This window comes from Mobula hypostoma, chromosome 22 (assembly GCF_963921235.1).
Source record: "Mobula hypostoma chromosome 22, sMobHyp1.1, whole genome shotgun sequence".
NCBI lineage: Eukaryota > Metazoa > Chordata > Chondrichthyes > Myliobatiformes > Myliobatidae > Mobula > Mobula hypostoma.
In genome coordinates, this window is record NC_086118.1 from 44,118,474 (window position 1) to 44,262,652 (window position 144,179).

Here is a 144,179-nt window from a genome sequence, read left to right on the forward strand (position 1 = left end):
CTGATGGCAACAGAGAGGAGAGAGCATGAGCTGTGTGGTGGGAGGTTCCTGATGATGGATGATGTTTTCCTGTGACAATTCTGTGTGTATAAGTCCGCTCAGTGGTGGGGAGGACTTTACACTGTGGTGGACTAGGCCATAACCACTACTTTTTGAAGGATTTTTCAGTCCAAGGGCATTAGTCAATCAATATACTCTCCACCACACATCTGCAGATGTTTGTCAAAGTTTCAGATGTCATGCTAAATCTTCAGAAATTCCTAAGGAAGTAAAGGTACTGCTGTGCTTTCTTCATAATTGCACTTAAATGCTGGGCCCAGGACAGGTCCTCTGAAATAACAACATTAAGGAATTTAAAGTTGCTGACCCTCTCCACCTCTGATCCTCTGATTCTCTGAAGAGGACTGGCTCATGGACCACCGGTTTCCTCCCCCTAAACTCAATTATCAGTTCCTTGATCGTACTGACATTGAGAAAGAAGCTGTTGTTGTGGCACAACGACACCTAGATCTCTGACAGAGTGTTCACAGGTATACCTATTAGCAAGCAAAACTTCCGGACGTAGATTGGCAGACCGCTTCGCCGAGCATCTATGCTTCATCTGCCAGAACAAGCGGGATCTCCCAATGGCCACCCATTTTAATTCCACTTCCTATTCCCATTCCGACATGTCCATCTATGGCCTCCTCCACTGTTGGGATAAGATCACACTTAGGTTGGAGGAACAATACCTTATATTCTGTTTGGGTAGACTCCAACCTGATGACCTGAAAATCGATTTCTCAAACTTCAAGTAATGCCTCCACCCCCTCCCACCACTTCTCCATTTCCCATCCCCTTTCCCTCTCTCATGTTATCTCCTTGCCTGCTCATCGCCTCCGTCTTCTTCTTTCTTCTTTCTTTCATGGCCTTCTGTCTGTTTCACCAATCAGCTTCCTAGTTCTTTGCTTCATCCCTCCCCCTCCAAGTTTCACCCATCGCCTGGAGTTTCTTGCTCCCCTCCCCCCCCCACCTTTCAAATCTATTCCTCAGGTTTTTATCTCCAGTCCTGCCAAAGGATTTTCAGCTCGAAATGTCGACTGTACTTTTTTTCCATAGATGCTGTCTGGCCTGCTGAGTTCCAGTATTTTGTGTGTTTTGATCCTTCTACTCTGTTGACTTAGCCCTATTTCTGCAGAGTAGATGAGGAAATGAATCAGTGTCTGAGGACACACTCACTGTAACAGCAGCCTATGGATTGACTGGGATTCAGTGCTAGTCAGCACTGAGCACTGGAGTTTATAGGAACCAACTTTTATTTCTTGTGACAATTCCACCTCCCAGAAGAATATCCACCCCTGTGGTTTCAGTGGAACATTTAGACCCACATGCATGATGAAATCATTGAGTCTATCATAGTAAGATTGTTTTTGTGGCACCACTCAGCTAGATTTTCAGTCTTCCTCCTATATGCTGATTCACTTTCACCTTAGATTTGGCTTATGACAGTGGTGTCGTCAACAACCTTGAATATGGCATTGGAACTGTGCTTAGACACACAGTCCTAAGTGTAAAGTGAGGACAGAAAGGGGATAAGCACCCTGACTTCTGGTGCAACACGTATAAAATGCTGAAGGAACTCAGCAGGCCAGGCAGCACCAATGGACCTTTAAGGGTCTCAGCCTGAAACACCGACTGTTTAGATGCGCGCTGAGTTCCTCCAGCATTTTTGTGTGGGTTGCTTGGATTTCCAGCATCTGCAGATTTTCCCATTTTAGCTTTATGGTCCACCTATGCTGATGGAGATTGTGGAGGAGATGTTGTTGCCAATCCAAACTGACTGGCATCTGCAAGGAAGGAAATTGAATATCCAATTGCACGACGGGGCATTGAGGCCAAGGTCTTGAAGCTTATTGATTAGTTTTGAAGGGATGATAGTATTGAATGCTAAGCTGTAGTTGATAAAGTGCATCTTTACCGTGTTGATGTTCCAGGGTTAAGTGAAGTGCCAATGGCATGGCATCCGCTGTGAACTCGTTGCACCAGTAGGCAAATTGAAGTACATCCAAGTCACTTCTCAGGCAGAAGTTGATATGTTTCATCATCAACCTCTCAAAACACTTCATCACTGTGTATGTAAGTGCTACTGGTTGATAGTCATTGAGGCACATTGCCCAAGTTCTTCACAGGCATTGGTATAAATGAGGCCTGTGGGTACCTCAGACTGCTGGAGCAAGAGGTTGAAGATCTCAACGAACACAGTCAGTTGATTAACACAGGTATTTGGTGCTTGACCAGGTACCTTGTCTGGGTAAATGTTTTTCATAGGCTCAGCCTCATGAAGAACATACACACGCGGCCTCAAAGACTGAAATCACGGGATTATTAAGATCATTGGGGCTGTGGCAGTTCATGAAAGGCACAGGGATCAATAGCTCCCTGTTCGCTTTCAAGGGGCAATGAAGAGTTAATCAAATTGTTCTGAGTCACAAGTATGACATAAAAATATGTAACCTGAGCATCTTGCACAAAGTGAAGGAACTCAGCAGGCAAAGCAGGACACGATGAAGGATCTCAGCCTGAAATGTCGACTGTTTATTCCTCTCCATAGATGCTGCCCGACTTTCTACATTCTTCCAGCATTTTGTGTGTGTTACTTTAGAATTTCAGCATCTGCAGAATCTCTTGTGTTTACGGTGTGTGTATAATTTTTTTTAAATTTCAGATTTCCAACATCTGCGTTTTTTTGATTTCCAAGTATGTATGACTGTTTCACCTCCTGGAAGGATTAGTGAATACTTGGATTTTTATCGCAATCTGGTATTTTTGCAGGCACAGTATACTGCTTTTTTATTTTAATTCCAGGCTATTTAATTAAAAGAATTTGAAATCCATCACCACTGGGATGTGATATAAACTCCCATTTCTAGATAGTTAAATAATGGCTTCTAGGAAAGACAAGAGATTGCAGATGAAAGAATGTCATCAGGCTCTTGAACAGAAGGGAATAAATACACTCAACTTCACTTGCCCCATCATTGAAATGTTCCCACAACCAATAAACTTACTTTCAAGGACACTCTATCTCATATTCTCGATATTTGTTGCTATTTATTTATATTCACACTTGCACGATTTGTTGTCTTCTGTACTCTAGTTGATCTTTCATTGATCCTGTTACAGTTACTATTCTATAGATCTATTGACTATGTCCACAAGAAGATGTATCTTAGGGTTCTCTTTGGTGACATATATGTACTTTGATAGTAAAATTCTCTTTGTACATTGAACTTTGAATCTGGAGCAATGCATGAGATGTAGGAGGAATTCGAAGGGTGTTGGGGCATCTATGGAGGTGCAGGGATGAAGAGTCAACTGTTCATATTAGTCCACCGATGGTGCCTGACATGTTGAATTCTTCCAGTATGTCATGTGCTCATTGAGTCATACCATTGTACAGCGTGGAAACAGCTCTTTGGCTCAATTGTCCATGGTGACTATGTTGTCCATCACACTGGTCTCATTTGCTTCTGTTCGGCTCATAGCCTCGACATCTCTCATCTCCGTCTACTTAAATATGGAAGGATTTTTGAATGTTGCTAATGTGCTGCTGTTTCTGGCAGCTCGTTCCAAATACACACTACCCTTTCTCTGAAGAAGCTGCCCCAGATATCTATTTTAAACCTCTCATCTCTTATCTTAAATCTTTGTCCTCTTCTTTTTTGTACTCCCTCACTGGGAGAAACTCCATGATCTTTCAGCCTGTCTGTGCCCCTCATTACCTGATATACCTCAATCTTCTACGTACCTAAAGAATGGGTTTGTCTGAGTTCAAGTTCAATTGCCATTCAACCATACACAAATATGTGTGGCACATGACCAAGTGGTTAGGGCATCGGATTAGTGATCTGAAGGTCGTGAGTTCGAGCCTCAGCCGAGGCAGCGTGTTGTGTCCTTGAGCAAGGCACTTAACCACACAATGCTCCAGTCCACCCAGCTGAAAATGGGTACCAGCAAAATGCTGGGGGTTAACCTCGCGATAGACTGGCATCCTATCCGGGGGGGGGGGAGTCTCATACTCTCAGCCGCTTCATGCCATCCGACAACTTCCCCTGGGTGCATGCAAATAGGCGACACCCGTGGTTTGAGACCTAGTCTGCACCAAGACCAAGGGCACACAGCTCCCCTGCCATCTGCCCCCACTGTTCACCAATAAGTCAATGAATTGGACTTGGAGCATTATACACCTCCAATGTCCCAAAGGATCTTGTGATCACAAGAAAAGCATCACTTGCTGTTTGACTGCAAACTCCTTCGCTCACCAACGCCTCTCTGTTTGTTGCAGGCAGCATTACGGTCCACACCAAGTCCAGCTCCTTCAGTTTCTCCACCAATGAGCAACTCACTGATAGTGTGCTTTAAGTTTGTAATATCCAGCAGGGTCTTGCGATTGTAATAAATTTGTTTTAAAAAGACAATCGCACCTTTGACCCAATAGGAACTGCTGTGTCGAAGCACACCACCATCTTACTGGAAAATAAATTCCTAGTCTACGCCACCACTCCTCGTAATTAAGGTCCCCAGGTATAGGCATCATCTTGTTAAATCTTTTCTGCATTCCTTCCAGTTTAATAAATTTATTCTACAACAGTGTGACCAAAACTGCACACACTGCTTCGTGTGGTATCACCAATGTCTTATATAACTGCAACACAACTTCACAACTTCTATATCCAATATCCTAACTGATGAAGGCCAGCATGCTAAATGCCTTTTTCATCTCCTTATCTCCCTATGACACTACTATTAGCGAACTATGTTCTTACACTAAATGCAGTTGTTCGAGATTATTAGTTCAATATTCTAACCACTGACTCAATAGTTTATCCCTAGTATGGATGGGCTGCTGGAGATGCTGCTTATCATCTCAAAAATTTGACTGAGGCCCCAACAGTTCTTTTGAGTGTACATAAAATCACAAGACTCCAGAATATGTAAATAACAGTTTACTGAATTAATATTTATCCTTCAGTAAGCAGCACTAAAATAGTCTGACAATTAATATATTATTGCCATTAGTGTCAGTTCACTGTGCAGAAATTGATTGCACGTTTACTACAGTGCAGCTACTTCATGAGCTGTGGAGGACATCTAGACCACCCAAGGGCAGTAAAGGTGCTATATAAATGCAAACTTTGCTTTAAAAATCCGGTTCTGAGTTTAGCAGGAGACAAATGCCTGTCTTGTGGATGCTTCTGAAGTGGGATCCTGGTTTTCAGCGGGCCTTTTGGAAAAGGGACACTGACCCTTGGACGGGGATAAAACAAAATTGTTTCAGGGTAGAGAGAGCACCATCTGGTGGCCGAATGCATCGTAAACAGACGTCCTCATCTCACCTCTTGACTGGAAAATCTTACGTGAGATTAGGCAATGATGTTGGCACGTTAATAAAGAGATAACAATGCATGAAAAAAAATTATTCTCAGGCATCCAGTCTTTCCTTTCTAGCTCCATAATCCCTCTTTGAAGGAGGCCTCACAGCTTAAATATTCCTTATATTCGCTAGGTATTTCCTTTTTCACAAACATGTCACAGCATCTTGTGGATATGCCATTCCTGTAGGCAAACTTCCTCGACGCCGTATTTATCCATGTGCAATATATAGTTCAATCAATGACAAAGAAGCCTTGGTTGAAATCAATGGAGAAACTTTTTCTGTGAAAGCATTTTCAAATAGATGATTAAACATGGGTGTTTCAGAGGGACATTCAGAGATGTATGCAATAGTTGCAAATACACACACACACACACACACATTATTTAATCCAGCACCTGTCCCATGCCTTGTAGTATTTCCCGCACTGTACTTCTTCTGTAGTTATAGCATTATATTCTGCATCTGTTTTTCATTTTATAACCTTGATGTACTTATGTATGGGACAATCTGACAGGATGGCATGCAAACAAGATATTTTCACTATGACTCGGTACATGTGACAATAATAACCACTTCATTAAATTCAGATTGTGACGAGAGGATGTACGGGAGTGAGACATATCAGCTGTTGAGTGGTGTCACAGCAACAAACTTACACTCAGTATCCGTGAGACGAAAGAACTCTATTGTGGACTTCAGAAAGGGAAAGGCAAGGGAAAACACATCAGTCCTCATAGCGAGATCAGAAGTGGGGAGAGTGAGCAATTTCGAGTTCCTGAACGGCCTTCCCTGCGGATTTATCCTGGATGCAACACATTGATACAGCAACAAAGAAAGCATGATTGCAGCTATATCTTATTAGGAGTTTGAAGAGATTTGGTATGTCACAACAACAATTGCAAATTTCTACAGATGTACCATGGAAAGCATTCTAATTGGCTGCATCAACATCTGATATGGGGAGGGTGGGGCACTACTGCACAGGATCGAAATAAGCTGCAGAGAGCTGTAAACTTGGTCAGCTCCATCTTGAGCACTAGCCTCCATAACATCCAGGACAACTTCAAGGAGTGATGCCTCAGAAAGGTGGCATCCATCATTAAGTCCCCCGTCACCTAGGTCATACCTTGTCTCATTGCGACCACCAGGAAGAAGGTGCAGAATCCTAAAGGCACACACTCAATGATTCAGGGACAGCTTCTTTCCCTCTGCCATTTGTGTGTGTGTATGTGTGTGTCTGTGTGTGTGTGAGAGAGAGAGAGAGAGAGAGGGGACAAAGAGAATGTGAAAAGATATATGTGATACTGTATGAGAGAGAGAGATTTCGTGTGTATGTGCATTTGCATACAGGCACTCAGACATATAGAACAACAGAGCACGATACAGGCCCTTTGGTCCAATCAGTCCACACCAAATGCTATGGCTCTAGAGCACCCAGTCCTAAGGAGATGTTACTCATTAGAGAGGCAAAGGAGACAGGAGAAAGGTGCTTTTACTGGTGGACCTTGTCGTGCCTCCTTGATCCTTTACCCTCCTGGATCTTCCAGCAAAGCCTGTCTTGAACTCAAATGTCCATTTTAATCTCAAAAGTAAAGTAAGAGTACAATATCATGTGTTCCTGCTTCTCCTGAAGTGTATCATGATGATTGTTGTGTGGCAATTTGAACTCCAATTTACTGTACTGCACTAAAACTAGTGAATCTGACACTGTAAAAATAGCAAATGCATAAATTCTCATTGCAACCAAAAGCACCTGTCCAACTATGCACTTTCTAGATCTTTTCACACAAATGATCACTGCAGTGACTTACCTCTGGATAAATCAATGTTAGATCTTTAAGCACTAAATAACTCGGTGCAATATGACTCATTTGCTGGAGCAGGGTGGTCCCTGCTTTGGATAGGTCTTATGCTGATAGGTTTCCATGTTAGCTGATCCCATTGTCTCTCTATTAGCTGGTCTCCATATCAGTCATCCACTGTATTGGGTGGTCTCCATTTTGGATGCTCCCTAGATTGGCTGATCGCTATAGCAGCCTGTTCCTTAACAGGGTGATCTCCACATCAGGTGATTTCCTTCATTAGTCATTCTCTACATTATAGATCTCTGTCACAATACTCGCATTTAACCAGCTCGAAATATAGATGGAAAGTGGAAAATCCTTCCAATCTCTAACCAGAAGAACAGTGATTCCCTCCTGCTTCCTTTCTTCAATCAGTATTACAGAATATTATCTGAATAATGTAAATCAAACATAGTGGATTTTTTTTTTCTGAAAGAGCTGCTGAAGTTAGTATACTTTTGAGCTTTTTTTTATGGCAAGTGAGCATTTGCAGTTCATATCTCTTGTCCAACAAGGTTACTGTTAACAGAAACATCCCACTTCTCCTAAAGCCTTTACTTTCAACAAGCTTCTTTCTCATTGTAGCGGCTATTGTATTTCACTGGAAGTTCATGGGATTGGGACAAAGACCCAAAGATTCCTCAACTGGTGCTCAGACTTCCAACACAGCAATTCTGCTTCTTACAGCTGCTCAGCTAGGCAACCATAATATCTTACTTTTCCCTTGTACTTTTGCAGTAGATTAGTATTCCCACCACTACACCATCTTGCTCACTGAGAAAACTGCATCCTTGACTCTCTGCCAACGAGCAACATGCCTGCTGCTTTGCTGACCTCATATCTGTGGGGTCAGACTTGAAAATCCCTTGGGTCACCCTGTGTAATCCTGCTGTCTCTCTGGATCCATAGGAGCGGGATAGTTTGATGGATTGTCTGTACGTGATGATATCACAGCAGAGGCAACAGATGAAATATATATAACATCCAGAATCAAAACCAAGAAAGAGTGAGGGTTACTTAAAGGTAACATTTTGAAGTTAGACAAAGGAGAAGGTTGATTGCCATACCAGCGCCCACTTCCCAGGCCATGAAGCAGGAGTTCCCAACCTTATTTATGCCATGGACCAATACTATTAAGCAAAAGGTCCATGGACCCCAGGTTGTGAACTCTTGCCATAGGTTTTGTTAAAATGGGGCAAGGTGACCAGTACATGGTTAACCTTCAGGCAGGAATTGGAACAGTACCAAGACACAGTGAAAGGCTTTTGTTTGCATGCAACCCAGACAGACCATTCCACCACCAAAGACTCTTTCAAATTCTACAGATGTACGGTGAAGAGCATTCTGACTGGGTTGCATCACCACCTGGCATGGAAGTTCCAAAGTGCAGGATTGAAAGAGGCCGCAAAGGGTAGTAGATTCAGCCAACTACAAACCTCCCCACCATCAGGGACATCTTTAAGAGGTGCTGCCTCAAGAAGGTAGCATCCATCATTATGGACTCTCCTTCTCCATGATGTACACTCCTTGAGGTCCTTGAGGTAGAATCATTTGCACCTATCTAGAAATGCAGACATGGCAATGGTAATGTTTTATCAAAGAAACAGTGCAACACTGCTTCAGTACTGCTCTGGAAAGTGAGTGTAGGTTTATGCTTAAGTCATTGGACTAAAACTTCAAGATACAATTTTTTGAGCTTGGACTGACACTGTATTTGAGCTTTTGAATGAAAAATCATTAGTCTATGTTTTACACCTAGATAGAATTATTAAAATGTTTATGCTAATATATTACTTTAATGGTATAATTAATTTTACATATCATTCAATTGCTTCTAGGAGCATGGACATGATCAGGTGGGCAAAAATACACGGTTGAATCTGCAAAGGAGGACATTTCGGTATCTTATGCCCCGGTCAACAAGTGAAAGTCACAGAGTTGAAGGGGAGGAGGTGACATTCAGTTCACCTTCCCTCAGCAGGAATTGTCGACCTCTTACACTAATTAAAAAGTTTACAAGGATGAAAGAAAGACTTTGTCAAAGATCTGCTGGATTCCAATGTCTACCTAAATAGGCACTGCAAAAAGACCTTCCTTAATGTAAATGTGAAAATGTAGTTAATGAGCAGCAGGCAATCTTGTCCCTGTCTGGGTATCTGGAGCTGTCTCTGGCCCATACTGTTTTATCAGTATGTGCTAATAGGCCTGACCTAAGGACCCTGAGGAGGGGTTCCTGGATATTTTTCCCCAATATCAGTGTGTACTACGACTGAGAGATTGGTGTGACAGCCTATGCCTAATCAATTTCACAGAGTAAATGGAAGATCGGCTTCTTCACAGTTATTTGACACTGGACCTGCTCTGACTACTCTCTCAGGTCCAGAGTTGTCTCTTTGATGTAGCTTTACCAATGAAAAGAGCTACAAGGGAATCCAACTGGGATGCCTTTGAGGGCCTATTGCAAGGGAAGCAGGGTTTAATATTGATCACTTGATAAAACAGTCACCCATTATTGCTATTAATCAACCAATTAGAAGCTAATTATTAGTGTGGAGTGTCAGGGCAATTTGCTGCCTGAAGCTGACATGCTTGGCTGTACTGATGCAAGGGTTTCCTTACAAAACAATGGTTGCCGACTTTTTTTCTAAATCAGGTTGAAGTGAGCTTCCTAAAGACAGTCAGTTCCCATTCAGCGAGCTTATTATCCAGATCAAAGCTAGGAAGGCTGGATTGCAGACTGACTGGACCCAGTCCCCGACAATCACTGTTTTTGTGAAGCTACAGTAGGCTGACTGAACGGTTTTGATAATCAGCCTTTTGAGCAGTGGCACTTTTTCCCCCAGTGTTTGCATTCCTCTCTCCTTCATACAGCACCATCCACTGGAGTATTTCAAATTAATGGTCATTTTACGTCTTTCATTCTCTTTGAATATATATATATATATATACTTATAGAAGCCCAAGTTCTGTCAGCAGATTGACACAATTGTACAACACTAGGCCATTCAGCCCAACAAATCTCAGCCCATTCACCTATATTTGGCCCATATCTTTCTAAATCTTCTGAAGCAGGTACCTGTCCAACTACCTCACTAAACCATTGGCAATTACCTGTGTGTGTACGTGCTGGGATGTTTAGGTGCGGAAGCCCCGAGCTGCGGTGGAATTTTCCTGACTGGAAGCTAAAGGGAGACCAGCAATGGTGCAGAAGCTAAAGATAAAGAGAGATTAGCTTTGTCACATGCACATTGAAACGTCAAACATCGTGAATGCAGCATTTTGCGTCGGCCAGCGCCATTCAAAGATGTGCTGGGGGCAGCCTGCAAGTGTTGCCATGCTTCTGGTGCCAATGCAACATGCCCACAGCTGACTAAACGTAACCCCTATGTCAGTGAAATGTAGGAGGAACTCGCAGCACCCGGGGGAAACCCATGTTGTCACGGGGAGAACAAACTCCTTACAAGCTCGAGCAGGAACTGAACTCCGATCTTACAGCTGGTGCTGTAATGCTAGATTCTGTGCTGCCATGCTGCTCTTAGGTTCTCTGTGGCTTGGGGAACACAGACTCATTCAGCTGAATGGTTACTTTGCAGGTGTCAGGATGCAGGGTAAAAACATAAAAGGCACTTTAAATTAATTGTGCTTGCTCTGTTAATTATTTTAAAGTGTTTTAACTCTTTGAGCTTTTTGAAACATTAGAAATGTCCATTTCATTGTTAACGATTTTTAAGAATTTCTGAACATCAGCGTAGCGTTGACAAATCCTGACTGCTTTGATAGAGGGTAAAGCTAGGAGAGTCTCCTTGCTGTCACTTCCAGTGCTCTCCTTCTGCTCTGGCCTCTCCCGTTGATGAGAGACCATGGTACCACATGGCTTTTGCTCCTTGGCTTCAGGGCAACTTTGGCCATTTAGGATTGCTTTTGCTGCTACAGGCAATGAAGTGTGCAATACTTTAATGCACAGTCAACCCACTCTTCAAAACGCTGCTCATAATGTTTGTGAACTTTATTTTCTATAACCCCTGTCTTTGTGTAGTGGACATCTTAACTAAAACGGTGGGAACACTCAAGGATGAAGGTCATGGATCAAAGACCAGGGATCAACTTTACCTTCAGCAGGTCAAGAAGTGTCTGTGTAAAGAGAAACAGAGTCAGAAATAACAAAGGGTTCTCAACCATAAATATTAACTCTTTCTCTGTACAAGTGCTGCCTGACCTGATTCACTAATTTCTTTATTTGTCCTTGATCTATATCTCACTAAGCTTTTCAAACTCCTCTTCTCTCTGTTCTCCATGTATGGCTCTTACCAATGAGTCAGCAGGTTGTGGGTTGAAATCCCGCATCAAGAGACTGGAGCATAATGCCCCTGGGGTGATGGTCTGATGCGACAGGGTGGAACAGGCACCATGGTAGCGCAGTAGTTAGCATGAAATTTTACAGCTACTGCAGCTCGGCGAGTCAGAGTTTGGAGCTGAATCCCGACGTTCTCTGTGAGGAGTCTGTATATCCTCCTGTGGAATGTGTGGGCTTTCTCTGGGTGCGACGGTTTGCTCCCACAGTCCAAAGACTTACTGGGTACATTAATTGGTCATTGTAAATTGTCTTGTGATTAGGTTAGCGTTAATCGGGCTTGTCGCGGGCCTCTGGACAGCATAGCTCAAAGGGCCAGAAAGGCCTATTCCACGCTGTATCTCCAAGTAAATAAATAGAATTTTAAACAATTAATAAACAAGTTAAGCTGGGGCCCTACCTTCTCTGACAGCAGGATACATGCCCACAGCATTGTGCGACTTCTGATAAAAACAGGGGTATTACATCGGAGTCTTGGCCAATATTTACCCCTCACTCAGCACTGTATTTGATTGCTGCTTGTTGGACTTGCCTTGTAAAGGTTGGTTGATCTGTTTTTGACAGTAACAGTGATGTAAAGTCTCTTGGGTCTTCCTGAAAGAGCTGTCAATAATCACATATCAATCCCAGCATTTTATCTTGTTTTTATTGTCCCTCTCCAATAGTAGTCAACATGACTTTTTAAGATAAAAAAAAATTTTGCCTCACTCTTAGATCAGAGGGTATAACACTTCCTCGAATGAATAAGTTGAATTTCAGAAAGATGCACGCAAAAAGAGCTTATTTCTAAATAAGGTGCTGATGAAACATCAACTCTTTATTCCTTTTCCTGGATGCTGTGCTGACCTGCTAAGTTCCTCCGGCATTTTTTGTGTGTTACTCTAATTAGTGACCATACTGCTTTATATATTCAACTCATCAGTATGTCTATAGACCTAGACCTTGTCATCTACAGAAAACCCATCATTAATATTGGCGCTGAGTGTAACTCACATGGAATATGTAATATTTGCTGCTACTTTTCAGAACTAGCACATGTGGCTAGCCGTTCACGGCATAAAATTTGCAACAATTTACAGTGGAATATTTCTGCAGGTTTTTACCTAGGGTAGAAGCTACAATACTGGGCAAATAGCAAGGAAATGGCGTATGCCTTTCTGAAGATTCTTTTATTTAATAAAACACTTCGATAACATATATAGTGAACTAGCCTGCGGCATCTTACTGCAGGATTGATAGATAAAGACACCAAAACATTATGCATCATTGCTCTTTTCCTTCCAGCAAAAAAGGTTGTGCATCTCTCACTCACACCCCACTCAGGGGCAGTGATTTATTTGCGTGTCTCACGGCATCAGTTTCCCACGTTGTGAATAGTGGTCTGACTAGATGTGTGAATTTTTGGCATCAGCAGAAAATATTTCAGAATATTATATTCTAAATAATAGAGGGAGACAGCATGGGGGCAGGCCCTTTTGTCACGAGTTCATACTGACACTGTTCCTACATGAAGTGTATTATTTTCTCTACTCACACACTGTGGGCAATCTTCCTGCAGGTCTTTGGAAAGTGAGAAGAAGCTAAAGCGTCTGATGGAAACATATATGGTCAGTCCTTAAGACTTCCTTGGCAATGTACATAGAGACACTAATTCACAAACAGTAACTATCTCCAAATGACTGCACATTCTGCGGAAATTAACATACACAAACTGCTGAAGGAATTCAGCAGGTCAGGCAACATCTATGGAAAAGAGTAAGCAGTCAATGTTTTGGGCAGAGACCCTTCAAGAGTCCTGATGAAGGGTCTCGGGCCAAAACGTTGACTGTGCACTCTTTTCCATAGATGCTGCTTGGCCTGCTGGGATCTTCCAGCATTTTGTGTGTGTGTTGCTTTGGATTTCCAGCATCTGCAGATTTTCTTGTGTCTAAAGGAAATAACCTGCTTTTACCAGGAGAAGTTGCTGTGGTTTCTTTTTACTCCATTCTTTAGATAGATTTTATTTTATGAATAAATACAGTACTGTGTAAAATCATGAGGTTTTATAAGAAAATCAGCTGAAAGGTTGTTCCAAACATATCAGAGAACTTTCCACAGTTCTTCCACAGACTTTTTCTTGCTTATTTCTGTCTCTCCAGGTAATTCCAGACAGCCTCGATGATGTTGAGATCAAGGCTCAGTGGAGGCCATACAATCTGAAACTATATAAAATAACTCTAGACTTTTGCACAGTACTGTAGTTTGCTATGTGCCATATGCCCAGCTGTGACTCCTTAACAATATTCAAGAGTATGAGGTGGGCTTATGACTCATTTCCCAAAATCCAATCCTTAATCTCTGCTCCAACTCCATCTCCAAGTTTGCAGATGATAACTCCATAGTAAGTCGCATCTCAAATAACAATGAGTTGAAGTGCAGGAAGAAGATAGAGAGCTGTTAGAAAGCTTTGTGATATGGATGCATAACAACATACTTTCCCTCCATGTCAACAAAAAATTGAGCTGTCATTGATGACAAAAACAGTGGAAGTGTAAATGTTCCCGTCTGCATCAACCATGTTGAGATTAAGAGGGTTAAGAACTTCAAGTACCTAGGTGTAAACAACACCAATAGACTGTCCAGACTGTCCTAGTCCAACCGTGTTGATGTTATGGCCAAGAAAGCTCAACAATGCCTCTATTTCCTCAGGAGGCTAAAGAAATGCAGCATGTCACCATTGACTCTTACCAATTTTTATAAATGCACCGGAGGAAGTATACTTAAACACAAGAGGTTCTGCAGATGCTGGAAATCCAGAACAACACACACGAAATGCTGGAGGAATGCAGCAGGTCAGGCATCATCAATGGAAATGAATAAGCAGTCGACATTTCATTAGGACTGGCAGTGGTTAGAAAGCATTCTGTTGGGAAGCATCTGTTGGTTTGGTATGACAACTGTTCTGCACATGACCATAAGAAACTTCAGGGGCTTAAACACAGCTCAGCATATCACAGGAACCATTCTCCCCTTTGTGGACTCTGTCTATATTTCTCACTGCTTCAGTAAAGCGTTCAGCATAAACAAAAACCACACCAACCCCTCCCCCTTCTCCCCTTTCCCTTCGAGCAGAAAATACAAAAGCCTGAAAGCATGTACGACTAGCTTCAAGAACAGCTTCTGTCCCACCCTTACAAGATGCTTGATTGGATCTCTTGTATGATAAAATGGACTCCTGGCCTCACAATCAACCTCGTTATGATCTTGCATTTCATCCTTTACCTGCTCTGCACTGTTTTGGTAGCTGTTACACTTTATTCTGCATTTGGTTTTCCTTATTCTGGTGCGATACACAGTATAATAATTTGATCTGTATAAGCAGTATGCAAGATACAGTAAGCTTTCCACTATATTTGTGCATGTGACAATAATAAACCAATATCAACACCAGTGTTGTCAATAATTACTCCGGTACAAAACTCAACCCTTGATACTGACTGACTCCGAAATCAGCTGGAGCCTACAGTTAATGTGGAGGGAGAGCGTGACAAACCTGACACCTGGGCAACTAGCTGGAGAGGCGTTGCATACAGTAACTGAGTTTCCTTATCCAGGGTCAAGACTTACCCTGGAGCAAACTGGCAATCAGCAAGGAGGCTAAAAATACTAGTGAAAGTGCAGACTGCCTCACACATGCCCTCACGCACCCCCCCCCCGCATCCACTTGCCGACGTCAAGGAATAGCTGCCGTCTGTCCTCCGTCCTGCTGTGAACTTGAAATGGTTATTGTAGCATGGAGGTGGCTAATAATCCGGGCTCTCATTCCACCCGAATGGGGTTACTTGGAGAGCCTATTCTACTCTGGGCTTTGTATGTGACAGCCAGTTTAAAAATGGAAGCTAAAACCTTCCTGGTCAGAGTGAAGAATTATTCCCTGGTTTTAAAAGCCATTATTGCTAATGGAGCAGCATTCACGGGTGTATTATGAAAGGCAGACAGTATCCAAGGAAACCTGGGCTGGATACACTCCAGTATGTAATACAGTGAACTATGTTAAATTAATAGTTAGCAAAATGAATATTGAAAGATTGGAGCAAATTACTGCCTACAAATTATTCACGCAGGAACAACACTTCACTTTAAGGTTTTTAGCATGAATGCGAAACTCTGTTGGGAAGTTTTAGTACCTGCTGGTTAATTGCATTGGTGACCTTCTGGCCGCTTCTGCATGCATGATTCGAGTTGCGCTGTGACAGTGAGAGAAATGCCTGGCTCCCAGACTTGGTTTGTTCCACCCCAGGTACGCACAGCTGTGTGTGGTGGAATCCAGGGGAAAGGTACCTGAACATTACACTGCCCTTCTTAGTTCTGAAACCCTCCTGAAGCTGGCTGGGTTCACTCAAACCCACAATGTGCTTCATAACCTACAAGCACCTTGGTGTCATTCTCTAAAAAGTTCCGAGCTTATGGCTCAAATGCCTGTCAGTTCATCAACAAACAATCATAGTTCTTATGGAGATGAATTCTACAACATCTAGGCTACTTATAACATATCATATGACTCCAGTTGGATGATCCACTTAAACTTTGAGTTTTTCCTCCAGCAACTAGGACTTTGCTATTGTGAAACAATCCTACAATGCCGACTGGCTGCCGATGACTAGTAGTGTTCCACAGGGGTCCGTGTTGGGACCGATGCTTTTTGCGCTTTATGCCAATGATTTGAATGATGGAATTGATGGCTTTGTTAGTGTGTTTGCAGACTATATGAGATGGGTGGAGGGGCAGGTAGTTTTGGGGAACTAGAGAGGCTACAGAAGGAGTTAGACACAGTAGGAGAACGAGCAAAGAAATGACAGATGGAATACAGTGTGGGAAGTGTATGGTCATGGACTTTGATGGAAGAAATGAAAAGATTGACTATTTTCTAAAAGGAGAGAAAATATAAAAATCTGAGGCACAATGGGACTTGGGAGTCCTTGAGTAGAATTCCCTAAAGGTTAATTTGCAGGCTGAGTCTGTGGTAAGGAAGGCAAATGAGATGTTAACATTCATTTCAAGAAGACTAGCACATAAAAGGAAAGGTGTAATATTGAGATTTTATAAAGCACTGGTGAGGCCTCAGTTGGAGTATTGTGAGCAGTTTTGGGTCCCTTATTTTAGAAAGGATGTGCTGAAACTGGAGAAGATTCAAAGGAGGTTTACAAAAATGATTCCAGGATTGAACGGTTTGTCATATGAAGAGCGTTTGATTGCTGTGGGCCTGTATTCACAAGAATTCAGAAGAATGAGGGGTGACTTCATTGAAACTTATTGAATGATGAAAGGCCATGATAGAGTGGATATGGAGAAGAAGTTTACTATGGAGAGAGAGTCCAAGACCAGAGGACACAGCCTCAGAAAAGAGGGGCATATATTTAGAATGGAGATGAGGAGGAATTTCTTTATCCAGAGAGTGGAAAATCTGTGGAATTCTTTGCTACAGGAATCTGTGGAGAACAAGTCTTTATGTATATTTACAGCAAAGTTTGATAGGTCAGGGCATAGGGGGATACAAGGAGAAGACAGGAGCTAGGGGCTGAGAGGAAAATTGGATTAGCCGTGATGAAATGGCGGAGCAGACTTATTGAGCTGAATGGCCAAATTCTGTTCTGATATTTTATGGTCTTATGGTCTAATGGTTTTCATTGCTGTAGCCTTCCTCCACCACTATGATGAGTCATCATCTTTCACCAGCTCCACTGTTGGGGTACTTTTTTTTAAGCATGTCGTAACGTGCTCAGGGGTGGCCTGACCTGGATTCGAACTCGGGAAACTTCACTCCAGAGTCCGACGCTGATCTCACTGCACCACCAGCCAGCCATTGTGGTACTAACAAGAAGGTAAACATGGATAATATACCTTCACTGTCACTGTCATCCATAACTGAAATCCACCAGTTTAAACTCCTGCTTAATTTTTATTTACTTATTGCGATACAGTGTAGAATGGGCCCTTCCAGACCTTTGAGCCACACCCTGATCTAACCCTAGTCTAATCACAGAACAATTTATAATGACCAGTTAATCTACCAACTGGCAGGAATTTGGACTGTGGGAGGAAACTGGGGCACTCGGAAGAAACTGCAATCATGGGGAGTACGTACAAACTACCTACAGGCAGTGGTGGGAATTGAACCTGGGTCGTTGGTATTGTAAAGTGCTGTGGTAACCACTATGTAACTGTGTTACCCTGGTGTTGTATTTTCTGATTTGCTAATATTTGTGCTTTAATTTATCCCTTCAATTGAGGTGGATGTTCTGGAGTTCACCATCCATTCTTAATTGTTCCTGAACTGAAGAAACAGTTCAGAATAATCCACTCTGATAGATCTAAAGTCACATTTAGGGCAGACCACATAAGAAAGTTTTCCTTCCCCTCCCCCACCTTTTTTTTATTCTTGCATCTTCCCCTTTCCTCTCCAGTCCTGAAGAAGGCTCTCAGCCCAAAACGTTGACTGCTTATTCATTTCCAAAGATGCTGCCTGACCTGCAGAATTCCTTCAGCATTTTGTGTATGTTGTTTTGGAATTACTGCATCTGCAGGACTTCTCACGTTTGAAATGTGTTTCAAAATTGTATCTGCACCTTGTCTGGAGTGAGGAGAGTAAAGGGTGGTTCTAGCAATGTCTTTTGCCTTGTTATGACACAAAGGTTGGAGGTGTTGTGGTGTTGTGGATAGTGTGGAGGGCTGTCAGAGGTTACAGCGGGACATTGATAGGATACAAAACTGGGCTGAGAAGTGGCAGATGGAGTTCAACCCAGATAAGTGTGAGGTGATTCATTTGGTAGGTATTAATGGTAAGACTCTTGGCAGTGGGATCTTGGGGTCCGAGTCCATAGGACACTCAAAGCTGCTACGCAGGTTGATTCTGTAGTTAAAAAGGCTTACAAAGCATTGTCCTTCATCAACTGTGGGATTGAGTTTAAGAGCTGAGAGGTAATGTCACAGCCATATAGGACCCTGGTCAGGCCCCATTTGGAGTACTGTGCTCAGTTCTGGTCACCTCACTACAGGAAGAATGTGGAGACTATAGAAAGGGTGCAGAGGAGATTTACAAGGATGTTGCCTGGTTTGGGGAGCATACCTTATGAGAATAGGTTGAGTGAAATCGGCCTTTTCTCCTTGGAATGACGGAGGATGAGAGGTGACCTGATAGAGGTGTATAAGGTAATGAGAGGCGTTGATCATGTGGATAGTCGGAGGCTTTTTCCTTGGGCTGAAATGGCTAACACGAGCGGGCACAGTTTTAAGGTGCTTGGAAGTAGGTACAGAGATGTCAGGGGTGAGTTTTTTATGCAAAGAGTGGTGAGTGTGTGGAATGGGCTGCCCGTGACGGTGGTGGAGGCAGATACGATAGGGTCTTTTAAGAAACTCCTGGATAGGTACATGGAGCTTAGAAAAATAGACGGCTATTGATAACCTTGGGTAATTTCTAAGTAAGTACATGTTTGGCACAGCATTGTGGGCCAAAGGGCCTGTACTATGCTGTAGGTTTCCTATGTTTCTATGTTTTTTTGTTCCTATATTATCCTCTGGTTGCTCAAGCAGATCACAGAACCTGGTGAGATGACCTCAGTATAACAGACAGCAAGGCAACAGATGCATTAGAAGAATTAATGGCTCCTCGAACTCAGTGACAGCAAGCCATTTATAACATGTTGACATCATGGTGCCATAGTAGTTAGTGTTACGTTATTATAGCTCGGAGTGTCGGAGTTTAGAGTTCAGTTCCAGCATCCCCTGTAAGAAAGTTCATATGTTCTTTTTGTGTATGTCTGTGTTTCCTCCAGGTGCTCTGTTTTCCTCCCACAGTTCAAAGATGTACTGGTTAGTAGGTTAATTGGTCATTGTAAATAGTCCTGTGATTACGCTAAGGTTAAATCAATAGGCTATTGGGTGGCATGACTCGGAAGGTCTGAAGGCCCTGCTCCATGCTGTGCCTCTAAATAAAAAAAATATACAAAACATCTCTACCTCTGTTCCAACACACAATACATGGGGTTGCTAGTCTGGTGGAGCTGGCAATGTTAGGCAAGATTATGCAGGACCAGGTCAGGTGGAAGAGTTTCTAAGAACCAACAAGTGAAGACAGTGGTAAAAAAAAAAATCATTTGAAAATTACACAGAAAGAAAGCAAAGTGGTGGATGCTGCAGAATCAACTTCCCACGACCTGTGAAGCCTTATCACAGTGGCCGAGGTTGTTTCAGCTGAGTTTACAGCAGTGATAGTGATTCTTGCTGCAAATCAACTTGAGAGCTACAATTATTTATCAGTTGTTTGGATATTCTTCAGGATTTTACATCTTCTTCAGGTCATTTTGCATCATACATCATAGAGTCATGGAGAAGTACAGCAGAGAAACAGGCCCTTTGGCCCATCTAGTCCATGCCAAAACCATTTAAACTGCCTACTCCCATCAACGCACACCGGGACCAAAGCCCTCCATTCCCCTACTATCCATGTACTGTATCTACCAAAACTTCTCTTGAACGTTGAAATCGAGCTCACATTAGACTGACTTGAAGATGCATTCAGTAAATTTAGTCAGTTAGTACAATGACTATGGCCGGGTCGTTCAAAATTAATGGGCAGTATTGAGCTGCAAATCTCTGCAAGTCAGCTGTGGAGGTTGAAGCCCAATGTCTGCTTGCCCAAGTCTGCTAAGGCTGAAGAAAATGGTCTGTCTTGGGGTTAGAGGACTGTGTATGTTAATGGATGAGAGAGAGTAATGGTGCATGTCCAATCGGAAGACTGGAAGTCGTAGCCAAATGGCTGAAGCCTGACGGCCTGGAAGCCTGTCCTGGAGTTGGAAGACTATCCATGTGTGTGGTGGGAGAGAGTGAGAGTGAATGGTGTGAAGCAAATCAGCTGCTGCATTTTCTACATTTCAAACTGACCACATTTCAGAATTAGTCAGATAGAGGTACTAAAGAATGCATCTGCTGGAATCTCTCAACAAAAATCAAATCTTGCAATTAATGTCAATAAGACCAAAGAACTGATCATGGACTTCACACAGGGTAAGCTGAGGGGATACATGCCAGTCCTCGTAGAGGGATCAGAAGTGGAAAGAATGAGCAGTTTCAAGGTCCTGGGTCAATTCTGTAAGAGTCTATCCTAGACCCAATATATCAATGTAGCTACAAAGAAGGTACAGATGTACTATGGAGGGCATGCTAACTGACTGCATCACCATCTGGGATGGGAGGGAGGCTACTGCACAGGATCGAAATAAGCTGCAGAGAGTTGTAAACTTAGTCAGTCCATCATGGGCACTGGCCTCCATAGAATCCAGGATATCTTCAAGGAGCATGCCTCAAAAAGGAAGCATCTATCATTAAGGACACCCATCACACAGGTCGTGCCTTGTTCACATTGCTACCATCAAAAAGGAGGTACAGAAACCTGAAGGTAGACAGTCAACAATTCAGGAACACCTTCTTCCCCTCTGCCACCCAATTTCTGAATTGACAGTTCCGAGTTGGAGGTTCAGAAGATGCACGCGGAGGGAAGTAATTTATTGATTGCCAAGGTCCTTAGGGCATCCTGGAGTTATGAGACTTAAAAGTCCTGACAATTTACCATAATGCTGCGCCAGTGTTTACATCATCCTGATTTGAAATATGAACCAATTAGTTGACAAGAGTTTTTTTTTAATGTTGGGTTTGAGTTTCAAGGATAGTGGCCTCTTTATAAACCAACTTACTAAGTTAGAATTTTTCCTTGTTTTTAGAGGCTTCAGTAATTTATTTATTTCATTTATTTAACGATATCGCATGGAGTAGGCCCTTCTGGCCCTTTGAACTTTGCAGCCCCAGCGACCCCACAACCCTGATTCAGCCTAACCTAATCGTGGGACGGTTTACAATGACCACTTAACTTACCTGGTATGTCTTTGTACTTTGAGAGGAAACAGGAGCACCACAGGGAAATCCACACATTCCACATGGAGAATGTAGAGAGACTCCTTACACCACGGGAATTGAACACCAAACTCTGGAGCACCCCGAGCTAATCGCTACGATACCAGGGCAGCCATGAATAAAATTAAAAGAAAAGGACCAGCCAACTCAACCTAGCAATTTCATCCCAATCTGGGTTAAAGTTATTCTGTGAATTTTGCCATTACTGTAGCTGGCAAGATTAATTCTGATTTGGGTTTCAGGAAATACAAGAATTCAAGCATTTATGAGACCAGTTTTGAAGGTCCAATAAAAATATGCTACAACTTGGTAGCCAGTACAAGCAACACAAATATTAAGTAAAATCATTTTTCTTGTGTTTCTTTGGCCCAAAATTGACCTTCAATTTATGAAACCCATAATTATTTCATAGCCGTCTACCAGTTACAAAAATCATGGTTCATTTATTGTGTGGAAGCATAGACTTCTCCCCCTGTCTACAGATGCAACTCAAAACTAAATTATTACAAGCAAGGGTACAGGGGTCGTAACAGGATGTCAAGATGAAGAGTATTAGAATTTTCGTAGCAACTGTATTAGTCTCCACTTTAAACCTTTTAATGCACATGATTAATAATGGAATGATGGTGCGTCCTGCACACGTGGCTTTAAGTCCAGGTGTGTTCTGCATTAATGTATAGATAAAACATAAAACATAGAACAGAGACCAACAGCGAAGCATTGGACAGGGCATTCAGCCCATGACATTTTGTCAATCATGATGCCAATTTATACTAAATTGGGACAACATGGTAGTGTGGTGCATAATGCTAACACAGTGCCAACGACCCAGGTTCAACTCTACTGGGGTCTGGAAGGAGCGTTTATGTTCTCTCTGTGACCATATGAAACATAGAAACATAGAAAACCTACAGCACAATACAGGCCCTTCGGCCCACAACACTGTACTGAACATGTCCTTATCTTAGAAATTACCTAGGGTTTACTCCAGGTGCTCCTGTTTCCTCCCATCTTTCAAAGACATGGGTTAATGGGTTAATTGGTCATATGGTATAATTGGGAGCCACGGGCTTGTTCAGCTGGAAGGGTTGTTGCTGTGCATTAGACCCAGAGGCCTTTATTACTTTTTGCCAATCTGACCTTTCTAACATAGAAGCTGAAACATCTAGACATCAAAGGCATGTTTGAGTAAGATAATCTTCCGACCAATATTCTTTATTTAGCTTCTTGTTATAAATGGGAGCCAGTCTTCAGTTTTTAATGTAAATGAAAAGCAATAATCAGTTTTAAGTTAAAACGGGAGCTTTGCAAATAGACGCATTGCTTATAGATCACAGGATGCTGCTGCACAGCTCCTGGACTGACTTCTCAAGAGCTGCAGTGTAAGACAACGGGGTTATTTAATTAGACTTGTTTCAAACCAGACATGCTAGCTAAGTCACTTAGTTCAATAAAGCATGCAGACCAGATTGATAATATCACTTAGCATATCAAATAGCTGATCTGTTAATAGTTGAAAGGTTTGTATGCTCAGTCAGCTTCGGAGCATTGATTGTGGATACCTAGGAGCTCTTTCGTCAGAAGCTGGTAGGCCACTTGTGTGAAAAAGTATCTGAAAAAATGTCATATACATGCAAAATATATGGCAGAAAAACTGTATATATGTGGAGATCAGTTCAGGCTTTTGAGGAATCGTTAAAAACATCAAGAAGTAAAGATCTTCTGTGAGTTTTAAATGTATTTTAAAACTTGTCAAGATTTAAGAATGTATCACTAAAAAAATGAACTGTGTTTAACTTACTTGGTTAGCTGGAAGCTTCTGCTTAGGAGGGGAAGGACCCACAGCTCAAATTTATTTATGTATTTATTTATTGAGATACAGTGCAGAATAGGCCTTTCTAGCCCTTTGAGCCATGCTGCCCAGCAACACCCCGATTTATGTCTAACCCTAACCTAATCACAGGACAATTTACAATCACCAATTAACCTACCAATCAGTATGTCTTTGAACTGTTGGAGGAAACTGGAGCATCTGGAAGAAACCCACACAGTTACGGGGAGGCAGTGGTGAGAAGTGACACTGGGCCATTTGTACTGTAAAGTACTGTGCTAGTCACTGCATTATCATACCACAGTGGGTATTGCAAACTGATCTCACTGTGGAGGATAAAAGGGAAGTGAATTAGCTTTTGAAGAGTAGGTATAACCGCCCCTTACTGAGGGTACCTATCTATTTATATGAAATAGGGCTAAAGATTTGAGTTTAGAGCAAGAATATCATCACAGTCTAAATAAAAAAATAAATAAATGTCTATTTCCTGTGTATCATCTATATCCCTCCATTACTTTTGTATTCCTGTGTCTCACTAAAAGCCTTTTAAATTCTACCAAACTGCCTGCATTGACTACTACTGCTAGTAACCCATTCCAAAAACCTACCACTCTACATAAAAATACTTGCACTCATGTTGTCTTTAAACTTCCTCACTTGCCTTAAAAGTGCATTCTCTGGTAGTTGACATTTCTTCCATGGGGAAAAGGTTCTGAATGTCAACCTTTTTTTAAAGTTCATGCCACTGCATTGAAAATAAAATAGTTGGCTTATCTAAAATGGCTCTTAGTATTGATGAATAGTATATTTGTATAGTCAGTACACTTGTCATACTGTGATCCAGCATAGTAACAGGGCCTTCAGCTCACTAAGCATGCCAACTATCAAGTGCCCATTTTTAGTAATTCTCCACTTATCACGTTTTATTCTGCTATTGTGATGGGAACTTGCTGTGTATAGGTTAGCCACTGCTTCTCCTACCTTACAATGGTGACTATACCAATCTGCAAGTGTCATCTGCCTTGAGTAAAGTGGGTTGTCCTGGAGCAATTGAAGATCACAGGGATAGCTTCACTTTCAAACTTCAAAGTACATTTACTATCAAGGTATGTATAATTTACACAACCTTGAGATTCGTCTGCTTCCAAGCGGCCACAAAACAAGAAACCCTGTACCTAATAAAGTGGCCACTGGAGGGTATGTTTGTCGTTTTTCTGCTGTATTAGTCCATCTACTTCAAGGGTCAATGTATTGTGCATTCAGAGATGCACACCACCATTATAGTGTGTGGTTGTTTGAGTTACCATCACCTTCGTATCAGCTTGAATCATTCCGGTCATTCTCCTCTGGCTTCTCTCATTAATGAGGCACTTTCAACCACAGAATTGCCTCTTACTGGATGTTTTTTTTTGACACTCACACAATTCTCTGTAAACTCTAGAAACTGTTGTGCATGAAAATCTTGGGAGATCAGCTGTTTTTGAGATACTCAACGATTCCGTCTGGCACCAACGTTCAATCCACAGTGAAAGTCACTTAGACCACATTCCTTTCTCATTCTAATGTTTGTTCTGAACAATTGAACCTCCTGACCATGTCTGCATGCTTTTCCTGCTTTGAGTTGCTGCCACATGATTGGCTGATTAGTTATTTGCGGTAAGGAGCAGGTATACAGGTTAACCTAATAATGTGGCCACTGAGTGTATATTACGGTCTCTTATCCTCATGAGGTCTAAGTCCTTAAACCTTACAGCACATTGGGAGAACTTTCATTAGGACTGCAGTGAATCAAAATGTTACTTCAATACCACCTTCCCATTGGGCTGTGCAATTCATGCAAATAGCAGTAAATAGAAAAGTGATAGATATGTATCACTGTAGATATTCAACAAATCCAGTGGGTGCTGGGGAGAATATCCACTATAAACTTGTGGGACCTCTGAATTTTAATTTGGAATCTAGCTGCTTTAGTTACATCGATAAAAGATTATTTTTGGATTTATGATTGGAATTGCTAAATACACAGTATACAATGTAAACCGGAAAGTTATTTTACAATTGGACAAATTGCAATGTGGAGTTTTAAGGGAAGTCAGCCCTGAGCCCCCAAGTCATTATTTAACAGACAGTTATCTGAATCAACACCAGTGTGAAATATTATTAAGCAAGTGGTAAAATGCGAGTGAGAACACGTATACGTGTGCATGTGTGATATTGAGTTGTGTGTGGAAGAGACAGAGTGAGAGGGAGAAAGAGACAGAGTACATATTAATTTGAGGCTGAGTCAGACGATTAAATTGGGGAGAGGAAATTGCATTTCAGGAAGAATGGAAACTTGGCTTTTCTGTATAATAAAGTATCATGTGTGCGAGATTTTAATTTAGATCAGCATTAGAGATGGGCAGTGAATGTTAGCCGTGCCAGTGTTGCTTGAGTTCAGTGAAGGAATGAAATGAGTCTGATTTGATATCAGTGACAGCATGATTCATGCCATGAGGCATAATCCAATCAGCAATCAAACTAATGGGTGTTCTATTAACAGGATCCTCTCTTTAATGACCTATATCAGGAAATGCTCAGCCATGATAATGACCCTGAAGCAAGTTACTGAAGGGAGGGGGAAATGCGACAAGAAGATTGTCAAATTTCTTTTTGTCTGTCTGGATTAAGGTATTTGATGTTGATGAGCACTGCCTTCGTTTTTCCACAGGAACACTTCCGAAGCATATTTTCCAATTGCGTTTCAGAGGTAACACTATCTCATCCTGAATTTTTGTCACCACCCACTTCCCGAGCTAGTTATTAATAAAGATTTTTTTTCAACAAAGAAGCAGTGGAAAAATACAGTAAGCACTTTGAATTTCAAATATTGTCCATCTGTTCGCACAGTTCCTTCGGGTTCTCTTGCTACACCAACACGGTCTCAAGGGCCGAAAGAATAGAAAATAGGAGGGAAATTAACCCTTTGGTTCAAAAAGTTGTCATTCCATGATTGGTCAACTCAAGAAAAAAAACAACAAACTGATTCTCTAAGGAACAGAAGGGGTTTATTTCATAAGAAGAATAATGGATTCAGACATCTCCAAAAACACATTAATCCTAACTCTGTCATCATTTGGTATTCAAAGGCCGTTTCAAACTAAATTGGCCTTTGTTGACCTCCCTACAGATTTCTGTTACACTTCAATTTAAGTAATGACACAATTCTCTTTCCCAAAGGAAACTCATTTTAAGTTGTTCAATCTTGCAAATAAAAAGAAGGATAGTTCATTATAATCAGTTCTGACTGGGAGCCCTGAACAAAATGGAATTTGCAAAGGTAATCTGCTGCAGAGCAATAGTACAAATTTTGTATGACCTTCATATGGTTTTGGAGCATTTTTGGGCCTCGTATCTAAGAAAGGATGTGCTGGCAATGCAGAGGATCTAGATGTGGTTCACAAAAATGATCCTGGGAATGAAAGGATTAACATATGAAGATCATTTGATCACTCTGGACCTTTACTCACTGGAGTTGAGAAGAATATTGAAAGGCCGAGATAGAGTGGACTTGGAGAGGATGTTTCCTGTCGTGGGGGAGTCTAGGAACAGAGGGCACAGCCTCAGAATAGAAAGACGCTCCTTTAGAACAGAGATGAGTAGGAATTTCTTCAGCCAGAAGGTGGTGAATCTGTGGAATTCACTACCACAAATGGCTGAGGAGGCCGTTATTGGACATATTTAAAGCAGAGGTTCTTGATTAGTCAGGATGTCAAAGGTTATGGGGAGGAGGCAGGAGATTGGGGTCGGGAGGGATAAAAAATCGGTCATGAAGGAATGGTGGAGCAAACTCAGTGGGTTGAATGACTTAATTCTGCTCCTATGTCTTGTAGACTTCATTGATAATGGAAGGATCTTTTCACCTGCAATGTCAAAAGCACACCAAGAGCAAAAACAAAGTTGAACTGAATTTACATTATTACTTACATTCTTCATATACTTGAGGAGTAAAAATCTTTATGTTATATCTCTGTCTAAATATGCAAAGTGCAATCCTTTCTTAGATAAGGGGCCCAAACAATTAGCAATTAGCTAACTGACAATTAGCACATACAGCAGAGACGTTGCAGGATGAGTAATAGATCTTACAAATTGTTTTGAAATTTAATCATGTGTTTTGCACGTCCATGTTTTCCTAGATGATGAATTTCATTTGCAATATAAAAATGATAAAGATTAGCTTTATTTGACACATACACATTGAAACATACTGTTAGCTGTGTCATTTGCATCAGGAGTCTGAGGATGCGTAATAGGCAGCCCGTGAGTGCTAACATGCTTCTTGCACCAACATAGCACACCCACAACTTACTAAACAAATTTGTATGTCTTTGGAAGGCGAGAGGAATTTGGAGCACCCGGAGGAAACCTATGTGGTCCTGGCTACAACGTATTAGCTCCTTTCAGACAGCGACAGAAATTAACCCGGTTATCGGCACTATAACAGCATTACGCTACATTCTTTTATAACATTTGTTTCAATATTTTCAATATTTCGTTCTTTTCATGTCAATGCTTCAACTTTTTTAACATTTATTACCGGCAAATAATAAAATATTTAAAATAATGCTCCTTATCCACCTGGACCTAGGGTTTTGCTAAGTTTGAGAAGCACTTGCCTTGATGCACACATTGCAGGTTTCAAGGTTTCTAACCAACAATGCATACTGTACAATTATGCAGTGTTTTGCAGTGCATGTGGGGGTAGAAGGGTGGATTGGCAAGTTTGCAGATGACACAAAGGTTGGTGGTGTTGTAGATACTGTAGAGGATGTCGAAGATTGCAGAGAGACATTGATAGGATGCAGAAGTGGGCTGAGAAGTGGCAGATGGAGTTCAACCCGGAGAAGTATGAGGTGGTACACTTTGGAAGGACAAACTCCAAGGCAGAGTACAAAGTAAATGGCAGGATACTTGGTAGTGTGAAGGAGCAGAGGGATCTGGGGGTACATGTCCGCAGATCCCTGAAAGTTGCCTCACAGGTGGATAGGGTAGTTAAGAAAGCTTATGGGGTGTTAGTTTTCATAAGTCGAGGGATAGAGTTTAAGAGTCGTGATGTAATGATGCAGCTCTATAAAACCCTGGTTAGGGCACACTTGGAGTACCGTGTCCAGTTCTGGTCGCCTCACTATAGGAAGGATGTGGAAGCATTGGAAAGGGTACAGAGGAGATTTACCAGGATGCTGCCTGGTTTAGAGAGTATGCATTATGACCAGAGATTAAGGGAGCTAGGGCTTTACTCTTTGGATAAAAGGAGGATGAGAGAAGACATGATAGAGGTGTACAAGATAATAAGAGGAATAGATAGAGTGGATAGGCAGTGCCTCTTCCCCGGGGCACCACTGCTAAATACAAGAGGACATGGCTTTAAGGTAAGGGGTGGGAAGTTCAAGAGGGATATTAGAGGAAGGTTTTTTACTCAGAGAGTGGTTGGTGCGTGGAATGTACTGCCTGAGTCAGTGGTGGAGGCAGATACACTAGTGAAGTTTAAGAGACTACTAGACAGGTATAAGGAGGAATTTAAAGTGGGGGGTTATATGGGAGGCAGGGGTTGCATGTTGGCACAACATTGTGGACCGAAGGGCCTGTAATGTGCTGTACTATTCTATGTTCTATGTTCTATGTTTTCAAAGTGTGATGGATATTCACTTTCCAGAGCCCAAGAGGCTTATTGCTAGCCTCAGCTTTCTATTGCAGCAACATAATCTTTCCAAAGGGCTAGAGTTGCTTTTGACAAAGTTAACCTTCTAACCAATATTCCATGCTTACCTTCTTGTCGTAAACAGTAAACAGTGAGGTCTTGTGTGCCCATGTCCAATCAACATAAAACAATCGTCTTGCATGAAAGCAGACAACTCTGGTAAGCACCATTCACCACCACTCAAATAGTGGATATTGACAGCCAACCCGCACTGTAGAGACTAAACAGGGAAGTAATCTAGTCTTTGAAAAGTATGTGGATACAGTATAAAGACGCTATAGTGAAGGCACCTGTAATACCCTTATCGGATAAGGCTTAAATTCTCCCTTTGAGTTCAGGGCTTTGTGGATAGTGAACTCAATACCATCACCAAAGATGGCTGTACACTGAAGATATTCTGAGTTCCAATTTTCTCAGTAAGTACCTCTAAAGATTTTGCCCCCTTGGTTCTTGGAGTAGCTGAGATGAAAGATGCAAGCACAGGGAGGATGTACGGTAAATTGGCCAAAGTGGAGAGCCAAGAGTGCAGAAAATATCTGTCAGAATGGTATAAAAACAGAAAAGAAAATATGGAGACCCAAGACATTGTAGGGATGTGGAGTATAAAAACAAGCTGCTGGAAGAACTTCCGTGTTTCGAGACTCCAATGCAAACTCTCAACCTAAAACAATGTTTGTCCATTTCCCTTCACAGAGGATGCCTGACACACTGATTTCCTTCAGAAGCTTGCATTTTTTTCTTTAAGAATAAAGAATGCTGAAAAAACACTATATTATAGTGTAAAACTGTATTATACTATATTAAACAATATTATGCCTTCCCACCCATCCACCTTCTTATTCTGGCTTCTTCCCCTTTCCTTTCCAGTCCCGATGAAGGGTCTTAGCATGAAATGTTGACTGGTTATTCATTTTCATCAATGCCACCTGACCTGTTCACCTCCTCCAGAATTTTGTATGGACTTTCAGCATCTTCAGAATCTTTTGTGCGTATTATTCTGTACAATCTTGTGGTTCTTATGAAGGGCACCACATGCATAATGTTAATTTTCACAAATATTGTCTGATTTGCTGAGATGCTTTTCCAGCATTTTTGGTTTTTATTTTGGATGTCCAGCATCTGCACTTAAACGTTTCTTTTTGCACTACTTCAGATGGAATGTCTATCTTCTCACAATCCTGTTGTCCTTCACACCATTTTGTTGTTTTGCACCCTATCTGTGTTTTCACTGAGGATGTTACAGTAGTGTAGCACTTAACATATTGCTTCACAATGCCAGTAATCACTGTTTGGGGTTTAATTCCCATCTCTGCCTGTAAGGAGTTTGTCCATTCGTCCCATGTGGGCTTCCTCTGGTTTCTTCAATTTTCTCCTACATTCCAAAAGTTTATGGTAAGGTTTAGTGAGGTGTGGCTATTCTATGTTGGTGATGGAAGAATGGTGACGCTAAGGAGTTCTCCAATACAATCATTGGTGATTTGATTTGGTGCAAATTATGCATTTCACTGTATATTTTGAAGTTTTGATGTAAATAAAGCTAATCTTTAGCTTTTACTGTTGTACTCAGTATTATCATGTTCACGGTTTACCCTGTGAGTTTCATTCAAGAAAGGAATTTCATTGCACTCTGGTGTATATGACAATGAGGTCCTCCGTTGGTCAGTGTCAGCCATGGATATTGCATCCTTGCATATGTGATATGCAAGCCAGGGCAGTACAATATGGAGAGCAAGCTGTTGCCCATATAGCAGCTCTCCCCCTCTCCACATAGCTGATGAATCCAAAGGAACGGCAGAGTCTAATACAATTTAGCCCCGGCAACATCGCAGGAGTTGCCAATCAGTGTTGAATGCAACATAGGCCTGGCCTGGGGACTCCAGCTCCAGATTTTTCCCTGGTGTTTAGTACCGAGGCCTTCCCCACGAGTGGGTCAAGATGTAAGGCAGTAGAGGTTTGTGATCAGAGTTTTCCTTCTCCTGGGTGAGCTGCCAACCATGCCAGATGAGCCCTATCTGCCTGAAGTGATTGGATTTAAGGCATCATTAAGCTGCCTTTGTCCCTTCTCCCGTCAGCAGAAACTATTCTGCCACACGTGAACACCAGGAGCAGGGCTGGGTTACCAGAGGCTATTTGAGACTTATGGCATTGGGAGCATTTAATTGGTAGTGAGAGCTTATCCCCACTACCACACCCCTGGCTACGACAACCATAAGGAACCATACTTATGATAATAAACTGATCTGAATTATATAAGAATCGACAAATAATTTCAAGTGTGACTCCTATGTTCAAGTAAAACTCTATGTAGATCAATGAACCATAAATGAAATTCCCCCGAATTATAAGAAAAGCTTTTCTCTCTTAGGGATCTCAAAAAATAATACAAGCAGGACTGACTTACTTTCTATTGAGTAAGCAGCAGGGAAAAGCACGATTGTATGATTAAAGAGGTGAGGATAAATTAAGGAACTGTGTGGGCAACTTCACACTGTTCACGAAGAGTTAATGCTATGTGATAAAGAATGAACTAAAATTATTTCCATTGGATTAACTTTTGGTCCAAAGTCTTTACCATTATGACCTTTGGTCACAAGAACTCAAAAAAGTTAAAGGAAAGAAATTCAAAAGAAAACAGTGCCAAATTTGATGGGCATTCATAAATATTAGTGAAAAAAATTACATTAATCCAAATTTCATTTAAATTTCCTCGGATAAAATATAGAGATCCTGTATCATAGGATATCAAATTAGTTCCTTTTTATTCTCTTTGCAGTAACCCGCAGGGAAATCTCAGTGTAGAATAAATCACCATGGAAAAAAAAATAAAAAGGACGGCTTTGTTCTGTACCTTGTTTTTTAATTTGATGTGGCTCTCATTTTGCAACGTAACCTTCTAGGAGAAATGCATCCCGGATCGGTAGGAAACAAACGTTGAAAAGGAGTCAAAAGACTGTTGTCCAAGAATGCTTCGTGATCTTGAGGTGTTGATTGACTGGTCCATTTCTTACCAACATTTTGCCATGTGAAAGGAGCTCATGTTAAAATCTGTGTTGTGAGTGCATTTCAGTGTGTTTTGATTACAGTGGAAGGATTGATAAAATACAGTTGACTCCTGATAAATGCGTAACCAATTTAGTATGAAATGTTCTCCTTGGATCAGGTATGTGTTTATCCAGACTCAACAGTATAAACTATTTAGCGCTACCTCTTAATTCACAGTGATATATTTTTGAGAGAAATTGCCGCTACATTGAACATAACATTAAGCAGGGGTAGGTAAAACTTGGTCTGCGACCAGGACAAAACAGAGTTGCATTAAGAAAAGAATGTGCAAAGTAAGAGTTTTAGATAATGAACGTGAATCCAAAAAGAATGGGCAGGATTTCCACTCAGTGGCCACTTTATTAGATATAAGAGTGTATCTACATTGTGATCTTCTGCTGCTATGACCCATTCACTTCAAGGTTCAATGTGTTGTGCATTCAGAGATGCTCTTCTGCACACCACTGTTATAATGCGTGGTTTTTTTGAGCTACTGTTGTCTTCTTGGCAGCTTGAACCAATCTGGCCATTCTCGTCTGACCTCTCTCATTTTTGCCCATAGAACTGCCGCTCACCGGATGTTCTTTGTTATTTGCACAACTCTCTGTAAACTCTAGTGTGTGAAAATTCCAGGGGACCTGCAGTTTTTGAGATACTCAAGCCACCTCAAGTGTCACTGTTGTGTTTTGGAGCTCCAGAAATTAATCAAAACTTAGTTTTCTTTCCTTTTTTAGTGAGGTGCTCACATATGACGTGGTGGCATAATGACATATACCATTCAGGCACTTTTTACATATAACCCATAGTGAATGATGTAAACAAAAAAAGAGTCAACAATCAAACTATATATTTACAATATTACTCAAATATTACTGAAATATTAAATACACTACAGGCACCAGCAGTCAATCCACAGTCAAGTTATTAGCAAGCAGGTGTATAGGTGTACCTAATAAAGCAGGCATTGAGCATATGTCTCCATTTATTCTAATCTATTCATGGGAATGAAAGTTTGTAACTCCTGCTAATCTGTCACATCATTCAGTTCAGTATTTCTGGGCACTAGGGAAAGAGCAGTGACCTGGGAGTGACAGGATTAGTCTACCAGGAGCCTACTTAAACTGAATAGGCCGAATGTTCTTTCCCTGTGCTGAGAATTACAGAGCGCTACACACCATCCTCCAAGTGTATTATTAATCCCTGTATAATATAGTCTGCAGGGCTTTGAGCAGGTGAAAAAAAAGCAATAGTTATATAAATCACACCTCAAAATGCTGGAGGAACAGCAGGTCTGGCAGCATCAATGGAAAGGAATAAACAGTCAACTGAGCTGAGACGCTTTATCGGGACTGAAAGAAAGGGGGTTATCCAATTCCTTTCTATAGATGCTGGTTTACCTGTTGCCTTCCTCCAGCATTTTGTGTGTGCTACTCTGGATTTTCCACATCTGCAGGATCACTTGGTTTGTAATATAAGTAGTAAGATACCAGCTCATTGATGCACTTGAATAATTCCATATGCATCAAGTTATCAGTGTAGTTTTCCCTATCTACAAATATTCCATGTTACACTATCCACCAGTCTACTCCCAATAAATGGAAAAATAAGCCATGTCAAGAAGAGAAATGTATTCATCTATAACGTGCTCTCTGATGCATATTTTGTTTTCTGCCAGAACGACTTAGGTCCAAACATGGACCAAAGTCTGAATTCTACAGGTGAGGTGAGAGTAACTGCTAATATCAAGGCACACTTGACAAAGTACGGCGTCAAGTGATCTGACAAAACGGAAGTCAATCATTATCAAAGGAAAAGATTCCAACAGCTAGAATCACAACTTGTATGGAGAAAACCTGATGAAATTTGGAGGTCAACTCCACAACATTACAGCACAACTTTCTCAGAGCAGTTTCCTTGACTCAGTTATGATCTTCTATCATAAGCTCAGAAGTGGAGATGTTTGTGATTGTGTCCATAATGTTTAACTCTATTTGCACAACTTCAACAAATGAAAAATTCCACAGATGCAGGAAATCTGCAGAACCTGATGAAGGGTCTGGTCTCGAACTGTCAACTGATTATTCCTCTCCATAGATGCTGCCTGACCTGCTCTGTTCTTTTAACATTTTGTGTGAATGTTGTTCATCAAATGAAGCAATCCATGTCTGCATACAAAAAAGACAACATTCAAACATGGATGATGAGAGAGACAAAACATGCACACCACAAAAGTGCCAGTCAATGACCACCTTGCATCTATAGAAGTTTGTCAAAGTTTTAGATGACATCATGCCAACTCCGTACAAACTTCCAAGAAAACAGAGGAGACAGCGTGTATGGAAAAGAATAAACAGCCGGTGTTTTGGGCTGAGACCTTCCATCAGGACTGAAAAAAAAAATGGGAAGTCAGAGCAAGAAGGGGAGGAAGAAATACAAGGTAGTAGGTGATAAGTGAAACCAGGAGAGCTGGGAAGTTAATTGGTGAAAGGGATAAAGGGCTGGAGAAGGGGGAATCTGATAGGAGAGGGTAGAAGACTATGGAAAAAAGGAAAGGAGGAGGAGGAGCAACAGAGGGAGATGATGGAAAGGTAAGGAGATAAGGTGAAAGGCGAAAACAGGAATGGGGGAATGCTGAAGTGGGGGGGGGCAATTACTGGAAATTTGAGAAATCAATATTTCTGCCATCATATTGGATTTCCAGCATCTGGCCGTCATCTCCCTCTGGTGCTCCTCCTCCTTCTCTTTCTTCCACAACAGCGGTGTCGTCAGCAAACTTATATTTTATTTTGGAGCTGAACTTCAGCTCACAGTCATCAGTGTATAGTGAATAGAGCAGGGCGCTAAGCTCACAGCCCTGTGGTGAATCTGTGCTGGTGGTGATTGTGGAGGAGATGTTGTTGCCGATCCAAGCTAACTGGGGTCAGCAAGTGAGGAAATCGACAAGTTTTACTGCATGCCTCATTCCTAACTTCCGAATAGCCTTTGGATCGAAAAAGCAGCTGGATCCAGCAAGGGTGGTATGACCACAGTACAAAATGAACATTGAGTAGAGTGAAAGGACGCTGAGGGATTGGGACCATATTGAGTTTGGTTGTGCTGCAGGATGGCTGCATGGAATTTGAGTGCTCATGGGAATAGTGCAGTCAAGGGGTGGAATAATCCAAAGATTTAGGTATTTTATTTAAGTGAAAGTCTTCCACTTCGGCCAAGGGAGAGTGAAACCATATTGATATGAAAGATGAATAAGGTAGGATAGGCCAGTACAGTGAGGTCCAACAATGTCCAAAGCACAGTGCATAACATCTTCACAACCGGGCAAACATAGAAATGCGATCACAGGGGTTACTGAAAGCAGGAAGACTGTCTCAACATGGCCCATAAATCATCGCAAACATGCCTTACTCCAAGTTAAACCAATTCTTAACAATGTATAACTGAAACATAAAGCAGTATACAAACCATTATTAAGCCAATTCTGATTTCAACTGCTTGCTGCAAAAGTCAAAGAGCTGAACTTTCTTCACATAGCCTTTCTGAATTCGTAACTTTTCAGACTGTTTGAATCGGTGATAAGTTGGCAGAGGATCATTTCCAAACCACATGAAGGCAATGAGTGGTAGTAATAAACACTGGACTAAATATATAAGTAACCTACACGACAGCCAATATTTTATAACCAGGGTAGACCTTGTTTTCCAGCCTTTGGTTGTTTTCTCTGATTAGGGGAAACCTATCAGAAGGAATATTTATAAATGCTTTCAGAATATTGCTTGGCTTTTGTTTTACAGGCTGGGAATTACAGGAGAGGTCTGCTCAATATGTGTCTATCCAATTTCACCCACCGCCACTCCAACAGAACATCTTGTTTTATTTTTCAGATTTGGCATGTAGACACAGCCAAGCAGCAAGGACATCAAACTCACTAATTTCAGGTAACCCACTCCCCCTCTGAACCCTTTCTCTCTTCTTTTCATCTGCCTAATTCCTCTTACACACACCAAAAGCCAAACCCAGCCCCTGTTTCATTTTCTTCTTCCACCTATTCCATGTGTCCAATGCCCAGGTATTCCTCTCAGTGGATCCTCTCTCTCCACCCCATAGATCCCAAGTTTTCACCCCATTTTTATTTCTTGGTTCTGTGCACCACCTTCTTTCCTTATCAGATTATATCATCTACAACCTCTCAGTGTCTCTGTTTCTGCTCTCCCCTCCTCCATCTGCCCATTAGCTTCCCTCATCTCTATCCATCTATCACTTTCCAGCTCTTGTTCCACCCCTTCCCTTCACCTCTATGTATTGGTATGTCCCCTCTTTTCTTCCAGTAAAGGTGAAAGGTCTTGGCCTGAAACGTTGTCCTTGCCTCTGATTCAGAGCGTTCAAACTTCATTGCTAATGCTGGACTAAACCACTTGTACTGACCTTTCAGAGTAGTACTGGGGAAATGCTTCACTACAGGACTGGAGTCTTTCAGATGAAATGTGGAGCTGAGATCCTTCACTTTCTTCAACTTAGAAAACCTTTGTGAAGGTAACGTTCATTCCAGCTGCCCCAACGATAGCCTCAAAATAGTCAGCATCAAGTAGCTGATAGTGGGAGTTAACTGTGCACAAATAGGCCCCCATATCCTTTACGTTGCCTCAAAGTGCTTCTCTGTAAATAACTTCAGGCTCTCTGCAGTCAAGAAAGGTGAATTGAATTGACTTTATTTCCTAAATCCTTCAAATACATGAGGAGTAAATATCTTTGTTACGTCTCCGTCTAAATGTGCAATTGTGCAATCATAGTAATTTATAATAAATAGAACAGTCAATGTAACATAGAAATACATTCAAATCAGCTTGAGTTAATCAGTCTGATGGCCTGGTGGAAGAAGCTGTCCCGGAGCCTGTTGGTCCTGGATTTTATGCTGTGGTACCGTTTCCTAGATGGCAGCAGCTGTAATAGATTGTAGTTGGGATGACTTGGGTCCCCAATGATCCTTCAGGTCCTTTTTTCATACCTGTCTTTGTAAATGCCCTGAATCATGTGAAGTTCACATCGACAGATACACTGGGCTGTCCGCACCACTCCCTGCAGAATCCTGTGATTAAGGGAGGTTCAGTTCCCATACCAGGCAGTGATGCGGTCAGTCAGGATGCTCTCATTTGTGCCCTTGTAGAAAGTTCTTACGATTTTGGGGCCCTTGCCAAACTTCCCCAACTGTCTGAGGTGAAAGAGGTGCTATTGTGCCTTTTTCACCACACAGCTGCTGTGTACAGATCATGTGAGGTCCTCAGAGATGCGGCTGCCAAGGAACTTAAAGCTGTGTACCCTCTCAACCCCAGATCCATTGATGTCAATAGGGGTTAGTCCATCTTCATTCCTCCTGCAAACCACAACCAGCGCCTTTGTTTTTGAGACATTGAGGAGGAGGTTGTTTTCTTGACACCACTGTGTCAGAGAGATGACTTCTTCCCTGTATGTCATCTCGTTATTGTTTGAGATTAGGCCAATCAATGTAGTGTCATTGGCAAATTTAATCAGCAGATTAGAGCTGTGGGTGGTGACACAGTCGTGGGTATACAGGGAGTAAAGGAGGGGACTTAGTACACAGGCCCGAGGGGCTCCTGTGTTGAGAGTCAGAGGGGTAAAGGTGAGGGAGCCCACTCTTACCACCAGGTGATATATAAATTAAAGTCCTTTTTATATATTGTAATAAATTTTAAGTAATATAACGCAGCATTTGAATATAAATTATTGTACCAACACAAAATAAAGGAAGGAATAAAGGGGGTCTTTTTCTGTTTGGCTGCCAGTAACCAGTGGTTTTCTTAAGAGTTCAGAGTTGGGATCTCTTCTTTTCATGTTATATGTCAATGGTTTGGCTGATGGAATTGATGGCTTTGTGGCCAAGTTTAAGGATGAATCGAAGGTAGGTGTGTTATGTTTTGTAATTCCAAAACATAAAACGAATCAAAAGAAAAACCCACGGATTCCGAGACAAATGTGTATTCTTCGGTTTTACTTTTTGCGAGGTGCCCACACATGACGTGATGGCGTAATGATATATGCCATTCATGTACTTCTATATATAACCCATAATGAATTATATAAACAACAAAGAATGCTTGATCAAACAATATATTTACAATATTGCTCAAATACTAAATACACAACAAAGTGGACGGTCATGTAGCGTTGAGAAAGTAGGGTGTCAGCAGAAGGACTCAAGCGGATTACAGGAATAGGCAAAGAAAGGGTAGATTTAATATAGTGCAGGGAAGTGTGTGATCATGAACTTTGATAGAATGAATAAAGGCACGGATTATTTCCTAAACTGGGAAAACATTCAGAAATCAGAGGTGCAAAGAAATTTGGGAGTTCTTGTGCAGGATTCCCTTAATGTTAACATGCAGGTTGAATTTGTGGTAAGGAAGGCAAATACGCATTCATATCAATAGGATTAGAATATAAAAGCAATGACGTAATGCTGAGGCTTTATGAAGCATTGTTCGGGCCACTCAGAGTATTGTGAGCAGCTTTGGTCTCCTTATCTGAGAAAGGGTATGCTGGTATTGGAGATAACCCAGAGGAGGTTCACGAGAATTATCTCGGAAATGAAAGGGTTAAGATATGAGGAATGTTATTGGCTCTGATACTGCTGGAGTTTTGAAGATTGATCGAGGATCTTATTGGAAACTATCAAATATTGAAAGACTTTGATAGAGTGGATTTGGAGAGGACGCTTCCTATAGTGAGGGAGTCTAGGATCAGAGGACAGCCTCAGAATGAGGATAACCCTTTAGAACAGAGATGTAGAGGAATTTCTTTAGCTGGATGGTGGTGAATCTGTGTAATCCATTGTCACAGACAGCTGTGTGGGCCAAGTTGTTGGGTATATTTAAAGCAGTGGTTGATAGGTTCTTGATTAATAAGAGTGTTGAAAGTTACAGGGATAAGGCAAGAGAGTGGGTTTGACAGGGATAGTAAATCAGCGAGGTGACATCATATGTACAGTGGCAAGAATCTCACGGTCACTGTACAAGTTAGTGAGCAGAACAGAAGTTGGACAGACTTTGGTTATTTCCTCTGGATCATCAGAGGCTGAGGGGAGACTTGGATAGAAATTTATAAGATTATCATAAGCATAGATAGGGTAGACGGTCAGTAATTTTCTCCCAGGGTAGAAATGTGAAATACATGGGAGCATGCATGTACAGTACATGACAATAAACTTGATTTAACCCGACTAGATTTGAATTAAAAGATAATAATTAGCTTACCAACATCCAAGTCTCTGAGACTTTGGAGGAAATTGGAGTGCCTAAAGGAAATCCACACAGTGAAAACATGCAAACTCCACACCAACTGAACTTGAGATCAGGATGGAACCAAGTTCGCTGGAGTTCTGAAGCATTGACTCTATTAGATGAGCCAGGGACTATTTCACTTTTAGGTTATATTACCATTACATTATCCTTCAAAAAATACATCACTTTTACGCAAGAAGTGTTACCTGCAATGCATGAGTTCAGTTTAGCAGTCTGTGTCCTCCTGATATTTGCCATAATCTTTCTCGAACAGCCAGAGAGATACCACCAATACTATTTTGACAGACCAAGGTCAATGTTCTCCTCCAGGACATCTTTCTGAGAATCTAGGCCATAATTTCAACTGACGTTAGATTACTTACACAGCGTAAGAGAGGAAGTACAGGAGCCTGAAGACATATATTCAATATTTTAGAACAGCTTCTCACCGCCCCCCCGCCGCCCCCGCAACCATCAGATTTCTGAATGGACAATGAACCAACCCATGAACATTATTTCACTATTTTCGTTCTTTTTTTGCATTACTTATTTACTTTATACCACATTTTTGTGTTTTTTGTAGGTTATATGGTACTACTGCTGCAAAACGACAAATTTCACATCATAAGCCAGTGATATTAAACATGATTTTAGTTGTGATTCACCCAATCTGAGACACTCCAACAACAATTCCTACTCTAAGCCTTTCTCACGGAGAAAGAGGACTCAGGAAAATTATTTTAAAACCTTTTTGAAAAAAGAAAGTAGCATCCTCACTGACTTTTTGGGCCCATAACCAGTTAAATAGGGGGGAAAAAAGTACCAGAAAGTAATCAGTGTTGGGAACAATAAGAAGTCCACAGAAAACATGAAAGCAGTACATCTGAAGAATCAGGTGAATAGATTAAGGACGGAGATGAGGAGGAACTGTTTTTCCCAGAGGGTGATGATTCTGTGGAACTCTCTGACTGGGGAAGCAGTGGAGGCTACCTCATTAAATATACTTAAGACAGAGTTCAACAGATTTTGCATAGCAGGGGAATTAAGGGTTGTGGAGAAAAGGCAGGTGGATTGAGCTGAGACCACAGCCAGATCAGCCATAACCTTATTGAATGGTGGAATATGCTCGACGGGCTGGATGGCCTAATCCTGTGCCTATTTCTTACGTTCTTATGGTGCTCCCATGCTACCCTCTCACCAGACATATACCAAAGGCATGGAACTAAAATATAAGCAACTCATCCTTTAAGATTCCTGAAGAAAGTTCCCTTTAGCGTGGCTTACAGGTTTATCAGATTTTAAAACATTTCCCTTTATGCCTTCCCAATACTCCAAATACTGCTTTCTAGGGGACATCTCTACATACTTCTCTCCACCTCCAGCCTATTTGAGTTCACCATTACTCTCTACTTTTAGCTCGTTAGACAATTTGACCCTAAATTACAATTTTGACTACGTGCATTCTTCAAATGATCGAAAATTACAGCTTTGAAGTAAATGAGCTATTATAAACAAGAGCTAATCGTACCATTTCATATACATGATTCTAACTGCAGATAATTATACCATTTGCCAATATGTCATTATTGTAAAACTTATATCACTGAACTGCATTTATGGCTCAAACTGTTAATAATTGCATAATTTCTTAATAAAAATACTGTAAAATGGATTAAAAAGTATTCAGCTTTAAATAGTAGGTGATTATATTATCTAACTATATACGTGTTTCAAACTAGGAGAAATTATGTCATTAAAGTATATTTCTTCCTCAACCTTGTGCTTGATTATATGATTTAATTATATCCATGTGTCAAGTATGGGTAATTTACTCTGTACATGCTACTAACTATGACTAATTATGGCAATGAACTATACATACACACCAACCTAATGGTAATTGCACCACTCAGTCTCTATATATATTTATACTTGAAATTATGCATCTTCGTGATGCCTAAAAGTCTACATAAAATTTGCATATCGACCAAATAGTGTTCTTTTAACAGACATAAACTACAGAAAAAAAAGAATTACAAAGTCTAGATTTTTTTTGGCTGCCCCTTCCTCTGCTAACTATTGTTCTCCGTATCACCTAAGATTTTGCATCCCCTCTCCCTGACCTTGCTGAAGTGCCTGTTGAATAACGAAAATTATTTAATAAAGTACATTTACATTAATCTTCACTTGTCGGCATGTGCTTTTGACACTCCAGTTGATACTGTGAACCACTTTTATCTGAATACATATTTTACTGAATTCAAGTGTGAAGTGAAAGTTTGAACAAATGTGTAAGTTAATTTGTCAGCTCTTTTTCAGGAATTTGGATTATTTGAATGTCAATAATGACCTGAAGGGACACATTTCAAGATGCACTCCGACTCATTCCTTTTTACAATGTCAAGAAGTAACCTTTCTTCTTGCATTATGTTGCACTCTATAGCTGTTCGTAATCACAGAGTCATTGAGCTTTCCAGCATAGAATTAGGTGCTTCTGTGTCAATGGTCCATGCCAGCCCAGATGCTTCAGTCAGACTAGTCCTATTTGCCAGTGTTTGGCTCATAAACATCTGAACCTTTCCAAACTATACACCTGTCCAGCTGTCTTTTAAAAGCTGTTGTTGTACAGCTGATCCCACATAGATACCACCCTTTATGTAAAAAGAGAATGTCCCTCAAATTCCTATTAAGCTTTCCATATTCACTTTAATCCAACCTTCTAGCTCTTGGTTTCCCAGATCTGGGAAAAGAGACCAAGTGATGTTTTACACCTCTTAAGATTACCTCTCAGTGTCATACATACTAACGAATAAAGTTCTTGTATGTTCAGCAGAGAGGATAAATGAAGGAAACATAGTTGATGTAGTATATGCACTCAGTGTCTACTTTAGTAGCTATACCTGTGCCCCTGCTTGTTCATGCAAATATCTAATCATCCAATCATGTGGCAGCAACTCAATGCATAAAAGTATGCAGGCATGGTCAAGAGTTTCCATTGTTGTTCGAACTAAATATGAGAGTGGGGAGGAAATGTTATTTCAGTGACTTTGACTGTAGAATGATTGTTGGTGAAAAACAAACGGTTTGAATATCTCAGAAACAGCTAATCTCCTGGGATTTTCATGTACAGCATTTTCTCGAGTTTACTGAGAATTGTGAGCAAAACCAAAAAAAAAATCCAGTGAATGGTAGTTCAGTTGGTGAAAAAACCTTGTTAATAAGCGGTCAGAGGAGAATGGACAGTAAGTTGACATTATCTCCAATACACATACATTATAACAGTAGTGCAAAAGAGCATCTCTGAATGTACAACATGTTGAATCCTGAAGTGAATAGGCTACAGCAGCAGAAGACCATGAACAAACACTATATATATATATATATATATATATATACTTCTGAAAAATATTTGAGAAGCTGTTAGATATTAGGCACATCATCATGGAATAAAGCATGCAGGAATCACTTTGATAGAAAATTTGTCAAATAATGGGAAACAAAGAATAATTTAAAAAGAATGTGCTTTTGGACTGCAAGGAAATGTATCGTAGAGTTCCCTGGAACTGGTTTGAGGATTATTGTTTCTCGTAATACCTATTAATGACTTATATTGAGGGGTATGGGTCTCAAGTTTAAATTTTTAGTTGACCCAAGAACCATGAGGTGTGGAGAACTCTGTGAAGAACTGTAAGAAACTTTGAAAACATATGGATTGGCAAGTGGAATGAACAGATAAGTGGCAAATGAATTGGAATTGGAGTTGATTTATTATTATCATGTATACCAAGATTTAGTGAAAAGCTTGTCTTGCATACTATTCAAGCAGACCAAATCATGACACAGTGCATTAAGGAAGAGCAAGATAAAACAATAACAATGCAGAATAAAGTGTAACAGCTTCAGAGAAAATGTAGTACAGGTAAACATTAAGGTGAAAAATCATAACAAGCTAGATTGTGAGGTCAAGGGTCCACCTTATCGTACTAGGGAATTATAGTCTTCTAACAGTTGAAATTTAATTTGAAGTGTTGAACTTTGGTAGGAAAAATATAAAGAGCCAATATAAAGAACAGAAAAAACTTGGAGTACCTGTTGGAAGACTGTTGAAACTGAATGGATGAATTGATGAAGTGATTAAAAAGCCATATGGAATCCTCGGCACATTCACTTGTGGTATTCAAAAAGGAACTGGATAAGAATCGAAAACGTAATCTTCACATCAACCTTCTGTTACTCATTTTTATTTATTTATTTATTTACTTATTTACTTAGTGGTACAACACTGAGTCGGACCTTCTGGCATTTTGAGCCAAGCCGCCCCAGCAACTCCACTACCTCGATGAACCCTAACCTAATCAGGGGACAATTTTACGACAACCAATTAACCTACCTAGTATGTATTGCTGAAGGAAATGCTGAAGCTTTATAAGACACTAGTCAGGCTGCACTAGAAGTATTGTCAGTAGTTTTGGGCCCCTTATCTCAGAAAGGATGTATTGTCATTGGAGAGAGTACACAGGAGCTTCAGAAGATGATTCCAGGAATGAAGAGGTTCATACGAGGAGGATCGGGCAGCTTTGGCCCTGTACTCACCGGAATTTAGAAGAATGCATGGGGATCTCATTGAAACCTACTAAATGTTGAAAAGACTAGATAAAGTGGATGTGGAGAGGATGTTTCCTATGATGGGGGTATCCAAACCCCTACAGGGCACAGCCTCAAAATTGAGGGGTGACATTTTAAAACAGAATTAAGGAGGAATTTTTTTTCGCCAAAGAGTGGTGAATCTGTGGAATGCTTTGCTACAGTCTGTTTGTGGATATACTTAAAGCAGAAGTTGATAGATTCCTGATTGGTCAGGGCAACAAGGGATATGGTGAGAGAGCAGGTGTACATGATGAAATGGTGGAGCAGACTCGATGGGCTGAATGGACTAATTCTGCTCCTATGTCTTATGGCCTTATGGTACTGTATTTGGACTGTAGAAGTAAACTGGAGCACCTATCTAACTCCAAAATCCCTTGTGCTGTAATAGCATCGTGTTAACTACTATGCTGCCGTGGCAAGGATGACCTGCTCTCACTGAATTTCAGCAGGCTCCTCTGTCTCAAGATCTGGGGGACTGAACTATGCAATGGACCTCTTCCTGACAGCTGAACTGACTGAGGGCAGTGAGATGTCAACTGCTGCAGAACTCCATCCAAGTAGATACATTTTGCATTGGGATTTTGTTAAGCTTCATGCCATAGTCTCATGTTCCTGCACATTGGAGAAATCCCATCCAGCAATATTTCATTTTCTGCATCTTCTCCTAAAGTCCAAATTAATTCCTAACGATCAGAGACAATTAGAAACAGTTGTAATAGAGTTAAATTTTGTTAAAAGATTAAAAGATATTAAAATTTGGAAAATGCAGAACTGTTCTTTGACTTCATTTTATCCAATTAAAACAGCATTATTAATTAAATAATAAAAAAAGGTTAGCTTCACTTCCCTTATTGACGGATATTGATGACCACATTTGAACAATTTGGGTTATGCCAAAACTGATGAGTAAATGTGAAGTATATCCATATCCATACAGTAACCATAGTACACTGTGGCAAGTCTAGAGATAGAATAGGTTGAAAGAGTACAGAGGAAATTTACAAAGATGTTACTGGGTCTGGAGGACCCGAGTTACTATATCAGGAATGATTGAATAAGTTAGGACTTTATTCCTTGGAACATAGAAACATTGAAAACCTACAGCACAATACAGGCCCTTTGCCCACAAAGCTGTGCCAAACATGTACTTACGTTAGAAATTACCTAGGGTTACCCATAGACCTCTATTTTTCTAAGCTCCATGTACCTATCCAGGAGTCTCTTAAAAGACCCTATCGTATCAGCCTCCACCACTGCCGCTGGCAGCCCATTCCACGCACTCACCACTCCCTGCGTAAAAAACTTACCCCTGACATCTCCTCTGCACCTACTTCCAGTACCTCAAAACTGTGCCCTCTCGTGCTCGCCATTTCAGCCCTGGGAAGAAGCCTCTGACTATCCACATGAACAATGCCCCTCACCATCTTGTACACCTCTATCAGGTCACTTCTCATCCATGAAAAGGCCAAGTTCACTCAACCTATTCTCAGAAGACATGCTCCCCAACCCAAGCAACATCCTTGTAAATCTCCTCTGCACTCTTTCTATGGTTTCCACATCCTTTCTGTCGTGAGGCGATCAGAACTGAGCACAGTACTCCAAGTACTTTATACTTTATACTTTATTGTCGCCAAACAATTGGTACTAGAACGTACAAACATCACAGCGATATTTGATTCTGCGCTTCCCACTCCCTGGATTACAAATATTAAATATTAAAAACATTAAAAATTGTAAAAATTAGTAGATATTAAAAATTTAAATTATAAATTTAAGTAGTGGGGTCAGACCAGGGTCCTATATAGCTGCAACATTAACTCCCAGCTCTTAAACTCAATCCCACAATTGATGAAGGCCAATGCACCGTGTGCCCTTCTTGACCACAGAGTCAACCTGTACAGCAGCTTTGAGTGTCCTATGGACTCAGACCCCAAGATCCTTCACACTGCCAATAGACTTACCATTAATGCTATATTCCAGTGGTCCCCAACCACCGGGCCGTGAGGAAACGATATGATTTGGCGGTATGATACGATATGAGTCAGCTGCACTTTTCCTCATTCCCTGTCATGCCCACTGTTGAACTTGAACACATGCGAGGTCATTACCCATGTGAGGTCATCAGTGACCCAAGACATGCAAAGGAATAGGTCCATGACCCATTTGTGAATGTCCCCGGTGAATCATCCATGTCAGCACGGGAAAAAGATCAACTCCTTGAGCTTGAAAATGATGGTGGGCTGAAAAGTATGTTTGACATAACATCTCTGCCGGCATTCTGGATCAAGTCAAGGCTGAATATCCTGAGATAGCTACGAAAGCACTGAAAACGTTGCTTCCATTTCCAACATCATATCACTGCGAAGCGGAGTTTTCTGCAATGAATGCAACGAAAACCAAATTGCAGAATAGACTGGACATAAGGAACCCCTTCGAGTATCGCTGTCTCCCATCACCCCTCGATGGGACTGTCTTGTTGCAAGAAAACAAGCCCAGGTCTCCCACTGATTCAGCGATATTAGTGTGTTGCAATGATTTTATATATTCATATGAGGAAGATATGCACTGTGTGTTTAATATCCAAACATTACTTAAAATGTTATGATGCTATTGACTTATGTGACTTATAATTGATTATCACTATATTCATGCGAGGAAAATATGTGCTGTGTGTTTAATATTAAATTCGTTAGATAAACCCTTTTAGAAACGAAATTGTGTGTATTAGCCACTCATAAGTTACTCATAGTTGACTTATCACCTATATTCCGGTTGTGATTAACTCCCCCCCCCACTGCCCCCGGTCAGCCGGTCCGCAAGAATATTGTCAATATTAAACCGGTCCATGGTGCAAAGAAGGTTGGGGACCCCTGCTATATTCTGCCATCATATTTGACCTACCAAAATGAACCACCTCACACTTATCTGCGTTAAACTCCGTCTGCCGCTTCTCAGCCCAGTTTGCATCCTATCAACGTCCCGCTGGCAGGCCTCTGGCAGGCCTCTACCCTATCCACAACACACCCAACCTTTGTGTCATCAGCAAATTTACTAACCCATCCCTCCACTTCCTCATCCAGATCATTTATAAAAAAACAGGAAGAGTAGGAGTCCCAGAACAGATCCCTGAGGCATATCAGATTGAGAGAAGATTCGACAGAGGCATACAAGGTTATGAGAGGTATAGTCAGGATAAATGCAAGCAGGCTTTTTCCACTGAGGTTAGGTAGGACTACAACCAGAAGTCATGAGTTAAGCGTGAAAGGTGAAAAGTTTAAGCAGAACATGAGGGGAAACTTCTTCATTCAGGGGGTCATGAGAGTATGGAATGAGCTGCCAGCACAAGTGGTGCAGGCATTCTCAATTTTAGCGTTTAAGATAAGTTTGGATAGTCACATGGATGGTAAGGGTTTGGAGGGCTATGGTCCTGGTGCAGGTCAATGGGAGTAAGTGGTTTAAATTGTTCAGCACGGACTAGATGGGCCCAAGGGCCTGTTTCTGTGCTGAATTTTCTATTACTGTATGACTCTACTGAATGGGGAGTCAGATGTAACACACTCGATCTTCTGCACCTTCTAACTAGTGACCAGATATGAAAATAAGCTACCACAAGCTGGAACAGAGTACTAATAAGAAAGTAACTGACTCAATCAGTACTTATGGATTAAATTGACATTGTTGGTGATATGACTGTCACAGTAACTTTCAAACCTTGCATTGAAATAGAACTCTTGGAGGCATTGATATACACAATTTATCTAAAAATCAATGTGGTCTGTCTCATTACTTGCCATTTTAAATTGGTTTGACTACCTGTTCAGCTGTGGTGTCTAATAGTTAAAATCTTAAGAAACATGAGACTGAAATCTCCATCCAACCTCCAAAGCAAAAAATGTAATAGTCTACACTATAATGAGCAATGTAACATTATACAATATAAGATACAGATTTGGAATAACCTTACTATTTATTTGTTTGTCTGTTTATTTCTATCTACCTAGATTCATATTTTGAGATACAGAACAGTAACGAGCCTTTATGGTCCAATGAGCCAGTGCTGCCCAATTATAGCTATGTGAACAATTAACCTCCTACCTTTGGAATGTGGGAGGAAACAAGAGCACCCAGAGATAACCCATGTGGTCATGGGGAGAACAAACAACCTCCTTACAGACAGTGAAGGAATAAACCTGCTTTATTGTGCTGCAATAATGTTACACTAACCCCAGGTTACAGTGACTTTTTTATTATTTTATTCAGAATCAGAATCAGATTCGGAATCAGGATTAATATCACTGACCTATGTCATAAAATGTTTTGTAGTACATTGCAATGCATAATAATAAAAAAACTATAAAATACAGTATATTATGTCTGAAAGAAGATTATAACTGGGAGTTTAATGTCCAAGGATACACATTGTATCCAAAAGGACAGGCAAGATGGCAGAGGGGTTGGTGTTGCTTTGTTGAATAAAAATGAAATCAAATCATTAGAAAGAGGTGACATAGGGTCTGAAGGTGTTGAATCATTGTGGATAGAGCTAAGGAACTGCAAGGGTAAAAAGACCTTGATGGGAGTATGGGAGTTGTATACAGACCACACAATCAGCAGTAAGGATGTGGTCTACGCATTACAATGGGGGGAGGTGTGTAGAAAACGCATGCCAAAAGGGCAATGTTACAATAGTTATGGGGGATTTCAATATGCAGGCAGATTGGGAAAATCAGGTTGGTGCTGGATTCCAGGAAGGGGAATTTCTATCGTGCCTATGAGATAACTTTTTAGAGCAACTCACTAGATCATCTATTCTGGATTGGGTGTTGTGCAATGAACCAGAATTGATTAGAGAGCTTAGGGTAAAAGAACCCTTTGGGGCAAGTGATCATAATATGATTGAATTCATCCTGAAATTTGAGAAGGGGAAGCTAAATACAGATGTATCAGTATTTCAGTGGAGTAAAGGGAATTACAGAGGCATGAGAGAGGAGATGGCCAGAATTGATTGGAAAAGACACTGGCAGGAATGACAGCAGAGCAGCAATGGCTGGAGTTTCTCCTTGATGGTAGCAATGAGAAGAGAGAATGTGCTGGGTGACAGAGGTACTTAGTGATGCATGCCTCCTTTCTGAAGCATCAATTTTGAAGATGTCCTGGATGCTAATCACTATGATCGATCTGGTAGAGTTTACAACTTCCTGCAGCTTTTTCTGATCCTGTGCAGTGGCCTTTCTATACCAGATAGTGACACAACCAGTTAGAATGCTCTCCACAGTATATCTGTAGAAAGTTATGAGTATCTTTGATGACGTACCAATTCTCCTCGAACTCCTATGAAATTTAGCCACTGTCGTATTATTTTATAATTTAAATACTGTATATCAAGAAAAGTTGAAGGGGGGAAATAGAAATGGAGACAGAAAACAAATGTGGTCAAGCATGGGAATGGACCTCTTGTGATATTAGCTTCTGGAAGTCAATATCTCATTTGTGGAACACCACTTTAAAAATGCCTATAATTTAAACTAATAAGGTATTTTAATGATAAAAGAAGTGAAAGACAGTCAGGGCTGCATTTTTCCTGTGTGCTTTTTCCACAGAGGCAGAGGCAGACAGACCTTCTGACAAGTTCTGCTCTAAAGATTAGTCCAGTAGCAGGGTGGTAGGTCAAATGTCCCTTTCGTCTATATCAAGCCAAGTCAAGTGTTGTGTGCAAAAGTAAAGGGAGTACTTGTACAATGAAAACCTTGCTTGCACCATCATCATAGGCACCTAGGTGCTGACAGTACATAGAATATAAATTATGTATAATATTATACCAGAGAGAGAATAAGAAGCTGTGCAAATGCAAGATTGTGGTGCAAAAAAGAACAAGTCTATGATAGTGCAAGAGGTGGTCTATAGTGTTCCATTGTAGAGACAGGGATAGGATTGTTCAGTTCAGTTCAGGAGCCTGATGGTTGTAGGATAGCAGCTGTTACTGAACCTGGAAGTGTGGCACTTCAAGCTTCTGTACGTCCTACCTGATTTTAGCAGCGAGAAGACGAGATTAACTGAATGGAGGGGATCCTTGATGATAGAAGTAGCATGCATGAGGCAGTGCTCCAGATGTTTCAATGCTGGGGATGGCTGTACTTGCGATGAATCGTGCTGCAGTGTCTCTCAGCCCGAAAGGTTGACTATCTATTCCTCTCCATAGATGCTGCCTGACCTGCTGATTTCCTCCAGGATTTGGAGTGCGCTACTGCCCACTGTCACAGATTAGTTAAAATGGATAACTCGTGTCAGTCTCTGTAGTGCATATACTGTACTGTACATGAAATCTCTATCTAAACTCCAGTAGCAATCATTTTAGAAGTAGAACAAGAGACATTAAAGAACTCTGTTGTGGTAAAATATACAACTTTTAACATGGTACAGCCAGAAAACAGAAATGATTGTTGACATATGACACAAATCAGTTGTGAAACCATTGCTCATTGCTTAATCCCTGAACAATGACAAAACTGGTATTTGTGCAGTACCTATAATGTAGAGAAAATGAGCTTTACATAAATTTGATAAAATAATAATTGAGACCATGCCAGATAAGTAGATATCAAGGCAGATACATTGGAAGTTAGTTGAGAAGGAAGTTTTAAAAAGAGAATTTTAAAGTTATAATAAAAGTTATAATAGTCTGTAAAATTTCTTCTGAGAATAGTTATCTGCACTACCAACAAAATGTACTATAGGGACTCCTTATCTTCGTTAGTCAGAATTCAATTAAGTTCGCCATGTATGTTACATGTTACGTTGTACGCTATTTTGTTTTGGGGGCGGGTTTTTTTCTTTTATATATGTACTACATCACCATTTGCTTTGTGAGGCGAATAAAGTGTACATTAGAAGTAATTACACTATTGCTGATTTTTGTCAACATTCTTACAGTACAGTATTTAAACAGTACCTGTACCTATATTATACCTCACAATTATAATCAGTAGTTTAGATAAAGGTAAAAGTTTTCAAGGCTTCCAGTGGGTGGGGATTGGTAAATAGAGTTTAGATAATATAAGGAGAGTGTTCTGAACTTAATATTTCAGTGATACTTGAGTAATATTGCAAATGTATTGCTGATTAAACATTCTTTGTTGTTTACATAATTCATTACAAGGTATATTTAAAAGCATGGGAATGGTATATGTCATGATGCCACCAGGTCATAAGAGTATGCCTCTCTAAAAGTAAAAACGAAGTTTACAGTGATTTGTCAAGCTCCCTTCTTTTTCTTGCAATTAGTTTGATGTTTTAAAGTTACAAAATATAGCAGAAAGAATTGTAAAATTTATCGTGATGATGCTGCCTCCGGAGGGAATGTCTGTTTAGGAGAATTGGAGGGCAGATATTCTGGAGAATTTGATGTGGAGGAATTTAAAGAGGTAGTGGGGCACAGGAGTGAGATGGGATGAGAAAATTAAAGCAATTTAGGCTTAATTTCAAGGCAGAGAAAGGCATGCAAAAGAGGAGTGAGGGTGAAAAGGACTAGATGCAAATTGATTCATGACAGAAAAGCTTCAGGTCAACAAAGGGGAAAAGAAGCAGGTTTGCCTGTAATGCATTAGGTACATCCAATGAATACGTGGATAATGTTCTATCTTTCTCAATATACCCCACGCCTCAGTGCATCATTTTCATGCTTAGAACAATAAATAATCAATCTCAAGGGCTTTGAGTTAAACAGGACAGAATAAAATGGATCACACACTAATTATGTCTATACAATAATAGAATTTCTCCTATTATAATGTAATATCATTAGTAATTATTACAACAACATAGATAAAGCTCTAAATAAAAAATAAAACTTCTAATAGAATGGGTAGAAGAATGTGAAAGGCAGATCAATTCATTGAACAACTATTTTCTCTGATTAATTGTCATGAGTGCCTTTAAGTAGTTTCCAAGGAAGTGAATTTGCAGCTGGTGGTCTTGCCTGCTAAGTAAAAAACAGGCATGTTATACAACCAAATAAATTTGACTCGTTTGCAAATTAACTTTTATTTTTCACTGCTGGCTGTCTGCTTCAATCTGGATTAATGTTTGATTGAAGTGCGAAATTTTCAATCCCTAACATGTCCTTGACAGCCCCAAGTGAGAGTTTTATTTCTTCATTTAATTTAAACATTACAAGCTAACAGGCTGCTGCAATTAAGTCACATGCGAGGAAAAAAAATCAACCCTGCATGGTTGACTGTGGAGGTGGAATAATGCAAAGTAGTTTGTGGGACAATTGTCACAGGGTGAAACAGCACAGAAACAGGCCTTGTGATTTGAACATTCCTGCTGCAGTCCTCTGCACTGGGGCTGCAACCTCTCTCCAGGATTTGAGCCAGGCAGGACGAGCAATGGAGCCAGTGTTGGCATTTGGGTAATGCAGCAGTGTCTCAGTTGAACAGAAGAGAAATGGACCAAATGGAAGGGCTTAATCCATCCCTGTACCTGAGATCCCAAGAAGTGAGAAGGTGAAATGGGGTTGCACTACAATACCTGGGACCTGCAGTAAGAGGCAGACCATGCAGACACCTTCTGGTTTCCCACTACCCTAGAATGATGTCAGAATCAGATTTAATATCGCTAGCATATGTCGTGAAATTTGTTGACTTTGCTGCAGCAGTACAATGCAGCACATAATAATAGAGAAAAAACTGTGTATATATGTATACATATATACAAGGCATAACCTGGGTGAGGGGGTCCTTAATGATGGACGCAACCTTTTTGAGGCATCACTCCTTTAAGATGCCCTTGGGTACAATGGAGGCTAGTGCTCTGTGTGTGATCTTGCCAGGGTCAAGCAGCATGTTGTGCATTATTCTCATTAACAGAGTAATCTATGATAAATGGACAGTCATGAAACTTCTTTAGCTTTACTCCTCCTGGCAATGAAAGGGTTCCTGGCTCTGGGCCTATGGTCACTGGAGTTTAGAAGAAAGAGGGGAAGCTCAGTGAAACCTATTGAATATTGAAAGGCATAGATAGAGTGGATTTAGAGAGGATGTTTCCTATGGTGGGAGAGTCAAGGACCAATGGGCCTAGACTTAGAATGGAAAGACATCTCTTTAGAATAGAAATGAGGAGGGACTTCTGAAGCCAAAGGGTGGTGATTCTGTGGATTTCATTGCCATGGATGGCAGTGTAGGCAAAATCATTGGATATGTTTGAAACAGAGTTTGCTAGGTTCTTGATTAGTAAGGATGTCAACCGTTATGGGAAGAAGGCAAGAGAATGAGGTTGAGAGAGATAATAAATCAGCCATGTAGTGACGGCGGAGCAGACTCGATAAAACCAAACGGCTTAATACTGCTGTTATGACTTAAGGTCTAATGGGTTAATTCAGCCTCTACAATTGGCTCATCCTCTTCTCCGTCCTCTTTACCCTGGGCAGGGCCAGTTTAATGTCGGGCAGGCCTGGAGTCAACTCTGTTTGCCTAGGTGGTAGAGGTTGGAGTCCAGACCGGTACAGACAGGGTGAAGTGCACCACCGTGGGAATGTGTTACCCTGTCCTGTTCCTGGCTGCCATTAGTGGCTCTGCCGACAGACGGGATCTGAAGCCACTCCTGATCTTTATCCACGCCGGAGCCAAACCAAACTAGAATTCGCAGACTGGCAACATGGCTCTCTGGGCTGGTCTGGCTCCAGCCTGGACACTCTTGTTATGTTGACAGGGCACTTCAGTCAGGAGTGTGTCAACACCAGATCTGTAAAGCGTGTGGCATGAGCAGAAGTCACATGGAAGAACCTCCTAATGAGGTGAAAAGGCACGTAATTCACTCCAATTAAACAAATTACTTGCTGCTTCTGGGTAATAGCATTCATTACTATTCACTCTCCTCCTTCTGTTGATTACAGCCAATCTTTAGTGTCAACATGAAACTTTCCATGTGCATGGACTGTGGCCCTGCAGAGTTTTGCATTTAGTGTCTGTTCCTCTTAAAATCCCTCATTGGCTGGGCAGCCGGCGTCGCCATGGTGAAGACATTTTGCAGCGTATCATTCCCAGAATGTAAATAAATCAGCCAATGGCACGTAAAGGCTCCAGTTAGCATTACTTGTGGTGTTATCTATAGTTTTATAGGTAACTGCTTTCTTGTTACTGATCATTTCGTAAATGAGTTCCAGGTTGGCTTTTCTTGGCAGCTGTGCCTCATGTCAGGTTTTTATTAGGTTGTGGTTGGGAGCAGCCTGCTTTCATTTTCAGAGGTGGGATAACTTACTCTTTGTATAAACACAGGGAGGTGAAAGGGAGCCTGTCTGTCCGAGCCTAATGAACAAGCGTGTAAGGCTCCACGCGTCTAGTTAGGGCCTAGTAGGCTGCTGCATGTGTGTCCTTTCCAGCTTCCGCCAGTAACCACAGCTTCACAAGGAATATCTGTGCTGGTGTGTGCAGCTTGGGAATAAGGTAAATATTTCTAAATCTCAGTGTTTCAGGCTGCTATTCAATCCAGTGGAAGGAGCACTGACTATGGCCAGACATTGCTGCTTCCGCTGAGATTTAGGATGTAGTGTTCTACACTTCATTTGCTAGGGATGGGATCCCTGCCACACTTTCAACCCTTTGCATTGCTCGAGAAAACTCCCTCTTTGAACATTGTTCCTGCAGGCCTGAACTGTATATCTCCTCCTGTTCCAAATTAACCTTTAAATAATGTTTTTTCTGAGTGGCAATCCTGACATTTATTTTTCTGTGGAATTTAGAATCAAATTTTCCACGTTGTTGAAGAATGCAGCACTCTAAAAGAGCACATAATTTTAAGGTGACTGGAGGAAATTATTGGAGGGATGTCAGAGGTAAGTTCTTTACACAGAGAGTTGTGGGTGCGTGGAATTTCCTGCTGGGGTGGTAGTTGAGGTAGATACATTAGGGGCATTTAAGAGACTTTTAGATAAGAACATAAATGATAGAAGCAAGGAGGACTACATAGGAGGGAAGGGTTAGATTGATCTTAGAGCAGGTTCAAAGGTTGGCACAACATCATGGGCTGAAGTGCCTATACTGTGCTGTAATGTTCTATGTACCATGTTCTATGTTTACAAATTTCCCTATTAGGAATGTATTGATTTGAAGGTGCCAGCATAATGAAGACGTAAGACAAGTCCAAGCAGCAAAGGAAGAGTTGCAATAGAAAGATCTAAGTGATCTCACCATGAAGGATTAGTTCAAAGCTCTGCAGGCCTAAATCATCCATGACAGACAATTAAACAAATAATAGAAAGAGGAAGCTACGACACTTCTACCATCCTCAACTAGTGAGTCAAATGTAGGATTAGACACCCCTATCCAAATAGAAGTGATGGAGGGTTGTAGAAGAAAAGCTGCTCCCTAACCCTAAGTGCAAGTTGCTTTATCAGAGCAACTGCTTCAATCCATAGATCTTGATTATGCAATTCCAGAAGATGATCAGAGTAGTCAAGGCATAATTTAAAATTCTGGTGCTTAAAGTACCCCCCCCCACCACCACCATTTTATCTGAATTTCAGAGCAGCACCATTGAGAAAGTCAAATCAAGTTTATTGTAATTTAACTACGTACATGTGTATAACACATATTAATATATAATGTGACAATGTTTCTCCGAACCAGGGTGTAAAGCACAGTAGTACACATAGCACGCAATAAATTATGAAGGTAGGGATAAAACATGCAGATAAATTATGCATAAATAACAAACTAAATTGCATAAACAGATTAACTGGTGACACCGAATACGATGTGGCAGGGAGTTCAGACCCCTAATGATCTGAGGGAAGAAATTGTTTCCCATCCTGACTGTTCTTATTTTTATGCATCAGAGTTTTCTGCCTGATGGTAGTAAGTTCTAGAGGATGCTGGATGGATGGGTGGGATCCTCAGTAATACTAAGGGCCCTGTATACGCAGCACACCATGATAAAAGTTCCCAATGGATGGTAGAGAGGCCCCTGTGATCCTCTTGGCTGTTCTCACAGTCGTTTGTAGGGTCTTTAATTCCAGTGCCCTACTGCTCCAATACCAGATGGAGATACAGCTTGTCAGGACGCTGACACATGACTGTGTCACAGGATTCAGCTCAATCTGTGTCATCAAGTTTGCGGTACTTAACAGTCATTGGCTCGTCAACAATAATGATGAGACAGAGTACAGAGCGAAAGTGGAGTGGCTGGTGGATTGTGTTTGGGTGAGAAGAACAGCCTAAGTCTGAACATGGCGAAGACAAAAGAAATCATAGTGGATTTCAGGAAGGTCCAGATGTAGCATCCCCCTCTGAAAATTCACAGCTCTTCCTCTCTTTATCTATACGTAATTCATTTGTAGATTTAATTCTTATTTTCTAAGTTATGGTGTGTTAGGTATACTACTGTGCTTTACTTGCTGGTCTGGAGAAACATTGTCTGGTTTGGTGGTGTACATGTATATAGCTAAATGACAATAAACTTGACTTGACTTTAAGTCTGTTGCAGATCTCTAAATGAGGTATATCTCACTGTAAACCAAACTCTCAAAACAGTTTCACCCTGTTCTGCTCTAGTGATGTAAAAGAGATTACATTTTTGTTTAAGGGGTGACTTATCTGAGACTTGGCATGAGTTGAGAGGGCTAATAATTCGACCATGAAGAAATGGCAGACTCAATCGGTGGAATGGTCTAATTCTTCTCCTATGTCTTATGGTCTTATGGTGAGGCCGAGAACAATGGCAATAGACAGGACTGACACATTTGCAACTGCATTCACTACTGAACAGATAGTCCATTTTGGCATCCTCCTTTGATTGTCCTGCACAAAGAAGCCAGATGTTAGTCAACTCAGTTCACTCCAAATGATATCAAGAAATGGCTGAAAACACTGAATCCATTTTGTTCAAATTGGATTATTTGCCAAGTGATCTGAGCTGCTGATGGGGAGAATTCAGAGAAAATAAATAAAGAGGGCAGTATTTTCAATTACAGCACATCTCCGTCATCACTTAACTTCTTACCACAAGAGGCCTTCTGTCCTTCGTCAGCCTTTGATGGTGCAATCCCAGATATCCCATCCACCTTCTCCTTATTTTCTTTGTCGCACATTAACTTATCCATTTTCATATGTCGAGGACCAGCCAACATCTCAGTTGTAGCACTGAATGTCTGCACTCCAGGACTAGCTGCACGTCCAGCCAAACTCTTCCAATATCATTACAACACTGACAATGTGGAAGATTACCAAGGTACGCACTGCTTAGAAAATAAAACCAGGGCAAATCTAATTCACCCTACCAACAAACTTGGTCCAAAGGGTTGAATTCAAGAATTTCGGACTGATGCCAGAGTGGCATTAGACAGTCAAAGTACTTTTTCCAGTGTAGAAATATCAAGTACTAGAGGAGAGAGGAAAAGTTTAAAGGAGATGTGTACAGCATGTTTGCGTTTTGGCCCAGAGAGCGGTAGGTGCCTGGATCTTACTGTTCGTGGAGTGATGGAAGCTAGTAAGATAGTGTGTTTTGAGATGCTGCTAAACATATCATTCTGCAGGGAAGAGAGGGAGACGGATCAAGTGTAGGCAGAAGAAATTTAGTTCAGCGTAGACACAGTTCTGTTTTGTTTTCTATGATATCTTGTGATTTAGGCAGCGTTGGACCAAATGAAACATCAATGCACACTGGTAAATCTGAAGTCAATTGGCATCAAGGGGAAGACACACCAGTGGTTAGAGTTAGCATTCTCAACCCAAGGAATCACTACAGTACCAGACATAGCCATCTTGTGCTCTTTCATCAATGACAACCCTTCCATTAAAAGGTCAAAACACTTGGGTTCATTAATGATTGCATAATGTTCTACCTATTTGTAACTCTCAATTAGCCAGTCCGTACAGCAAAATCATGGGGCAAGTTATATTAGGGCAACAAAATATGACTTATTATGACAACAGCAGATGCAAGATATTGCACATACTGGAATCCAGAGCTAAATCCATCCTGCTGCAGGAACTCAATGGGTTTAGCAGCATTTGTTGGGGCAGGGGGAAGAAATTCTTAATGTTTCAGGCTTCCTCATGCAAGGTTTTGACCCGAAATGTCAACAATTCCATCCTCTCCTCTCCTCCCATTGATGTTGCTTGACCAGCTGAGTTCCTCCAGCTGTTTGCTTTTTTATTATTACTATTATTATTACTAAGCAATAGCCATCCCCAACAAAGGGAGATTATAGAAACATAGAAACATAGAAAATAGGTGCAGGAGTAGGCCATTTGGCCCTTCGAGCCTGCACCGCCATTTATTATGATCATGGCTGATCATCCAACTCAGAACCCCGCCCCAGCCTTCCCTCCATACCCCCTGACCCCTGTAGCCACAAGGGCCATATCTAACTCCCTCTTAAACATAGCCAATGAACTGGCCTCAACAGTTTGCTGTGGCAGAGAATTCCACAGATTCACCACTCTCTGTGTGAAGAAGTTTTTCCTAATCTCGGTCCTAAAAGGCTTCCCCTCTATCCTCAAACTGTGACCCCTCGTTCTGGACTTCCCCAACATCGGGAACAATCTTCCTGCATCTAGCCTGTCCAATCCCTCTAGGATCTTATACGTTTCAATCAGATCCCCCCTCAATCTTCTAAATTCCAACGAGTACAAGCCCAGTTCATCCAGTCTTTCTTCATATGAAAGTCCTGCCATCCCAGGAATCAATCTGGTGAACCTTCTTTGTACTCCCTCTATGGCAAAGATGTCTTTCCTCAGATTAGGGGACCAAAACTGCACACAATACTCCAGGTGTGGTCTCACCAAGGCCTTGTACAACTGCAGTAGTACCTCCCTGCTCCTGTACTCGAATCCTCTCGCTATAAATGCCAGCATACCATTCGCCTTTTTCACCGCCTGCTGTACCTGCATGCCCACTTTCCATGACTGGTGTATAATGACACCCAGGTCTCATTGCACCTCCCCTTTTCCTAATCGGCCACCATTCAGATAATAATCTGTTTTCCTATTTTTGCCACCAAAGTGGATAACTTCACATTTATCCACATTAAATTGCATCTGCCATGAGTTTGCCCACTCACCCAACCTATCCAATTCACCCTGCATCCTCTTAGCATCCTCCTCACTGCTAACACTGCCACCCAGCTTCGTGTCATCCGCAAACTTGGAGATGCTGCATTTAATTCCCTCATCCAAGTCATTAATATATATTGTAAACAACTGGGGTCCCAGCACTGAGCCTTGCGGTACCCCACTAGTCACCGCCTGCCATTCTGAAAAGGTCTGAAAATATTCTGAAAATATCTTCTTATGCCTGAGTTTTAGTGAGATTACCCTGACTATCAATATCTTAGGAGTTACCATAATGCGAAAATCAGCTGCTCTAGCCAGATAAAAACTATGACTACCAGAGAAGGACAGAAAATAAGAAAACATTTGGAAAGGATTCCTGCTTGTAAGCACCACCTGGTATGGCCTACTGGGAATTGCATATGCATAGATTTTGTCCCCATGTTCGAACACGCTACTCATACTATACAAGTTCTCACAGGTCCTTCAGGATAAGACACAAAGGGCGGGCATGCATCCACACCCAGACATGGGTAAGTATGATTCTTTTCCACCTTTCTCTTTGCAAGGGTAAAATAAACACCAGCAATCTCAACCCCAGCTGCGTGCGACTCCCACAAACCAAGGAAAGTCCCACTAAAATGTAGTCAAAGCCACAGAGTGTGAGGGACAAAATTGTTGAATTTCCTTCTTAAGTGTGAAGATTACACTTAAAATGGGGAAATGAACATTTACTGTGCCTCGGTGTGATTCATGTAACAATTTAATTGGACGACACAGTGGTGCAGCTGGTAGAGCTGATTGATGTCTCATGGCTCTAGCAATCCAGGTTCAGACCTGACCTCTGCTGCTGCCTTTGTGGCATGTTTTCCCTGAGACCACATGGGTGGCCTAGTTTCTTCCCACAAGCTAACAGACAGGGGAGTTAGTCAGTTAATTGGACACTATAAACTGCTTATGGAGAGTAGGTGAGTAGTGGAATATGGGGGGGGGGGGAGTGTTGATCAAAGTGTGAGGAGAATGAAATGGGTTAGGGTTGAATTATTACAAAAATGTGTGGTTGATGGTCACCAATCACTCAGAAGGCAAAAGAGCTTGTTTGGTGCTAAATTCTGCAATTCGACTGTAATTGGAATGTTGTTTAGTTGTGACATTCTTGCCTCTGACTGTTGCGGGCTCAAGACTGACTACAAGGTTTGAGGACAAAGATTAGATTGATATGCCAATAAGAGGATACTGTGTTGCTGTACAAGTGGTTGAAATGGGGACCTACAAAGTGCTGTGAGACTTTAAAGAAGAGTTGGGTAAATTAATCTCTGCCCAGGATTTATCACCAAATTACAGACAGAAAAATATTTGGTCGTTATCAAGGTGGGAAGTTGCTTGGCACAGATTGGATGTTCTTACGACCATACCTCATTTGCACAGGGTATCTTGGTTCTTCTGAAAGAAGCTTTACCAAGGAAAACCTTTTTTAATATTCTTAAACTTAATGTTTGCAATTAAAAGGGTCAAGGAAATTTAGGTTTGAATAACATTCAGTAGAGTTCGAGATTTTGCAACATTCTGCACTATGCTGCAAAAGATGACCACAAAGCTAGTTCTCCCAACATGAATATTATCACACCTTTCATCAGACATTTACTAGGGATTAGGGGTTCCCAACCTTTTTTATGCTATGGACCAATACCATTGGCAAGAGGTCAGTGGACCCCAGGTTGGGAACTCCTACTGTTGGTGGATGTTCTTTGAATCACACAACACGAGGAATTCTGCAGATGCTGGAAATTCAAACAACACACATCAAAGTTGCTGGTGAACTCAGCAGGCCAGGCAGCATCTCTAGGAAGAGGTACGGTCGATGTTTCGGGCCTCCGTCAGGACTAACTGAAGGAAGAGCTAGTAAGAGATTTGAAAGTGGGAGGGGGACGGCGAGGGGGAGATTCAAAATGATAGGAGAAGACAGGAGGGGGAGGGATGGAGCCAAGAGCTGGACAGGTGATTGGCAAAAGGGATATGAGAGGATCATGGGACAGGAGGCCCTCTCATATCCCTTTTGCCAATCACCTGTCCAGCTCTTGGCTACATCCCTCCCCCTCCTGTCTTCTCCTATCATTTTGGATCTCCCCCTCCCCCTCCCACTTTCAAATTTCTTACTAGCTCTTCTTTCAGTTAGTCCTGACGAAGGGTCTCAGCCCAAAACATCGACTGTACCTCTTCCTAGAGATGCTGCCTGGCCTGCTGCTTTCACCAGCAACTTTGATGTGTGTTCTTTGAATCATGCTGTTTTAATTTTTTGAATAGGCATTATCACACAACTTTATTATTCTTCTGGTTTCAATAGTGCTTAGAAATTAAATCTTCCATCCTTGTTATTAAATCCCTTTGAAGGCTTCACACCTCCTTGCTACTGCAGTCCCCTCAGCCTTGTAATACTGTGAAATATCCATTTATGATCACTTACACATCCCTGATGTTAACTGCCTAGCACAGGGTGCTACAACTTCTGTTGCCTGGGCTTTAAATTCTTAAATTCCCTTCTCAAACCTCCCTGCCTATTTAGCCTATCCATCTTTCTGCATTACCTTTTGGTCATCTGCCCAAATAGTTCTTACTCCTGTGTGATATGGTGCCAATTAATTTGGTTTGGTGCACCACTGAAGTGTTTTTGGAGTGGTTTTGTCATGCTAAGGAAGGTCCATCAATCCAATTAAATGTAAATATTAAAACAACTGGTTTAATCATTTTAATCGAGTGGATATTAATGAAATGAGCAAAATGGTGCCCCATAACATCAGTTTTTGAAAACAAGCTCATTCATGGTTAATGGATTAGTTGTTTATTAAAGAATATTTATTTTACATGAAAAATCCCATTTCCAGTTTTCCACTGCTAAATAAATCAAGGGATATCACTTAATGCAAGTGATTTCTCTGAAACGCTGCCTGATGGCAGCAATTTATGCGAGATTAAACAAATGAGTTTGTGGAGAAATTTGAAGCCTTACTTTAACTCAGAGAACAAGCAATATTTCATCCATAATATTTAGCCAAGGCTGCCAATTCCAACCAAATAGTCCTGTATGGGTAACAAATATAAGGAAATGGCTATAATGACAGTCAATGATAAATCCTGCTCAGAAGAGATAGAGCATAAATTCATCATTTGGTGTGGCATTAAATAAATAGAATTGCATTTGCTACTAGTAATATTCTCCACTTTAATGTACAGTTCACCTTAAAGCATTGGAGCTGAATATTAGGAACAGACTTCAACAATCTCAAATCTATTTCACTTGTATGAGCCTTTAACTTAAAAGACAGTGCACGATACAGAAATATTATCTAACTTTTCTAAGGCACATTTACCTCGCTGAAGAATGTAATAAAATAAATCCTGTGATAATAAATTTGTATTGTACTGTGCCATAGCACCTCATGAGCTGCTTGAATGATTATCTTCCAGTTGCACTCACATTTACAGTGATGAAATGCTTTGAGTGTCATACAGGGACACTGAAGGCAAACCCAAATGCAAGACACAGACACTGAAGTACTGGGAACTGGTCTAGTCTAGGTGAGCCTTGGCTATAGGATTCCTTGAGGCTTGGCTATGGACTCGGAGCCAGAGACTGGGCAAGGACCCAGAACCTGGGTTTTGACTCAGGCTCGGACACTGGAATTAGGTGAAGACATGACGTGGCTACAGGACTGGATGAGGTTTGGATTCTTCAAGGCTTTCCTGGGCAGGACAAGATATTCCTTCTTGGAACGCAGGGCCAGAACCCTTTCTAGGATGCAGGGCTGGGCCCTTTCCTTGGACGCCAGGCCAGGATGCTTACTAGAATGCGGGACTAGGATGACTGCCGAGGTAAACTGCCGAGGAAACTGTCAGGAATTCAGATGGAGAGGGGAAGGGAACAGTCCAGTCTCAGGGTAATGGCAAATACAGCCTGACTTACCCAACGGAGCTGAGGATGGGAAGGGACAGATCAACCACAGGGTAATGGCAAGGACGGCCTGACTTACCCAACAGAGGCAAGGACAGGAAGGGAGCTCAATCCAGGGGACTCCAAGTCTCAGGGTGGCCAGCAACCTTGGCTGGCTACAGAAACAGCCAAATCCATATCTAGCTTGGAGTGGCAGACAGCCACTCAGCTGGCCCTGGAAGTGGCCGAATCCATACCCCGATGACTGCTCCGACTAGAGACAACAAGGCTCCATGAAGCAGTGGTCCTCCAACCAGGCCTAGAGATCACAAATGGCTGCTCTAGCCTTCCACCAGCAGATTGCTCCAAGGGGGTACTGAGAAGACAAACTAGCCCCCACAGTCGCTCCCAGGGCCAGTTATATTCCCAGCCCCAAGACGAGCATCAGGTGCCTATGATTAAGCCCAAATGAAACAAGGGACAGCCGGAAGACCCGGAGTCCGGAGTCCACGGACCAGACTGTGAACCAGAATGCGGATTTCACGGACCGGACCATGACATTGACAGGTTGGTGATGGCTAGAATTAACTCCTGCCTCAGCAAGGACATAGACCCACTGCAATTTGCCCAACACCACAACAGGTCTATGGCAGGCACCACCTCAATGGCTCTTCACATGGCCTTAGATCACCTGGATAATATATATACCTATTGTATGTCAGGATGCTGTTCATTGACTATGCTCGGTGTACAACATCATCAGCCCTACAGTCCTGATCGATAGCTGCAGAACCTGAGCCTTTGTACCTCCCTCTGCAATTGGATCCTCAACTTCCTAATAAAAGACTACAATCTGTGTGGATTGGTAATAATATCTCCTCCTCTCTGACAATCAACATTGGTGCACCTCAGAGATGTGGGCTTAGCCCCACTGCTCTGCTCTCTCTATACCTATGACTGTGCGGCTAAGCATAGCTCAAATGCCATACATAAATTTGCTGATGATACAACCATTGTAGGCAGAATCTCAGATGGAGGTGAGAGGGAATAGAGGAGCAAGATATACCAGCAAATGGAGTGGTGTCACAGCAACAAACTCACACTCAACGTCAAGAAGACTGACGAGCTGACTGTGGAATTCAGAAAGGCAACACGAGGGAACATAAATCAATCCTCATAGAGGGATCAGAAGTGGAGTGAGTGAGCAATTTCAAGTTCCTGGATGAAAATATCTCTGAGGATCTAATCTGGTCTCAACATACTGGTGCAGCAATAAAGAAGGCAAGACAGCGGCTATATTTCATTAGGATTTTGAGGAGATTTGGTTTGTCATTTAAAATACTCAAACACTTCTGCAGTTGTACCATGGAGAGCATTCTGACAGGCTGCACGGTAAGGTATGGGGTAGGGGTTGGGGGAGAACTACTGCACAAGATTATGAGAAGCTACTAAAAGTTGTAAAATTAGTCTGTTCCATCATGGATACTAGCGTCTGTAGTATCCAAGACAGTTTCAAGGACCCGTGCCTCAGAAAGGCAGCGTCCATTATTAAGGGCCCTCATCACCCAGGCCATGTCCCCTTCTCATTGTTACCTGAAGGCACATGTTCAGCATCTCAGGTTCGGCTTCTGCCTCTCTGCCATCCAATTTCTAAATGGATATTGAACCCATGAACACTATCTCACTTTTTTATTATTGCAGTTTTTGCACTATTTTTAATTTAACTATTTAATATACATATCTATATAAACCTATTGTAATGGCTTTACTTCCACTATTTTTTCTATATTATCATGTATTGCATTGTATCTCTGCCGCTAAGTTAACAAATATCACAACATATGGCGGTGATTACAAACCTGATTCTGTTTCTGATTCTGATTCACAAGAGGGATATTAAACATTGAGAATCTGTCAATCATCATCTTGAGAACTGACTAACCCACACTCCTCCTCCCCTTTCTCCCATGGGTCCGCTCTCCTCTCCTATCAGATTCCATCTTCTTCAGCCCTTTAACTTTTCCATCTATCACCTCCCAACTTCTCACTTCATCCCCTCTCCCCAACCTACCTATCTTTCCCCTCACTTGGTTTCACGCCCTCCCCTCCCTCCCATCTTCTTGTTCTGGCTTTATCCTCCCTTCTTCCAGCCCTAGTGAAGGGTCTCAGCCTGAAATTTTGACACTTTATTCCTCCCCATTGATGCTGCCTGACCTGCTGAGTTCCTCCAGCACTTTGTATGTCTCTTATGTTTACAATCCTGTGAACCTCAGCTGCAAACATAGCTTATTTGTGAGCCTAAAATGGTGAAAACCAATTGTAGACATGGAATACTGTAAATAATGGCACTGTTTCTTCACTGATATTACAGTACCTGGAAATCAATTTAATTCCTCCTTTCTTACCAGTGAAGTGTTTCAGAATGGCATTAGATTAGATTAGATTATGAGGACATGCAGTCCTCTTTTATTGTCATTTAGTAATGCATGCATTAAGAAATGATACAATGTTCCTCCAGAATGATATCACAAAAGCACAAGACAAACAGACCGAAAAACTGACAAAAACCAGATAATTATAACATATAGTTACAACAGTGCAAAGAACTGACCATGGGCACGGTAAAAAAAAGTCTCACAGTCTCTCAAAAGTCCCATCATCTCATGCAGACGGTAGAAGGAAGAAAAAAAACCTCTCCCTGCCATGAACTTCGAGTGCCGCAAACTTGCCGATGCAGCACCCTGGAAGACCCGACCGCAGCAGACTCTTGAGTCCGTCGGAAAACTTCGAGCCTCCGACCAGCCCTCCGACACCGAGCACTGAGCACCATCTCTGCCGAATGCTTCTACCCTGGCCCCGGCAACAGGCAATAGGCAAAGCTGAGGACTTGGGGCCTTCTCCTCCGGAGATTCTCAATCGCACAGTAGCAGCGACAACGAAACAGGCATTTCGGAAGTTTCTCCAGATGTTCCTCTGTGCTTCTCACATCTACCTCCATCAAATCAGGATTGTCATTAAGCAAGGGAAATAAAACTAAGAAGAAATGCAAGCTCTTTGGCCAATTATCTAGTGACCAGATTACACCATAACAAAAGGTTAAAGTCCAACAAAGATCGTCATTGCTGAAATCCTGGGTGTCAACATGTCTGAAAGTCAACCCTGTACTCAACATATTGATGCAATTCCAGAGAAGGCAGAGCAGTGGGTATATTTCATTTGGAGTTTGAGAAGATTTGGTATGTCACCGAAGACTCTGGAAAATTTCTACAGACGCACCGTGGAGAGCATTCTAACTGGTTGCATCACCATCAGGTGTGGAAGTGCCACTGCACCGTTTTGGAAAAATCCACAAGGAATTGCATACTCAGCCAGTTCTATCACCGGCACTAGACTCCCCAGCATTCAGGACATCTTCCAGAAATGATGCTTCAAAAAGGTGGCACCCATCATTAAGAACCCCCATCACATTGGTCAGGCTATCTTCTTATTTCTGCCAACAGGGAATTGGTACAAGAGTCCAAAGACACACGCTCAATATTTTAGGAAAAGCTCCTTCTTATCCGCCATCAGATTTCTGAACAGACGATGAATCCATGAATGCTACCTCGTTATTTTTGCTGTCATTTTGCATTATTTATTTATTTTTTAATATGTATTTCTCATTGTAATTTATATTATTTATGTATTGCACTGTGCAGCTGCCACAAAGCAACTAGTATCAATGATATGAAACCTGATTCTGATTTGAATCCTGATTTTATGGGTGTATTGCCTAGTCCTCTGGGGCCATGCAATTGTTGACCAATATTGTTGAATTGCTGATGTCTGTTGTGATTTAATGGCATGGACAATATGGACGATGCTGTATTTAATGTCCAATGCATTAAACTGTGGTCATTAGGACAGAAGACAGAACGTATAATAACTTATTGCCCAATCCACAACTATGAATAAGGGATCATAATGATACATTGACGAAGCCCCAAATGCAAGTAGTTGCCTTAAACCATTACTGTTGCTCTACATTTTCCTTCTAGGGCTTGGATGAATCCACTTTAAACAAAATCCAATCTACAAAGAATTAATGGGAAATAAAATTCTTCATCAGTGATGAAATTCAAAACAGGCAGTATATTTTTATCATGTAGGTATTGCATTTTCATTTATTTTTGCTTTAAAAATGATGCACTTAACTTTCAAAATGTTTGCATACGGTCTCCTGACAAGCCTATCTGTCGGTTGTGCTGATAGTTGGCAATAGGGTTGGTATAAAATGTCCAGAAGGGTAAAATCAAAGGTGAGAGACAAGAAAAGATGGCCATCATAATTCCATGAAAGAATTTTGCTGAAGAAGCAATTCTGTTAAAGTCTGATCCAGTCTATAAATAATTATTACTAAATTTGATCTAATTCCATCTTCCAGAGTTTGACAGTTAACATGTTTTCTTAATACCCTAAGGTACTCGGTTTTGTTGAACACTAATAAAAATCAGGAAAAAAACCCAATCTGAATCAAAATATAGTCAAGCCCTATAATTATATCAAGCAAAATTGTTTAACTAAGGTATCCAAAGCCTCTTTATGACATTGATTACATATTTTTGCCACACTTTATATTATAAACGACTTAATCTTGACCAACAAGAAATGTATTAATAGAATTGAAGGTGCATAGAAGGGTAAGGAATTGGGACAGATAATCACTGTTTTTCACTTTCTAGAAACTAAACCTTATCCTCTGGGAGGAAGGTAAACCAGACCCTTAGCACCAGAAAATTTCACAGCAGCCCCAGCTGTAAGGAGTAGACAGGAAAGGGTGATCTGCAGCTATTAAGTCAATCACATCAGATCAGTGTGTGTATTTGTGGAGAACTAGCTTAAATGTCCTGGGAAGAAATTTGTCAGTAATTATATTTAAAAAAGGAACAATAAACAAAATTATTCTGAAATTAAGTTGTAGATGATTGAGGCAGTTGGAGGCATGTACATGTCTCAATAAATCCTGCATTAACAGGAACGGATAGAGTCAAGTATATGTAAAATACATGCTCGATTCCACAGGAATTCTGAAGGAACAACATTCTCAATGAAAACTGTCTAGTCTTAAGGTATCTGAGATTACTGACAAATTATCGCTTGGACTGCATTAACACAATAATTTAAATGATGATTTTCTACCGCTTTGCGTGGGCGGGTGTTTGCTATGCTAATGTAAAGAGAAAACATGAAGTGAGGAAAATATTTCTACTGGCAAAGGAGAGTCAAGCACATTTTTATGAGGGCTGAAGTTCTTCTTTAGAAAGCAAATGTAAGCAATAGCAAAAAGCTGCCCCTATGTCCAAGAGGGTAATTAGTTCATCCACTTATATGCTCTTGTAATGTCCTTGCATTAACTGTCTTTTATTATCAGGCAGAAGAACAGACCTGAGAAAGAATACATCTTTAATTATTAACCTATAATTGTATTTGGAAAAAGAAGAAATCATGTATCAAAATGATTCTGCAAATCAATTCTAGACACAAGCTCATGTCTCAATAATCCTTTTAGATCTTAAATTCAAGTAAAAAAACGGATCTAATTTTAATCATCTGCAAATGAAAATGATGTTTATTTTCTTTATCAGCTAAAAGCCACATACCACGTTTCTGGCATTTAAAATAAAAACAAAATACCAAAATAAAAACAGAAAATGTTTGATCTCCTCACCAGGCAGTCAACAGTATTTAGAAATAGAAAAACAGCATGTAATTAATGACACTTTCCTGTTCTGATGAGAAGTCACCAACCAAAAAATGTAATTCTGTTTCTTTCCACCTATTCTGCTTTACCTGCTGGATATTCCCTTTATCTGCTGTTATTGAATGGAGAAGTATAATGTACAGTAGATAAGGGTGGATAAGGCTCAGGACAGGTGAAATCTGGCTTCAGCTATCACCTTCTAGCTTGTATTCCTTCCCCTCTCCCACCTTCTGATTCTGGCTTCTGCCCCCTTATTTCCCAGTTCTGATAAAGGGTCTCAGACTGAAATGTTTGCTTCCATAGATGCTGTCTGACCTGCTGAGCTCCTCTAGCATTTACTGTGTTTAACTGTGAATAGGTTTGGTTCCTATCCTTATCTCATTGATACGGATTAAAAATAAGAACTTTTCAGTCCTACGCACTCTTTCAGTCTTGTGGTCTTTATTTTTTTACAGAACAAACTTCACTGTTACAGAAAATCTACTTTCACAAATGTGAAGTTTTATTTTTCTTTCAGATTTTCTTTCAGCTTTGGAGCTGAAACAAAAAGGAACAATAAACATTTATGTTTTTCTTCTCTTTCTTTTCATTTTCCCACTCTCTGCATTTGATTTTCAGTAACTTGATGATTAAATAATGATTGCAACGGATACTTCTCACTTCAGACATGCCATTACTAATTAATAAGACCATAAGACCATAAGTCATAGGAACAGAATTAGGCCCATCGAGTCTGCTCTACCATTCCAACATGGATAATTTATTATTCCTCTTTACCACATTCTCCTGCCTTCTCCCTGTAACCTTTGATGCCCTGACTAATCGAGAGCCTATTATCTTCCTTTAAATATACCCAATGACTTGGCCTCCACAGCCATCAGTGGCAACAAATTCTACGGTTTCACCACCATCTGGCTGAAGAACTTCTGCTTCATTTCCATGGATGTCCCTCTATTCTGAGGTTGTGTCATCTGGTCCTTGACTCCTCCACTATAAGAAACATCTTCCCTACATTCACTCTATTTAGGCCTTCTAATATTTGATAGGTTTCAATGGGATCCGCCCACATTATTCTAAACTTCAGCGAGTACAGGGCTAGAGCCATCAGACCCTTCTCATATGATAATCCTTTCATTCCTGGTATCATTTTTGTGATCTCCTCTGGACTCTCTCCAATACCAGCACATCTTTTCCCAGATAAGAGGCTCAAAACTGCTCACAGTACTCCAAGTGCAGTCTGACATACTCCTTATAAAGCCTCAGCATTGCATCCTCACTTTTATATTCTAGTCAACTTGAAATGAATGCTAATATTTCATTTGCCTTCCTCACCACCAATTCAGTCTGCAAGCTAACCTTTAGCAAATCCAACACAAGGGATTGAAAATCCTTTTGCACCTTTGATTTGTGAATTTTCTCTTCATTTAGAAAATATTCTATGCCTTTATTCCTTCTACCAAAGTTCATGACCGTACACTTCCATACTATGTTTTGTTTGCCACTTCTTTGCCCATTCTCCTAACTTGTCAAAGTCTTGCGGACTCACTGCTTCCCCTACATATCCTGGCCCTCCATTTATCTTTGTATCACCCACAAACTTGGCTACGAAGCCACCAATTCTATCATCCAAGTCATTGACATATAACACGTAAAGAAGCCGTCCCAACATTGACTGCTGCAGCACACCAGCAGCCAACCTGAAACGGAGCTCTTTATTCCCACTCTTTACCTCCTGCCTGTCAGCCAATCTTCTATCCATGGTCATTCCTCACTCTGATTGACTGAAGAACCAATAATTACTATTGGAATATCTGAAGCAGGAGGTTGTCTGACTTGATCACGAAGGTGTCAGTTACTCCATAAGGGATCCACTATCAGGAACTTCAGCTGCAAGAGACCAAGGAAGGCCAGACCAATAATTCAGCCGCCTGCAACATCTACTTATTTATTTATCTTTATTTTTATTTACTGTGGTTCACTGCAGAATAGGCATTTCTGCACTGCTGAGCACCTCCCAATTTAATCCTAGCTTACTCATGGGACAATTTACCATAACCAGTTAACCTACTAACTGGTATCTCCTTGGAATGTGGGACAAAGATGGAGCACTCGAAGAAAGCCCACACATTCCATGGAGAGGACATACAGACTCCTTACAGATGACACTGGAATGGAACTCCAAAGTCCAATGCCCCAAGCTGTAATAGCATCATGCTAACTGCTACACTACCATGGGGCCTGCATTAACACAGTTCTGTTTTCCACCTTCCAATTAATTCAGTCATAACTCTCCACAGCTGATGGCTTTTTCCTTTTGATGGCTTTTCACTTGGATTCAGAAGCAATAGTGTTATAATTTATACTGAAGGAAACTAAATACCAAATCTCATTTTTGGAACTCAAAAATCTCAGGTAGAGAATCGGTTATGTTCTAAACAAACTTTGAACTGCCCTCACAGTTAATAAAAAACTAAGAAAGAAAACATTTATAAGAAGAGACGTAGTATGTCTGGTAATTGTTATTGATCTGCAATGTTGCAGTCGTGTAAGTAACATCTTATGTAAGAGACACAGAGCACTGGTAGGGAAAGTGTCTCTAAGTATTCTTTAGCTATCTTCTGGTGCCTCTTTCAGATCAAGTTTTTGCATCAACCACCATTGATTTCAGGAATATGGACCTTTACATTCCTCTTGAAAATTTGTTCCTCAGCATTTCGATGGTAGAACAGCCTTGGTTGTGTGATCACAGGGGCCACTTGGAACAACTGGCAGTTTTTTCTCAAGGTAATACAAGCACGCCAGTCAAGAGAAAAGACAGAAAGAAAAATGGAAGCAGAAGTATATAGGTACAGTAGACAGATAAATGGATAGATAATAGAAAGATAACTAACTAGCTATCTATCTATCTATCTAGCTAGATAGATAAATAAACAAACAGACAGACCGATTAAGGTAGATAAATAGATATGCAGACAGATAGATATGCAGATAGACAGACAGATAGATAGAAAGAAAGATAGACAGATAGATAGAAAAAAGACGGACATGTAGATAGATAGATAATATTGGCTAAATGGTTTATAATGTTTCAATTTTTTTCCAAAAACCTTTGAGGATAGACAAATAATAATTTAATATCTCATCTAAGATTGGAGACTTCTGATTATAGATAATGCCTCATAAAAATTAACATTACAAAGGCATCGACAAGGGGAACTACAAGCCCTGATCAAGACCTGATGTTTTCAGGCCTTGGTATTGTTGATAAATAACCAAAGTAGTGCCTGCAAAACATAGAAATGTCTATTGTTCACAAAGTATTAGCTGTGAATGATTTCTGTAATTGTTGCTTCTTAGTTGCCTTTTCATTTTCTTCCTTCAGATAAGTGGAGTCGAGGGAGGCACCTGGAGTTTGGAAGTTTTCTGTGAACCTCCACAAACGGACCAGCACTTCAGTATCACCAGAATGCACAAGGGGAATGAGAAACAGAGCCTGTGAAAAGCCATAAGTAATTGAAACCTTTTTTTCATATTTACAGAGCATCAGAGGGCTTGGTCTCTTGAGCTTGTAACAATTATACTCTGAATTAAGGATGAAACAGCAGAAGTGTTAATCAGCAAGAAATTGAAGTGGTAAACTGAGAGGATAATCTTTTCATCCAGCTCTCTTTAATCAGATCTCCTCTTACGCTAAACACACATGATGCAGATATGTTTCTACACGGAGTTTGCCACATCATCTTAATTTCTTGGGTTTTTAATTAGTTCTGATGCAAAAGTAATACATGGAGTTTAAGTCTGTACATCTGTTCCATGTATATCAGCTAATTATTGTGATTGTCACTTTGTTTGATAATGTAAATACAATTTCTTTGCTAAAATGGGGCCTTTTCAATGTCATTATGACCTAAAATAATAAATGATACTTTTATTTATATACAAAGTTAACCGGGTTTGCAGTAAGATTACTAGAAATCAGATATGATGCTGAGTTCATTTTCAATTTTTGAAAAGAGCACATTGGGCCTCCTCTACTGCCATGATGAGGCCACACTCCGGTTGGAGGAACTACACCTTATATTCTGTCTGGGGAGCCTCCAACCCGATGGCATGAACATCCATTTCTCAAACTCTCCCTCCTCCTTCACCAATCCCCAGTCCTGTTTCCCTCTCTCACTTTATCTCTTTAACTGCTCATTACACCCCCCACCCCAGTGCTCTGGCCCTTCCCTTTGTTCCATGGTCTTCTATCCCCTCCTCTCCTCTCCTATCAGAATCCCCCTTCTCCAGCCCATAATCTCTTTCACCAATCAGCTTCCCAGCTCCTTCCTTCACCCTGTCCCCCTCTCCTGGTTTCACCTATCACCTGCTTCCTCCCCTCCCGCCTTCTTCACAGTCTGACTCCTACCTCCTTCTTTTCCAGTCCTGATGAAGGGTCTCGACCTGAAACGTTGACTGGTTACTCTTTTCCACAGATGTTGCCTGGCCTGCTGAGCTCCTCCAGAATTTTATGCCAAGTACTGCACATTAGACATTTTCCCTTTCAGTAAAACCAATGCTTTGGTAAAATACAAATAAAATGAGGCCATCCTTGTTTTAGTATCAATTCTTGAAACAGCATGTGTAGTTTAATGAAGTCATATTAAATGTAAACCAATTATGCCATGAGGGATTAAAACGTTAGTCATTGGTTGTGTCACTATTGATTAGCTGTCTCTGCTTGCAATGCCAGATGTTAATTCAAATGCAAGGGCAGCACTGTGGCACTATGTGAAGTGCTCCTGCCTAGCAGTCTCAGGTTCGATTCTGGTGCTGTCCATGTGAAGCTTACATGTTCTCCCTGTGACGAGGGCTCTGGTTTTCTCCTCCATTTCAAAGATGTGCTGGTTAGTCAATTAATGGACCAACACTCACAGTATGCAAGAGGAACTCAGTCGATCAGGCACCATCTAGGCAGGGGAATAATCAGTTGAAGTTTAGGGGATTGTCCATTCATTTGGACTGGAAAGGAAGGGGGCAGAAGCCAGAATAAGAAGTAAGAAGCTTGGAAGTGATAGATGGAAGAGATGAATGACTGAAGAATAAGGATTTTAATGTGAGAGCAAAGTGGACCATGGAAGAAAGGGAAGGGGAAAGGATCAGAGAGAGAGAGGAGATAGGAACACGTGAGAGAGTACGCAACTTCTTACTTCATACCCCCACCCCCACCCACTCGCCCGTATTCACCTATCACCTGTCAGCTAGTATTTCTTCCCCACTCCACAATTTCTTATTCTGGCTTCTGCCCCTTTCCTTTCCAGTCCTTATGAAGGGTTTCGACCCAAATTATTCCCCTGCGTAGATGCTACCTGACTTGCTGAATTCCTCCCAACATTTTGTGTGTGTTGCTGGTGATTTCCTGCATTTGCAGAACCTGTTGTGTTTAGATAGTAGATTACTATATTACTGACGTCGTAGGGAAATAAATGGGATTGATGTGAATTCTCTGATCGCCAGCTAAGGCTTGATGGGCTGAATGGCCTCCTATGTTATTATCAAATAGTACATTTAGGACTATAGATAATAGAATATATACGCCCAGTGACCACTTTATTAGGTACATTTGTACACCTACTCGTTAATGCAAATATCTAATCAGCCAATAATGTGCAGCAACTCAATGCGTAAAAGCACGCAGACATGGTCGAAAGGTTCAGTTGTTGTTCAGACCAAACCTCAGAATGGGGAATAAGTGTGATCTAAGTGACTTTGACTGTCGAATGATTGTTGGTGACTGACAGAGTGGTTTGTGTATCAGAAGTTACTGATCTCCTGGCATTTTCACGCACAGAATCTCTCAAGTTTACAGCGAATGGTGAGAAAAACAAAAAACATCTTGTGAGTGTTTTGTTAATGAGAGAGGTCAGGGGACAATGGCCAGACTGTCTCGAGAAGGTAACAGTAACTCTAATAATCACATGTTTTACAATGATGTGCAGAAGAGCATCTCTGAACATACGCCACATCGAACCTTGAAGTGGATGGGCTGCAGCAACAGACGACCACAAAGTGGCCACTGAATGAATAGTTATTTACCAACAAACATATTATTAGCACAACTTTGTCAATTTTAATGATGGAAAACATCTTTCTTTCACTTAGGAGTTTAATGTTATCATTCTTTTCTATCTGCTCACAGGTAGTAAGTGACATTTTTGATCCATCCCTAAATGTAATAACTTTCTTCAGGGGATCGATAAGAAACAAAAATATTACTCAAGATTTGTAATCACAGATAGCTAGACTGGATCAGGAAGAAAATTTACCTTTCGTTTGGTATTTAAGTTGAAGGAATTAAATAAATTTTGACAGGATTTATTTGGAGGTGATAAATATTGTGCCTCCAGATCAATAGCCCAATCATTAACAAAATCCCAAAAGTACCATCACTCATACTTGGTAAGACCATAAGAGTTAGCAGCAGAATTCGGCCGTTTGGCCCAGCAAGTCTGCTCCACCATTCTGTCATGGTTTATTGAGTATCTCTGTCAACCTCAGCACTAACAATGAGACATCATTTATGTTATAGCAGTACATGATGAGAGATGTCCAACATATTATTCATCTTGACCCTACTTTGAGTCGAGTAGCATTTGAACAGTTGACTTCTGATCTGCCAATACTGAATCAACCATTGTATGACACCTTGTGGTAATTTATGTGCAATATTTCAATCGCAGAAATTTAATCACAGCACGTTGTTGCATTCAGAAAATATATTTCGTTGCAAATAACAAACTCATTCTTTTCAGGGTCTAGATTTATGTCTTGAGAATGTGCATATCTCAATGCACTCATTTCCAATTTGACCCCTTTAAAGGGCAGTGAACCCCAGTAAACATGCTCTTCATGTCTGTATTAGGCATCCATGATAGATGTCTGAAAATGGATCTGATTTCTATCCCACCATGTCGACTTTTAAGAATAAGCAGGGTAGGATGAAGAAATGCAGAGACATAATGCCTGTATTGTGCTGTAGGTTTTCTATGTTTCTATAACAATTTTTTAGAATATAGACAGAGGTTATTTTCATCTTTGAAGTCTACGCTAGCTCACAGAACAGTCACATTTCCCCTGTTAACTATTCTTCCCATACTCAAATTGACTCCACAGAATCCACCACTCACCTACTCACTCAGACAATGTACAGTGGCAAAGTAACTTGATAATGTCAGGTACATGGGAAGAACGCAGAGGTACCTGGGGGCTGCAGCAGTTAGTGGAGCTGGCTGGACACATGAGGTTCTGTTTACAGTTCATGAGCAGCAAGAACGCTCGCATGGTTTAGACGGGCTGAAGGGCACAGATCAATGCTGCAATAGAAACAGAAGAAATTATTATACCCACGGGAGCTGGATGGCCATAGGTTTCAGGGATTGAATGTTGTACACCTTTAACAACTTACTTATGTAAATTTTCCTCTCCCAAAAATAGCACCTTTGCATGTAGATCAGGTGCTCCCAACCTGATGTCCATGGACTCCTTGCTTAATGGCATTGGTCCATGTTATAAAAAAGATTAGGAACCCTTGATATAGATGTTTGATAGAGATGAACAAGATAATAAAAGGCATAGATTGAGTGGACAGCCAAAGGCTTCTTTGCAGGGCAAAATTGAATTGAATTGAATTGACTTTATTACTTACAATCTTCATAAGAGGAGTAAAAATCTTTACATTAGGTCTCTGTCTAAATGTGGAATGTGCAGTTTATAGTAATTTATAATAAATATTATGTACAACAGGATAGTCAATATAACAAGTTGTGTGAGCACAAATTAAGTAGTCTGAGGGCCTGGTGGAAGAAGCTGTCCTGGAGCCTGTTGGTCCTGGCTTTTATGCTGCGGTACCATTTCCCAGTAGCAGCTGGAATAGTTAGTGGTTGGGGTGACTCAGGTCCCCAATAGTTTTCATCAGAAGGCATATGTTTAATGTGATTGGAGGAAAATATAGGGGGGAAACGTTAGGGGCATTTTTATTTACATAAAGAGTGCTGGGTGCATGGAACACACTGCAGGGTAATGGTAGAGGCTGATACATCAGGGACACATAGATAGGCACATGGATGATAGAAAAATGGAGGGTTATGATGGAGGAAAGAGTTAGATTGATTTTAGATTAGGTTAAAAAGTCAACACAGCACTGTGGACCGAAAGCTGCAATGTTCTATATTCTATGTTGATATAATCAATTTCCTTTTTTAAAAAAGGCCACCTGGAATTTCTTGGATTTGTCTGTCTACCAGTGTGGAACAACCTGAGACCAGGGGAAACCCTTCCAAGTCAAGGCAAACAACTCTAAACGGCCCTTTGTGCTTGCTGCATGGGATTTTGTATCAATTTATATGAGTAAAGACCTGCAGAAGTTCAGGGCTCATATTGTTGTCTATAGTTTCACTTGTTAGATTGTCTTTCACATTTAGCATTTAAATTTATGCTGGAACCACAAAATTTAAAGTCAATTAAAGTTTGAGTTGTCTACAATATTACTTGCCAAACTTCTTATTTAAATCTTGAGCATTTCAACCTCACCAAAGAGACTCCAGGATTACACTGCTGTGTAGATTTGACTTTGTGGGTTTCTCCTGCATTAAATTTAAATGAAACAGAAGATTTAATAAAGTATTTTCTAAGAAAGTAAAAATAAATCTCTTGGATGAAAATACAAAATTCAAATCTGTCTAATATACGCAGCAATACTAGAAAAAATAAATCATTGAGTGACATCAGACCACATAACCACAGGATCAGTGATGAACTCTCTTTTGCTAAAATAATCAAGTCAAGTTTGGCCATAGCTGGTTGAAAAAGACAGTGATATAACAAGATCTGTTTCTGCAAACTTTCTGAAACTGTTATTAACTGTATGAAATGGGAAGCAGTAAAATGAATAAATCAACTTTTGGGATGAATTTTGTAATGTTATGAATTTGGTCTGTTGATTATAAGGGATCAATGGACTTCATGGGCTATTTAATACTCGTACTGCAGCCTGAAAAATTCTAGAGCATTACAATTATCGATTAGTTTCTGTTACTCCACCAGAGGAATAGTGGTGGGAGGAGATGGTGGAGGTGGGGAGTAGGTGGTCAAGGGTGGTTGATTAGAAAGGTTGTCAAAGTCAAAGTAAATTTATTATTGAAGAAACTGTATATTATTGCATACTACCTCAAAATTCATTTTGGAGGCATTTACAGGAAAATTAAGAAGTACAATAGAAAGTATGAAAAACTATACATAAAGATTAACAAACAACCAATGTGTGAAGAAAAATTGTGCAAAAAAATAATAAATAATATTGAGAAGATGAGTTGTAGCATCCTTGAAAGTAAGTCATTAGGTTACAGAATAAGTTCAAGAGATGTGGTGAACACCAGTTCAGAAACCTGATGGTTCCAGGGTATTAACTGTTCCTGAACCTGGTGATTGGGACCCAAGGCTCCAACACCTTCTGCCTGATGGTAGTAGCTGGAAAACAGCATGGCCTGAATAGTGGGGGCCCTTGATGATAGCTGCAGCTTACTTATGGCTTCTGTGGAGACAGATAAAGTGCTAAGAATAGGCCGGTGATTGTTTCTTGAGGAGGGGACTGAAAGGGTTATCAGAGAAGAAGTGAGTTCTTACTAGAAGCAAGAAGGGCTTTTATGTTTCACACTGGCCCCACTAAAATCCATAATAATGTTTTGAAATGAGATTGGGTAGAAATTTGTTCTAGGTCATCAACATCATTAAACACAGGAAAATAGGAGCTGGATTCAGCTCCTGAAACTTGCTCTGCCATTCAATATAATCATGTCCGATCAACCCCAGGCACCAACTCCTTCTCTATGTTATATCCTCACAGTCTTCAAGCCTTGGAATATGAAAGAAAGATTGTGGCCGCCCATTGCACCCTGCCTCCAGAGTTTCATTCCATCAAAGTCAATTCACTGATCAGGAATAAGGACTGGTGAACAAGCAGGAAACTGAGAGCAAGAATAAATGGGTTAAGGTTGGGTTGGACAGCTCTGTCCAGTGGGCGCTACAGGGATCTGTTCACTAACTATATATCAGTGATTTGGCTGAGGGACCAATTGTGCGACTTAATAAGTCCCTACTTAGTGATAAAGCTTTGTTCCTAGACACTGTAACATTAAGCTTACATCTTACTGTTCAGATGCACTGCATTTTCTCTGTGGCTGTTGCTTTTTATTCTGCACTGTTCTTGCTTCACCTTGTACTACTTCAACATGCACTGTGTAATGATCTCATCTATTTGAACAGTTTGCAAAAAAAACGTTTCACTGTATCTCAGTACTTGTGACAATAATAAACCAATTTCAATTCCAAGCAAAATTATGTTGAATGGATTCTTTTCCAGGCTAAGGATAGAGTCAGAGGACAGGTGAGTGCCTGGGTAGTACTGCTGGGTGCTGAGATCTGAGAGCCAAAAAGCTGTAGGTGGGTGAAAGATGGTAAATATGGGACTTAACTTTGTGAAGTTTCTGTCTTATGGTGCTCTTCATAACTGAGCCAATGTAAACTTGTTACCCAAAGACACCACAGCAGATAAGCAATGACAGTATAATAAATTTAGACAATGTAGAATAAATCTTTAGTCAGTACATTCTTTGCTGTTTTCTAACGCTGAGTGAGATGTTACGTGGTACTGTTCAACTCGGTTTTCAATCTCCTTCCTTTATGTCTAAGTATTAGCTTCTTGCCAATCTTTTTATTTCCCTTTTATTCCCCCCTTAATATTTTGAAAACTACCCCTTAATATTTTAGGGAAAACAACTTTGGTTTGTGTGGCTTCTTGGTGTTATTTGATTCATGAAATCTGGGTAGTAATCTAATAAATCTATAATAGAAACATAGAAAACCTACAGCACAATACAGGCCCTTCGGCTCACAAAATTGTGCCGAACATGTCCCTACCTTAGAAATTACTAGGCTTACCCATAGCCCTCTATTTTTCTAAGCTCCATGTACCTATCCAAAAGTCTCTTAAAAGACCCTATCGTATCCGCCTCCACCACCGTTGTCGGCAGCCAATTCCACGCACTCACCACTCTGCATAAAAAACTTACCCCTGACATCTCCTCTGTACCTGCTCCCCAGAACTTTAAACCCGTGTCCTCTTGTGGCAACCATTTCAGCCCTGGGAAAAAACTTTTGACTATCCACACGATCAATGCCTCTCATCATCTTATACACCTCTGTCAGGTAACCTCTCATCCTCCGTCGCTCCAAGGAGAAAAGGCCAAGTTCACTCAACCAGTTTTCATAAGGCATGCTCCCCAATCCAGGCAACATCCTTGTAAATCTTCTCTGCACCCTTTCTATGGCTTCCACATCCTTCTTGTAGTGAGGTGACCAGAACTGAGTACAGTACTCCAAATGGGGTCTGACCAGGGTCCTATATAGCTGCAACATTACCTCTCGGCTCCTAAATTCAATTCCACAATTAATGAAGGCCAATACACCGTATGCCTTCTTAACTACAGAGTCAACCTGTGCAGCTGCTTTGAGCATCCTATGGACTCGGACCCCAAGATCCCTCTGATCCTCCACACAGCCAAGAGCCTTACCATTAATACTATATTCTGCCAACATATTTGACCTACCAAAATGACCCACTTCACACTAATCTGGGTTGATCTCTATCTGCCACTTCTCAGCCCAGTTTTGCATCCTATCAATGTCCCGCTGTAACCTCTGACAGCCCTCCACACTGTCCACAACACCTTCAACCTTTGTGTCATCAACAAACTTACTAATCCATCCCTCCACTTCCTCATCCAGGTCATTTATAAAAATCACGAAGAGTAAGGGTAACAGAACAGATCCCTGAGGCACTCCACTGGTCACCGACCTCCATGCAGAATATGACCCGTCTACAGCCACTCTTTCCCTTCTGTGGCAAGCCCGTTCTGAATCCACAAAGCCATGTCCCCTTGGATCCCATGCCTTCTTGCTTTCTCAATTAGCCTTGCATGGGGTACCTTATCAAATGCCTTGCTGAAATCCATATACATTACGTCTATATCTATAATGCGGTCTCTGTAAGCACAATAAATCCTCTCTGCTGTGTGATGTCTAGAACTGCTCACACAATACCAACTACAGTCTAAACAAAACCTCCCTTGGGCCAGCATAATAGTATTCCCCTAAATAGGGTTCATGGTTCCCGGCCCTTAAATTTTCCTCCAGTAACATAGAATATACAACTAAGGACAGTAGAGCACAGGAACAGTTCCTTCAGTCTCAGTGTCTGTGCCAAACGTGATGCTGAATTAAAATAAATCTCTTCTGCCTGCACAGGATTTACATCTCTCATTCCTCTGCAATACTCAAGTGTCTACAATCCTCTTAAATGTCACTATTCTGTCTGCCGTCACCATTACCCATGACAGCCATTTTCAGGCACCTGTTCTCTATATAAAGAGCTTTCCACCAATATCTCTTTTAAACTTTCCCTTTCTCAAGTTAAATGGAGGCCCTCCAGTATTTGACATTTCTACTCTAGAGCTGTCTATAGTGTTTAATTTTATAAACTTCTCTCAGGAATAACCATTGTTTCCTCTAAGCTGTGTGGGTGCGTAACAATGCAGTATTTGAAATACTCCCCTGCACATAGCCTTTGTTGCCTCACAGCTGGAATTCTCTTTTATATAATGTTAATGTAATTGTGAAATTATGCCAATAAAATATTGAAATCTATATTAATATATTTGTGAAATATCCTGCAATTAATTATGCCTTAATAAATACATATAATACATAATTTTTCTAAATAATAAATGTACCACAATCTTTAGTCTGAAACATTTTGGAGCGTCAATGTATTTACATTGTCAGAGGGTCAAGTTGCAACTCTGTTACAAATTGTAGTAATAAACACAGAATGGAAATCAGAAGTTCATTGTTAATAACCCACCTGCCTGCTGAACGCCAACACCGTCTAGTCAAAACATTTTATTTTTGCCATTGTGTCTACCAGTTGTTTTGACTACCTGATGTTATTTACTTGTGTTGTGTCTGTGGTTTGTGTTTCTTTGATGTGCATACTACAGAGAGAAAGAAAAAACATTTAAAGAGCTGTGCAGATTTCAGGCTCTGTAAACATTTCCTGCTCAGAACAATGGTTGGACCGAGAATTGTAAAGATAAAAAATAGAGGTAACATTGGGAATAACTGTACACTTCTTAATGGGAAAACTGATAAAACTATTTCTGGAGTTACGCTCCTGTGGAATTAGCATCTACAAGTGTCAGTACTTGGTGATCATCTCAGATTTGATAGGCTGATGGGCTTGTGTCCATGTGGTGTAGTTTCATAACTGCATGGCTTATAATTGAATTGAACAGAATGATGAAGGGAAGATAAGTGAAGGGATATTGGAGCAGGATGGAGAAATTTAGAAGGTAAAGTCAGTGAGAACAGGTTAGGCTAAATGGTCTTCATATCGTTCTGCTTCTTTGTAATTCTACTCCTTTAGCAGATCTCAGAACATTTCTCCTTTGCGTCTTCGCCTACTTTTCTGCACTCAGCAATCTTTGAAACTTATTTTCTTCTGTGTGCTAAAATTAGCACAGTAACTTGGTACCTGTACTATTTCAACACAGTCATTAAGCAATTACTTTAAACAGCTTTATGAGTGCATTAATGAAAAGAAATTTAATACAATTGCATTGATCTTTGTACTAAAAATATTTCACTTCAGAAATAAACCCTGCTATGGGTATCTGTACAGGAGAAGCAACTTATTGTTGTTTTAACTTGCAGAATGTCAATGTTGCTGTCAAGGTCAGATTATGTGTCCCAACTCAGACAACCATAGTAGCACAGCTAAGTTCAGAGTCCAATTCTGATGCTGTTCTGTAAGGAGTCTTTGTCCATCCTCCCTGTGGAATGTGTGGGTTTTCCCTGAGTCTTCTGGTTTCCTCCCACAGTCCAAGGATGTACTGGGTAAGTTAATTGGTTATTGCAAATTGTCCTGAGATTAGGTTAGGTTTGAGCAGGGTTGTGGGGTAGCTGGGGGTGGCATGGCTCAAAGGGACCTAAAGGTCTACTCTGCACTGTATCGCTAAATAAAACAAAAAAACTAAAATGCCCTTGAAAAGACAGTAGTGTACAGAAGTACAAGTGCTGGTAGAAAGTTTCAGGATTTTACTAGAAGAGCAGGCAAATATCCTCTTGATCTTTGGTGCTGAATTGTGAACTGCTGAATGATTTAATAGTGTTTTTAGTAGCCATCTTTTATACATATAGAGTACCCATTACTACTTTGGTAGATCTGAAAATATTTCACAGAATGAATACCTAAGATGTGGTGTCTGTGGAGAACAAAATGTCCAATCTACACATGCAAAATCGTACTAACATCAGTGATATTATGACCAAGCCAGTTATCACCATTAATTTTGGAAAATTAACATTGATCAGAACATCAAAACAACTGCCTTACTCAACCTTAAATAATTGAGTCTGATTGGAAGGAACTCTGCACACAGACAGCATGGTGACAGAGCTGGTAGAGCCACAGCCACATATCTCTGGATACCAGGGTTCAATACTGACTTCAGGTGCTGTCTGCGTGGAGTTTGCACGTTTCCCTGTGTTCTCCGTTTCCCTCTCACATCCCATCAAATGTTAATTGGCCACCAGTGTATAGAAAGGTTATGTAATCTTGGGGAGAGCTGATGAAAGTGTGGATATAATTAAAGAAATGGGATGAATGAAGGATTCGCGTAACTACATGATTGGTAGTTGGTGGAGGCTCAATATGCCAAATGATCCTTTACTGTACTGAATTTCTTCATGACTCAAATACTTCTTGCAAAACTTATTTTCTGGAATATTGCACCATTTCAATGGGTGAATTATTGAAGGATTGGACAAAATTATGTATTTCAGTTCCTGAAATGGCATGTGAGCTCCCAACGTTCAATGGAGAAGATAAAGTTCCCCCTCCAAGATTGTGTGACCTCAGAATTCATCCTTAGTAGTGCCTTACCCTCTCTGGAGAGAATTCTTCCTCTAAAATTCTTCAGTAGACTAAAATCAAATGACCTTCTGAGACAACTGGTTACCATACATGTTTAGCCCAATGATCAGGGATTAAAGTGCATACAAGTACTGTGAATCCATTGAAAAATAACATGTTCATCTTTCAACATATCTTAACAATATAAAATTCATTATAGTAAGACTTCATATGTCTTTTTTGTTTTGTTGTTAAGGGCAATATCTATATTTTCACAAAGACAGCTCTCAGCACATTGAATGGAGTATCCAAATATCTCACCATTTGTTATGATCCATTAATCATCCATTGATTAAGGTCCAGATTTAGTGTGTGAACTTCTCAGATGTGTTGCCTTTGTCCTTTCATCTCCTCAAATAAGCACCTCACTTGATAATTTTGGTTCAGGTCACAACAGTCAGTGGGGACATTAAAGAAATTACCAACAAGCTCCTGTCTAGATTAAATGAGTCACTGACATCAGCAAGGGGTGAAGTAGGTCACATAGAAACACCCAAATATCTTAAATACAGTTTAGTGTTTCGACTTTCCAAAAACACTAAGTATGTGGGACTTCTTGTGGCTGCACACAGTGCTATATTAATGCAATTGTTAAAATATATATACTTGATAACATTAGTGGTTTAGATGTTCTTCTTTGAGGATTGTCACCTCTTCGTCGTGGAGAGGCATGGAGTTCCTGAGATCCCACAAGAGATGTCATTTGGAGTTTAGCTCCTGTTATGGTCACCCATAGTGGTAAGGTCAAGACAGAGGTTCCAGACAAAGAATGATCCAACCAACACCTCAGTGGTGGAACTGGCGGAAGATGATGACACATCACGGCAGCAGTGAAGGCAGAGGAAGGCTGCAGCAGTGAAGGACCCACAGTCATCTTGCGCTCCATGCTGCTGGATCAAGATCCCACTTTGTCAAGGACCATATGGCAGCTGCCAATGCAACAGCCTCCCCATGTTAAACAAAGTCACCCACAGGCATTCTTCATTAAGGAATAATCCCTTACGAGAGCACCATACTCGACTCAAATGATCGCACTACTGGTTTAGGTGTCCCAGAATGTGAGACTACCAGAGAACCATGCCAGTATTTTTTTTCACAGTTTTTCATTCTTAATGGCAACTAAGAAATGAAATTACAATCAGATGTCTTTGTTAAATGTGCAGAAATTGGCAGAGAATGATCTTTTTTTTATCTGAAGTTCCATCTTATGGAGATTGGTGCTCATTTAATGGCACTTCCATTGGGAGCAATGAACATTTTAATAATGAATGGTTTGTTTGAAGGCAGTTGGTAATAATGATGTTTCACCACAGACAGCTTTAGAAAGATGCAGAGGATGTAAAACCCACCGAAGAAAGCAACAAAAATACAGACAAAATTGTTAACTAAAGCATATTTATTGTCTGAAGGTGTAAATATCTTTGAATGTATTGGTATAATATTAATCTGTGGTAATCTAAATTAATATACTGTGGGCAAATTGCCAAGGCTTGAAAAGAAAACTTGGGTTGACTCCCCTGTCATGATAGTGGTTTGGATCAATTCCACAGTACATAACTGGAAAAGAATCAGCTGATTCATACAGGATTTGACCACAAGAGGCCCCACCGACCACCTCATCCCTTTCCTGTCATTCCTATACTATTTGGCATTCATTGCAGCTTAATTATAACATATTGAAACTGCAGGACGCTATTAACCCTTTGCAGCTACTGCAGTTTGGCTCTTCAAAGCAAAGTATGACTGTAATATATTTGTCTTGTTATAAGCATATATACTTTGTTATAATCTGTGATGGCACACATCACTGCATTCTAGTTTTCCTCTTTCTTATTCTGAGCAGAGAAGACAAAATTCTTGCCAGCACAATTCGACTGAAAAAGCAAAATCAGTCTTTGATTCCAAAGCTAAAACTGACTTCTAAACATGAACAATTAATAGCAGCATGATGCAAAGTCTTTGCCAATTGGATTACTTTTGTATCATTCTTATTTTAGCATGCAGTCATAAGACCATAAGATATAATTTAGATGGAGCAGAATTAGGCCATTCAGCCCATCAAGTCTGCTCTGCCATTCAATCATGACTAATTTTGCTTTCTCAAGGCTATACTCCCCATAGCCATTAACACCATTACCAATCAAGAACCTATTAATCTCTGCCTTAAGTACACCAAATGACTTGGCCTGCACAGGCTTCAGAAGATAACTGTGATAAGGAGGAATTTCTTCAACCTGAGGGTAGTGAATCTGTGTCCTTTACTTCTGAAGCCATGCCAATGGATTCTTGGTCTCGTACAATCCTCTCGATATCCAGTCTATCCAGGCTTTTCAGTGCTCAGTTGGTTTGAATGAGATCCTGCCTCATACTTCTGCATTCCATTGAATCCAGGCCCAAATGCACCCTATACATTAAGCCTTTCATTCCTGAGATCATTCTTGTGAACATCCTCTACACCCTTTCTGGGAACAGCAATACCAGATTTCAAAATGATATTTTGGAAAAGTAACCTAAAGTTTGAACACAAGCTAAAGTTGAACTGAAGAAAGGATCAATTAACTGATTGCACTTTCACTAAATAATGCTTGCAGCCCACGTTTGATCTTCATATATAATATTTTCAGATTTTTGTATAAACCATTAGACATAGAAGCAAAATTAGGGCATTTGGTCCATTGAGTTTTCTCCACCATTCCATCATGACTGATTTATTATCCCCCTCAAACACATCCTCCTGCCTTCTCCCTGTAATCTTTGGCATCGTTTACTAATCAAGAACATCTCAATCTCTGCTTTAAATATGTCCAATAAATATACTCAATATTGCCTTTCCTTAGAGTACCAGTTGCTAAGGACTAATGGGTTGCTGGTGATCACTCATCACCAACTGCCCATGGGCTATTAAAGGTTGGAAATGAATGTGATCTGCACTCTCATCTCAAGAGCATTAAAGAAAAATCTTATCTGTGCACAATTTCTAAGAGAGTGGTTCAATTAACTGCCAGTATTCCAAGTAATTCAGGAACAGCTGCACAGTTCTTAACATGAAAACTCTTTAGTGGGTTATATTTAAATTGTTCCTTTATCCCACAGGTAATTACACAAATTATAAACTCCCTGTTCACAGCAGACTTGTGCAATATCTTTGTCAGCTGTCTTGTGCACAAAGACGTCATGTAAGAAATTGTAATTGTACACAATGAGCAGCAAGTTTTCTTCTGTTAGTTCCCTTTGCATGGCTTACCACATGCCAAATTATTACGGACTATATCTCCACTGCTCAGGCTGGTGTCACCGGCTCTTCTGTCTCCAAAACCATCAGTAAAATTACAACACATGAGATCATGGGCCCCATGAAGAAGACCTGATTGAGTGTACAAAGGAAATAATGTAAATATTTTTAGGCAACACACACAAAATGCTGGAGGGTAGGCAACATCCATGGAAAAGAGTAAACAGTTGACGCTTCGGGCTGAGGCTCTTCATCAGGCCTAGAAAAATGATGAGGAGTCAGTGTAAGAAGGGGGGAGGGGAGAAGGAAGTACAAGGAGGCTGGTGATGATAGGTGAAAGCGGGAGAGGGGGAGGCGTGAAGAAAAGGACTGGGAAACTGAGTTCCTCCAGCATTTTGTGTGTGTTGCGTGGATTTCCAACACCTGCAGTTTTTCTTGTAAATATTTTTAGATTGGATTACTTCTCAAAAACACTGCATTGGTGACAAAACATTTTGGGGCATCCTGAAAAATCTTGGAAAACACAGATATTTTTCTTTTTTTTATGCTGTGTAACTGATGGAGTGGTGAATTTGTTTGTCAGAAGAATTACTCACTATTTTTAATGTTTAAAGGAATATTAATATTCCTTCATTTAATCTTCATTAAATGATTCCACCCAATATTACACCAAAAGCTTAGAAAAGGTATGAAGATCAGATTGTAACTCCTCAAATCATTCTCCTTTATGTCAGCACCTCTGGAACTGGTACTTGACTTAAATTCTATATGATATTCTATAGAAGTTGCAGATGGAATATAGTGTAGGAGTGTAGGGAAGTGCATAGTCATGCATTTTGATAGCAGAAATAAAGGCGCAGACTATTTTCTAAACAGGGAGAAAATTTTTAAAAATTGGAGGTACAAAATTACTTGGGAGTTCTCGTGCAGGATTCCCTAAAGGTTAACTTTCAGGTTGAGACTGTGGTAAGTTAGCATTCATTTCGAGAGGACAAGAATATAGGAGGAAGGATATAATGCTGCGGTTTTATAAGACATGGTTCAGACTGCACAGAGTATTGTGTGCAGTTCTGAGCCTCTTACCTAAGAAAATATGTGCTGGCATTGGAGAGGACCCAGACGAGGTTTACAAGAATGATTCTGGGAATGAAAGGGTTAATATATGAGGAGCCTTTAATGGCTCTTGGCCTGTGCTCACTGGAGTTTAGAAGAATGAAGAGTGATCTCACTAAATCCTATTGAATATTGAACAGACAAGATAATGTGGACGTGGGGAGGATGTTTCCTATAGTGAATGAATCTAGGACCAAAGGGCACATCCCCAGAATAGAGGGATTTCCATTAGAACAGAGATGAGGAGGTATTTCACTAGCCAGAGGGCACTGAATTCCTGTAATTCATTGCCACCGACAGCTGTGGAGGCCACGTCATAGGGTATATTTAAAGCGGAGGTTGATAGATTCTTGATTAGTCAGGGTGTCAAAGGTTAGAGAGAGAAGGCAGTAGAATGGAATCGAGAGGGATTATAATTCAACCATGATGGAATGACAGAGCAGGCTGAATGGGCTGAATGACCTAATTCAGTTTCTATGAGTTATGGTCTTCTGAAATTAGTTTTCAAACATCTATTTTGAGACAGCTACTTTGGGATGATAGACCAGAACTTCCAGACAATAGAAGTGTTTTATTCTACACTTCTAGTTAAGGGAAATGACCTTTTTAAAAGGTAAACACTATCACCATGGGTTAGCATTCTTTCCACTTGTTAAGCCTGTGTATTCTAACCCTTGGTTTTGTGATTTTGAGACATTTTTTTAGTGAACAAACTTTATGGCAGTTTCAATGTACAATCACATTTGTTGCACAGACTGCATGTTGTTCTTTTCACAAAAAAAGACCCAAAGAGCACACATTTCTTTTCTGCTTTTAGGTACTTTGTAAAATGGGGTAGATTTCTTGTGTTAATAAAGTGCCTTATTGGGATAATATTCATGGGACATAATCATCACTTACAAGTCAAGTGTTTAATCTCCTACTTGTTTGCATCTTCCACTGAGAAGACAGTAAAGGACCAAGCATGCTTGTGGGTCTGCAGTCAGAGTAGGTCAGACTTGATTCAGAAGCAGATTCCTTTTCTTGAAAGACTTTAGTCAACCAGACACGTTTTAGCATCAATTCGCTATTATTTTGTTAGTAGTTGTAACAGTCATGATAACAGATTTGTTTAACATTAGAAATTAACCTCGGCGCTGCAGAAGTATGAATAATCCTTTGGATACTGCTTTATTAGCTTAACATCTATGTTCAAAGTTCAAAACTTGATGTAAATTTATTATTACATATGCATATGTCACCATGTATTACCTTGAGATCCATCTTCTTGCAGGCACTTACAGTAGCGTTCAAAGATCCAAAGTACATTTATTATCAAAGGGTGTACACAGAATACAGCTCTGAGATAAACTACACTCAAAGATTGACAAGAAAACCAATGTGCAAAAGAAGATCAACTGTGCAAATAAATGAATAGAGAGATAAAGAAATAATACTGAGAACATGAGTTGCACAGTCCTTGAAGGTGAGCCCATAGGTTGTGGAATTAGTTCAGTGTTGAGATATCCATGCTAGTTCAGGAGCCTGATAGTTAAGAGGTAATAATTGTTCCTGAACCTGGTGGATCCTGTACCTCTTTCCTGATGACGTTCATGAGAAGAGATCATGGTCTGGATGGTGGAGGTCCTTGTTGATGGAAACTATTTTCTTACAGCTGAGCTCCTTGTAGATGTTCGCAGTAGAGTCCCCATAAAGCAGGGGTTCCCAACCTGAGGTCCACAGGTCCCTCAGTTAATGGTAGGGGTCCATGGCATAAAAAAGGTTGGGGAACCCTGCCCTATAGTGTGTTTGATGCCGAAAAGTAACCCTAAGTGCCTCGATGGAGTAAGATCAAGAAAAATGCCTGGGGTATTATGGACGGGTGGACTGACAGTGTTTGCTGTCTCTCTAAATGGAAACTGCCACAGGGAACCAATAATCTTTGTGTGGAGAACTTCATTTTCACAACTCCTGCTGTTGTCAATGCTTCTAAAGAATCACTGTGACATCTTCCCTCAGCCCAAGCAACCAATCTGAGTGGAGAACTTCCATCTCCCCAACTGGGTCATAAAAGCACAACACTTACATGATATTGGTTTATTATTGTCACGTGTACCAGTGTACAGTAAAAGGTTTGTTGTGTTTGCTGTTAATTTAGATAAAAATCATTACACGGTGTATTGAGCTAGAATAAGATAAGACAAATACAATGCAAAATAAAGTGCAGAGCAGGTAAACAATAAAGTGCAAGATCACAACGATTGTGAGGGCAAGAGTTCATTTTATCTTACACAGAGCCTATTCAAGAATCTGAATAACAGTTTGATAAAACCTGTCCATAAACTTTAAAAAGTTTTTGAATACACTGCGTTCAAAATGTGCAAACAATATTGGCTAAAATACCCGCTTTAACAAAATTTAAAGAAAATTATTAAAATTATCCGGGACATAATTTTATGCAACACAGAATTTTCAGATATTTACCCAGAAGAATATCAGTTCAAGCATATGTTCAAGGAGGACATGAATAATCTTCCAGAAATAGTAGGGGACAGAGGGTCCAGTGAGATGGAGGAACTGAGCGAAATACATGTTAGTAGGGACGTGGTGTTAGGTAAATTGAAGGGATTAAAGGCAGATAAATCCCCAGGGCCAGATGGTCTGCATCCCAGAGTGCTTAAGGAAGTAGCCCAAGAAATAGTGGATGCATTAGTGATAATTTTTCAAAACTCGTTAGATTCTGGACTAGTTCCTGAGGATTGGAGGGTGGCTAATTTAACCCCATTTTTTAAAAAAGGAGGGAGAGAGAAACTGGGGAATTATAGACCGGTTAGCCTAACTTCGGTGGTGGGGAAACTGCTGGAGTCAGTTATCAAAGATGTGATAACAGCACATTTGGAAAGCAGTGAAATGATCGGACAAAGTCAGCATGGATTTGTGAAAGGAAAATCATGTCTGACGAATCTCATAGAATTTTTTGAGGATGTAACTAGTAGAGTGGATAGGGGAGAACCAGTGGATGTGGTATATTTGGATTTTCAAAAGGCTTTTGACAAGGTCCCACACAGGAGATTAGTGTGCAAACTTAAAGCACACAGTATTGGGGGTAAGGTATTGATGTGGATAGAGAATTGGTTGGCAGACAGGAAGCAAAGAGTGGGAATAAACGGGACCTTTCAGAATGGCAGGCAGTGACTAGTGGGGTACCGCAAGGCTCAGTGCTGGGACCCCAGTTGTTTACAATATATATTAATGACTTGGATGAGGGAATTAAATGCAGCATCTCCAAGTTTGCGGATGACACGAAGCTGGGTGGCAGTGTTAGCTGTGAGGAGGATGCTAAGAGGATGCAGGGTGACTTGGATAGGTTGGGTGAGTGGGCAAATTCATGGCAGGTGCAATTTAATGTGGATAAATGTGAAGTTATCCACTTTGGTGGCAAAAATAGGAAAACAGATTATTATCTGAATGGTGGCCGATTAGGAAAAGGGGAGGTGCAACGAGACCTGGGTGTCATTATACACCAGTCATTGAAAGTGGGCATGCAGGTACAGCAGGCAGTGAAAAAGGCGAATGGTATGCTGGCATTTATAGCAAGAGGATTCGAGTACAGGAGCAAGGAGGTACTACTGTAGTTGTACAAGGCCTTGGTGAGACCACACCTGGGGTATTGTGTGCAGTTTTGGTCCCCTAATCTGAGGAAAGACATCCTTGCCATAGAGGGAGTACAAAGAAGGTTCACCAGATTGATTCCTGGGATGGCAGGACTTTCATATGAAGAAAGACTGGATGAACTAGGCTTGTACTCGTTGGAATTTAGAAGATTGAGGGGGGATCTGATTGAAACGTATAAAATCCTAAAGGGATTGGACAGGCTAGATGCAGGAAGATTGTTCCCGATGTTGGGGAAGTCCAGAACGAGGGGTCACGGTTTGAGGATAAAGGCGAAGCCTTTTAGGACTGAGATGAGGAAAAACTTCTTCACACAGAGAGTGGTGAATCTGTGGAATTCTCTGCCACAGGAAACAGTTGAGGCCAGTTCACTGGCTATATTTAAGAGGGAGTTAGTTATGGTCCTTGTGGCTAAAGGGATCAGAGGATATGGAGGGAAGGCTGGTGCAGGGTTCTGAGTTGGATGATCAACCATGGTCATAATAAATGGCGGTGCAGGCGCGAGGGGCCGAATGGCCTACTCCTGCACCTATTTTCTATGTTTCTATGTTTCTATATAAAACGCAAGGACCAGAAACATTGTTGAAAATTACTATTGAGGCACTCTGGTTCCCATCCCCCTGCAACTCTAGTTTAAACCCCACTGTGCCGTATTAACAATCCTTCCCGCTAGGATATTAGACCCCTCCATTTCAGGTGCAAACCATACCTTCTATACGGTTCCCACCTTTCCTGGAAGAGAGCCCAATGGTGCAAAAATCTTATTTCCTCCCTCCTATACCATCTCCTTAGCCACATATTAAACTGTATAATCTTCCTAGTTCTGGCCTCACTAGCATGTGGTACGGGCAGCAATCCTGAGATCACAAACCTGAAGGTCATTTCCTTTAACTTAGCGCCTAATTCCCTGCACTCATTTTGTAAAACCTCGTCACTCGTCCTACCGATGCCACTGGTACCTACCTGGACCACAACATTTGCCTGTTCATATTCCAATTAAGAAACGCTAAGGACTCTATCTGAGATATCCCGGATCTTGGCACCCAGGAGGCAACATATTATCTGGGAATCTCGTTCTCACCCACAGAATCTCCTGTTCATTCCCCTAACTAATGAAACCCCTATCACCACAGCATGCCTCTTTTCCCGCTTCCTCTCTAAGTCATGGAGACAAGCTCAGTGCCAGGGACCTGACTACTATGACTTTCCTCAGTGAGGTCATCCTTCCGACAGTATCCAAAGTGATATACCTGTTGTTGAGTGGGATGGCCTCAGGGGTACACTGCACTGACTCCTTAACCTCTTTCCCCTTCATGACTGTCACCCAGTATCCCAGGGTGTAACTACCTCTCTATATGTCCTCGTTATCACACCCTCAGAATCCCAAATGATCCGGAGTTCATCCATTTCCAGCTTCAACTCCTTAATGCAGTTTGTTAGATGCTGCAGCTGGATGCACTTCTCACAGTTGTAGTTGTCAGGGACACAGAAGGTCTTCCTGCCTTCCCACATCCCGCATGAGGAGAATTCAAATATCCTGCCTGGCATTCCCCTGTCCTAGTTGAGCAGATATGAAGAAGGGAAGGAAAAAGAAAAGAGCTTTTTCACTGTAGTGATCCGCTGCTGCCTTTTGTACTCAGGCAGCGGACCTGATTGAAGTCGTCTTCTGTCGAAACATCCAATGTCCGGATTGGCTGCTTGTCAAAGCTCTTTTTTTTAAACCACAAAGCAATAATACCTACTAAGTAATGTTTATTTCTGAATGATAACATGATAGGTACCAAGGAGGATAAGTGTGTAAACCAGAAGATGAAAGTGGATTATTCTCTGTGGTATTCCACATGTGTTAATTTTCTCTTTGTAAATGTGGGCTTTAAGTATCTATGCTGAAAAAAAAGGGTGATATAGAAGATGGCAGCAACACACATCTAACAACTCCACATGGTTTCAACCACGTGCTTTTGAGGAAAACTAAGGAGACTGTTGCCTTAATTTTTACCTCATGGATTGATACAATACCAAGTATTTCAGAAGACGTCTCCGAGGATCGTCTCCCTGTTATGGTGGACAGGCTTGTGATTTCCTGAAGTTCCAAGACTGATGCTGTCTGGAGTTTAGCCATCTGGTGCTTAGCTCTTGGTAGGATCATCCATGGTGGTAAGATCAAGAGGGAGGTTCCAGACAAACAGCGATCCAAACAAGACCTCAGTGGTGGAGCTGGCAGAAGTTGATACTGCATTACAATGGCCGTCAAGGTAGAGGGAGGCTGCAGCAGTGAATGGTCTCCAATTGTCTTGCGTTCCAAGCCACTGGATTCTGACCCTGATCTGTCAAGGACTCTGTGGTGACTGCCCATTTCTCAGCCTCCCCACGTTAACCAAAATCACAAAGGGGTGTTATCTATTAAGAGAATTCATTCTAAAGTCCCGGAATATGTAGATTCTTAATCAGTTTCTACAGCCATCTGACAGTAGACAGCCCCTTTGGAGAACATCATACTTGACCCAAGTGATCGCAATATTACTTCTACTACTCTTTCCTAACAATTGGAAAATGCCTCAAACAAGAATCACATTAAACCTGATCTCAGAACGTACAATCAGTAAAGGTCATTTTTCAGCAAAAGTGGCCACCTTGCTCATTTGGAATTTATAAACCAATGATTATTGTTGACAATTAATTATGTTTCGTTGGTGTTCAAATATAAATGAAGAAAAGCCAAAATGACCACTTCAGAAAGGAAGATACACAATTACTTTCACATCATAAGATTACCGTATCCATCAACTGAGTATTTTATTATGAAGATCAATAAAGAAACCGCTCCATGCACCAACTTTGTACAATGCTTTTGACTGCCATTTTATAAAGGTTTTTAGAGTGTGTCACACTTCAGGTAGCATGCACTGGTTCAATAATAATATTATGTTTATTAAATGTAGATAATTGTCCATTGTTTCACAGAGTTGTAACGGAATGTGCAACAAAACTGAGAAGGTTGTTTCTGAAGGAATGTTTGGAGAGGTGGTTGTAAGGCCCAAAACAACAAGGAGTAGGAGAGGTTTAAAAAGGAACTTTAGAAGAAGAGGCTTTAGCAGTTGAAGACATGTCTCTGTAAATTGATCCTTGGTTGCTTGCATTAAACATGCCCTCTAAATCGCGTGGTAGGCTAGTATGCACTGACACAACCATACACTATAAACTGGCAAAGAAAAATGGCTGGCAGTGATGGAACAAAGGAGGATGAAAATGTCAAAATCAGTGACGTGGAGTTTATTTCAAGTGAAGAACATGGGTTTAGGGAAAGCTATATTAAGAGATAGGCAATTAAGAGGAGCCCATCCACCTAAACTGGGAGTGAGGCTCGATCGATCTTTAAGAGCTGGGCCGATTTGGAAAGGTCAGGTGTGGGCCAGAATGTAGTGGGAGGCTCCAGGTCTAGAACGTATTGATGCGACAGGGCCTGGGTCCTCGTGCAGGAAAAGACCCAGTGTTTGGACGATTTAAACGCTGGACCAGATGGATTGAAATGGCAAGATGTCGGGATAGGAAGTGATGTTTGGGCCAGTTCTGCTCGCTTCTCTGTGATGTTTACTTTGCTCTCCGCGGTTCTGAGGCTGCAGCCATGAGCCTGGTCCAGCTGCTCCGGGTTCGTGTCTATGGACTTACTTTCATTCTGAATGCTGTTGCTTGCTTCTATTGCTAACATGATTTGTTTTTTTTTTCTTGTCTCTCTATGAATTGGGAGTGTGTCAGTCTTATTTTTAAAGGGCTCTTTCAAGTTTCTTGTTTTGTGACTGCCTGTAAGGAAACGAATCTCAAGGTTGTTTAATTTATACATACTTTGATAATAAGTGAACTTTGAACAATGAAGAGAAGCACGAACAAAGGTACCAGGTCAAAGGATGGCATATGACAGAATACAGCGAATAGACTTTTGCCTTCGGTAAGGTTTATAGTTGATTGAGAGTGAGAGTTACCTAACAGAAAATTCACTGAAAAGTTAAACCACATAAAAGCAAAGGCAGAGAGATAAGAGGCAGCACAGTAGTGCAGCAATTGGCGTAACGTTATTACAGTGCCAACAAACCGGGCTCATTTCCCTTGCTGTCCGTAAGGAATTTCTACATTCTCTCTATGACAGCATAGATTTCCTCCAGGTGTTCCAGTTGCCTCCCACATTCCATAGATGTACAGATTTGTGGGTGAATTGGTCACATGGGTGTAATTTGGGCCCATTGGGCCAGAAGGACCTGTTGTCGCGCTTTATCTGTAAATAAATAGAAATAACAGGAGTGTGAGTGTGAGGGAGAGAAATTGTTAGTAAAAGGGAAATCAGCTCTGTGAAAGTGTGATCATGTGATAATATAACAATCTTAGAAATGGTGATTTCCTGTTTGCTTAGTCTGATTTCATGGATAACCCAATGATTTAGAAGCATTTGTCAAATCACAAAAAAAAAATGCCTTCTTAATTGATCTCCAGTGATGCCTGAGAAATGACACTCTAAATGCTCCACTTACATCAGTTCAAGCTGTGTCTTTGATGTGAATTAGCTCGTCATCAGCAGCCACTTAAGATAAGGGCTCGGGGAGAAATTTCTCTGAATATTGCGGATCTTTGGGATTCTCCAGAGGCCCTATTGATGCTCAGACTCGGAGCATATCCAAGTTTGAGACAGATTGCTGCTTGCAGTTTGAGGCCCATGGGTTGGGGCTTCCTGGTGATGGAGGGAGAGGGTAATTGTGAACTTGCTGAATGGTAGAGTTGGCTCGAGAGGTTGAAAAGCCGACTGTTTCTCTTATTCCACATGCCCCTTTAATTGTAGATAGTGCATTATATGGAAATTCATGTTATCTTTGCGGTAACAAAATAGGAAAGATCTACTCAGTAATCTCATGTCAGTCTTGAATGAATCAATTTTACTTAGAAATTGAATCATACAGTTGTACCACATAGAAATAAAACCATCTGCCTACTAAGTCCACAACAATCATCAGGCAGCAAATTACGACCCAACCAAGAGTAATCCCACTTTCCTAATTCTTCCAAACACTTACATATTATATTGAGCTATTGGGTTGGATTTTGAAAAATTGATAGGAATTCACCAAATCAATTCAAGAACTCAATGTTCTGTTCTGATTGAAATTCTGGTTGAGTGCTATCACAACAAAAACCTCTCACTGAAAGTCAGCAAGACCAAGGAGTTGACTATTGACTTCAGGAAGCGGAAACTGGAGGTTTACACAATAGTTGTCCACCTGCTGGTGCGCTATTTCACTGGTTCAATTATGGTTATTGGAGTTATTGAGTATGCCTGCAAGAAAATGAATCTCAGGGTTGTTCATGACGACATATATGTACTTCGATAATAAACTTACTTCAAAGTTTTCTGTTATTTTATTGAACTGAATGTCATTGAACCAATTTTATTGAACTAATACATCAATCTTTCCAACAAGTTGCTGGCCATTGTGGTCTGCTCAGCAACCAGGCATATTAGCTAGATGAAGGTAAATGATCATTTCAGATTTGGGGGATAAACAAGCAATCAAATTTTCACCCAAATATTAATTAAATATTCTCTTGCCTCCACGCTCTTGGTCACTGAAAAAAAATAAAAGAATTCCTTAAATATGAAGATTCTGGTCTCTTAAAGTTAAGATACTTCGGGCTCAAACTTTATCACTTGCGACAAGCACAAAACGTAATCCCGAGACTGTATTACAGAAGCAAAGCACAAGATATGGTTATCATGATGCCTGGTGTTTCACGCTAAGTGTCCAAACTTGCCTTATCCCTTCAGGATCATGTAGCTTTTGCTAAATGTGTCACTGGGTCCAGTTCAGAATCAGATTATTATCACTGGCATGGTGACATGAAATTTGTTAACTTAGTAGCAGCAGTTTAATGCAATATTAATAATATAGAAGAAAAAAACAAAATAATATAATAATAATATAAATAAATAAATTACAGTATACATATATTGAATAGATTAAAAATGGTGCAAAAAGCAGAAATACTACATATTAAGGAAGTAAGACAGGGTCCAAGGGTTCAATGTCCATTCTGGAATCGGATGGCAGAGGGTAAGAAGCTGTTCCTGAATCGCTGAGTGTGTGTCTTCAGGCTTCTGTATCTCCTACCCGATGGAAACAATGAGAAAAGGGCATGCCCTAGGTGCTGAAGGTCACTAATAATGGACGCTGCCTTTCAGAGACACCGCTCTTTGAAGATGTCCTGGGTACTTTGTAGGCTAGTACCCAAGATGGAGCCAACTAAATTTATGATCCTTTGCAGCTTCTTTCGGTCCTGTGCAGTAGCTCCCCCCACCCCCCCATACCAGACAGTGATGCAGCCTGTCAGAATGCTCTCCACGGTACATCTATAGAAGTTTTTGAGTGTACTTGTTGACATACCAAATCTCTTCAAACTCCTAATGAAGTATAGCCGCTGTCTTGCCTTCTTTATAACTGCATCGATATGTTGGGACTAGGTTAGATCCTCAGAGATCTTGACACCCAGGAACTTGAAACTGCTCGCTCTCTCCACTTCTGATCCCTCTATGAGGATTGGTATGTGTTCCTTCATCTTACTCTTCCTGAAGTCCACAATCAGCTCTTTCATCTTACTGAAGTTGAGTGCCAGGTTGTTGCTGCGACACCACTCCACTAGTTGGCATATCTTACTCCTGTACACCCTCTCATTACAACCTGAGATTCTACCAACAATGATTGTATCATCAGCAAATTTATAGATGGTATTTGAGCTATGCCTAGCCACACAGTCATGTGTATATAGAGAGTAGAACAGTGGGTGAAGCACACCCCCCGAAATGCACCAGTGTTGATCGTCAGCGAGGAGAAGATGTTATCACCAATCTGCACAGCTCGTCATCTTCCAGTTAGGAAGTCGAGGATCCAATTGCAGAGGGAGGTACAGAGGGCCAGGATCTGCATTTTTTCAATCAGGATTGTGGGAATGATGGTATTAAATGCTGAGCTATAGTCAATGAACAGCATCCTGACGTAGGTGTTTGTGTTGTCCAGGTGATCTAAAGCCGTGTGAAGAGCCATTGAGATTGCATCTGCCGTTGACTTATTATGGCGATAGGCAAATTGCAATGGGCAAATTACAAATTGTAATGGCAAACTGCAAATTACAGTTCTTCCGCTCCATTCAAATTCATCCATGCAGTAACAAAATGGCTTTGTTGGAATTAATGGAAACAGGAAAATGGTGCAACTTTGTTCCTCTACAGGGGATGATCTAACCATTGATCGGAAAGTTCAATGTGATAACTGCTGTAAAAACAACTTTAAAAGAATCTTAGTTACTTGAATGGGTATTCAGCCAGTCTGCTCTACTTGTGGTCTGGGTGTCCGCAAGTGTATTTGGAACGCAGGCTGGCTCAGAATGGCCAGAGCATTGTGTCTCTTTCGCTTGTGGGTTTGTGTCTCCACCCTGTGGTCCTGGGCCAAGGAACGGTCTGTAGCTCAGCTGGCACGAGGCACGTGTGCTCTCTGGTCACCTGAAACAGTAGCATGGCAGCCACGGCATACACCCTGCTAGTGGCTGACCCGCCATAGGGTGCAGATGTGTTTTTGCTGGAAGCTGATATTTTCTATAAATCATACCAAACTGGGCCTGACAGCTTGCGCCTGTGTTTAAAGGAAAAAAAAAATGTTACTGGACCAATTCCTGATGGCTGAATGCCCAGAATCTGTAAGGTACGTTTGAAACTGTGGCAACGTTTCCCGACACAGCTGTGTACATAGCTACTTTTACTTGCCTTCCCATTTGGACTGAAGTCTTAATGTCTTGCTGCTTCTTGTACAACTCAGAGGATGTCACATCAGAATGATACATAGCTGTCAAGACGAATGGAAATATCCTGTCTTCAGCTGGCCATATTGATCCCAAAATTTATCAAGAGATATGAAGTCCACTTGAATATATTCTAGGAGTTTTTAAGGTGAGGTTGTTCGGGAACTCTTACAGTAGTCGTCGTGAGTCCTATGGAAGATCATAGAGGACTGTAGCGTAGTGCAGATTCTTTGCTCCATCTAGTCCATGCCAACCTGTTTTCCACCTAGTCCCATCTCCCTGCACCTGGACCATCACCCTCTATACCCCACTCATCCATGTTCCTATCGAAACCTCATGAATGTCACAACTGAAACTACATCCTCCACTTCCACCAGCACCTCGTTTCACCTTGCACTGAACGCCATGTGAAAAAATTCTCTCTCAGAATCATTTTAATATTTCACCTTTCACCCCAATCCTATGATCTCTGGTTCTAGTCTCAACCAAACTGAGAGAAGAAAAGACCATTGCAAGAAGATTTGTTTTTTTTTCCCTTTCTCAGTATCCTTCATAGGACCCATAACATAGCTGAAATCACAGTGTTATTGAGTCATGAATTCACACAGCTTAGAACAGTGGTCCCCAACCACCGGGCTGCAAAGCATGTGCTACCGGGCCGCGAGGAAACGATATGGTCTGGTGATATGAAATGACATGAGTCAGCTGCACCTTTCCTCATTCCCTGTCACGCACTGTTGAACTTGAAATAACCTACCAAATCATACCAAATAACACATAAAACCTAAAATAACACTAACATATAGTAAAAGCAGGAACGATATGATAAATACACAGCCTATATAAAGTAGGTATAATGTCTGTACAATGTAGTTTCACTTAACAGAATTGGGAAGATTAAGCCAAAACCAATTTATAGAAAAGAATCGAGATGTACACGCATGCGCATGTCACGCATGTGCACATGGGTGCCCGCGCAAGGCTTCATGGTCATGGTAGTCTTTCTCGGGGTAAACACAAGTGTCCCGTATTTGACTGCTACTTTTGTCCCTTATTTGGGAGTGAGAAAGTTGGCAACCCTACTTGAACACCACCCCCCCCACCGCCCTGTCGGCCAGTCCGCAATATTAAACCGGTCTGCGGTGCAAAGAAGGTTGGGGACCCCTGGTTTAGAAACAGGACCTTCAGCCCATTGTCTATGCCTACCATTGCACTTACCAACACTAATTCCATTCACCCGAATTTGCTCTAACCTTTCAAACCTGGGTGATTCAAGTACTTGTCTAGATGATTCTTAACTGTTGTAAGTCTGCCTCCATCACCTTCTCAGCCAGTGCAAATATACTTACTAGCTAGTGGTTCAAACCATCATGAGTAACAACAACTTCCATTGTACACACCCAGTGGACATTTTATTAGGTACCTTGTGGTATTTTGCTCCTGCATCAAGGTTCAACATATTGTGTCTTCAGAGATGCTCAAAGTTCAAAGTACATTTATTATCCAAGAATATATATGTGTCCAAATACAACCCTGAGATTTATTTTCATATGGGCAATCTCAGCAAATCTATAGAATGGTATCTATAACAGGATCAATGAAAGATCAACCAGAGTGCAGAAGACAACAAACTCTGCAAATGCAAATATAAATAAATAGCAATGAATAATGAGAACATGAGATAACAAGATACAGAGTCCTTAAAGAGAGATAATTGTCTGTGAGAACATCTCCATGGATGGGCAAGGGGTCTGTAGTTATCCCCTTTTGTTCAAGAGCCTGATAGTTGAGGGGAAGTCACTGTTCTTGAACCTGGTGGTGCGAATCCTGAGGCTCTTGTATCTTCTAGCTGATGGCAGTAGTGAGAAAAGAACATGGTCTGGTTGCCGGGGATCTGTGATGACGGATGCTGCTCTTCTATGACAGCGTTCCATGCAGATGTGCTCAATGCTCTCGAGGGCTTTACCCATGATGTACTGGTCTGAATCCACTATATTTGGTAGGATTTTCTGTTCAGTGACATTGGTGATTCCATACCAGGCCATGATGCAGCCAATCAATACACTCTTCACTACACATTAAAAGAAGTTTGTCAAAGTTCTAGATGTCACACCAATTCTTCACAGACTCCTATGGAAGTAGAGGCACTGCCTTGCTTTCTTCACAATTGCACTAGCATGCTGGGCCCAGGACAGATAGTCTGAAATAGTAACACACAGGGATTTAGCGTTGCTAACCCTCTCTACCTCTGATTCTCCTGGCTCATAGACTTCTGGTTTCCCTCTCCTGAAGTCTACAATCAGTTCTTCGGTCTTGATGACATTGAGTGAGAGGTTATGATACCACTCAGCCAATTTTCAATCTCCCTCCTATATCCTGATTCATCACCTTCTGCATTCCACTGTTGTAACATGTGGTTATTTGAGATATTGCCACTTTCTTGTTAGCTTGAACCGGTCTGTCCATTCTCTTCTGACCTTGCTCATTAAAAGTTCATTTTCACCCTCAGCACTGATGCTCAGAGGATATTTTTTGCTTTTCACAGCATTCTTTGTAGGCTCGAGAGACAGCTCTGTGTGAAAATCCCAGGAGATCCGCAGTTTATTAGATACTCAAACCCCATCTGGCACCAACAATCACAAAGTCACTTAGATCAGATTTCTTCCCCATTCTGTTGTTTGTTCTGAACAACTGAACTTCGACCATGTATGCATGTGTTTATGCATTGAGTTGCAGCCACGTGATTAGCTGATTCGATATTTACTTTAATGATCCGTACCTCATAAAGAAGCCACTGAGTGTAGCCTCATTGACATGGCAAAGATAGTCTGAGATAATTCAAAAGAAGATTAACAAAAATGTCATGCTGCAACAAGAAAGGAAATAATCTGGCAGATGAGCTTAATCTTAGGTGTGTCTTAATAATGGAAGAGTTAGAGAGATTAAAATGATTTGGTAGGGAATGACAGACTTCAAGGCTTCAGCAGCTGAAGGCATATTAGGCAACAAAAAAGCAAATAAATCTGGGGTTGAGCAAGAATCCAGAATTGCAGCAGCTTAGATATCTTGCATGACTGCAGGGGTGGAGGATTTACAGTGATGTAGAAGGTCAAGATTTTTGAAACAAAATGCCCTCGTTGACTGTAAGAAGAAAATAGAATTATCTGATTCAACCCGAATTGTTTGACAGTCTTCAATTATGTATAGTTTTTCATGAATTCTATTGTATTTCTTTATTTTCCTGTAAATGCCTGCAAGAAAATGAATCAAAATGGCATATGGTGACATATAGCTATTTTTATAATAAACTTACTTTCAACTTTGATTGTTTAAATAATTATTTTCTCAACATAGGAAGATTATAGATAATGGAAAAGGCAAAACAATGTTTATGTTAAAAACAAACTTCATTGAATAATCTATAGATATAAAAATAAATTCTCTGAACAAAGGTCAGCAACTTGCAATATTATCTTGATTTCTTTCCACAGATGCAGTCTGACCTGCTAAATATTTACAGCATTTCCGATTGGTGTGCAAAAATGAAACAAAATTACAGTTTTAATATTTTTCCATGATTTCAAATATTTAAAAATATTGTAGTTAAATACTATCCAGTGCACACAGGCAGGCACAATGACTGACTACAGATGGAGATGTCTGGTGTGGTATCACGTCATCAGGATTGGATCAGTGATGTATCCTCATTCACACTCTGGGAAAACATTTCAGCTTACACCATTTATGTGAAATATAAGCTGATAATGTTGTTCAGAATATGAGGCCAATAAAGTTTATAGGAAGAATAAGTAGTGCAGAAATTAGTAAGACTTTAAGACATAGGAACAGAATTATGCCATTCCATCCTGGCTTATTTATTATCTCTCTCAACCCCATTCACCTGCTTTCCCCCTGTAACCTTTGATACCCTGATTAATCAATAATCTATCAACGTCCACCTTAAACATACCCAACGACTTGGCTTGAACAGCCTTCTGTGGCAATGAGGTCCTCTGGCTAAAGAAATTTTTCCTCATCTCTGTTCCAAATGGACATCCCTCAATTCTGAGGCTGTGCCCTCTGGTCCCAGACTCTCCCACTATAGAAAACATCCTCTCCACATCCACTTTATCTGGAATTTTCATTATTTGATAGGTTGCAATGAAATCTCCACTCATTCTTCTCAACTTCCAAGTGTGTTCTGACTAATGCCACTTCTTTGCTCATTCCCCCTTCTGCAGACACCCTGTTTCCTCAACACTAGCTGCCCTTCCACCTTTCTTCATATCATCTGCAAACTTGGCTACGAAGCCATCAACTCCATCATGCAATTCACTGACATTCAATGTAAAAAGAAGCAATCCCAACACCGACCCCTGCGGGCACACCACTATTCACCTGAAATGCATATATAGAGTGCATGCTCTCTCGTTCACTTGTAAAATTTGCCTCCAAAGGAACTATATTCTAGATGTGGAAATGAACGAACAACTGTTCTGTTTGGGTGAGTTTAGTACCAGTGACCAAGGTTGCATTTAAACCCCTCTGAAGTCGGTGCTCCACTCTCAGGAGAGACAAAAGCAGCCACAAGATTGTCTAACTCCACTCCAGGTTGTTCACATGAATGTACACACTTAAGCAAAATAGGGATGATATTTTATGTTGCACCATAATAAATGTGCTTCACGTATTACTTATTTTTACAACATACAAATCACTGATGTGATGTGACTCTTGAAGACCTATAACATACAAACTCACCTCTACACTCAAAAGTCTTAGAAACTCCTTGCTCAGATTTAAGGTTTATAGGAAACTAATCTCAAGGAGAGCAACTGTGTCTTTCGTTGTCTACATATTACGTCCCATGAGACTTCATTCACGACCTGATAAATACACAAATGTAGGATGAAACCTAATTCTAATATTTTAAAGAGTAGGTGCACAATATTACCTTGAAGCAAGTTACTGCAAAGTATCAGTTTACATTGTTTAGTTATTATACTTATTTAGTTATCAGTATGTAATCAGTAAATTAAATGTAGATTAGTGTTGAGCCAGGCATAGTAATCTGGTAGGATTTAGGTTCAGTATCTCAACAGCAGATTTCTCAATCTCAGTAATATCACTATGGGATTAGCAATGATGAAGTGGTATGATGCATTTTAACCTCTCTGTCTAGTGAATCCCCTAGTCTTTTGCTTCACTGTGAGAATAGGAGAATTTCCTTGCATTGTAGTCATTCACTCCATTCTGCTGGGTGACATTAGCACTGGAATATTTTGCATTTCCATGCAAGTTATAACTCTAGAATGAAGAACATTGAACATAGAATAAATCAGCACAGGAATAGGCCATTGAGCCCACAATGTTGTACCAAACCAGCTAAGAAGCAAATCAAAAACACATAAATACAGATCCATCCTACCTACACTATATCTATATCGGTTTATCTTCCTTACATCCATGTGTCTATCCAAATATCTTTTAAAAACCTCTAAAGTATTTTCCTCTACCACCATACCAGGCAGCGTACTCCAGGCATCCACGACTCTCTGAGTAAAAAACTTAACCCTCATGTCCCCCTTGAGCCTACCCCCTTTCACCTCCAATGCATGCCGTCTGGTATTAGACATTTCAACCATGTAAGCCTTTGATGGGTTAAATATTGAGAAACAGAGAAATATTTTAATTGACCTTGAATCAAAGCCTTTGCATAAATCGCTTCTATTAACTCTCAGTACTCACAATGACCACACATGAGGACTATAGATGAGTCACTGGGAAATTACTAAAGTTCAACTTGCCATTGTTTTATGAAAGCAGAGTTGAGTTGGAAGTGGGAAGGCAACCTCTGGTGGTTGGATAATCTGAATTTTGTTCCTGTGCTCTTCTCATGAACCCCAAATGAGAATTTTGACCTGAATGAAATAAAGTATGTTACCCTCTGATAGTGCAGTGCCCTCTAATGCACACATAATGAAAATTCAGCTCAGCAGAAAGTTCACTAAGTCCCACAAAACCTTTTATTGCAAGGCATTCAGGCTTTAGAGTGGACATTTGGACTTGTTAAGGATACAGGTGAAGGTTATGAGTTCTCTGCCATAACTAATTGTCATGTACACAAGTGATCCAGAGTCTTCCCCTGGCACATCCAGAGGTTGTATTGGTTGTTAATGCAAACAATTCACTTCACTTCACAGTATGCTTCAATGTACGTGATAAATAAATGAACCTGAAGTCAAGAAAAAAATCTGATAAAAAATGCAAATGCCCAAAGACAGAAAACATGACGAAATGGAATTTTACTTGATATGGCATAATAAATTAGCAGTCTCTTTTAAAAGGATTGAAAGATTCAAAATCCCCATTTTAAATGGTAAGAGCACATATACAGCCTTCTTTTCATGGAATACACGAATTAGTAGCTCCCTTTTGATGGAGTGAGTGCATCAGAGGCTCCTCTAAACAGGGTGAGCAAATCAGCTGCCTTGGACCATAAGACCATAAGAGATAGGAACAGAATTGAGAATTCAGTCCATTGAGTCTCCTCGGCTATTTCATCATGGCTGATGCAAGTCCTCTGCCTTCTCCCCATAGTCTTCCATGCCTTGACAAAGCAAGAACCTGTCAACCTCCATCTTAAGTACACACAATGATCTGGCCTCCACGGCTTCTGAGGCAATGAATTCCACAGATTCACCATCCATTGAAGCAATTCCTTCTCATTTCTGTTCCAAATGGACGTTCTTCGTTTCTGAGACCGTGCCTGCCATTCCTAGACTCCCCCACTATAGGAAACATTCTCTGCGTATCAACTCTATCTAGGCCTTTCAATATTTTATTGGTTTCAATGAGGTTTCCCCCCCCCCCAAGTCTTCTAAATTCCAGTGAGTAAAGGCACAGAGCCATCAAACACTCCTCATATGATAACTCTTTAATTCCCACAATCATTCTCATGAACCTTCTCTGCACCCTCTCCAATGTCTGCAACTTGGAGACATTGGAGAGGGGCCCAAGATTGTTTTCTTAGATAAGAAACCCAGAATTGCTCACAATACTCCAAATGAGGCCACACCGTTGCCATACGAAGCCTTAACATTACATCTTTGCTTTTGTATCTTATCTGCTTGAAAAGAATGCTAATATCGCATTTGCCTTCCCCAGCACTGACTCAATCTGCAAGTTAAACTTAAGGAATTCCCAAAGCCCCTTGTACCTCAGATTTTTGAATTTTCTGTCTGTTTAGAAAATAGTCTCTGCTTTCGTTCCTTCTACCAAAGTGTATGACCATACGCTTCCTGACATCATATTCTATCTGCCAATTCCACTAATCTGTCTAAATCCTTCTACAGCCTCCCTGCTTCCCCAACACATACCTACCCTTCAACCTATCTTCGTATCATCTGCAAACTGCCATCAATTCAGTCATCCAAATCATTAACATATAACGTAAAAAGAAGTGGTCCCAACACAGATCTCTGCGGAACATCACTAGTCACTGGTAACTAACTAGAAAAGGCTCCCATTGTTCCCACTTTATGCCTCCTGCTGATCAGCCAATCCTCTATCCGTGCTAGTATCTTTCTTGTAGTACCATAGTACCTTGTTAAGCAGCCTCATGTGTGCCGCCTTCTGAAAATCCAAGTACACAAAATCCATCAATTCTTCTTTGTCTATTCTGCTTGTTATTTCTTCAAAGAATTCTAACAGATTTGTCAGGCAAGATTTTCCCTTTAGGAAACAATGGTGACTTTGACCTACTTTATTATATACCACCACGTACCCCGAAACCACGTCATTAGTAATCAACTCCAACGTCATCCTAACCAATGATGTCAGGCTAACTGGCCTATAATTCTTCTGCCTCCCTCCTTTCTAGAAGAATGGAGCAACATTTGCAATTTTCCAGTCGTCCAGAACCATTCCAGAATTTAGTGATTCTTGAAAGATCATCACTGATGCCTCCCCAATCTCGTCAGCTGCCTCTTTCAGTGTCCTGGAGTGTAGCCTATCTGGTCTAGGTGACTTATCTACCTTCAGACATTTCAGCTTCCCAAGCACCTTCTCCCTAATAATAGTAATTACATTCACTTCTGCCCTTGACATTCTCAAATGTCTGGCATATGGCTAGTGTCTTCCACAGTGAAGACAGATGCAAAATAGTTATTTAGTTTGTCTGCCATTTCTTTACCCCCCATTACTACCTCTCCAGCATCATTTTCCCATGGTTCAATATCTAGTCTTGCCTTTTCATATATCCAAAATAACTTTTGGTATCCTCTTTGATATTATTGGCTGGCTTATCTTTATATTGCATCATTTCTCTCTATAGTTGCCTTCTGTTGGTTTTTTAAAACATCCCAATCCTCTAATTTCCCACTCATTTTTTTCTCTATTATATGCCCTCTCTTTTGCTTTTTTGTTGTTTTTGACTTTCCTGTCAACCCCAGTTGCATCATCCTGCCTTTAGAGTACTTCTTCCTCTTTGGAATGTATCTATCCTATGCCTTCCAAATTTCTCCCAGAAACTCCAGCTATTGCTGTTCTGCCGTAATCCCTGCTCGTGTCCCCTTCCAATTAACTCTTGCTTAGCTCCTCTCTCATGCCTCTATGCCTCTTTTCTCCACTGTAATCCTGATACAACTGACTTTAGCTTTGATCACATTCTCTGAAATGTTTCTTTACTTTAAGGTCCCTAATCATATCTGGTTCATTACCCCTATCCCAAATAGCCTTCCCTTGTGGGCTCAACCACAATCTGCTCTAAAAAGCCATCCTGTAGGTATTCTACAAATTCTGTCTCTTGGAATCCAACACCAACCTGATTTTCCCAATCTATCTGTGTATTGAAATTCCCCATGACTCTCGTAACTTTGCCCTTTTGACATGTGCTTTCTATCTCCCATTGTAATTTGTAGCCCTGGCTACTGTTTGGAGGTCTGTATCTCACTCTCATCAGGGTCCTTTTACCCTTGCAGATTCTTGACTTTTCTTTTAACATAGTGAGTGAATCTCCTTGAAAGGGCAGTCTCCATTTAATAGTATCAGTAAATCAGCGATCCCCTTTAAATGAACTGAACAAATTATCAACCCCCTTTTAAAGGGATGAGCGAATCAGCAGTCTCCTTTAAATGGGATGAACAAATCAGCAGCCTACTTTAAAAGGGGTGAAAAAAAATCAGCAGACATCTTTACACCTTTTCCCATTTCTATAATTGCTGATAGATTTCTGAAGTGCAGTTATATAAAACTAGTTCCATCTCAGTCTCTTTTGTGGAGACTTTGTCCTCTATTTCTAGGTCTTGCATTTACAGGCATCATTTTCCCAAAATTTACCTTGTCAGTCTGGTCAAGTTTTATACAATATAGCATGATGACTTCTCAAAGCTCATCTTACTTTGTTTCTCCTCATAACTCAATCCCTTTATCTCAGGAATCAATCTGTGTTGCACTAATCGAAAGTTAAGAAATCCTACTTTAAGTGGAGAGAACCAGTCTTGAGAACTGTCACTTACACTTTACTCTCTCAGTGGCCATTTTATTAGGGACACCTGTACACATGCTTGTTAATGCAAATATCTAATCAGCCAAGCATGTGGTTCTAAGGTTGTTAAGCCGAGGGGTGGTAGTGGGGACAGGCTCCCACTACCTAAAAGTGCTCCTCACGGCATGCGCCTCAAATAGCCTCTGACAACTAAGTCCAACACCTGACCTTCTCGTGTGGCTTAGCCTCTAAGCCCGGCGGAACTGTTTCTACTGACAGGAGAAGGGGCGAAGGCGGGTCCTGGCACCTTAAAGCCAGTGCTTCGGGTAGATGGAGCTCGTCAGCCTGGGAAGGCAGTCCATCTAAGAGCGGGAAACTCTGATTTCAAACCTCCGCTGCCTTGCGGCCATACCCACTCCTGGGAAAGGCTTCGGGAGTAAACCCTGAGGACAAATCTGGAATTGGAGTCCCTAAGGCAGTCCGACATTGCCTTCAACCTCGTTCTGGCAAGTCCTGCGACGACACTGGTGCCAAGCTGTATTGGCCCTTGCCCTTCCCTTGGACAACATCGGTGTAGTGGAGAGGGGAGACTTGCAGCGTGGGCAACTGCCGGTCTTCCATACAACCTTGCTCAGGACCTGCGCCCTGGAGAGGACACTCCAGGTCTTCCAGGTGCAGATCCATGGTCTTGTGAGACTAACGGATGCCACCAAGCACGTGGCAGCAACTCAATGCATAAAATCAATGAGACATGTCAAGAGATTTAGTTGATGTCAAATCAAACATCAGAATGAGGAGGAAATGTGATCTATGTGGCTTTGACTGTGGAATGATTGTTGGTGCCAGACGGGGTGACTTGAGTCTCTCAGAAACTACTGATCGCCTGGCATTTTCACACACAGTATTCTCTAGAGTTTACATAGAATGGTGCAAGAAACAAAAAAACCTGCAGTGCGTAGCAGTTCTCTGAGTCAAAATATCTTGTTAATGAGAAAGGTCAAAGGAGAATGACCAGTCTGGTTCAAGCTAACAGCAAGGCTACACTAACTCAAGTAACCATGTATTAAAGCAGTGGTGTGCAGGTGAGAATGTCGGAATGCAGACCACGTTAAATCTTGAAGCAGATGGGCTACTGCTGCAGAAAACCATGAACGTACACTCAGTGTGTCAGTTTGGCCTTGTTTAGTGATAAAAGACAGGTGACCTACAACAATGCAGAAATTTGATGATTCCAGGCAAAAAAGATTGAAAGAGCATTGATCATTGCATGTCTGGTTAAAGGAAAAGCACAGTCGTATCAGTCCTTGTCTGCACCCCACCTCATTTCCAACCCATTCCAAGGTTTGAAGTTAGTTTATGTAATTGGTATAAGTTCTTGGCAGTAATAGCATAAATAAGCTGTACCTCCAGCCAAGGCTCTTCCTTCCCTCTGAATTAGCTTTTTGTATCCAAACGGTTCAGTCAAAACCCATAACATTCAAAAAATGTACCTTTGGTTTATGTATTGAGAGGCATTTACTCATATTCAGCTGTTCCAATCACGATTTAAGGGAAAATAAACATAAACTAATTATTAATTATTGACTGTAGATTATGATGCTTAAATAGTCATGAATAAAGTTTGAAATCAAAATATAAAAAGACTTCAAAGAGAGAAAAAAAAACAAATTTTGTAATGTTTTGGGTATCTGCGTGGCATTCTGATCAAATTCTAACAGTTTCAGAAGTCTTTGCTCTTTGTTCCTGTCACAAATATTGATCACTATCCGTTGATTCCTCCCTATGACTTAGTCACTATTTGAGGCTGATGTGGTTTGCTCTCTACCTGTGGCTATATCTGACTAACAGCTGATAATAGACATCTTCCTCTGCTACCTCACTTCCCTCTTCTCCTGTCTTATTTCACCTAAACACCGAAACATTCCTCCTTGCCAGATGACTAATCCAACCTATTTTACTGGTTCTTCAAAAAAAAACTGAGCTGTTTCAAGACTGCTACATAGCAAAGTCATATTCAACCATCACCAGACAGTTCAAAGAGTTGAGTAACTAACATCTGATAACAGGAAATTAGGGATGGATGGTAAACACTGAGTTTGCGAGTGACGTATGTTTGCTTTCAAGAAGGCTTCCAGAATATCTTTGAATCATTTTTATTTCAGGACCCTGCTACTTAACATGCAAACAAAATGGCCCAGGAGAGCAAACAGCATGTTGTTAGGTTCTCAATATTGGAGATGTTGACCCTGGAGGAAATCCTGATGTTGGTTTGTTCTTCCATCCAATGGGTTTGAACAAATTTGAGCAGGCAACATTGGTGGCATCTTCTCTGCATTGGCTGCTTCCAATAACTTAGAATGTATTGAGGAGAGGGATCACTGCTGCCCAGTAGACCACTAGCTTTGTGTTGAGTTTGAGATCTTGATTGTAGGACACTCCTTTCCTCAGTCGTCCAAAAGGTTGTGCTGGGGCACTGAAGATGATGGTGAATTTCATCATCATTGCTTGTTATCCTTGACATTAACCAGCTGAAGAACAAGGATAACAAAAGCATGGGAACACCACATCCTAGGAGTTGCCTTCCAAGCCACAGACCATCTTGATTCTTTTCACTGTTGCTGGTTTTAAATCTTAGAACCTTCTCCCTAACAAAATTATGAGTATATCCATACTTGAAGGACCACACCAGGTCAAGAGGGAAGGGCATTTATGGGTAGGCAAATAAATGCTGGCTCAGCCTGAAAAGCCCACATCCCCTGAATGTATAAAAAAGGTGATTTTTGAGATGTTGGTAATAGTACAGACATCCAAGAATTTTGCTGAGGACATTTATTTATCAGTGTTGTGCAGTGAGGACAGGATAGCAGACGATGTCTGTTTTGTGGATGTTACAGGTAAGACCAATTCTCTCATGTGTTTCAGTTAATGAGTCAACCATAACTTGGAGTTTGGCCTCTGAATGTGTGCAAATATCAGGGGCATTGGCAGACCACAGTCAACTGAAGCTCAAGTGATCCTGTTTCTAGAGGGCCATGATCCATGTTTTGTTTCCCATTTGTCCCAATGAGGCAAGATGTCAGATAAAGATGAGAGAATATCTTGCACTACAGCAAGAAAGTTAGAAAAAAGGTGCTAGTATTTCTTGACACAAATCTACTATGCTGTGGATCTGTTCATTAGGATTATAGCTTGTCCAACATCCAGCAGCAGGAATAAAGTGAATCATCGAACAAGTGGAAGACAGAAGTCTGCTTCTTAACAACAACCACAGATTAAAATATTCTCTTGAAACGTAATGACGTGACTTGGAAACTGAGAAATTTGTGTATGCATGATTTTAGGTATTTTCATTTTGTCTTCTTTTTATACATTGGTTGCTTGTCAGTCTTTGTGTGTATATTTATACATTGAATATACGAGGGGTGATTGATAAGTTCGTGGCCTAAGGTAAAAGGAGTTAATTTTAGAAAACCTACCACATTTATTTTTCAACATAGTCCCCTCTTACATGTACAACACTTAGTTCACCGGTCGTGGAGCATACGGACCCCTTTATTGTAGAAGTGGTCCACAGTAGGGGTGATTGATAAGTTTGTGGCCTAAGGTAGAAGGAGTTGAGTTATACTGCTCTCATTACATGCACGTGCAGTTAAACCCTTTGAGTGAAAATGCAGAAAGTTTGAAGTTAATAACTCATCTGCTTCTACCGTAGGCCACGAACTTATCAATCAGCCCTGCTGTGGACCACTTTCTGGAGGTCCAAGACGCTGACTTCTACAAAGAAGGGATCCATATGCTCCATGACTGCTGGACTAGGTGTATAAATGTAGGAAAAATAAATGTGCTAGGTTTTCTAAAATTGACTCCTTCTACCTTAGGTCATGAACTTATCAATCACCCCTCATATTGTATTCTTTTGTTCTACTGTGAATGCCTGCAAGAAAATGAACCTCAGGGTAGTAGGTGGTGACATATATGTACTTTGATAATAAATTTACTTTGGACTTAAATAAATGCCAAAAACACCAACATGGGTCACGATAGGTGATTCACCTGAACCCTCTCAGAGTCAATCAGATAGCAGCTCGTCTTTGCGGTATTTATGCTGACTACGATAGCCCCAGCAAATACCATGGGGAACTGTGTTGTTGATTGGCTGACTACTGCATCTGGCGTTAATGCTAACTGGCCTTGTCTACAGGGAATGTTTATTAGAGCTGGAACAGAGACTGTTGTAACAGTTGCTTTCTACAATTGGGCACACATTCTGAAGGCAGAGGGAGCAAATAAACCTGCAGTTGAGTACAGGAAATATGCCTCAGAATACACAAGAAGTTCACAAGGATACACAACACAGGAAGTTCAATGTTCTCACATGAATAATTAAGGTCACTGCATTTTCTAATTCATATATCCCACACAGCACAGCCAGTTGCTTCTTAATTCACCATGCCCCATCAACACAATCTCTATCACTCACTCTGAGCACTCACGGGTTCATTGGTCCCTCACACGTTTACCTTCCTGCAAACGCATTGTCCCATCTCAGATCCACACACATTACCAATGCTCCAATCTGACAGCTCCAACATTCAAATCTGGAGAAGTCCGGGCAATGGAAAAAAATAACTTTGCAGATGCCAGTGGCTTGCTGTATCATATATCGTGTGGAAAACTCAAATTTGTGTTTAAATTAGTTTATTATTAATGTCACAAGTACCGAAGTACAGTGAAAGACTTTGTTTTGCATGCCATCCATCCAGATCATTTAATCATATCAGTGCATCGTGGTATTATAAGAGAAAGCAATAAGCAAATGCAAAATATTCTCTGGGCATTCTCCCTTCTCCTCTCTCTCATCAGGCAGAAGATACAAAAACCTGAAAGCATGTACGACCAGGGTCAAGGATAGCTCCTATCCCAGTTATCAGACTCATGAATGGGCTTCTTTTATGATAAGATGGACTCTTTGCCTCATAATCTACCTCATTTTAATGTTGCATTTTATCATTTACCTGCAGTGCACATTTCTGGTGGCCTTTATTCTGCATTGTTATTGTTTTACCTTATTCTAGCTCAATGCACTGTGTAGTTCTTATGTTTGTGGTATTGGGAAGCCCGGTGGTCGTGAATAACACACGTGAGAGAAGAAAGGTGAGAAACAAACAGGCTGCTGTTTATTTCACTTGAAGGTCATTTACCCAGAATGCCCTCTCACAGTACATTCGGTATGTAACACAAAGAGAAGCTCGGTAGCAACTCATAAAGCATTAAAATATACATGAATACATAACATATCCCTCGCTTCCTTATCTTAAAGGTTTCTCCCCCTTCCCATTGAACTATTAATATTCAATGCAGTAATCATCAAATTTAACTAATACCAAAAAAAATATTTTTCTAAATTAGGGAAAGAGGGTAGACTGTCTCTATTCCCAGACATAACCCTGGGGATTATTCTGCCCTATGTGCTGAGGGTTAGTCACTAGGCAAGAGATTCAATCTGTCTGGAGTATGCCTGTTCCTGTGAGGCCACCAATGACCTGAGGATGACCCCAAAGTCATTCTATCTCTTGGTGGTGTATGTACTGTATAGACCTTGGTGTGGGTACTGCATTGTCAGTAGAAGGCACTTCAGAAAGCACAGGTGATGGATCTTAATGGAAGTTCTGCTGCTGTTGTCTCAGAATCCTGTCCCATTTCTACAACTGGATCTGGATTGGTCAGTTTGTGTTGGTTTTCAACAGCTTCAGAAGTGGGCAACAGCTGATCAACGTGCCTTTTCCAGATGCTGTGGTTAATAATTTCCACTGTGTACAACACAGGACCAGCTTGTGTCACTACCTTTGTAGGTTTCTACTCTGTTCCAGAGATTGCCCATTCACCTCTTCCCTCACCTCCATTTAGGACCCCAGGCAGTCCTTCCAGGTGAGGGAACACTTTGTCTGCAAATCATCTAGGGTCATATATCATGTCTGGTGCTCCCGATGTTGTCTCCTCTAGATTGGGGAGACCTGTCATAAATAGCGGGTCGCTTTGTCAAGCACCTTTACTCCATCCACCTAAAGTGGAACTTTTCGGTGGCCAAACATTTTCATTTCAATTCCCATTCCCATTCCAACACGTTGGACCATGGCCTCCTCTTGTGCCACAATGAGGTCACACTCAGGTAGAGGAGCAACTTCTTAAATTCCATCTGGGTAGTTCCAACCTGATGGCAAAAGTATCGATTTCTCCTTCCCCTCAACTCTTCTCGCCTACCTGTCATTCACCAGGTCCTCTTCTCTTTCCCTTTCTCCTATGGTCCTCTCCTATCAGATTGCTTCCTCTTCGGTCCTTTACCTTTCCTACCTCCCTGGCTTCACCTGTCACCTTCTAGCTATCCTCCTTCCCCAACTCCTAGCCTAATCACAGGGCAATTTACAATGACCAATTAACCTACCAACTGGTGCGTCGTTGGACTGTGGGAGGAAACTGGAGTGCCTTGAAGAAACCCACTCGTTCTCAGGGAGAACATACAAGCTCCTTACAGGCAGTGGTGGGAATTGAACCCAGGTTGTCTGAAATGTAAAGTGCTGTGCTAACCATTATGCTACCATGCCACCTCAGAGAGCCATTGCACTAGCTATTAAGGCATGTTACTTTAATTTTTTTTAGTGTATCAGGTTCTCAAATAATAGAGATCTTCTTAAAGCAGATGAAGCTCTCTGGAAGTCTGATCTGATATCTACACAAGTGACTGTTAGTTGAGCTGCATTGAAGGTTGTGGGGATATTCAATCCTCATGTTCAAAATCTACATACAATATATTAAACTCATTAGGGAGGGATGCTTTGTTGTTAGCAATGGAGCTTGACTTTGTACTGTAGCCCATCATTGCATGTAAACCCTGCACCAACTGACTTCTGGCCAGGGACTTAATTTTTGGACTGATATTATCTTTTGACATTCCAGATGGCTTTGCAGAGTTTGGGTCTTGATTCTTTGTATAGATCAGGGTAACCGAATTTGAACACTGAATTCCTGAACTCCAGCAGAGAGTAGGTCTCCTAGTTCATCCATGGTTTCGAGTTTGGGAACATCCAGATTTGGTACACAATTGCTGCTGTAGCCCAGGATGGTGCTGACATCCAAATCGGCTGCTGAGTCTTTGAACATGGACCAATCTCAAAAAAGAGAAAATCTGCAGATGCTGGAAATCCAAGCAACTTACGCACAAAATACTGGAGGAACTTAGCAGGCCAGGCAGCATCTATGGAAAAAAGTACAGTGTGGCTGAGGTGAAAATAAATGATGTTGAAAGTTTAAGCAAATCCGCTGATAGAGAGGTTGTGAGTGGTGGTAAAAATCTTCTCAGGTGTATATATTTCAATGCTAGGAGTATTGCGGGGAAGGCGGATGAGTTGAGGGCGTGGATTGACACGTGGAATTATGATGTTGTAGCAATTAGTGAAACTTGGCTACAGGAGGGGCAGGACTGGCAGCTTATTATTCCAGGGTTCCGATGTTTCAGATGTGATCGAGGCAGAGGAATGAAAGTTGGGGGAGTAGCATTACTTGTTAGGGAAAATATTACAGCAGTGCTCAGGCAGGACAGATTAGAGGGCTTGTCTACTGAGTCCTTATGGGTGGAGCTGAGAAACAGGAAAAGTATGGCCACATTAGTGGGATTGTATTACAGACCACCCAATAGTCAACGAGACTTGGAAGAGCAAATCTGCAGAGAGATAGCAGGTAACTGCAGGAAACATAAAGTTGTGGTGGAAGGGGATTTTAATTTTCCATACATTGATTGGGACTCCCATACTGTTAGGGGTCTAGATGGTTTAGAGTTTGTAAAATGTGTTCAGGAAAGTTTTCTAAATTAATATACAGAGGGACCAACTAGAGGGGATGCAATATTGGATCTCCTGTTAGGAAACGAATTAGGGCAAGTGACAGAAGTCTGTGTAGGGGAGCACTTTGGTTCCAGTGATCATAACACCATTAGTTTCAATTTGATCATGGACAAGGATAGATCTGGTCCTAGGGTTGAGGTTCTGAACTGGAAGAAGGCCAAATTTGAAGAAATGAGAAAGGATCTAAAAAGCGTGGATTGGGACAGGTTGTTCTCTGGCAAAGATGTGATTGGTAGGTGGGAGGCCTTCAAAAGGGAAATTTTGAGAGTGCAGAGTTTGTATGCTCCTGTCAGGATTAAAGGCAAATTGAATAGGAATAAGGAACCTTGGTTCTCAAGGGATATTGCAACTCTGATAAAGAAGAAGAGGGAGTTGTATGAAATGCATAGGAAACAGGGGGTAAATCAGGTGCTTGAGGAGTATAAGAAGTGCAAGAAAATACTTAAGAAAGAAATCAGGAGGGCTAAAAGAAGACATGAGGTTGCCTTGGCAGTCAAAGTAAAGGATAATCCAAAGAGCTTTTATAAGTATATTAAGAGCAAAAGGATTGTAAGGGATAAAATTGGTCCTCTTGAAGATCAGAGTGGTCGGCTTTGTGCGGAACCAAAGGAAATGGGGGAGATCTTAAATAGGTTTTTTGCGTCTGTATTTACTAAGGAAGCTGGCATGAAATCTATGGAATTGAGGGAATCAAGTAGTGAGACCATGGAAACTGTACAGATTAAAAAGGAGGAGGTGCTTGCTGTCTTGAGGAAAATTAAAGTGGATAAATCCCCGGGACCTGACAGCATGTTCCCTCGGACCTTGAAGGAGACTAGTGTTGAAATTGCGGGGGCCCTGGCAGAAATATTTAAAATGTCGCTGTCTACGAGTGAAGTGCCAGAGGATTGGAGAGTGACCCATGTTGTTCTGTTGTTTAAAAAAGGATCAAAAGGTAATCCGGGAAATTATAGGCCGGTGAGTTTAACGTCAGTAGTAGGTAAGTTATTGGAGGGAGTACTAAGAGACAGAATCTACAAGCATTTGGATAGACAGGGGCTTATTAGGGAGAGTCAACATGGCTTTGTGCGTGGTAGGTCATGTTTGACCAATCTGTTGGAGTTTTTCGAGGAGGTTACCAGTAAAGTGGATGAAGGGAAGGCAGTGGATATTGTCTACATGAACCTCAGTGAGGCCTTTAACAAGGTCCCGCATGGGAAGTTAGTTAGGAAAATTCAGTCGCTAGGTATACATGGAGAGGTGGTAAATTGGATTAGACATTGGCTCGATGGAAGAAGCCAGAGAGTGGTAGTAGAGAATTGCTTCTCTGAGTGGAGGCCTGTGACTAGTGGTGTGCCACAGGGATCAGTGCTGGGTCCATTGTTATTTGTCATCTATATCAATGATCTGGATGATAATGTGGTAAATTGGATCAGCAAGTTTGCTGATGATACAAAGATTGGAGGTGTAGTAGACAGTGAGGAAGGTTTTCAGAGCCTGCAGAGGGACTTGGACCAGCTGGAAAAATGGGCTGAAAAATGGCAGATGGAGTTTAATACAGACAAGTGTGAGGTATTGCACGTTGGAAGGACAAACCAAGGTAGAACATACAGGGTTAATGGTAAGGCACTGAGGAGTGCAGTGGAACAGAGGGATCTGGAAATACAGATACAAAATTCCCTAAAAGTGTCGTCACAGGTAGATAGGGTCGTAAAGAGAGCTTTTGGTACTTTGGCCTTTATTAATCGAAGTATTGAGTATAAGAGCTGGAATGTTATGATGAGGTTGTATAAGGCATTGGTGAGGCCGAATCTGGAGAATTGTGTTCAGTTTTGGTCACCAAATTACAGGAAGGATATAAATAAGGTTGAAAGAGTGCAGAGAAGGTTTACAAGGATGTTGCCGGGACTTGAGAAACTCAGTTACAGAGAAAGGTTGAATAGGTTAGGACTTTATTCCCTGGAGCGTAGAAGAATGAGGGGAGATTTGATAGAGGTATATAAAACTATGATGGGTATAGATAGAGTGAATGCAAGCAGGCTTTTTCCACTGAGGCAAGGGGAGAAAAAAACCAGAGGACATGGGTTAAGGGTGAGGGGGGAAAAGTTTAAAGGGAACATTGGGGGGGGCTTCTTCACACAGAGAGTGGTGGGAGTATGGAATGAGCTGCCAGACGAGGTGGTAAATGCAGGTTCTTTTTGAACATATAAGAATAAATTGGACAGATACATGGATGGGAGGTGTATGGAGGGATATGGTCCGTGTGCAGTCAGTGGGACTAGGCAGAAAATGGTTCCGCACAGCCAAGAAGGGTCAGAGGGCCTGTTTCTGTGCTGTAGTTTCTATGGTTTCTATGGTTTCAATGCTTCGGGCTGAAACCCTTCGGCAAGACCAGTCTACCAGTTTAGAAGAATGAGGGGAAATTTCATTGAAACCTTTTGAATATTGAAAGGCCTAATAGACTGGATATGGAGAGGGTGTTTCATACAGTGGAGAAATCTAGGGTCAAAGGGCACAGCTTCAGAATAGAAGGACGTCCCTTTAAAACAGAAATGAGGAGGAATTTCTTTAGCCAGAGTGTGGTGAATCTGTAGAATTCATTGCCACATATGGCTGTGGTGGCCAAGTCATTGGGTATAGTTAAAGCAAAAGTTGATAGATTCTTGATTAGTGAGGGTGTCAAAGCTTATGGGGATAAGGCAGGTGAATGGGGTTGAAAGGGATAATGAATCAGCTATGATGGAATGGCAGAGCAGACTCGATGGGCCGAATGCTCTCCAATTCTGCTCCTACGTCTTATGGTATTGTATCTCAAAGTAGTCGTGAAGAACTTCCTCTATTTCACCAATCAGCACCGTACCAGATCTTCCCATTTCAGTTTCTGTTTGCACGGAGAGAGAATGAGACAAGCCTGGTGGTGTGATTTAACAAAGTGAGGGTGGGGGTTGCGAGCATCACTGATGGTTCTGTAGCAATTCTCAAGGGAGCTTGGGCCTCTGGTGGGACAGGAGATGGGCTGGTAATATTTTGCAGACACACTCTTGATGCTGGCATAGTTGAAGTCACTGGCAATGATGAAGAGGGCCTCTGGGTATCCCACTGAGTAGTGGCTGGTGATCAAGAATATAGTGCATTAAATACAGGCTTCATGTCCACTGGGATATGGTATAGGCTGCCATCAGGATAGATGATGTGAATTCACATGGCAACCACAATAGGCAGCACTTCACCGTGAAATATTCCAATTTGGTCAACAAAAGCTTGCCAGGATTTTTATATTTAATCACCATGAGAAGTCGATTCATAAGGATGCAAAGTCCATCTGGTGAACTAAAGAGTCCTTGGATTACACAGCTTTCACTATATACATGCTGCCACTTGTAAATGGGAACTTGCCAAGTTCACCTCCAATATGGTTACAGCAGAATGCAACAATAAGGATCATTATAAACACAAGAAATTCTGCAGATCCAGGAAATCCAGCGCATCTCTGCAGGTCAGGTAGCATCTATGGAGTGGAATAAACAGCTGACATTTCAGGGTGATACCTTTCATAAGGACTGGGAAAGAAGTAGGCAGGTACTAGAATAAAAAGGCAGTCGGGGGAGAAGAAGGACGATAGCTAGAAGGTGATAGGTAAAGCCATTCGGGTGCGGGGATGAAATTAGAAGCTAGGAGATACTAAGTGGAAAAGGCACACGGCTGGAGAAGAAGGAATCTAATAGGAGAGGAGAGTGGACCGTGGGAGAAGGGGAAGGAGGAGGTGATAGGCAGGTGAGGAGAAGAGGTAAGAGGTCAGAGTAGAGAATTAAAGACGAGGGAAGAGGGATGGAAAAAAAAATTACCAGAAGGAGAAATCGATGCTATCAGGTTGAAGGCTACCTAGGCAGAATATGAGGTGTTGCTCCTCCACTCTGGACTCATTGTGACAAAAGAGGAGGCCGTGGACTGACATGTTGAAACAGGAATGGGGATAGAAATTAAAATAGTTGGCCACCAGGAAATTACAGGTTTTGCGGATGGAGTGGAGCTGCTCAACAAAGCATTTTCCCATTTTATGTTGGGTCTCACCAATGTAGACTAGGACACTTCAGGAGCACCGGATGCAGTAGTGGCTACACATTTTAATTCCACATTCCATTCGCATTCTGACACGTCTACCCACGGCCTCCTCTACTGTAAAGATGAAGCCACACTCAGGTTGGAGGAACAACATCTTATATTCCGTCTGGGTAGCCTCCAACCTGATGGCATGAACATTGACTTCTCAAACTTCCACTAATGTCCCACCTCCCCCTTGTACTCCATCCGTTATTTATTTATATACATACATTCTTTCTCTCTCTCCCTCTCCTTTTTCTCCCTCTGTCCCTCTCACTACACCCTTTGCCCATCCTCTGGGTTTTTCCACCCTCCCCCTTTTCTTTCTCCCTAGGCCTCCTGTCCCATGATCCCCTCATATCCCTTTTGCCAATCAACTGTCCAGCTCTTGGCTGCATCCCACCTCCTCCTGTCTTCTCCTATCATTTCGGATCTCTCCCTCCCCCTCCCACTTTCAAATCTCTTACTAGCTCTTCTTTCAGTTAGTCCTGACGAAGGGTCTCGGCCTGAAACGTCGACTGTACCTCTTCCTAGAGATGTTGCCTGGCCTGCTGCGTTCACCAGCAACTTTTATGTGTGTTGCTTGAAATTCCAGTATCTGCAGACTTCCTCGTGTTTGCGAAACCCAAAAGATTCACAGGTGAAGTGTTGCCTCATCTGGAAGGACTGTTTGGGACCCAGAATGGAGGTGAGGGAGGAAATGAATGGACAGGTGTAGAATTTCTTTCTCTTACAGATATATGTGTCAGGGTGAGATTACTGAGGTGGAACGAGTGGACAAGGGAATCATGGATGGAGCGATCCCTGCAGAAAGCAGAGAATGAGATGAGAGGTAAGGATGTGTTTGGTGGTAGTATCCCATTGAAGATGGCGGAAATTGTGGGAGAATGATGTATTGGATGCAGAGGCTCATGGGGTGGTAAGTGACAAGAGGTAGATGAAGGCAGCTGGAAGAAGGGGTGAGCGCAGATGTGATCACCACGACTGTTGAGGGGATACAGGTCAGTGACATCCATGATTCCCTGTCCCCAGTTATATACCTAGGAGAGAGATTATTACTGCTTACTGGTAAAGAGCAAACTTGACATGACCTTCGAATGCACCAGTGAGAATGTCTATGGATTCACTTTTGTTCTGAATACTGTTGCTTGCTTTTATTGTTTGCATTATTTCTGTTTTTTACTTCTCTCTCTTGGCATTGGATATTTGTTTGGTTTTTTTTAATAGATTCTTTTGGGTTTCCTGTTTTGTGACTGCCTGAAGGGAGACAAATCTTAGGGTTGTATAATGTTTCAGAATCAGAATCAGGTTTAATATCACAGCATAAGTCATGAAATTTGTTAGCTTAGCAGCAGCAATACTACACAATACATGATAATATAGAAAAAAATAATGTAAGTAAATCAACTACAGTAAACATATATATGTATATTAAATAGTTAAATTAAAGTAGTGCAGAAACAGAGATAATAAAAAAGTGATGTAGTGTCCATGGGTTCAATGTCCATTTAGGAATTGGGTGGCAGAGGGGAAGAAGCTGTTCCTGAATCACTGAGTGTGTGTCTTCAGGCTTCTGTACGGTAACAATGAGAAGAGGGCATGTCCTGGGTGATGAGGGTCCTTAATAATTGACGCCGCTTTCTGTGTCACCACTCCTTGAAGATGTCTTCGATACTACAGAGGTGAATACCCAAGATGGTGCTGACTAATTTGACAAGTTTCTGTAGCTTCTTTCAATTCTGTGTAATAGCACCCCCTCCCCATACCAGACAGTAGTGTAGCCTGTCAAAATGCTCTCTATGGTACATCTGTAGAAGTTTTCGAGTGTTTTAGGTAACAAACTAAATCTCCTTAAACTCCTATTAAAATATAGCCACTGTCTTGCCTTCCTTATAGCTGCATTGATATGTTGGGACCAGATTAGATTCTCAGAGGTCTTGACACCCAGGAACTTAAGTACAAATACTTTGATAATAAACGTACTTTAAAGTTAGAGGTGGTGTGGCATGGTATGTTGTTTCTGAGCCAGTGACTTCTTTACCCAACAACGCACTGCAAACTGTACACTGTTTCAAATATCTTCCGCTCAAAACACGAAGGAGCCAGACACACAATTGCTCATGGGCACGGATCATTTCAACATATTATAGTTTTTATTAGGGAATATAGTATCATGGAGGCATAGAGTAATTAGGCATGGAAACAGGCCCTTCGATCTAACTCATCCATGCTGACCATGGTGAGCACGAAGCTACATGAGAGTGACACCATCTTAGTATCTGAACAACCCCATAGCTACTGAGCAAATATTGCATCATGTAAAAGCCTATGGGGGAGTGTGGGAGGTCTATAAAACATTCCCTGCTGACTTCAATCGGAATTACTAACTCTGTTTTCATGTAAACTCTTTCCTGTGCAATAATGTGAGTAATAAGTACAAATATAAAAAGTAGTAGAGTATTAGTACTTCATTGAAAATCTGTAGTCAAAAAACCTCATAGCAGGTGGTGTAAGTATGTAATACATATAAAAATAACCTATGTCTTGTCCATGGTGTTATATGCTAGATATCTTTTATTGATGTTGAGAAGGTTCTGACCTTTGTGGAAAGGGTTAATGCAGTATTTGTAAATACTGACCAATTTTAATTACTTAGGGTGGTGGGGTGGAGATATGTCCCTATCAAATGAAGTGCCAGGGGTTTCTTCTCTCCACTAGCCTGCAGGTCTCCCTTGGGCAAATTTTATTACCTGCTTAGCCCCTGAACAGGGTCACGTGAAGCCCTAGGAGAAGATGATGGATGGTCGTATGAGCAGCTGAGGCATGTCACAAGTCCTGGTTTTGCGACCACTAATGCAAGGCAGACAATCCTCTGAAGAGTATTGATAATGGCTGGGGTCACCCATCTTGTAAATATAGAACATAGAACACAGAACATAGAATAATACAGCACAGTACAGGCCCTTCGGCCGACAATGTTGTGCCAACACTCAAACCCTGCCTTCCATAATAAGCCCCCATCTTAAATTCCTCCATATACCTGTCTAGTAGTCTCTTAAACTTCACTAGTGTATCTGCCTCCACCACTGACTCAGGCAGTACATACCACGCTCCAACCACTCTCTGAGTAAAAAACCTTCCTCTAATATCCCCCTTGAACTTCCCACCCCTTACCTTAAAGCCATGTCCTCTTGTATTGAGCAGTGGTGCCCTGGGGAAGAGGCGCTAGCTATCCAATCTATCTATTCCTCTTATTATCTTGTACACCTCTATCATGTCTCCTCTCATCCTCCTTCTCTCCAAAGAGTAAAGCCCTAGCTCCCATAATCTCTGATCATAATGCATACTCTCTAAACCAGGCAGCATCCTGGTAAATCTCCTCTGTACCATATATAATGTCCAGAAGAAGGCAATGGCAAACCACTTCCGTAGAAAAATTTGCCATCATGGCAAATTTACAATCATGGCCATGGAGACCATGATCACTCACATCATACGACATGTGTAAACATTGTTTGTAAGTATTAATATACATTTATTATATTAAATATCGAAATAAATTCAGCCTCTTTGTCAGCACATATTGGCTTCTGAAAAGAATTAAGCCACATGCAGCAATTCAGAATCAGAATCAGCATCAGGTTTCTCATAACTGACTTATATGAAATGAAATGTGTTATTTTGCAACAGCAGTACAGTGCAAAGGCACAAGGTTACTCTAAATTACAAAATAAATACATAATAAATAATTTAAAAAGGAATAATGAAATAGCGTTCATGGTCTGTTTAGAAATCTGATGGTGGAGGGGAAGAAGCTGTTCCTGAATCATTGAGTGAGGGTCTTCTGGCTCCAGTATCTCCACCCCGATGCTAGTAACAAGAAAGGGGCATATGTAAAATGAAAGAAAAGATTGCTAGCTCAGGTGGGTTGTTAGTTTGTAGGGTTGTTCATCGAACCCGGAGGTGAGGGCATGTCTCAGATGGTGAGGGTCCGTGAAGATGGATGCCACCTTCTGTGGGCACCGCCTCTTGAAGATGCCCTTGATGACGGGGAGTGTTGTGCCCGTGATGGAGCTGTTGTTCAATTTTAAAGAATAACAGAATGTCTCCAATAAAGCTAGGCTTCGGTTACAACCAGAGCAAATGTGTTGTCTGAAAAAAATAGTCCTGCCTGGTTTTGTTCAAGGAAATTTTATTTTATTTCAGACTTATTGGAAAGAATAATGCAGAAAATCACTTCCAGAAGCTTCATCTGAATTTATCAAAATGGTAGGTTGAAATTTTATGTTTCTGCTCTCAAAAACCAGATTTGGCTTGAAAGACTCTGGCAAGCACCATTAGAGTGGACCTAGTCCCTAAAATATTTATTGCAGTATAATGTTTTGCCCAGATAAACTGGAGAGAAGAGACACAGACATAATTGCTTTTCTAAATCTATAGTGTGTTCCATTAAAAATATTTGAGTAGGGAACTCAACTTATATTGCTTCTGTGGTGACATTTAACAACTTTTTTTTAATGGAAATGTAAATTGCCTGGGCTTGTGCAATGTTCCCAAACCATTGGTGGATGCCTGCCAAGCAGACATTGCTGTTCTATATTTGATAACTCATGTCATCAGTTGATTGCCGACAGACCATTTGTATTCTCTTTGTACATACATAGACGGAGGATTTGGCTGCGATTAATTTAATATTGGTAAATAGGGAGTGATTTGATGTACGAGGTTCCATCGTGACTTATGATCTGGGTGGAGGTGTCAGGTGCTAAGAATAGCTTGTGACGCAGAAGACTTGCACAAATCATACAGGCAAAATCATCAGAAGGTGAAGTCATGGAAGGGCTGTCTGATTAACTTCTCAATTGTAACAAACCACTAACTGAGGGAGGGACACACATTCACCAAACCCCTTAAGTGATGTTTGAAGTTCTACCTATCATTATTTTTAATACTTTAAATAATTCTAGTAGAACCCCTGTTGGATTAAGTGCACGTCATGTGTTTTTGATTGGTCTAATTCCACACAGATGTGAATATTACAGAGAGAAGGAAAAGAGCAGCCTAAATATAGCTTAGGGCTGCCCTGAAACCATTTTCTCAAAGTGCATAAATAGGTTATTGCCAGAAGTGGAGTTTAAAGGTTAGCAGCTTCTCGTTTTGGACTTAAAGGGTGTTAAAATCATCATAATGAATATGGAAACTTAAAAATATGCCTTTTTGTTTTAGCATCACACACAAAATGCTGGTGGAACGCAGCAGGCCACCGGCATTTTGTGTGTGTTGCTTGAGTTTCCAGCATCTGCAGATTTCCTCATGTTTGCCTTTTTGTTTTATGCTGTTAGTGACTGAGTGTTTCTTCATTGCACAATATGTTGTATGTTTAAATCTTCGAGCACATTACCAAACATCTGCAGCATTTAACATCTGTTTTGACAAACTTCTCTAGATGTGCGGTGGATAGTATATTGACAGGTTGCTTCATGGCCTGGTATGGAACCACCAATGCCCTTGTATGGAAAAGACTACAAAAAAAAGTGGATACTGCCCCGTCCATCATGGGTAAGCCCTCCCCACCAAATGGCACATCCACACGGAGCATTGTCACAGCAAAGCAGCATCATTCATCAGGGACCCCTGCCACTTATGCTTTTTCCTCTTTGTTGCACTCAGGGAGAAAGTACAGGAGCCTCAGGACACACACCACTAGGTTCAGGAACATATATTACCTCTCAGCTATCAGGTTCTTGAACCAGGAGGATAATCTCACTCAACTTCACTGTTCCCACAACCTACGGACTCAATTTTAAGCACTCTTCATCTAATGTTCTCAATATTTATTGTTTATTTACTTATTATATTTTTTTCTCTTTTATTGTATTTGTACAGTTTGTGTTTGTTGTTTTTTTCTGCACATTGGTTGTTATCCGCCCTGTTGGGTGAAGTCTTTCAATTATTCTCTTATGTTTCTTGTATACTGCGATTGCCCACAAGGAAATGAATCTCAGTTTTGCATATATGTACTTTCAGAATAAATTTACTTTGAACTTTTGAACTTTCTACATAGTAATGCTGGTTTCTGCAGTGCCTGCTGTCATTGTGAAAACAGAGACATGACCCTTGGCTCGACAAACTGAGATCAGGAAGACAAGATGATTGGGTGGGATAGAGCATTTCCAGACAAAGTACTTACATCCTCACACTTCATGCATGTGGCCTTTAGAATTTTCAGATTGTTGTTTGTCGTCAATGAATAGATTATCCATTGTGTTACAAAGTCTGGGCTTGGTGATGTCAACTAAAGCTCAAATGTCCATCACAGTTAAAGGAGGTTAGCTGCAACATGTTAAAGATTTTTTTCTGTTCCTGTGGATCGATGTGTTTCACACCCAGTTTGGCCTGTATTCTTGAATACAGATGGGATAAGCTGACAGAAGGACCTGGAGGTGATCAACTTTCTACAGATGTACTATGGAGGGCATTTTAACTGGTTCCAGCACCTTCAGGTATGGAGAGGCCACTGCACAGGATTGGAAAAAAAAATATCTCGGAGGTCTGTAAACTCAGCCAGCTCTACTATGGGCATTAGCCTCCCCAGTCTCAAGGCCATCTTCAAAAGATGAGCCTCGAAAGGGTGACATCCATCATTAAGGACCCTCACCACTCAAGATATGTCCTCTTCTCATTACTACTGACAAGGAGGAAGCCCAGGAACCTGAAGACACAAACCCAGTTCTTTAGGACAGCTTCTTTCCATCTGCCATCAGATTACTGAATGGATTACAAACCCAGGAACGCTTACTCACTATTTTTGCTCTCTTTTTGCACTACTTATTTATTTCATTTAAATATGTATTTGTTATTGTAATTTATCACATAATTTATGCATTGCACTGTACAGCTGCTGCGAAACTGCAAACTTCAATGATAATAAACCTGATTTTGATTGACTGGACACATTCAAAACCCCTTTAGATAATTTTTCATTGAATAAATTACCTTCAATTCTTAATAATCCAAAGAATTGTTCTCTGGTTGGTAATCAGCTGCATCAACATGTTTTCTGAAGGGATCCTACAGCCAGGTTAGAAGTGGTGACACTACTGCGTTTAACTTTATTAACAAGGAATGAATTCCATGTTTTTTTTCCACTTCCTAACCAGTAAAGACAGAAATTTTTATCTTTGATCCCAACCATAGAAACTTTGCTACTGGTTTCCCCGTCTACCTAGTCATTGCCTCAGGCTGAAGTATTCTGAATCAGAATCAGATTTGTTATCACAGACATATGTTGTAATTTTTTTGTAATAGAAGTACAGTGCAAGGCATAACATTTTAGCACCTTGTGCAATGCTAAGTTGAGTTCCAATCCAATCTCCACACATCATATGGGAAGGTCCATGGATATTTTAATTTTTATTTTTATTTAGAGATACAGCTCAGAACAGGCCCTTCCAGCCCAGCATGCCGTGTCGCCAAACATCACATGACTAATCACAGGACAACTTACAATGACCAGTTAACCTACTAACACAGTCTTTGAACTGTGGGAGGAAACCTATGTCGTTGTGGGGAGAATGTGCAAACTCTTTACTGATGGCACTGGAAGTGAACACCACACTCTGGCGCCCTGATCTGTAACACTTCAGTTTCTTTTCCTTTCTTCCTTTTCCTTCATGTGTATTTAAGCCTTTTGTCTCGACCACCCTTTGTGCAAATGGGTTTCAAGTTCCAATCACAGTGCGCACGAGGAATATCCTTCTGAACTCTCAAGTGAATATGTCAGAAGCTATCTTACACATGGTACCAGCCACAGTATGAATCATTAACATCAGGAAGAACTTGTTGGACTGAACATCCTATTTCTGTGCTTTGAATACTTTCTATTACTCTTAATGTTCCACTGGCATGTATCGATGTGCCTGAGGTGCATGTCTACTCCAGAGATGAATTAGGCTTTGTCTTTTGTATTGGTCTTCATTTTAACATAAGTCAAACAACAAGCAAAGTTTTATATGCATACAGAATAGGACTGAAGTAGATTGAGCTATTTCTGAAATACAACAACAGCACTGTGTATCCATGGTGAGATCAACTGTGTCCACATGTGCAGGAGGGATGCGGAGAAAGCAGGGTTGTTAAGAAAGTGGGGTAAAAGAGACATAGTGACATAGAAAGATGAGACCGGGATTAAAGAAGTTGGAGCAATACTAAGAAAGAGATTGGAGAATAAACAAAGTGGATGGAAGACGAAAGATATTACAGGAAATGGAAGGAAGTACATTAATATCAGGAAAAAGAGACACAGCAAGTCGCACAGCTCCTTCATGACTCCTTGATTTTATTCGGACCTTGGGCGCTGTCTGCAACTTAACCGCATGAGTTTCACCAGATGCTTCATTTTCCTTCCACATCCCAAAGATGCGCTGGTTGCTATGTTGACGACTGTAAGTTACTCCTGGTGTAGGCAGGTGGTGATAAAATTGGGTGGAAGAAGAAATGAGGGAGGTTAATGGGCAGAGGTGAGGGTACAGGTTATCGGGGAATAGTCATAGTCATAGTCATACTTTATTGATCCCGGGGGAAATTGGTTTTCGTTACAGTTGCACCATAAATAATGAATAGTAATAAAACCATAAATAATTAAATAGTAATATATAAATTATGCCAGGAAATAAGTCCAGGACCAGCCTATTGGCTCAGGGTGTCTGACCCTCCAAGGGAGGAGTTGTAAAGTTTGATGGCCACAGGCAGGAATGACTTCCTATGACGCTCTGTGTTGCATCTCAGTGGAATGAGTCTCTGGCTGAATGTAACACTCACATCACACTGGAGGAATTCAGCAGGTCGGGCAGCATCAGTGGAAAAGATCAATCGACGTTTCGGGCTGGAACCCTTCGTCAAGACTGTCAGGACTGGCTGAATGTACTCCTGTGCCCAACCAGTACATTATGTAGTGGATGGGAGACATTGTCCAAGATGGCATGCAACTTGGACAGCATCCTCTCTTCAGACACCACCGTCAGAGAGTCCATTTCCACCCCCACAACATCACTGGCCTTACGAATGAGTTTGTTGATCCTGTTGGTGTCTGCTACCCTCAGCCTGCTGCCCCAGCACACAACAGCAAACGTGATAGCACTGGCCACCACAGACTCATAGAACATCCTCAGCTTCGTCCGACAGATGTTAAAGGACCCCAGTCTCCTCAGGAACTAGAGACGGCTCTGACCCTGCTTGTAGACAGCCTCAGTGTTCTTTGACCAGTCCAGTTTATTGTCAATTCGTATCCCCAGGCAATTGTAATCCTCCACCATGTCCACACTGACCCCTGAATTGAAACAGGGGTCACTGCTGCCTTAGCTCTCCTCAGGTCTACCATCAGCTCCTTAGTCTTTTTCACATTAAGCTGCAGATAATTCTGCTCACACCATGTGACAAAGTTTCCTACAGTAGCCCTGTACTCAACCTCATCTCCCTTGCTGATGCATTCAACTATGGCAGAATCATCAGAAAACTTCTGATGATGACAAGACTCTGTGAAATAGTTGAAGTCCGAGATGTAAATGGTGAACAGAAAGGGAGACAAGACCCTGTGGAGCCCCAGTGCTGCTGATCACTCTTTCGGACACACAGTGTTGCAAGCACATGTATTGTGGTCTGCCAGTCAGGTAATCAAGAATCCATGACACCAGGAAAGCATCCACCTGCATCGCTGTCAGCTTCTCCCTCAGCAGAGCAGGGCAGATGGTGTTGAACGCACTGGAGAAGTCAAAAAACATGACCCTCACAGTTCTCGCTGGCTTGTCCAGGTGGGCGTAGACATGGTTCAGCAGGTAGACGATGGCATCCTCAACTCCTAGTCGGGGCTGGTAGGTGAACTGGAGGGGATCTAAGTGTGGCCTAACCATAGGCCGGAGCAGCTCCAGAACAAGTCTCTCCAGGGTCTTCATGATGTGAGAGGTCAATGCCACCGGTCTGTAGTCATTGAGGCCGCTGGGGCACGGCGTCTTCGGCACAGGGACGAGGCAAGACGTCTTCCACAGCACAGGAAACCTCCGGAGCCTCAGGCTCAGGTTGAAGACATGGCGAAGTACTCCACATAGCTGAGGGGCACAGGCTTTGAGCACCCTGGTACTGACACCATCCGGTCCTGCAGCCTTGCTTGGGTTGAGACGTTTCAGCTGTCTTCTCAGCTGTTCAGCTGTGAAGCCCACCATGTTGGTTTCGTGTGGAGAAGGGGTATAGTCATGAGAGCAGGGTGGGGGACTGTGAGGGGGGGTAGGAGGAGAGAGTGGAATATGTGTTGGTTGGGTGCCGACAACAGATGACTCATGTGGGGGATGGGCAGGGGCCACAATGTCAAATCTGTTAAAGAACAGGTTAAAGAACAGGAATAAATGCGGGAATGAGATTGAAGGGGTTTCACTGGGAGCTGCCATAGACTGGATGGGCTGAATGGCCTCATTGATGTTGTAATGAAGTATGAGATGAAAAATTTGCACTGTTCACAACATCAGGATTTCCCGGTGCTGATCAAATCAGAGTCATACAGCCCGGAAACAGGCCCAACAAGTCCATGCTGATCAAGATGTCCATCCACTCCAAGCTACCCCATGATCCCACATTTATCTCATATCCTTTAAACTAGAGGTTCCCAGCCTGGGGCCCACGAACGCCACGGTTAATGGTAATGCTGCATGGCATAAAAAAGGTTGTGAACCCCTGCTGTAAATCTTTCCTGTACATGTACCTGTCCATCTGTCTTTTAAAAGTGTTGAATCAGAATCAAGTTTAATATCACTGCCATATGTTGTGAAATTTGTGGTTTTGTGGCAGCTGTACAGTGCAATACATATAAAAACTACAAATTACAATGAAATATATATATTTCAAGATTCAAAGATTCAATGGATATTTATTATCAAAGAATGCATAAATTATGCAACCTTGAGATTTGTTTGCTTACAAGTAGCCACAAAGCAAGAAACCCGTAAGAAACCAATTAATGAACAAAATATAAGACCAACACCCAACTTGCATGAGAAAGAAAACAAAACACAAATCATGCAAACAATTGAAATGAGCAACATTATTCCAAACCAAACTGAGTCCTCAGATCCAAGTCCTGTGGCAGCCCAGCGTAGGCCCAAAGCCTCACTGATCACTTCATCATATCGGTTGGCATGGAGCACAGCAGCTAGGGCAGTGTTTATAGCCTCAGCGCCATAGAAAGAGGAGTGACCATTGTAATTATGTTATATATTATATACATATACTATATATGGTTAAAATAAATAAGTAGCGCCAAAAGAGAGCAGAAGGTAATGCAGTAGTGTTCACGGGTTCGTTTACTTCTCTTTCATAAATCTGATGGTGGGAGGGACGAAGCTGTTCCAAAAACATTAACTGTATGTCTTTATGCTCCTATACCTCCTCCCTATGTTAGCGATAAAAAAAGGATACGACTTGGGTGATAGGGTCCTTAATGATCAATGTCATGTTGTCTTCCAATCATTGTTGTATGATAGAAACAAAGGATTAAATATGTACATAGCAATCTGCCACTAAAAATTCTATGATCATAACTAGATGTTCTAATTTCTAAATGTTGACCTTAATGAAAAATGGACCAGTGAGCCATGATAATATTTCTGGTTTTCTTGGTAAGGGACATAATTAAAGGGGGTGGGCCAGGCCTTGAAGTATCTTTATTTTGTAGCAGAACTTCCAGTGACGCTGCGCCCTATCAGTGTTTATAAGCACCTGGTTTGGGAGTTGAACCCATAACCTTCTAATTTTGAGGTGGAATTGCAACCTTCAAACCATGAGAGAATAGATGAATGCAAATGGGTGAAGGGCTATGACTCAGGGATGAATTTCACAATGAATTTCACAATGACTCAGGGATGATTTTTACTGACTGTTCTGCGCTTCAGTCAGTGAGCATTTGAAGAGGGCAGTTTCTGAATCAGCTACTTCAATAGGAGAAAATCATGTACTTGTACAGGCCAGTTCCAACATCACTGCTCACACACACATACGAAGATTTATGTCAAAAGAGGAAAACGGAATGATCAATTTTAAAAAAATGGACAAAGGAAAACATGCATTTTTATTTATGTTCTTTCTCTTTCTTACAATGAGAGAGAGAATCAGATAGAGTTAGACGGAACAAGAAAGTTACAAAACAATAAAAAATAGTTTTGCTACTTGTGCATGCCTCATAGTCTTTTCTGATTTAAACCAAAATGTCCAATATATTTGATTATCTACTTTGATTGGCTGTTGCAACACAGGTCAAAGCCTCCTGAGTAAATCTTTCACCAGATACTGCAATATTATGGAATGCATTAAGAACAATAATAATGCAAAGAAAATGAAGCATATTAAGGAATTTCCTGTCTTGTGTGGGAGGTTTCTGGATTTCACCACCCCGCAGTTCCTGATTTGGAGTGACACTTTGGTTTCACTCTGGCTGTGGGGATATCGGGCTTGAAAGCAACCACAGATAAAAATCGCAGCCAATAATCTCAAGAGAGCCTTGCCTGCAATTGGTATCACTGATGGCCTAGAAACCTCACAGAAACATTTTCCAGTGTCTGGCTTTCATTATTATAATCTAGAGCGACATTTTATCATTTGAGGTTTGTCAGGATGATGAAAAGCTGGACAAGTAGGACAATTCTGCAAATTATTTTACTAAACAGAGAGGCATAATACCTATATGAACCACATGAACTGTAAACTTAACTGTGAAAAAGTAAATAAGATTTATAGATGAACATGGTATATTCTTTGGGTATATTTAAAGTGGAGGTTGACAGGTTCTTGATTAGTAAGGCTGTTAAAAGTTACAGGGAGAAGGCAGAAGAATGGTGTTGAGAGGGATAATAAATTAATCATGATGGAATGGTGGAGAACACTCAATGGACCAACGGGCCTAATTCTGCTCCTGTGTCTTATGTTCTTATGGTCTAACATCTCTGAGTATGCCATCAGCATTATCCCATAGGAACATCCACTGATATTTCAGAAAAAATAGTAGCAACATTTATTTAATGTCAAAAACATGAAACAAGCTCCAGTTCTGTGTAAATTCTGAGAAATGGTCTATCCATCTGTGATACCGAAGTGAAAGGGGCTTCTGGTGCATTGGATCTTGCTCTGCCTTCTTTGCAATGGAATACCTGAATGCATGGCTAAATTAAATGTAGTCTGATTGATCTGTCTGTAGTTAAAGTCTGACTGAAGTTGCTGATACTCCAAATGTCCACCTCATGATTAAAGTATTTAATTTCTATGGACTGTTAAAGAGTTATAAAGTTCTACAGTTGAACCCTTTTGACCAGTTTGGCTGGCAGCTCGTTCCACACAGGCACAACCCTCTGAATTAAGAAGTTCATCTTCAGATTCTTAATTATTTCACCTTTCACCCTGTATAAATACCTCTAGTTCTAGCCTGCATGCTTTTACTCTATCAATAACCTTCACAATTTTGTATACCTCTATAAGTTCTCCCCTCATTCTCCTTCACTCCAGGGAAGCAAGTCCCAACATATTCAACCTTTACCTACAACTTAGGTCCTCAATTCCTAGCAACATTCTTATAAATTACTCTGTACTCTTTCAAACTTAAGGATAAATGTAACCAGCTGCATTTGAATTTTTTTTTGTAAAAGTGCACTTATGTATTCACCCCAGTAATGCTAAAATAGTTGTTTGTGCCTTTAAGAGAAAACAGTGATGTCATTATGCATGTGTGGAGTAGAAAGAAGAGTTATCATAAGACAAAGGAGCAGAAGTCGGCCATTCGGCCCATTGAGTCTGCACCGCCATTTTATCATGAGCTGATCCATTCTCCCATTTAGTCCCACTCCCCTGTCTTCTCACCATAACCTTTGGTGCCCTGGCTACTCAGATACCTATCAATCTTTGGCTTAAGTACACCCAATGACTTGGCCTCCACTGCTGCCCGTGGCAACAAATTCCATAGATTCACCACCCTCTAGCTAAAAAAATTTCTTTATATTCTAGATACAATATTCTAGAAAAAACAAATTCTAGGGAAAAAAATTCTAGTTACAATATTCTAGAAAAAACATTAAGCGCTGGGAACTGCTTTTTCTAGGCATGGTGAGGAAAGGTTAATAATATTTGATAATAGTCATAGTCATACTTTATTGATCCCGGGGGAAATTGGTTTTCGTTACAGTCGTACTATAAATAATAAATAGTAATAGAACTATAAATAGTTAAATAGTAATACGTAAATTATGCCAGTAAATTATGAAATAAGTCCAGGACCAGCCTATCGGCTCAGGGTGTCTGACCCTCCAAGGGAGGAGTTGTAAAGTTTGATGGCCATGGGCAGGAATGACTTCCTATGACGTTCTGTGCTGCATCTCGGAGGAATGAGTCTCTGGCTGAATGTACTCCTGTGCCCACCCAGTACATTATGTAGTGGATGGGAGACATTGACCAAGATGGTATGCAACTTAGACAGCATCCTCATATATATCCATATAGATTCATTTATACTTGTTTGTAATATAGAATATCGGTCATTTGACATGTTTTACATGTGGATGCTTAAGATTTTCGTGAGTAAGGTATCGGTGCTGGATAGCATGGTTGTGCAAAGTTCCTTATCGGCCCAGTAGGTTAGTCTTTCTAGTAATTTAATCTAAAAGGTAATATATTGTAAAAGTTTTTGTAAAATTTATTTTTGTTTTACTTTATTGTTTCATGACCAAATGTGAATGTAATGGAGTTATGTAAATGTAGTAATATCTGTTCATGCAGCATGAGCGAGGGGGATTTGTTTCAGGGTCTAGTCTATATGTGTTTGGAAGTTAAGCACATATCTGCCAAAGTGAGTATACCTCTTTATTAAAATATATTTATTTATAGTTTAAATGTTGTGTATAAGGTACAAAGTTGCTGGGATTCTAATGTTGTTTGTATTGTTGTTTAGAATTACCACTACCGCGTTGGTATTGAATATTTGGTTTTATTTATTTTCATACTGCATACGTAACTAGTTGATACATAAGTGTGTGGACCGAAATGAAGCTGAGATTGTAACAGCACAAAGTCTGTTTATTTTTATTCATTTTGTTGTTTTTATTTTGATACCCTATTCTGCATTAAAACCTCTAAAACAGATAAAGGAATTGAAGACCCAAAAAAGTATTTGATGTCCTGAGTGTGTATTTTTCCCAGGCCACAGAGTAAATTTCACGTAGTTAAGTGACCTAAAATGCTGATAATAATCAAATTCAGCCTCACTGACATCTTTTATAACTTCAGCATAACACCACAACTCCAGATTTATAAGACTATAAGACCATTAGACAAAGGAGCAGAATTAGGCCATTCAGCCCATTGAGTCTGCTCCACCATTTCATCATGGCTGATCCCAGATCTCACTCAACCCCATACACCTGCCCTCTCACCATATCCTTTGATGCCCCAAATCAGAAATCTATCAACTTCTGCTTCAAATACACCCACGGACTTGGCCTCCATCGCTGTCTGTGGCAGAGCATTCAACAGATTCACCACTCTCTGGCTAAAAAAAATCCTTCTTACTTCTGTTCTAAAGGATCATCCCTCAATTTTGAGGTTGTGCCCTCTAGTTTTGGATACTCCCACCACAGGAAACATCCTATCCACATCCACATTATCCAGTCCTTTCAACATTCAGTAGGTTTCAATGAGATCCCCATGTATTTTTCTAAGTTCCAGTCAGTACAGGCCCAAAGCTGCCAGACCCTCCTCATATGTTAACCCCTTCATTTCTGGAATCATACTTGTGAACCTGCTCTGCACTCCCTTCAATGACAATACATCCTTTCTGAGATAAGGAGCATAAAGCTGTTGACAATACTCCAAGTGCGGCCTTTCTAGTGCCTTATAAAGCTTCAAAATTATCTCCTTGTTTTTACATTCTATTCCCCTTGAAATAAATGTCAACATTGCATTTGCCTTCTTTACCACAGACTTAACCTGTAAATTAACCTTCTGAGAGACTTGCATGATGACACCCAAGTCCCTTTGCACCTCTGATGTTTGAATTTTTTCTTCATTTAGATAATAGTCTGCACTATCATTTCTATTACCAAAATGCATTACCATACATTTCTCAACACTATATTCTATCTGCCACTTTTCTGCCCATTCTTCCAATATGTCTAAGTCCTGCTGCAATTGTATTCTTCCTCGGCATTACCTACAACTCCACCTATCTTTGTATCATCTGCAAACTTTGCCGCAATGCCATCAATTCCACTGTCTAGATCATTGACAAACAATGTAAAAAATAGTGGTCCCAATACTGACACCTGAGGAACACCACTAGTCACTGGGAGCCAACCAGGAAAGGCCCCCTTTATTCCTACTCACTGCCTCCTGCCTGTCAGCCATTCCTCTATTCATGCCAGTATCTATTCTGTTACACCATAGGATTTTATCTTGTTAAGCAGCGTCATGTGAGGCACCTTATCAAATGCCTTCTGAAAATCTAAGTAAGTGACATCCACTATGTCTCCTTTGTCCATCTTGCTTGTTATTTCCTCAAAGAATTCAGACAGGTTTATCAGGCAAGATTTCCCTTCACAGAAACCATGCTGACTTTGACTTATTTTATCATTAGTCTCTAAGTACCCTAAAACCTCATCCTTAATAATAGACTCCATCACTTTTCCGACCACTGAGGTTAGGCTAATTGGCATATAATTTCTTCACATTTGTCTTTCTCTCTTCTTAAAGTGCGGAGTGACATTTGCAATTTTCCAGTCTTCCGGGATCATGCCAGAATCAAGTTATTCTTGAAAGATCATGACCAATGCATCCGTTATCTCTTCAGAAACCTCTTTCAGGACTCTGGGATGTAGTTCACCTGGTTCAGGTGACTTATCCAGCTTAAGACCTTTCAGTTTGCCTAACACTTTTTCTTTTGTAATAGTAATGGCACTCATTCCTGCTCCCTGACACTCCTGGACCTCTGGCATGTAGCTCATGTCTTCCACAGTAAAGATTAAAGCAAAATACTTATTAAGTTCCTCTGCCATTTCCTTGTCACCCATTGCTACCTCGCCAGCGTCATTTTCCACTGGTCCCATATCAACTCTTGCTTCCCTTTTACACTTTATATAATTGAAAAAAATTCTACTGTTATATTATTGGCTAGTTTGCCCTCATATTTCATTTTTTCCCTTCTTATAGCTTTTTTTTAGCTGCCTTTTGTTGGATTTTAAAAGCTTCCCAATCATTGAACTTCCCACTAACTTTTGGTACATTATATGCCCTTTCCTTGGTTTTTATGCACTCTTTAACTTCTCTTGTCAGCCACGGTTGCCTGACATTTGAGAAGTTCTTCTGTGGGACATATCTATCCTGTGCTTTGTGAACTTTTCCCAGAAACTTCAGCTACCTCTCTTGTGCCATCATCCCTGCCAGTATCCCCTTCCAATCCACCTAGGCAAGATCCTCTCTCATACCTCTGTAATTCCCTTTATTCCATTGTGATCCTGATACATGTGACTCATGCTTATCCCTCTCAAATTGCAATATGAATTTGATCATATTATGATCACTGAGGGTTACCTTACGCTAAGCTGACTATTAAAATCTGGGTTATTACACAGCACCCAACCTAAGGCAGCCTTTCCCCTAGTAGGCTGGAGAGCAAGCTACTCTAAAAAACCATCTAGTAAGCATTCAGCAAATTCCCTTTCTTGCGATCTGACACCAACTTGATTTTCCCAATCCCCTTGCATATTGAAGTCCCCCATTACAATTGTGACATTACCCTTATTACATGCCTTTACAATCTCAACCCCACATTTTGGCTACTATTTGGAGGCCTATATATGCTTCCCATATATTTTTTTTTACCTTTGCAGTTTCTTAAGTTCACCCACAAAGGTTCGACATTCTCTGACCCTATGTCACCTCTTTCTAAAGATGTAATTCCATCTGTTACTAATAGAGCCACACCACTGCCTATGCCTTCCTGCCTGTTGGTTTGATACAAATTATATCCTTTGATGTTAAACTTCCAACTATGACCTTCCTTCAGCCACAACTTGGTGATGTCCACAACGTCATGCCAACCAGTCTCTAATTGTGTCATGATTTCGTCCACCATGTTCAAAATGCTATGAGCATTTAAATACAGCACCTTCATCCTTATGAATTTTGTCTCTCTAGTGCAACTTAATTCTTTGCTCTGTCTGTAGTTATACCCAATCATTGGCTTGTCTTTCCTTACATTCATATTACATATTATGAAGACCAACGTGCCAAAAGCATGTGGGAGAAAACTGGAGTACCAGGAGGAAACCCACACGGTGATGGGAGAATGTAGAGACTCTTTACAGACGGCAAAGAATATTGCATCCTGACCTTACAGCTGGCACAGTGAAGCATAGCATTACTCTAACTGCTATGCTAATGTGTCACCTCCTGTGCGACTATGTTTCCCCGTTGGTTGGGTTTCAATCATTCCTAAACTTCATAGGATTTTGAGAGAGGGATTTCCACATCTCCACTACTCTTCCCTTTGCTCTATTGCTGCATTTTTATTGCTTCTGTAAGGGTCTTGCTCTGTTCACACTTGTAATACTAGTGTATCCATGGCAACACATTACTCCTTATCAATGAATGACAATCTCCAGCCATGTGCTCTGAGGCACAATGCAAAGCCAGCATTCTAACTGCTGCATATTTTATTATTTTTATCTCATGCTACTTTGGTAGTCTGCATATTATCCATAGACATAAATATTAACAGTGTCAGGATCCAACTTTGCTTTGGGCCAGATGCGAAATCCTTCTCCCCTCAACTACTTTCTGAAATGCCAATAATAAAATGTATTTTCTTCACTGTGCCAAAGAATGTATACAGAAGGCTTAAACCAGCTATATCTCTATTACGAAATTGAACAAGATAAACTCTGACACAATGTGAATTTTACCAAAAACCAACACCCGAAGCTTAAACAAATCATATATAAAGTTGTCACAGAGCAACAATGTTCTACACAAGGGCAATGACACATGCCTAAGCTCGTCCCATTTCCCTGTATTTAGCTCAGTATCAGAATCAGACTCAGGTTTCTCACCGGCACGTCATGAAGTTTGTTGTCTTGTAGCAGTACAGTGCAAAACATAAAATATACTATAAATTACAATAATAAATAGACATTGTGGATTCCGGTTAATTGGGCCGTTGGTTAATCAGGGCAGCCACTTATTTGGGACAACTTTTAAAGAACAAAAAACTAACTGAGAATAGCCAGGATTCCTCTCAGTTATTTAGGACACTATGCCACTTAATTGGGATAGGAGACTATTGCCAAACAGTTTCTAACTAGTGTCAGTAGTGTGCACTTGTGTGGCCATTGGATACTACGCTGTGCTTAGAGTGAACGATTTTTAAATATCAAACAAGAGAAAATTTGCAGATCCTAGAAATCCAAGCAACACACACAAAATGCTGGAGGAACTCAGCAGGCCAGACAGCATCTATGGAAAAAAACTACAGTCGACGTTTCAGTCCAAGATCCTTTGGCAGGAATATCGACAATTTTTAATTTTTAAATATTGTCAGTTGCCTGTGCTTGTGGTCAAAAAACTGTGATTTTTGTCACTGATAGTTGGTGAGAAATAAGCAGTAAGACAATTCAGAACGGTTTTGCTCACTGTGGTTTCAAGCATTTAGGCTTGGAGAGGCCAGAAATGACTGACAGTGAAAATGAAAATAATTTCACTACTTCATTTGAAGGTAGTAACAATCATCTTGAATGTTACAATGAAAATGAAGAGTTGGAAGATGCAATCACCAAAAGCGTTGTATGAAGATAGTCCATTATCTGCATTAGGTATCTGCGCTGATTTTGTTCATTTTTAGTCAAGCTAAAGACCACAGCAGTGTACACTGAATGAATTGCTCCATCAATAACCATTGGGAACTAATACACGGTTGTATAGCATTGTAGTAGTATTGCTAGTGTTTTCATTTGTTCTTTATTTCATTTAAATACATTATTTTATAGTTCAATGGTAGCTTGTCATTTTTATAACTTTTTAACTATTTCCATTAGAAACAGTTTTTTATGAAACTTTTACTTAGTGGGGCAGCCATTTAATTGGGCCAGAATATATTGGCCCGAATTTGTCCCAATTAACCAGAATACATATACATACTGTATATAGTGACAGCCTATTCTGCAAGTGGATTTCAGAATCAAAAGTAGGTTTATTATCAGTGACCTGAAATGTTGTTTTACAACAACAGTACAGTGTAAAGACATAGAACTAAAACAAATCACAAAATAAATTAATAGTGTTACAAAAGGGTGTAATGAGGTAGTGTTCATGTGTTCGTGGACCATTCAGAAACCTGCTGGCAGCGTGAAGAAGCTATTCCAAAAATGTTGAGTCTTCAGGCTCCTGAACCTCCTCTCTCCGATAGTAGTAATGGGAAAGGGCAAGTCCTGGGTGGCGGAGGTCCTTAATGATGGATACCACCTTTCTGAGGCATCGTTGTCTGGGGAGGCAGGTGCCTGTGTTGGAGCTGGGTGGGTTTACAACCCTCTGCAGCTTTTTCAAATTCAGTGCGGTGGCCCCTCCTTATCAGGCACCGATGCAACCACAGAATATCTGTATCTTTTATCTAAAACTTTCCTACACATGAATCTGTCTAAACACCTTTTAATCTGTAATTTTATGGACTTCTACTTCTTCCTCTGGCAGCTCATTCCATACACCCAGCACATACTATCCACTATGGTTCTATTTCTATCTCCACTCAACTTCAACTTTTGCCCTGAATTCGTAGTGTATCTACCCAAGGAAAAAAAAGACTCTGGCCATCCATCTTACATAGGTCCTTAATTATATTATAAACTTTTACAAGTTCATCCACTCTTTTTCACCAAGCAGAACAGTCCCTGCCTATGCAGTCACTCCTCATAGCTGAAGTTCATGATGAGGGGAGAATTTGACAAAACATTATGGTCACATAAACGTTGCTTGTGGAAGTTACATAAACAACTAGAACAACACTACTGTACTGGGTTTCTTTCTATATTTTCATGTTGTAACTGACATTTTTGCTCTTAGCATGGTTTTCCTTATTAGTGTCTTGCAAAGTCCTTGTAGCTGCTGTTTTGTAGCCCGGTAAAAGTAATCATTGTAACTAGTTTTTAAAAGAAGACTGCACAATCTACCAGAGGAGCTCAGTGGGTTGAGCAGCATCTGTGGATGGAGGGAAATGAATTGCTGATATTTCAGATTGAGGAAAGTATATGTCCTGAAGAAGGATCTCAGCCTGAAACATAAATTGTTTATTCATTTCCATAGATGCTGGCTGACCCCTGAGTTCCTCGAGCATTTTGTGTGTGTTGCTTTGGACTTCCAGCATCTTCAGAATTTCTTGTGTTAGCAATGTACTTCTTGCTACTGAGGACTGTTGCCATTCAATGGATAGATCCTGCAATTATGGGAGGACTCTGGGAAAATACCTTCAGAGTGGTGAGCGATCTACACAGGTTGGTGAAGAACTGAAGCCACAGGAGGAAAGGTCTTTGTGAAGAACAGGCCTTCAGGAGTCGATGGAGTCTCCATGAGAATGAACTTTGCACTGCAACAGTGATCAGTAAATGTAATATATTGCAGAGATCAGTTCTGAGGCCAAGGATCTGAGAGTGACTAAGACCCTGATCTCCACAAGCAAGGTACACCTGGTATGGAAGTTGTCCTGTCCAAGACCGGAAGCAGCTGCAGAAGATCGTGAACATACCCCAGCACATCACACAAACCAATCTTCAGTCCATGGACTTACTTTACACCGCACGCTGTCAGAGACATGCTGCCAGGATAATTAAGGACAAGACCTACTCAGCCAACACACTTTTTGTCCCTCTTCCCTCCGGGAGAAGGCTCAGGAGCTTGAAGACCCGTACGGCCAGATTTAGGAACATCTTCTTTCCAACTGTGATAAAACTGCTGAACGGATCCTGACCCAGATCTGGGCCGTACCCTCCAAATATCTGGACCTGCCTCTTGTTTTTTTTTTCGCGTTACCTTACTTTCCCTTTTCTATTTTCTATTTATGATTTATAATTTAAATTTTTACTATTTACTATCGATTTGTACTCCAGGGAGTGCAAAGTGCAGAATCAAATATTGCTGTGATGATTGTACGCTCTAGTATCAATTGTTTGGTGACAATAAAGTAAAGTAAAGTAAAAGTATATTTACCAGAATATATCTGAGGTCATGGGATGCTGCAGACTTCAGTGATAAGAGAGAATGCAGTTCAAAAGTTGGCTCTTTAAACAGCAGGAAGGTGACATTAGTAAGAGTTCATTGTCATACAGTGATAGAACATTGCAACATAGATACAGTCCTGCAGCCCATCTAGTACATGCCAAATTGGTTATTCTCCCTAGTCTCATCAACCTGCATCTGGACAATGGGCCTCCATACCCCTCCCATCCATGTGCTTATCCAAATTTCTCTTATACCTTGCGATCAAACCCACATCCAGTACTTCAGCTGGAAGCTCGTTCCACACTCTCACCACCCTCTGAGTGAAGAACTTCCCCCTCATGTTCCCCCTTAAACACTTCACCTTTCACCCTTAACCCATGACCTCTAGTTCTAGCTTTGGCCAACCTCAGTGGTAAAAGCCTTCTTGCATTTACCCTTTCTAAAAACTCATAATTTTGCATATTTCTATCAAATCTTGCCTAATTCTTCTGTGCCCTAGGGAGTAAAGTCCTAATGTCAATGAGTAAGTAAAAGTTGTTGTTTATCAGCCAAAAGAAACTGGCGGTGCTCAGGTATTTTGGGACCAGTCTGATTTCCTATCTTCTCTGCATTAATATCATAACCAAAGTCTTCTTGATTTCTCAATTCAACAATAAATATGTAAACTCTCAGTATGTGAGCAAATAATAATTTCAGAATATATAAAGGCACGATCATCAG